General features: G+C 42.7%; 5 protein-coding genes across 9 annotated transcripts in view; 3 read left to right on the top strand and 2 right to left on the bottom strand.

Moving 5' to 3' along the window:
* The window catches only part of vps4b (vacuolar protein sorting 4 homolog B), an 8,269-nt gene extending 2,590 nt beyond the window's left edge, over positions 1 to 5,679 (top strand). Inside the window, exons 1-11 of one of the 2 annotated variants that reach the window (XM_086203714.1) lie at positions 1 to 40; positions 821 to 932; positions 1,113 to 1,263; positions 1,386 to 1,444; positions 1,576 to 1,695; positions 1,825 to 1,981; positions 2,087 to 2,235; positions 3,469 to 3,550; positions 3,633 to 3,852; positions 3,951 to 4,091; positions 4,181 to 5,679. The exon at positions 1 to 40 is cut by the window's left edge and continues 340 nt beyond it. In XM_086203714.1, coding sequence (XP_086059840.1) covers positions 17 to 40; positions 821 to 932; positions 1,113 to 1,263; positions 1,386 to 1,444; positions 1,576 to 1,695; positions 1,825 to 1,981; positions 2,087 to 2,235; positions 3,469 to 3,550; positions 3,633 to 3,852; positions 3,951 to 4,091; positions 4,181 to 4,282 — 1,317 coding nt within the window. In that variant the 5' untranslated portion in view covers positions 1 to 16 and the 3' untranslated portion in view covers positions 4,283 to 5,679. The remainder of the gene's footprint in view (positions 41 to 820; positions 933 to 1,112; positions 1,264 to 1,385; positions 1,445 to 1,575; positions 1,696 to 1,824; positions 1,982 to 2,086; positions 2,236 to 3,468; positions 3,551 to 3,632; positions 3,853 to 3,950; positions 4,092 to 4,180) is intronic. The other variant, XM_086203713.1, reaches the window with a different exon arrangement.
* A 279-nt stretch (positions 5,680 to 5,958) lies between these two features.
* Positions 5,959 to 10,165, top strand: kdsr (3-ketodihydrosphingosine reductase). The gene is made up of 10 exons (XM_086204982.1): positions 5,959 to 6,402; positions 7,178 to 7,267; positions 7,485 to 7,541; positions 7,642 to 7,707; positions 7,800 to 7,895; positions 8,071 to 8,262; positions 8,342 to 8,425; positions 8,504 to 8,587; positions 9,081 to 9,182; positions 9,288 to 10,165. Exons 1-10 carry the CDS (start codon positions 6,214 to 6,216, stop codon positions 9,405 to 9,407), a joined length of 1,080 nt encoding a protein of 359 aa, XP_086061108.1. The 5' UTR covers positions 5,959 to 6,213; the 3' UTR covers positions 9,408 to 10,165.
* A 2,577-nt stretch (positions 10,166 to 12,742) lies between these two features.
* On the top strand, positions 12,743 to 39,493 carry bcl2b (BCL2 apoptosis regulator b). The gene is made up of 3 exons (XM_086203712.1): positions 12,743 to 12,855; positions 13,081 to 13,805; positions 36,258 to 39,493. The coding sequence occupies exons 2-3, from the start codon at positions 13,263 to 13,265 to the stop codon at positions 36,393 to 36,395; spliced, it is 681 nt and encodes a 226-aa protein (XP_086059838.1). The 5' UTR covers positions 12,743 to 12,855; positions 13,081 to 13,262; the 3' UTR covers positions 36,396 to 39,493.
* Positions 39,494 to 40,893: 1,400 nt separating this feature from the next.
* On the bottom strand, positions 40,894 to 64,743 carry prkag2b (protein kinase, AMP-activated, gamma 2 non-catalytic subunit b). Of its 2 annotated transcripts, XM_086203710.1 has the most exons (17): positions 64,571 to 64,743; positions 64,376 to 64,468; positions 62,760 to 62,825; positions 60,605 to 60,866; positions 52,316 to 52,542; positions 49,535 to 49,586; positions 48,352 to 48,458; positions 47,458 to 47,539; positions 45,529 to 45,587; positions 45,396 to 45,441; positions 45,265 to 45,319; positions 45,050 to 45,176; positions 44,748 to 44,913; positions 44,624 to 44,661; positions 44,390 to 44,536; positions 44,215 to 44,308; positions 40,894 to 41,985 (listed from the first exon to the last, which is right to left on the bottom strand). In XM_086203710.1, the coding sequence occupies exons 2-17, from the start codon at positions 64,457 to 64,459 to the stop codon at positions 41,954 to 41,956; spliced, it is 1,644 nt and encodes a 547-aa protein (XP_086059836.1). In that variant the 5' UTR covers positions 64,460 to 64,468; positions 64,571 to 64,743; the 3' UTR covers positions 40,894 to 41,953. The 2 variants fall into 2 exon arrangements, with proteins under 2 accessions (XP_086059836.1, XP_086059837.1); XM_086203711.1 differs by lacking the exons at positions 60,605 to 60,866; positions 62,760 to 62,825; positions 64,376 to 64,468; positions 64,571 to 64,743 and adding an exon at positions 57,165 to 57,838.
* A 4,328-nt stretch (positions 64,744 to 69,071) lies between these two features.
* kmt2cb (lysine (K)-specific methyltransferase 2Cb) lies at positions 69,072 to 137,013 on the bottom strand. Of its 3 annotated transcripts, XM_086203707.1 has the most exons (62): positions 136,065 to 137,013; positions 128,837 to 129,025; positions 121,235 to 121,323; positions 119,128 to 119,275; positions 117,818 to 118,024; positions 115,752 to 115,861; positions 115,542 to 115,651; positions 114,805 to 114,967; positions 114,501 to 114,672; positions 113,721 to 113,835; positions 110,293 to 110,468; positions 109,787 to 110,139; positions 107,243 to 107,320; positions 105,595 to 106,313; positions 103,507 to 103,629; positions 102,145 to 102,261; positions 101,666 to 101,770; positions 100,746 to 100,850; positions 100,480 to 100,661; positions 99,942 to 100,106; positions 99,745 to 99,851; positions 99,236 to 99,307; positions 99,064 to 99,153; positions 98,212 to 98,424; positions 97,736 to 97,858; positions 97,357 to 97,482; positions 97,112 to 97,248; positions 95,694 to 95,883; positions 94,163 to 94,255; positions 93,880 to 93,927; positions 91,191 to 91,331; positions 91,057 to 91,089; positions 90,675 to 90,824; positions 90,440 to 90,581; positions 90,111 to 90,346; positions 89,849 to 89,922; positions 87,559 to 87,756; positions 85,355 to 87,337; positions 84,387 to 84,700; positions 82,372 to 83,966; positions 82,162 to 82,273; positions 81,894 to 81,960; positions 81,731 to 81,791; positions 81,368 to 81,600; positions 78,525 to 80,156; positions 78,082 to 78,273; positions 76,488 to 76,652; positions 76,251 to 76,380; positions 75,982 to 76,129; positions 75,716 to 75,900; positions 75,429 to 75,565; positions 74,637 to 74,916; positions 74,115 to 74,254; positions 73,111 to 73,215; positions 71,901 to 73,017; positions 71,667 to 71,803; positions 71,440 to 71,582; positions 71,175 to 71,349; positions 70,572 to 70,688; positions 70,413 to 70,486; positions 69,299 to 69,407; positions 69,072 to 69,201 (listed from the first exon to the last, which is right to left on the bottom strand). In XM_086203707.1, the coding sequence occupies exons 2-62, from the start codon at positions 129,022 to 129,024 to the stop codon at positions 69,109 to 69,111; spliced, it is 15,042 nt and encodes a 5,013-aa protein (XP_086059833.1). In that variant the 5' UTR covers position 129,025; positions 136,065 to 137,013; the 3' UTR covers positions 69,072 to 69,108. The 3 variants fall into 3 exon arrangements, with proteins under 3 accessions (XP_086059833.1, XP_086059834.1, XP_086059835.1); XM_086203708.1 differs by lacking the exon at positions 99,064 to 99,153; XM_086203709.1 differs by lacking the exons at positions 93,880 to 93,927; positions 99,064 to 99,153.
* Positions 137,014 to 144,179: the final 7,166 nt, after the last annotated feature.

Below are 144,179 nucleotides of genomic sequence, written 5' to 3'. Positions count from 1 at the left end.
AAAGTGATCGGCCCTTATGGCTACCAACAATAATTTACAGGTAAGTTGCCGACCGACCAAAGAGCTGGCTAAATGTGTGGCTTACATAAGATATAAGCGTTTTGGACGTGAAGTATTAAATAAAAGAAACATACAAGTTGTTGGTAACTAAACGTCCGGCTGTGTTTTTGGGGCGGCGGTTGTTAAAAATGCGCTAAAACGGAAAACAAAGCGCAATATTAGTTGCTAATTAGCCGATTTAGCTAAGTTAGCAATAGCTAACGTAGACATTATTTGGGCATGTAACAGCAACATAAAATTACCAGCCTAAGCTACAATTTTTGCCTGGGGGGTAAGTTTAACGTAAGAATTTCCGTCGTTATTGTAAATATTGACAGTTGTACATTTTGTTGTCCAAGAGCGTTTGTTGACAAGCATGCTAACAAGATTAACGATGCTTGAGTTTGTTGCATTGAGTCTTTACAAAGATATGCAACTGATATCGAAAGAAAATCTACATCTTTTAAATGGACTGTTTCTCAAGTAGAGCTTATGTCGAAGTTAAGCTTTGATAATTTTTAATATAAAGGAAGTGAAAAGCGGATTTAACGTCACTTCCAGGCACTCCTCCCTCAGATATACCATGTTTTATCACATCAAATAAAGGGTTTTACCAATTCATATCCTTAAATCTCATTTTTTATGTGCATGCTTTGCCTTAAAGTTTAAAAATTTAAACTCTGTCATTAACCCTCTTCCCCGTCAGTATTCTGTATTTCCACTAGTACCCATTCGCGTCAGTGTTAATACGTTGTACATTGTTCTTTGCCTGTTACTGTAGAAAGCTATCGATCTTGCTAGCAAGGCGGCTCAGGAGGATAAAGCCAAGAATTATGAGGAGGCTCTCCGTCTGTACCAGGCTGCAGTTCAGTACTTCCTTCATGTGGTGAAATGTAAGCAAAAATCCTGTATATGTGTTTTAAATGTACCTTTCCTACACTGTCACAGAGGAAAAATAGCTTTTAATTATTAAGCAGAGCAGTCATTTCACACGAAAATCTGTGTTCACTAAAACCTGAGGGTGATGTCACTGCCTAGCATCTTCTTTCATCACCCTTTGTTATTCCTTCCAGATGAAGCCCAGGGTGACAAAGCTAAACAGAGCATCCGTACCAAATGTACTGAGTATTTGGACCGAGCAGAGCAGTTGAAGGAGTATCTTAAGAAGAAAGAGAAGGCTTCTCCCGCCAAGCCCGTCAAAGAGTCACAGTCAGATGACAAAGGGTGCGTTTATGGGAGGAGTGGTAGGGTTTGTGGACTCGTGAATCCATTCAGATCCAATGAAAACCTCCTCACAAAAATTAATGCATAATTCATTTATTCTGATTGTATGTTGGTGTGTCCAGGAATGAAAGCGATGAAGGTGATGATCCAGAGAAAAAGAAGTTCCAAAATCAACTCTCTGGTTTGTAATTTACTTTTTTTTTTATGTACAAACTCAGAGTTTTAATAGTTGAATATAAGGTGACACGCTATTTGTTGCTTTCTGTCAAGAGTTGCAAGCTCTTACATTGTAGTTATGTTCTGTTTTTCCAGGTGCAGTTGTGATGGAGAGGCCTAACATTAAGTGGAATGATGTTGCTGGTTTAGAGGGAGCCAAGGAGGCACTGAAAGAAGCTGTTATTCTTCCAATCAAGTTCCCCCACCTTTTTACAGGTATGTCATCTCAAACACCTTAATGGGATGGTTGCTCTGAGGATTTGATTAAAAAATACAGACCTGACAGTCCATCACCGAGAGGTTAATAGTGTTTTGTTGACATAACCTCAATTACTGTCCTGAAAGGAAAGAGAACTCCATGGAGGGGAATCTTGCTCTTTGGACCTCCTGGTACGGGAAAGTCATATCTGGCCAAAGCTGTTGCCACAGAGGCAAACAACTCAACCTTCTTCTCCATCTCCTCATCTGATCTGGTCTCCAAATGGCTGGGAGAGAGTGAAAAGTGAGTCACATCATGCGTAATCCACAGAAGTATTGAGCTGAGCATTAGAATATGATGGAGTCGACAGTGTGCTGCAGTTTAGAAAGGCTGTCCTCGGTTTCCCAGGTTGGTGAAGAGTCTATTTACCCTCGCGAGAGAAAACAAGCCCTCCATCATCTTCATTGATGAGATCGACTCCCTGTGTGGCTCAAGAAGTGAAAATGAGAGTGAGGCTGCACGCCGTATTAAGACAGAGTTCCTGGTGCAGATGCAAGGTAGGTCTGATGAGATGAAATGATTGCTTTCAGAGAACACCTGGCCTCGATCTTGGCCTTCAAGTTTTATGGCCGCATCTTTCTTGGTTGTGGCCCCACTGGTGTATGAAGAAAACCCATCTATTCCAAGGTCATATAAACAGTTCCTGAAGCGCTCAGCTCCGCCTCAGTGGTAGCATGGAGTTTGAGTGTCATATATGTTGCTGGTTGGTTTTTAGTCCCTGTAAAGCTGTTCAATGGTTGGTAAAACATTCAGATTTTGGCTTCCATAGAGGATGCTAGCCCCTCTCCACTTCATCCGAGTACATATCACTAAGTGTTGCAATGTTAACTGAGAACCAGATCACGTTGGACAGAAACCTGCTCCAGCAGCACTTTAAATAGCATTTGCACTTACAGTCACACCCTCAACACAGATTTGAGCTGATATGCAGTTTTTTTTGTTGTTATTGGTATGGCGGATACACCTGGTGTGACATAACAGACGAAGGTGTGTCGGAAGTCTGTTTGTAGATGAAAACAAATGACTGCAACGTCTCGTGGCAAAGCAGAATAAACACACTTCTTTATTTAATAATTCAATAAACAAATGTAAAAACTACGCTCCTCTCTAACTGAGAGCTGTGTAGATTAGGGCACCATTTATTTGAGCTTAAGAAAGAAGTGTGTCAGAGCAGTAATGCAGCGAGTTATATGTTGGTGAAGGCTGCTGGAAACGACAATAATAACAATAACAATAATGTTTCATATTTGTCAACTTTCAAAGACGTAGGAGTTTGTATGAGCATGTTTTACGTGGAATGAAAGGGTTTTTTTTTTCCCCCCAGGAACCTGCCGAGTGTGGCTAGTTAGTCATCGAGACATATTTCGACTAGTGGAGATGACGAGCTCCTCAATAGCCACATTTGTGAATTTTAAGATCTACTGTATGCTGGGGTGAACAACACTCTTGACCAACAAACTGTTTACTCGTGTTTTGTTAAGGATGCACTACATATATGGGTCTGATGGTTGGTATCAATGGCCAAGGTTTCCCTTTTTTGTTTGGCAGCAATAATGAGGAAACAACAATAAATATAATTGATTTTTTTTTTCCCCAAATGTCTTGGTGCTGGACAAGAGTATTTGGTGTAGTTCCACACATTAAAGCTGTTGTACTTCAGTGTAGTGACCACAGACCTGGAGGAACCAGGATATCATTTGTTAAGATCTTCAGTTGGACTTGTTTTACAGGTGTGGGGACTGACAATGAAGGAGTGCTGGTACTGGGGGCAACCAACATCCCATGGACTCTAGACTCTGCCATCAGAAGAAGGTATTGGTTACTCACGCTCATTTGTGTTCACACGGCTTCCTCCTCCGCGTGTGCTCACCTTCTTTCAATAACACCACTTCAGGTTTGAGAAGAGGATCTACATCCCGCTGCCTGAAGAGCACGCCCGCTCCTTCATGTTCAAACTCCACCTGGGTTCCACCCCAAACGATCTCAAGGAGTCCGACTTTGTCACTCTGGGAAAGAAAACGAGTGGTTACTCTGGTGCTGACATCAGTATCATCGTCAGAGATGCTCTCATGCAGCCAGTTAGAAAGGTTCAGTCAGCGACCCACTTCAAAAAGGTACGCCTTTTTTGATCCGTCATTGCTGTAACCCGTAACTATAACTCATTGTCATGTTTGATGATCTCTTATGATTTTGATTAATCGTGAATCCTCAGGTACGTGGGCCTTCGAGATCTGACCCCAACAGTGTTGTAGACGACCTCTTGACTCCCTGCTCACCTGGAGATCCCAATGCTATTGAAATGACATGGATGGATGTCCCCGGAGAAAAGCTATTTGAACCTGGAGTTCACATGGTAATCATCTACAAGGGCTTTCATTTAGCTTTATTTTATGATACGAAAAGTTCACATGAAAGTTCTAATATCCATGTCTTTCTTTTCAGTCGGACATGCTGATGTCTCTGTCCAACACCAAGCCAACAGTAAATGAACAAGATCTGGACAAACTGAAAAAATTCACAGAAGACTTTGGACAGGAAGGCTAGGTGGGATGTGTTGAACCAATCCAAACCAAAGCAGTGGAATCATGATTGTCTCTCTCTCTTTTTTTTGTCCTTGTCCTTTTTTCCTCTCTCTGTCTCATCTTAAATATTCACTGAGTCTTGTGGTCTATCACACGTGGGCTAGATTACTGCTCTCTCCTGCCAATCTGATATCCACACAAAGGCTGGAAGTTTTCTTAGATTATGTCCAGAAAAGATAGGACCCTGTTCATGCAGCTGGCCTGATTAAAATAATCCAAACAACATAGACGGTTGTTTGACCAATGCACTAAAGATGTTGATTGGAAAAAAATACCCCTGCAACTTGGCTAAACAAACTTAGGACACACACAGCATATTTGCAAATTACACAGTTGAATAATTGTTTTCATCTTTTGACTAGTATTTTTCTAGTCACTTCAATGGACTAACACATGCCCCCCCCCCCCCCATATCTATTTTGTATTAAGCAAACAAATAAACAAGCATTTCATAATATATGCTGTATTTTTTTGGAATGTATGATTCATAGGCTTGGGAAGGGATTGATTAGTTTATTGGATTTGTTGTGGTAAAATGTGCGTTAGTTTTTAAGGTGGTGGACATTCTAGGGTTTTGAGACATTGAGATACTCAGGATGAACGCTACTTTAGACCTTCGGGGCAATTGTCTGTCCAGTTTCCTTACAAATAAATATGTGCTTTTTATTGTCATTGTTATTTGAATTTGACACACCTATTCGGAGGGATCACCAAATGTGCCAGACCAGCATTATTTTATTGTTCTCAAAGACTCTACAGCTTTGAATTGCTCTGTCACTCTGCTTCTGTTATTTGTTTTTTCCACTACATACTGTACATATGTCTCATTTTTATCCACAGAAATTGCTGATTGATACTAACTTGCAAAAAAAAAAAAGCCTTATATTAAGATGAAACTAGACTGAGGTGTTGAAGTTTGACCCTGGTGGCTCAGGTTAAGAGATCCTCTTGTACATTTAACATGGGAATGCAGCTTAAAGCATAAACTTTAACGTAGCCATAAGTGGCGATGTGCACCATGTGCCTTCTAAAAGCTGCAAGATTACTTTTATTGGTTAATTTCCGAAGTTGGTTGTGATGCTTAGGAATCAAGTGCGTTGTCCACAACTAATAAATGAATAATACTTGCACATTTCATGTGAGCTTTTAGGGATTGTATACAGGTTTTCTTTTGCTCATTAGGTGTGCAAACTATCTATTTTTGAGTTGTGATGGGGAACATCTTTTAGTTTATTGTACATTTCTATACAAATAGCCAACTTTTGAGTGATTTTATTTTGTCAGAAGGTAACCTGTGCATATTGTACTTCCTGTTTTTCGTTTCTATAATGTAAATAAAAGTATAGCTACGTTATAAAATGTTGTCCTTTTTGTTACAATTTCTTTTTTTTTTCATTTGCACTGGTTTACATATGAAATAAAGTTTTCGTATCGCAAAATAAAAAAAATTCTCATCATCAATTCACCCGGTGGCTAGTTGGGTGTGCTGTCGGTGCAGATAACCAGACTACGACGGAGAGTAAATGGGGCGTTGCGTTGTGGGAGGCGTAGTCCAAAGGCGCTCAAAAGGTTGCAAGATTTCATAGAGACACTGGTTTTGAGGACTACAAGTACCAGATGCATCGGTGACGTGTTGGTTTTCAGTCAACTGTTCGATTTGTTTTGGTTAATGCAGACTGCGCTTTGTCACGGGAAGCTAAAGTCCACCGCGGTACTTTAACGTGGTCGTTACACACCTTTGGTTCGCAGCCAGCCCCTAACTCAACCCCTCCTCCGAGGTCTGCGTTTCGCAATCTCTCTTTTCGGACCGCCGCCTGCCTCGTAGCTCCGTTAACACCACCAGAAGCTGGCCCGCTAGTTAGCAAACAAGCTAACGACTGCCAGATTTCACCCATGTCCTCTGAAGAAGGCTTGAGCTCAACGATTACCGATTGGCTTTTCATCAACTCCTGGTGGCTCCTCCTGCCGTTCATCATGCTTCTTGTAGTAGCTGCCTTCATCGTTGCTTTTGTTCTGCTGTTATACATGATATCGCCTCTTATTAGTCCCAAACCCCTGAAACTGAATGGGGCCCACGTCGTGGTAAGTGCAGCCCTGCGCTAACTTACTTTGCTCGTCATTTCACCAATCAGTAATCCTTGATGTCCAGATGTGTTAACCATATAGTTCTCTGAATAATTTGGGAACTGTCAAGTGTCATTATGAGTGACAGCTCACTGGGTTAATGTCAGAATTTCTCTGAGTTAGCTTGTTGGAGATTAGCCTCCCAATACAAAACCTAGAATCGAACCATTTGTTTTATTTAGGTTGCACATACCGACGCACGATATCGGACGCTTGACGATTTTCGATAAATAACAAATATGATTATTGGCTGTAGGACCAGTACTGACATATCTGACAAAACTAAGAATATCTGCTGATACATAGGCATGTTGATATTATGTGCATCCCGAATTACAAGATCCAGGTTTTATTTAAATTATATGATTGGAGTGAAAGTGTCATCGCCTGTTTGTTGTTGCATGAGAATCTGTTCTTGTTTGGTGTTGCTAGGAAGTCTACTTTTACTAAGCTTGCATTGTTTATTTATTTTGTTGTTTATTTAATTGAGACATTGCACAATTAAAAGTAATGACACCAGACTGAGGTACAAGTTGGTTCTCACCTGTGTCCCCTGGGCTGGTTGACAACATCAACATCCTCACTGCAATAAAAACGCTACATGAAACAAGATAATATGTTTAGTATTGCGATATTACAGATGTGACCTGACTTGTAATGTGACTTTGCTAAGTTGCATCATGGTTGTATCTGCACCAGTCTGACTTCTGATCAATGATCTCACTCTCTGCAGGTGACGGGGGGGTCGAGCGGCATTGGGAAATGCATTGCAGTTGAGTGCTACAGACAAGGAGCTTTCATCACTCTGGTGGCACGAGATGAGGTTAGCGTCCCTTTGTTTTATCTCTAACCTGTCGTTTCAGTTCACGCGGTCACGGCGAAACCAATTCCAAAGATGAAATTGCTACATTTCAGATGTAGGAGCTCACGTGTAATTACCACTGTGCTGTTAATAACATTGTAATGTAGGGTTGTTGGTTTTTTTTTGTTTTTTTTTGCGTGTTTGCATGACAGATTAAACGTCATCTTTATTCCCGCAGGCTAAATTGCTTCAAGCAAAGAAAGAGGTGGAGAAGTTTGCCATCAATGACAAGCAGGTAGAGAGATTCAGTATGATGTCGTTTTAACAATTCTGCTTGTACATCACAACTGTTGACATTTGCTCTGAGTTACACCACATACAATTTCCTTATTCAGGTGGTGCTGTGCATATCAGTGGACGTGGCCAGTGATTACAGTCAAGTGGAAAGCGTAATAAAGCAGGTGATATTACACGCTCGGTGATGGCAGGGCATCTGCGGTCCTACCGACGATTTTGTGCTGATGTATTGAAGCGGCCTCGTCGTGTCTTGCAGGCTCAGGAGAAGCTGGGGCCCGTCGACATGCTGGTGAATTGTGCTGGCATGTCTATTTCTGGAAAGTTTGAGGAAGTGGAGGTTGATCGTTTTAAAGTAGGTACCTCGCTCCGGAACAGGCCTCGGTCTCGTTCAGGCTCAGAAGTCAATAAGCTGCTGTGAATAGTTTTGATAGCTGATTAATTAATTAAGTAATCTATCTACAGTAATAATTTTATTGAGTGTAGTGTTTATACACTGTGGACAACCCTTGTTGCCCCTCTCCCAACAGAGGCTGATGGAAGTGAACTACCTGGGCAGCGTTTACCCGACACGCGCCGTTATCACCACAATGAAAGAGCGAAGAATGGGCCGCATCATGTTTGTGTCATCCCAGGCGGGTCAGATCGGTCTGTTCGGGTACACGGCCTACTCCCCATCCAAGTTTGCCCTCCGCGGCCTCGCTGAGTCGCTGCAGATGGAGGTGAGGGTCCATATCATGATATGATAATAATGAATGTAGGACCAACCAGGGAGGTTAACGGATGACTGTTGTTCTGCAGATAAAACCCTACAATATCTATGTGACTGTCGCTTACCCACCTGACACAGACACACCAGGGCTGGCTGAGGAGAACAAGACAAAGGTAATCACGAAAGCCTCCTCTCTGAGGGTACAACCACTCCCCCCCTTCACATCTGCCATATTTTCTCTTTCATTCCAGCCCCTTGAAACCAAATTAATCTCTGAAACTTCTGGAGTTTGTCAACCAGACCAAGTGGCCAGAATCGTCGTTCGGGATGCAGTGGTAAGAACCCAACCCACCACCCCTCCTCTACGGTCGGGTGGGCCCTGTCACACTCACCGCCTTTGATCGGGTTTCTGAATTTTCAGTTTGATTTGATACAGCATAGCAGGCACAAAATCTCCACGTCTGGAACAAAAGTTGGACCCAACAATCTGAGCGTGGGACTCAGTCAGTCCCTGGATTTTAATGTCAGACCGTCCACAAGGAGCAAAGCAGCCTCTGATCTGACTCAGAAAGAAGAGGCGAGGCCATGAGAATTAATTACATCGAATTAAAAAAAGCACGTAGAAAAGGGCCTCTAACGTTGAAGCTAATTAACGCTGTGGTCTTGAGTAATTCCCACAGCATCCTTTACTGACTCATTTAAAAAATTTTGCAGAATAATTCATGTTACATCAGGTCATGAAGTGAAGCAGCGATAGGTCAACGGCTGCATATATTAGTTATAGGGGTCTGAGTGTAATCCTCTTAATGTTTGTCCGTCCCCCTGCAGCAGGGGAACTTCAACAGCTCTGTGGGTCCGGATGGGTACATGCTGTCAGCCCTCACCTGCGGGATGTCCCCTGTCACCTCCATCACAGAGGGTCTCCAGCAGGTGCAGCCTCGCTCATCACCCTTGTTCAGCAGCATCTCTTTTACTGTCCTCGTCTGCAGTTTGTGTGTTCTCAATCCTAACTCTCAGTTTATCTTGTGTGTCAAGATCGTTACCATGGGATTATTCCGCACCATCGCCCTCTTCTACCTTGGCAGCTTTGACAGTATTGTGCGCCGCTGCATGATCCAGAGGGAGCAGTCGAAAGCAGCCGACAAGAGAGAGTGACCACGGCCTTACCTTCGTCACACCCCGACGCCCCCTGCCCCCCCTCGGCCTCATGAGCCCCCACCCCACACCCCACCCTCCCTCCAGCTGTGCACAACTGTAGGTGGGCGACAGGCCGAGTTTTGAGTGCATTTCCAGCATCAGCAGATGGGATGAAAAGAAAAGCGGTTTCCCTCTTCGCTTGTCCAGAACGTAGATTTCTCTGTCCTCTCGGTGCATTCCAGTGACATTTGATGTGTACATGCTTCTGTTTGTGGGAGCAGCCTTACTTTAAGGGGAACAATGACGGCGGTGGCGTTCTAACAGGCTTTTGTCAACAACCGATCCCAGACATAGCAGGTCTCTCTGCCTCCATTAGCACAGTGTCCGTTCCCTCATGGAGGAAAAGCAATAGCCTGTCTGACCGGTTTGTGCCAAATTTGGCTCCAAATTCCTTCCCACCAGGGGCTTGTAGTGAAAACCAGAACGGCAGCTTTTGTCACAACTGGTGCATGTATCACAACACAAGGCCCACTTTGTCACAAATTTACAATTTTCCTTGAATTTACTCCTCTAACATTTCAGAAGTCTTTGCAGGCAAAGCACAAACATTTTTTGACTAAATAAGTTGTTGGGACCTTCCGCATTTTGTTCATTCTGTGGGATGTTCAGTGTTTTGTGTGTGTGTGTGTTTGTGTGAGAGAGAGAGAGAGAGAGAGAAAGCTTACATGCTAAGAGTGAGCGTGACGCTACTGTTTAAAAAGATTTACTACTGCAAATACTTTCACCATATATTCAACACACATACATATTTGGGTGAGGAGTTGTGTGTGTGTGTGTGTCTGTGTGTTTGTTTGCGCGCGCATGCGCGCTGTGACTGAGCCCAACCTCTCCCCCAGAAAGAGAAAAGCCATTGGACTTTTACTGTCTCTGGAATAATTTTCCTCATCATCACAGTTAGAAGAAAGGAAAAGCAGGTTCTGTTGTTAAAAGCCATGATGATGTTGATAGGTGAAGGAAACAGCAGCTTAGGTGATTTCTCACCTGTGAATTCGACAAAGTAAAACACACTTTTTTCTTCTTTCTTTTTTGTCAATCAAAGGAAGCATATCATTTTATTTTGTGTGTCTGTGTGCGTGTGTGTTTATGTTTGTGTGTGTTTATCTGTGCACATAATCAGCCACGCCAGGTTGTGTCAGGGTGATGTAAATCAGGGCAGGGCAAGGGCTTGCTGGTTCGAGTCATGTCCCTGTAGGTCAAGTGGGGGCGCTAGAGTTTTGTTTTACATAAATGCAAAAACAGAAGAGGGTGAAAGAGTGTGGCTGTGTTTGTCTGACATGATCTGCTCCCTCCTAATTCCTGTCAGAGCTTTTGAGCATACGTAGCTACCACATGAGCTTCTTGGTTTTTATATATATATATATATATATAAAAAGAGAGAGGGAGGAAAAGTACAATGTCGACTCTTGTAAGTCTTCCTTTGGTCCATCACAAACTGGGGAGAATGTACTTTAACACAAAGCATACAAATCAGAACATAGGAATATTATTTTTTAAATATTTGAATGCCAAAATGTGTTGAGACAATTTCTGTACATGCAAATGGATTTATTTGAATTAATGTTGCTGCTCTGTCGACACTAGTTAGCTTGTTACAGCAGTGTGTGTGTGTGGGGGGGGGGACCCATTCGAAGCCTTAAGATGTGACTACTGAAGCTATAAGAATGGACCCGTCCACAAAACAAAGTGGCTTAACCCACATGTGGTTTACCAGTTCATCTACTAGGACTTCACAGCGTAAAATGCCAACTGTTTTTTGTTTTGTTTTGGGTTTTTGTGTGTGTGTTTGCGCGTGCCAGTCTTTGTACAACAAAAAGAAGCCTTAACTGACCTACGAGATATGACGGTGAGAATGGATGACTCATGTTTGATGATGTTCTCATTTGACGTTGGTTAAAGGCGCTGTCCTGCACTCAACAGCTTCTCATGCTTGTTCATCATTTGCTTTCTTTCGTCTCCAGGTAGCAACACTTAGCCACTAGAACCTGTAGCCCATGAATAAGAAATAAAAGAGCATTTGTTCTAACACCTTTAAGCTATGCAAAGGAAGCTTATACTTACAATACGTTTGAAGAGTTGTGTAACGGTCGAGATGCCCCCCAACCCCACCCTCCTGCCCCTGATTTAACTTCATCATCAGATACCTGAAAGGCATAAAACACTTCTTTTGTTTAATCTTTTCTTTTTTTGTGTGTGTGTGCCAAAAACACCCTCACCTTGTGTGCCATTGAAAGAAAATGTCAGAACATTTCTTTGTCTTATTTTCTTACATGATGAACTAAATAAATACCTGTGGGGATCAAAGATCTGCACCCTCATTCCTCAGTGTCTGCAGACTCAAGTGTGGATGTGTGCTTGGGACCTCGGTCCTGCTCCTGAAGCGCCACTCTGACAGTAGTGACAGGGGTGTGTGTGTGGGGGGGGGTAAATCGTCTACCTTGAGGGGGACTTCTGGGTTTTCAAGGCCTTTAACCCACCGCAGCAAATATGAAAACAAGAAGTAAAAGGAGCTTGAATGAATCAAAATCTGCTGAAATGGAATATAAAACTTGTTCCTGGAGGCCCACATCTCTGTCCATTAGGTATGTAAGTGTGTGTGTGTGTGTGGGGGGGGGGGGGGGGGGGCAGTATGAAAATATGCAAACAAAAAGAACTGGAAACTTGGGAGGGAAAAACCAGGTTAATCTGTCACAACCTCTCAGCTTGTGCTGTTTCCATCACATTCTTTCCATTTAGTAAAATTAAAACCTATTGGCGTGTGTCACCCCGGTTCAAAAGTGAATATTAATAAAATAAAAAAAACTATATAAAAATACTATAAAAAAGAGACGTTTAAAAATGGATGGACGCAAATACTTTATATAATAAATTATATTGATCATCAGATTCACTACATCTAATAGCTTACATCATCTAATGCATATTTCTCTTGCATAACATGGTGCCTTCTTATACCAGAGCTTCATTAAGTTGTATAAGTCCCGCTTGAAGGAAAAAGAATGTGGTCAAATGAGCGCAGGAGTGAGCGGCGCTCCTCTCCCCACCGTCGCGTTGAGGAGGAACATCTTAGTGAATCCATGCCGTTCAGCCGCCAACACGCAGCTGGGAAATGCTATGAATGATTCGTACCGCAGCTCCTCGTGTGCACTCGGGAGTCTCCGAGCTCAAGCAGAGGACTCGCTTTGCGTATATGACGTAGAGAATTGCTCAGTACATACACACACATACAGAGAGAGAGAGAGAGAGAGAGAGAGAGAGAGAGAGAGAGAGAGAGAGAGCAGCCCACTAGCGGTGGGCAGGGAGCTGTGGAGGATATGAGAAGCACACCGTGGAAGAGGACTCAGTCCGACCTTGTCTGGCTCACAGTCCCGCACCGGCTTGTGCGTTTACGCTGCTAAATCACTTAATGGTAAGAAACCGCTTCTTCAAGTTTGGACCAAATTCACGTTCGTATCCGCGTCTGGTGCACAGGAACAGATCTGCTCCAACCTCTTCCGCATATTGGATTTCTATGCAAAGAGAAGGTCGCCTGTGTCCCTCCAAGCTTTCGGGAAATGAAGACTGCTGCTCTCATGGACACACTGTTGTTTGACTTTTAAAAGCAATTTTCTTTCTTTTTTCCCTTTCCTTTTAGCGGTTTAATTCCGGGGATTTTCCTCAACTGGCGACCGTTTGATCCATGCGTGGGATTACGCGTTGAATATTTAAATGCAACCGACTTTAGGACGAGCCTGTGCAGAGCGGCGCACACATCCGAGCATGATGCGTTTGATTTAGGACACCATCTGTACGTTCAAAGTGCCAAATTAAACCGTGATGGAGTGTAATCGCAACATTGTAGAGAAGTATATCTGCCATAAACTCTCCAAACGGGGCTTCGTGTGGGGCTCTGATGCTGCTAGGGACGAAGATGCTGCTAATAATGGCTCCATAGTTGCCCCTTCTCCCACTTTGGTGCGCCGGTGCCGCGAAGCCAGCACCGGGCCCGACAACGACAGCATCCCGCATCTCTGCAAGCGACTCCCGCAGTCCGACCCGCACGCTGCCATCCACAGAGTCCTGCGGGAAGCTGGAGATGAACTTGAGAGGTTGTACCAACCGGACTTTACCGAAATGTCACGGCAGCTTTATCTCACCTCCACCACGGCGCAGAGGAGGTTCGCCGAGGTCATAGACGAACTGTTCCGGGACGGAGTGAACTGGGGCCGGATTATCGCCTTCTTCGAGTTCGGGGGGACGGTGTGCGTGGAGTGCGCGTCCAAGGAAGAGATGACATCGCAGGTGAACAACATCGCGGAGTGGATGACGGAGTATTTAAACGGACCTCTAAACAGCTGGATACAAGACAACGGGGGATGGGTAGGTCTCATTCCGTCTAGAGTAGTTTGCGGTCGTGTGCCACGGGGGCGCAAAAGTACTCCATTGCTGCTGCGGATGTTGCTATCAGTGAGACCAGCGGAGCTGCAAATGGCTGCTTCGCGTTAAAAGACGCATTCTGATAACGACTTCATGACAAAAACAATATATCCATCCACATTTGTAATTTAATAGAAATCTCTTGATGTGTCCATTACGCACGAAAGCGCGGCCTTCACTGGTGTGCTGCTCTGATTTGACGTTCCCGCTGGCTGTCAAACTGATCTGACCAATCAGAGAGTGAGCTCTGTCACACCTCCCTACGCTCTCACACAGACCCCGCCTTCTTCACATGAGAGGCAATGGTGTCACGCAGCTGTCATGGTGCACAGCAGAAGGGGGGGAAAACGCATAAACCAACTGTCGTGACTTAAAACCGGGAAGTGTTGAGGGGGAAGTTCACCGTTCACCTGCACCTGAAGCTCCGGTAACGCGAGGCGGTAGGTCACAGGTGTAGCGGCAGGGAGGAGGCCAGACACATGTCAGCGGAGAGGAAACTATTGAATTAATGTGTGCTGGAGGCCTCTGGGCATGACCGCTACGGCTCCGCACGTCTGAGTGACACTTCAGCTTCAGGTGGTAATGAGAAGCGGCCTGCTTTTACCTGCCTGCTCACAAGTTGCACTGCTCCGGTTTCCAGAAATGTATTTTCAGCTAACATAAGAAGAGTTTGATTGGGGGTGCGTGGGTGGGTCAATTTTAAAAAGATTTAAACTTGTTTCAGGTGATTTTAGTTGATTTTTTAAAATTAAAACAATGTGAATTTGCAACACGTGAGAGCCTCGCCTCCCCCAATAGCAATGAATCAGACCCAAACACATCCCAGGTGAGGCTCAACGGTCCCTATTTCCTACAAGTATCTTTAACCTTCATGAATGAAGTTTCTGCTGCTGGCATCTTCCTGAATATTCCAACACTTTCCTTCAGTCCTGTTGACATCAAGTGTCAGGGTAGAAAAGGTTGATGGAAGTCCAGCTGACATTAATTCCTCATGACTGCCCTCCAGAGACCTTTTTCTTCGACTGCGTTGCAGCCATGCCTAACGCTGTCAGAGCCGCCATCTTCTGGTGTAAATAAGCAATGCTTTGCCCAGTTTATTCGCGCTGCCTGATTACTATGTTTCCAATTTGCATTTCCTCTTTCCAGCATTTCCAGTTTTCACTTGAAATTTGCTTGACGATTTAATGGAAATCTTAGGTACTTCTGCAGTAAAGCGTTTTCTGCTCATCAGCCATTAAACTAATCTGCCTTGAATTAGCCTCTAATTAACTGAGGTGCCCTTAATGAGAGCATAACATTTGTGCTGCTTGCTTATCTTACCCTGAAGCTATCAGAATTTGGGGTCGGGGGCATCAATGATTCATATCGAACATTTCATCTCAAAGGGAAGGGCCGTTTAACATTCCCCTCGAGTCCTCCTCAGCCCCGGAGGTGGCAGGTTGTGCCACATTTCAAAGGCTGGCAACAGAGGGAGGGTCCTCCAGGAACACAGAGCACTAATCTGCAGACGCTGTGTTCGACACACGCCGTTTGTGCATCAAGGTTGGAACACTCCTGTCTGCAACGGAGACCTTGATGCCGGCGCAGGACGGGCTGCAACATAGACGTCTGTGCCCGCCGTACAATAATGTAGGTCATTGTGAAGTCGGTGCCAGCTCGACAGAGACGACTGTGTCTGTGCTGCTTCAGCGAGGGAGAGAGAGAGAGGGAGAGAGAGAGAGCAAGCATAGTCTTTTAATCCTCAGGATTAGTCTGGATTATTTGAAAGCGTATGTTTCCAGTTTGGGTCAATTTGGGAGCTCTATTTTGGTTCACATTGAATAAAACAGTGTGATATTTTCGCATGTTTCATTTTTGTCTTGTGTGCTTTTATCTTGATTTGCCTCAGAGACACACTGGAGTCTAACTGACATTGATTTATATTCATTTGAATGTCTGTCAGGTGGGGAATTCCCTGAAATGTGTGTTTCAGTTACTATTCCAGACATTCAGTAACCGAAACTGCAGACACAAAGCTTTGTTTGTGAAATCCAGTTTCACTTTTTTGGGGGGGGGGACTTTTAAAGTTACTGCATCAGTACGGTGGAAGCCAAATGTTTTGGCCTTCTGGTTTGTTCCTATAGCAGCATCTTTGGCATTGATGATAACCCGGTTGGTTCATTCCGCTCTGAGCACTTCCTGAAATGTTGAATTTGTGACCCGAAGTGTTGAAGATTTAGAATCAGACATTAACTCCTAATAAAATTTGCCACAAAATGAATCCCCAAACACTCGCCGCCATCATTAAGGTTTAATTGCAGTTTCAGATTCTTCCTTACACTCTGGGAAATCAAATTCTGGTTGAGAAATCTCTCCATTTTAATGCATCTGTTTATCTTATCGGCTTTAGAGAAGACAAACTTAAATTTGATTAGAAATCACTCAGAGATTGCAAGGAGCCCCCCTGGATATAAATATGAACATTGTGTCGTTAAACGCCTTCTCAGTCAGGATCCACACCATCCACAACAGCTTAGCAGTAAATTACAAGTCCCATCACAACAAACCATTAGAACAATTCTTTTATTCACCTGCTAAAAAATACGATTTCAATTCCATTTCATTCATTGACGTCAGACGATAAATGTCCATGCGTCAGATACTTTTCTGTAACGTCAACTTAATTATCAACTCACAAAAAGCAACTCATGCCTGAGCTCTTTAACACCTGGCGATGAAAGTGAGAATATAAAATGAAATAGAATAAAACCAATTTCCCTGTAGAGCAACAGAAACGTTAAAGCGGATGTGCCATTTCAAAATAAAAGTGCACCAAGAGGGTGGATTTGAACACATTTTGATAATATTGTATTGGCTTTAAATTGATATATTGATAAGAATCAATATTTATCACTCAAATCTATATTAGTGTTATATATTTTTGGCACATATATGGGTTTTTTTTTGGAGGGGGGGCGGCATGGTGGGTGCAGTGGTCAGCACTGTCGCCTCACAGCAAGAACGTTCTGGATTTGAGTCCTGGCTCAGGCACAGGGTCTTTCTGTGTGAGTCTGCATGTTCTCCCTGTTCCTGTGTGGGTTCTCTCTGGTACTCCAGCTTCCTCCCACAGTCCAAAGACATCAAGAGAGGACGAGGCTGATTGATACTCTAAATTGACCGTAGGTGTGACTGTGAGTGTGAATGGTTGTCTGTCTGTCCGTCCAGGGTGAACCCCGCCTCTCGCCTGAAGGCAGGTGGGATAGGCTCCAACCCCCCCCCCCCCCCCCCCCATGACCCTTAACAGGATAAGCGGAAGAAAATGGATGGATGTTATTTTTTCTGCCAAGTGTCTTGAACCTGAATCAAGATAAATCAAATTTAATGTTACTGCACCTCCACCTCTCTCTCTCTCTCTTTCTCTCTTTCTATCTCCGTCCAGACCTGAGAAGGCATTTTTTTCTCATACTGGTTTACACAGCTTTGGGTTCACAATGAAGACACAGTATAAACACTTTTGTATTTGCGTGTGTGTGTGGGGGGGGGGGGGACCATTGTGTTATTGTGTGTAGGAGGTGAACCTTCAAACAAAGGTGGAGGCTAATCAAGCTATTAGTGACATTTTGACACATGAGAGTGTGGAAACGGTTCTGGTGCCTCCTTCATTTTCCTGTTGTTTCAAAGACTAACCAGAGGACAGGAGTGCCCACTAATCGTGTGTTGAGTCTAAGCATCACCCCTGAGTCAAATATACCAGGAGTTAAACAAAACTGTTCACCCTGTGGACATAACAATGCAGTTGCTACATTTGCAAAACCCAGCTGAGGATGAAATAACTCCTGTCCTGGATTGTGGCTACTTCCCTTGAAAATAATTTTAAAAAGATTCATCCTTTCATTGTCCCCAACGCTCAGTTTTCTCCACCTGTATAAACCCATCCTTTCATCCAGAAATTGCACTCATCAGGGGACGATTGCATGTCGGCTGCAGCCTCACGTACACGTGGTGCACCTGTGTTTATTTACTCCCAGTGAATACCAAGTGATTGAACAAAGTGGCAGACGGCGTCCGACTTCTGAAATTACATGCTTGACCTCAGACATTTGACTGGCTGAGGGGGCGGCTCGGAGCCAGAATGCATTCAGGAGAAAAACAGTGGTTTCACAACTCGGCGAGGGTGACTAAGAACGGCTGCAGACGTGATACTGAGAGATGTGGCGTGTTTTTTCCTTTCTCTTATTTAGCTCAGTAAAGCACTTACAAGCCCTTTTTTTCAGGGTTAGGCGAGGAAAGCTCGGGCTTGTCTATGTGTCACAGGTGCGTGAGAGGACAGTGTGTTTTAGGGGGATTCCCAGGTGACACGTGAACAGGTGGGACCTCCGTGTCGCCTCAGCAGCACACCCCTTCTCCTCCTCTGGTGAATGTGAGTGGATCTGGGACTGCGAGGAAGTCATTAATCTCCATTAAGGTGACACGTCGGCGGGGTAGAGAAGGCAAGAAAACAAACAAACGGACTCACAAAGGAGGCAAGCACAGAGAAAAAATACGATGAGATCTCACTTATCTTCAATTTGTGTCTCCCTTAACACAATATAGCCTCGTTGAGTGTGTTCACAGATAAGCTTCCTGTGGCTTTGAACAAAAAGAACAGAGAGAGAGAAAGGAGTCACTGTGGGGGACACCTGCTTTTAATGAGCCAGAACTTCCATTCTGAGCCTAGAGTTCTCTCCTCTTTTTTCAGTCCTCTTCTTCTTTTATTTCTTCAACTCGTGCAGTTGCTGGTGTTTGAGGTGCAGGGTCATCAGTCGTGTCACATCACAAAACATCAAAGCCTGTAATGGGCTGCCTACTGGATACCCCGAGCCTTTATCCTCTTGCAGTAGCCATTGTTTGAAGGGCGGGGTCACGGGTCCCTGAAACCTCCCTGACCATCTCTAACTGATCTCAGTTCAGGGCAAGTTGAAGTTGTTGAGACTGTCGAGTTAAAGCAGTTACACACATCCAGAGATTTCTTGCATTTTGTTTTGTGTGTTTCAGCCCAGCCTAAAAAATGAGAGCGTTGGATTACATCTGCTCTTTCTTTTTTTTTGCCAGTAGTTACACAGAGGAATAATGATTTACTTAAAGAAGAATGTCGGGGTTTCCCTCCCTTCAACCCCAAACACACCCAAAAACAACGCAGAGGGCGAAATGACAGCACATCTTTACAGCTCAAGCATTTTTTTCTCTTTAAACTAAAAAAGTGTTTTGAAGGTTTTGACATCTTCTCAGCTCAGTACACCACAAAAGAGTTCAATGGGGCTTCATGCAACCAAGACTTTCCCCCCGTACTGTACCCCTTTAGCTGCGCAGGCCTCAGTCGCTCGCCATCTGCCACTGTGTTTACACCCTCTGTAATCTCAGAAACATTTCCTACAGTCGCAGGCAGCAGCAGCGCTGGGCCGGAGCTCAGAATCATGCCTGACATGAAAGCTTTCTTTCAGCAGAAGGTTTGGAGAAATCTCCAGTTACTTAAAGTTGAAAAAGGGAGATTTTTTCGAGGACCATGATGACATCATTTAACTTTTAATTAAATGTCACCACATTTGATGGAAGACAAGACAGCACATAACAGATCCGTGACAGTGTTTTTAACTTCAGGGCTTTTTAAAAGTTTGTCTTGCTTTAGGTGAACAATTTCCAAGTGCCCTTTAGTCACAATATGTTGCTGACACTGTTGATATTTGTTTTGGATAAATTTCACCTAAAACCTCGTTTATTTTCCTTATGGCAAGCTTGTCTGGCTTTGCCTCATCAGTCCACAGTCTTACCGCAAAGAATAACAAAGCGGGGTTGAGTCAAGGATAACTGGGCTCGCCTAAATCTTAGTCAACTATGACCTGGATCATCTACAACCTCTGACAGACATCAGGCTGGATCCTGGGCAGTAAATAACTCAGCCATACATATGTATTAAAGTGCAGCTCCCTTTTGGGGGGTTTTCCCACTGAGTCAACCAGCAGTCCTCAGAAGAAAGAGAAAAGGCTGCAATCTTGACCTCACTGACAGATTTTTATCATAATAATGATGTGAGAATGAGACGTTAGATAGTTTGTTCTTTTTTGGTTTGACTCACCCTCATCAAGCTGTTTTGTTTATGCTGACTGAACCATTCCGTACATGCCGAGCATTTCAAGACAGAAATGTGCACCTTTGTGTGTGTATATGTGTGTGTGTAGGTGTGTGTGTGTGTGTGTGTGTGTGTGTGTGTGTGTGTATCACTCTGACAGCATGATTGCAAACTCTGCTCTGGTGCAGTTTCAGGGACATCATTTTTGTAGTGTTTTGTACAAGCTGTGCCTGTTTCCACGACCTCGCCTGTCCCCGGAGACCCTCCACCCCGTCCTGTGTGCTTATTTCTGGGCCTCCTCGGGAAAGCCGGAGGAATGTCTGCTGGGGAAAAGCGACTGTAAATAAATAATGGAGACGAGCTGGGTGTTGCTTTCCTGAGTGGCCGATAAAGGGTGTGGGCGATTTGGTCTTTTGTTGGCCGATCTTGTCACAGTAGTTGAGGTGTGCGTATGTGCGCCTGTGTGTGGTTTAGCTTGTTTATTTTGTCTAAATCTCTATATGTAGAGCCACGTGCGACCGTGAATTCACCCATATGATTGCGTTTCCTTCTATTATGTCGTCAAGATCGGTCATCACTTGCATCTTACTCTTTTCCTGTTCCATGTGGGACACGTGCTTGGGCTGTTTAAAGGCACTAACATCCAAGGCGGAACACACACTGATGAATAATATATACGGAGGAGATAAACTCGGACACTAAATGGATGTACCTCATCCATTTCTGGGCTCTCATGTGGAACACTGTGCTCCACTAGATTACCTCTTCATCTTCCCTTCTCATTCCATATCTCTGTCAAAGCCCAAGGCTTATCCGTATACACACACGTGCCAAATCCATCCATGAACGCACACAAACAACACCCTAGTATCCTGAGACCTGGCTGCCAGTGTCAGGTAACATTGCAGATCCCTGAAAAATGCAGGGACATGTGAGAAGCCTCTAAATATAGCATCAAGGCTCCCATGAGGTCCTTTAATTGTCATGTTACGTGTAAATCCCTGCTCTGTTTGCTTCTGTGCAATCGCCATGTTCATATCAAAACCCCACAGCCTAACAAACCATTTGAGACGGTAGATAAAAGAGTTTTCCACCTTTCCTGTCATGGTGGAAGCTGGATAATGAGGAGCCTACTGAGACACTAGTTGACTTTGCCACCGGGCGCACCCTTGCAAGCTGTGCAGTATATCAATATAGAGCAAGGTTAAATGGTTCCTCCCATTGTCTAGCTCCACAAGTTATTTTTGGGACAAACCCCCATAGGGCTTATAAAAGAGATTTGATCGTCTCAATTAATTCTAAGCGTAACAATAGCAAAGTGCTGGCAGTGTTTCTTAAATTACCTCGTTTTTTTTTTTGTTCACAAGGCCACAGACTGTTGCATGTACAGTAAAAGCCACCCTCAGTTGTTTTTACAGGGTCAGTTCACCGAATACACAAAAATAAAGTCCAGGGTTTTAATTAGGTTCTGCAATACTGCCATAAATGACTGCAACACACAGAAAACAAACAAACAAACCCATTTTGTCCATTTTCATAGACGATGATGATGGCAGTGCTTCAGAATCGAAAGTGCTGTGTAAAAGTAGCAACGGACTGCAATGTTTTTGCACTTTCACAGCTTCAGAGGGGCGGAGCTGGAGTTCACACTGTTCTGCAGCGAGCACCACCCACAAAACATTGGCCTTGGTTAAAAAAAATATTACAGACCACAATTTTTTGTTTTTTTTGCATTAAGTTATGGTTTGTTATTTAATAAACATTATTTGACAACCCACCAGCCACTTTTATCTTTGTTTCTCTGCTGTTTAATGCAGGAAACAGTCACAAGCATTGTCAGGGTAGGTTAATTTTGTGTAGCTAGATTTAACCTTCCATATGTTACATTACTATCGTTGCCTGGCAGGCAGATGAGTCAGCCGACTTCAACAAAGACACTAAAAACTGGGAGGTAATGTTACCAAAGTTGGCCAACAAGAGACACCGATTATTAATGATAACTTTAACTGTAACATTATTGGTTTACTGTCATATTATCACATTGATAATGATAAAAGTGGAGTACTGGATAACTCAAGTGGATACTGTAACAGCTTCAAAAGCTGTTGTGGCCTCAAAATGATAAAGTGTCCTAGATTTGCCAGGACAGTTCCAGGATGTGTGTGTGAGGGTAAACACAACTTTCAGGGACACAAACCAGACCCAAGACCAGTCAGTTGAGGACAAAAGTCATCTCCCCAAATTTTATGATGCTGATTTATGGGTTAGCGGTGAAGGGTTGGTTTAGGCAAGTAGTGGTTAGGGTAAGAGTATGTAAATACCCCAAAAGTGACTAAAAGTAAACATGCTTTGGCTGGGATTGAGGGGTATTGATGAAAGTGCCAGCCAATCAGAATCACAGCTTCACCAGTACAAGTGACATTAGGGATTGTGACTTGATCCAGTGTTGATATGCAGATTTCTTCAGTTTTAAAACCGTAAAACTCTGCATGGCGGGAAACCAGTTGGGTAAGTGGGACAATATGTTTTTGTGATTTGGCAGCGCAGACCCTTTTGGGGGTTACAAGAGTTCATATATATACACACTCACAGGCAAACACAGAAGCGGATGTACTGGTGCAAATCAATTATTTGCTGTCCACAAAATGGCTGTGTACACACTCGCACACGCGTGCACACACACACACACACACACATACAGAAGCATTCACACAGATACTGTGGCACATCAGCATGTACACATAGAAGCGGATGTTGTGGTGTGAATCAATAATGCTGTGTTGTCACAGGGTGACATGTGAGCAGGGAGCAGATGGCGCTGGGGTGCCTAGCTTTCTGATAGCTGTGCCATTCAGCTTCTACACACACACACACACACACACACACACACACACACACACACACACACACACACACACACACACACACACTGCGGCCAGTACCACTGGGATTTCCCTGGTGCAACTATCCACAGTGCTGGCCATTAACAAACAGCACTCCATTGTTGGCTCCTCTCTTAAATGCTGAGTACAAAAAAATGTCAACTGCCAGATAAATAGATTTCTCTGCCTCATACTCCAATGTAGGGGACAACCCCCCCCCCCCCCACACACACACACACAAACCCTGATTCTCGGCAGCCCTCAGGAAATCTGATCTACAGTGGACGCTAAGTGAGGTCAGCCATCGCTCCGATATCACTTTGAATATGTTGTATTGATTGAGCCTCTCAGATGGCTGCTGTCCCTGTGTCAATGAATGATTTTATATGCAGATGACTTAGTGATATTCATGCAATGTTCTACAGCTGCTTTGCTTTCAGCACTGTGTGTGTGTGTGTGCACGCGCGCGCGTGTGTGTGCGTGCGCGTGTGTGCGCGTGCGCTCGCACGCCCCACCCTGTTGGCAGTAGTCACCTTTGATGGCGACTGATTACACGTTTGAAGTGTGGAGAAAGTGATACGCACCTGATGTTGGGAGGATAAAAGCTCTGCCAGGGGAACGTAGTGTGTCAGGGCAGCGATCAGCTAAACTCTGCATGCATGAAATTCCTCACAATCCTCAAGTCCTCATCTCCTACCGTAACTAAAACCATATTCATTCAATATGCTGCTGCGAACACGGTCACAGATAAATAACCCCTGCTGTTCTGAGACGACTACTACCTGGCATCACCTCGTGTTCTATTCCATCAATTTCTCTGGTTCTTCCCTGATGGTGCAGACTTTAATTAGTTGTTGGGCTGTCATTACAACTCCAAATAATGACAGATAACTTCAAAGAAAATGGGGGAGAATTGGAAATAAGAGAACTGACAGTGATTCCCTTTCTTCTGTTGTATTTTGTTTAGCCTTTTTATGGTGTTTCTCTTTGACAATACAGCGATGATTTAAGCTTGGAGAGATGCAGTGACTTCTGTCAGAGCAAATTCTTTATGATGCCTGGATCCAGTTATGCCAGGCGCCATTTTTGCTTTATAGAGTACATGTCGGCATGTCTAGACGCAGAGCATGTAGGCTAATCTAACCAATGAAGTTTAATCAAGTCTGCAAATTGACCTATAAAGTGCTTCATTTATCTTGTACATTTTATGGCATGTGGCGGTCGAAAAAAAAAAACACAGTAAAATTCTAATAAGAATCTGTTTTTTGTCTTCTTCATCGAGTGAATTCTGGTGTAGGAGTTTGAAAAGAGCTTGATCTGTCAGCGAAGGCACATTATCAGTTAGCTTTGCAAACTCATTTTCTGATACCAGCAAATCTACCAGGACAGACATGTGCTGCTTCTTGATTTAATGTGAGTCCACTTGTCCATTTGTGCTCTGCAGAGAGGACATGGGGTTAAAAACATATTCCCAGATGAAATGGATGGACTCTCCAAGGTGTCTTTGATCAGAAGGTGAAGCTAACCGGGTTGAGGAGGAGGAGAGGTGGAGGGGGCTGTGAGAGGTGGATGGATAATAAAGCTATAAACAGTTCTTGCGATGACTACACAGGCTGCAGCTAGGTCTGGATTTCTGGGGTAATTGGCTGAAAATATACGGCTGGATGTCAAAGTGTCATCAGGCTGACAGCAACATGGCCTTTTCTGCGCTTAGAACATTACATACACACACAGTACAGTACATGCATGAAAATGAGCTATATGACGCACGATATTTTAAGTGGTCTCTAAGTTTCTTGCACTTTGTTCCAACGTCTATTTCAAGACACGTAAATGACTTAAAAAAAACAGGAATAATCGGATTCCAGCCACTTACATGACACTTCATCACGAAATATATTAGAATCCCTCAAAAACTGAATTTTGCCTGTGTGTTAGTAATCGCACGACACCGAGTTTTAGTTGTAGACATAAATTTCTTCAGATTGAAATTCAGACTTGTTAAGTTGGTGCGACACATTTCTGTATTTGGTGACTTTGTGACAGTTCACTAGGGTTAATAATCCATAAGAATTACAATCATTTGAGTCCCATGAAGGCCAAAAGTTCATTCTTGCTCTTTATTCTGTGTTTTTTCTGCCACGGTGCTGCACACCTGAGAACCAGAGGCTTTGTTTGTCCGTCCGTATGCAAATTTCTTCGAATTTGTTACAAACCTCCACTCTGCCTCAAGACTGGAACTGCAAAGATTTTGCAGGTCAGAGGTCACTGTGCTCTAACGGCCGTCCTACCCTTGTGAATCTCGGGAATGTCTGGAGGAAGTTACGTGACATGTGGAGTGAACTCTCTATATGAGAGTTTTATTTTCATTTTATAGCTGGCGAGGATAGTTTTGTAAAATAAAACATTTGGAGACACCTGGCTTCAAAAAAGTCACCTGCTGAAACGACGAATTCATAGACTAACGCGTGAAACAATCATCCAGTTATTGCTTACTTAAGTAAAATGTAAACACCTTCTTGTGCGTTTTAATCAGAACTATTCAAATGTAATCACAGTGAGGCTCAGAGTGCAGAGGCCTACCACTGCCGTGCAGTATTTTTATACTTGGGTTTGAGAATCTTCTATTTGGAAACTATTTAAATAACAAATCTTGCGGTTTGAGATGGACCATCGATGAAGTGGAATTTTAAGAAGTTGCAACATGCAAATGACACTGACATGCCGGCAGCTAGAGCTGTTCATTCCATAGAAATTTATACAGCAAACTTGGAATCACTTGCCTGTTAAAGTCATCTGACTCAACAATCATCTGATTCTCAGCTGATACGTCTGCTGACTGAAGGTGGAGGAATACACTTGCGCAAACCTCATCATGCATTACATAGCAGAACAGTCAAGCATGAAATGACCTTTTTTTTTGTTTTGTTTTTTTGAAAATACGGACTGCGTGCACATATTTTCTGCTATAATCTAAAGTTTTAGGCGGAGTGTCCTAACCTTCACCACCAGCATCCAAGCTGCTGCACTCTCAACAGGCACTAATGACATTTTCCATGGATTATTCCAGAGAGAATACCAAAACAAAGCTCTCCCCTATTATTAAACTGACGTCTGCCTTATTAGTTTTCCACACATTTTCTTGCCAGACCTTCAACGTCACAATAGGCAACTTATTATCATTCATCAGGTGAGCTGAGCTTGTTTCCTTTTGGTCTCGGCACACAGACGGGGAAGGTCACACAGCTTGTGAGCCAAACCTGCTCCAGATAGTTCAAACAATCGGTCTTTGAAAAGACGAGCATCTCAACGTAGCTCCTTCCAAGGACACTGGGTGGAGAAAAAATGTCACAAAGGCAGCAGATATTAAACCACCCCTCTCTTAAATAGATTAATTATATTCATCCCTCACTAAACGGTACTGAGTTATTTGACTGTGTTATGCAAGCGTTTGGTGAAGCTGCAGCAGACTTCTCAAGGTTCATTCCCTCTCATATCAGGCCTCTCGAGCACACACTGCTGTTGTTTGTTTCCACACATCAATGCATTCCAGTCATTCCTCTCCCCCAGCCTGGATGAAAATCAGCTGGTTGCCTGAGAGAGGTCGCTGAACTTTTCCACAGTATTACCAGCCTGAAAGGAAGAAATGTAGAGGAGGAAAAGAGGGAGAGAGGGGAGGAGAAGGGAGGGGGCTTCTTCTATTCGGAATGTTTTTTTTTTTTTTCAACAGAGCTGACATTCATACACGGGAGGATATAATCTTACATTGAAGTTAGAAGTTGAGCTGTGTAACACTTCAAAATGACCTCATGCTTCAGGAGAACTTTAGTCACGTATTTCACAATCTCAGCCTGTGGGAATGTTGCCTTTTGTCCTCCGAAATGACGTCCTCGCTCTTTAAAGTGATACTTCACCAAAAAAAAGTCCATTTCACTTTCAGCTACTCACACTTAGGTGCTTTGAGCTCATAAAGATGTTTTTCCCTCCTGCTACATTTCTTCTTTCTAACTCCAGAGTTCAGACAGAGCATATTTAGTTGAAGCTAATGGAGACTGACGGCTAACAACAGCAAAAACTGCCCAAAAATATCAGGTTAAAAACTCTGAAGGACATTGTCAGGGATAATCCACATCTTCTTAATCCAGCTTCGTGTTAAATAATCCACTAACACCTTGATTCATAAGCTTTTGGTTTAGCGCTACTGTGAACGAGCACGAGCGAGTTGGTTAAAATGAATGTACTCGCTGGTCATGCTTGTTCCCGCTCATTCCCGCTAGCATCGAAACAAAGTGTTAGAGTTTGTTTCGAGCTCAAATATAGTTGTTCTTGGATTACTGAACAAACAGCTGGATTGAGAAGATGTGGATTACACCAGACGATGCGCTTGAGAGTTTTTGGGAAGCTTTGCTTTTATTAACCACCATTAGCTTCAAGCTTGATATGCATATACTAACATACTATTTCTACGTGCTGTGGTTACACAGAAGTGATGTGGGAGGTGTTTTGGGGGCTAAGACACCTATTTGAGAGTATTTTAAAGGCAGTGGCGTACTTGGTGATACATTGCTTTAATTCCCAGATGTAAATATGACAAGAACTGTGACTTTGTAGAACATTTTCAGAGGCTCCTCTCTTCCTGCCACTTCAAAGGTGTTCCCGTGGGAGCTGCTGCACCTTGTTTTCTCTGACATTATCGGACATCTGAGATCCTGGATGCTAGGCTGCGTCCTCAGCACCGCGGCCTCATTTACATTTGCACCAGCGTTAAAAACTGAGCTCCACTCTCATACACCGGGGCTGATATCTTGTTGCCGAAACTGACAAGCTTTCTCCCGAATGAAAGAAGACACTGTGTGGGGCGCCGAGCATCTAGCTTTAATGCTTTAATACTTTCTCCTCCGCTGACATGTTTAACTCGATGTTATTACCCTCGCCTTGTGTGGCAGTGCCTCCTAAATTACAGGGGAAAGTTGGGGCTCCATCAAAGCAAAAATCACATCATTGCCGCCTTTTGTGAGGGATGAACTTGCCCTTTAGTTACGGTTTCTTTGACTCGGGGAGAGATTTAGGAGTCGGTTAGTGGTTCAAAACAAATACAAAATCTCTTAGTTACAGTGTCTAACCAACTGTAGCTCTCCCCTGCTGCTCCCCCTTGCTTTCTCCATGGTATTAGCATGACTACATGTTTGGCTCTCCTGGAGTCTTTCCCTGGTTACAGACTCTGTGATTTAACCATACTTGGCTCTACCACAGAGAAGCCATAGTCTCAAACCAGACAGTGATGTCATCCCTGCAGCGTCTGGCACAGGAAGTGACTTAACACTAGCTGAACTGTTGAGGACTCAAACAAAAGAGTTACTCCCTGAAAAGACTGTGGTTTGTTTTTTTTACTTGAAGGTTGTGCAATTCTGTTACATCAGAGTTTGAAAGTGCTAAAAAAAAACACAACAATGGAACGTATGAATGCATCATTTAAGAAAAAAAATATCCACATGACCTCATCAGCTGTTGCACCAATACCAAGCCCTGCTGGTGGTTGTGTTCCCACACATCCAACTCGCCGCACCTTATACAGTAGTTCGGGCTCAGATTGGTTCGTCTATTTTCAGCTCCAAGGGGGTGAGATGGTGGTTGTGTGGTCTCAAGGTCTTCAGGGGTCAGTGGATATGACTTTTAAGGCTCAAGGCGGCGTGCTGCCCCTGTCACAGGAAATGAGCCTCTCCCATGAGCTGTATTTGTCACAGGAGAGGCCACCGGGGAATCAGCTAGTTCCCACGCTCTCCATCAGAGCTTTCCTATCTGAACCAATCAGGCTGAACTGCTTGGGTACTCTCACGCTGCCTTGGTTCTCTCTCTCTCTCTCCCTCTGGTTCTTGATTTCAAGCTGATAAAACGATGCTGTCTAAACATTAACTGCAGGCTGAAGCAAATCGTGTGTATTTTTCATTCACTATTGTACTGCAGAGTAGTAATCGGACGTAGCGTCCCAGGAATCCGAGCGTCATGGTTTCTCAGCAGCATCACATCGCTTACAGGGAAATTATGAAGCCACAAACACGTCAGCGGAGCAGCTGATGTTCTCCGCGAGGCTTCCTCACAGAGACACCGAAGTGGCAGAGATCCGCTCTTTACTGGAAAGCCTGGTTAATACGCTCCAAACACACATCAGCAATGAGTCACCGCTCCCCCCTTTTTTTTCATCTTCGGCGACCTTTTAAAACGAGCTGAGATGAGAGAGGTTTTATGAGTAGATCTGTCCGTCCTGAACTGAACGAGAAGCCCTCTGCGTTTACCGGGAGCCGCTCCGCCACTCCACTTCGCTCCACTTTTCTTTTAGATGCATTGTATCTGTTTGAGGGAGCCATTGTGAAGGATTTTGGATTAATTGCTATAAGGCTGCAGTTTCAAGGTCAACATCAGAAGAAGGGCTCGTTTAAAAGAATGAAAGCTGTATCGACTGATTTGTTGGGAGAGAAAAAAAAGAAGAAGAAAGAACCGTCTTTGACTTTGCTTTGATGTCGACTTACTCTGCATGCACAAGCGACTCACCGATACATTCGGAGCTTCGCTGGGGCTCGCAGAGGTCCAGATAAAGTCGGGGGGGGGGGGGGGTGGTGACAGGAGAGCAAACACTGCCTCATCCATCCACTCACCATCACCTCTCTGGGCCTGCAAGGTCACCTGGTCCTTCATTTCATGTTGGATCAAAGCAGTTCAATAAAAGATGGAGAAGAATAAAGACACTCTTCAGAGTTAGTCACTTCACCTCCAACCACATTTACTGTGTTGTTGTTTAATCTCCTAGGAACCAGGGTCTCTTGTGAAAACTCCCCATTTATCTGTCAGTTTAAACAATAGATAATGGAGACAATAAAAAGAACCTGCGAGTGTCATGAGGAGTGTGTGGGTGATGTACGGCGATCATGTTTCACTCCTGCAGGGGTGAGTGGGGGGGGGGGGGCTGTTTTGTAAACACATAAATGCCGCTGATGTACTTTTGAATATTTATGAGCCTGTAGGGTTGCGTGCAGGGTGGATGTTGTTCCTTCCTTTACAGCAGAGCGCGATGTCAGGACCGTCGAGTGCATACGCCGGCAATCGTGAAGCGGGAGAAAAGAGAATCTGTTTAGGAACATAGTCACAAGCGGTTTGAAGGGACGTGGAAGGTCAGAGATGTGTTCCAAAGCTACTTGTGGAAGCCAGATGACATTTTGGCTTGTTGCTCCATCAGAATTTGATCCTGTTGAAGCTGGGTTGTTGATTAGGTGAATCTCCTCCGGGTGCACGGCTGTTTCCAGGCGTCTCATTCAACTGTGTAGTTAAATCATGAAATTAATTATGTTGGTTTGCGGCTGTGTTTATGTTTTTTTTTAATTAAATTTGTTTGGCTCATAGAAGTGTGGAGGAAAAATGAAACTGATTAGATGTTTCAGGGGACGCCATATCACCTTGACAGAGTTATGCACCTCTAGTGTGGGGATTTTTTTTTTTTTAAACCTTTGAACCTTTAACCTTTTAATAGGTCAACTTCAGTGTTGATAATGAGGGCGGGGTCAGTAGTGCTGCCCAACCTACCTGTCCTGGGGATTGAACCGGCAACCCTCCAGTCTGAAACTCGCATCTTCTAACTTCAAGTATTTCATGTGACAGTACAGGAATCTGTTACACCTTCATGTTCTTGCACTTCTTTTGAACCTCTTTTCCCTTTCCTGAATGTTTGCAGGATGATTTCATGATTCACTAAACTTGGTGGAGGAGTGTGAAATGAGCCCAGGACCAAGACTTTTTTCTTTTTTTTTTTTAGGGCAGATAAGTTTCGCATTGCAGCGTTGCACACTCTACTAGTGAGCTTTAGTGAGCTCTGGTGAGCTCTAGCGACTCTACGCCAGCGATAGCCGCGGTCCCTTGGTCCAGGTCTTATGTCCCACGTGGTTTTGGTGGTCAAAGGTCACTCATCGAGAAGGCATGCAACCTTGACGCCATCATTTAGGTTTCTTGGGAGCTTCGTGTGTTTCCAGCGCTCAAGTTGACATACTCATAAGACTTGTTTTGACTGACCTTTAAAATTTTCCATTTGCACACAGCAAATCCTCACATGTTAAATGCTGGAACAACAGCTTGTTTGACAGTTTCACTTGCAGGAATAGATCAACACTTCTAAAAACAAACCAAAAAACAAAATAAAACTCAAACAAAAACGTATTTCTTTATTAGACTACACCCAGTTAAATTAGACTGGAAATAGAAAGTGTACTTGCATTTATGGATCTATGTGAATGTGAAATCAGACGTGTTTTTCCATCTTGCTGTTCACCTCTAAAACCTCCTGGACTGAGTGAGCATATTGCGTTCCATCATTTGGCTGCGAGCTTGTTGTTCCCACAGTGTTGTTGTATTGTCGTAGCACCGTGAAGGGCTCAGTGTTCTCTGCTCCGAGCTGTTTGGCGGCTGTTTGGCTGCTGACACAGGGGGATTCACCGGGTAATGAGAACAGCAGCAAACACCTCTGTCATCGCCTTTTTTTTTTTCGCCAGACAGGTCGATGGATGCCTCGCTAGAGATTCGATCAGACTTGACCTTGCAACCATATGTAAGGTTACTGTCCTGTTGTCTGGAGGGCGTTGTGCGTTATAGTGTAATACGCCTGAAATAGAGACATTAGTGTATGTTTTGATCACAACTGATCAATTAAAGAGGACATTAATGCCTCCCTTGCATCTTTTTTTTCTCTCTCATTACTCCCACTTGGCTCTCGAAATGGGGGGTTTGTTTGACTTTAATTAGCTCAAGAGAAGTCTGCAAGAACCTCATTAGGAAATCAAAGCGTGCCGGCAGCAGCAGCAGCGGCGGCGGCAATATTCTAAGTATGCTTGGAAAATAAACAGAGCGCAGGGAGACACGGAGATCATAGGTGAAGAGAGCAGCTGAGCCACAACAGGTACTTTAATTACAAGTTGAACTTTAACCCACATCCCGTTTCCCTCTCGCTCTCGCTCCCTCTCTCTCTCTCAACTTGCAATTACCCACAGAAATGTCCCGAAACAGAGATAACCACAGAATCATTTTTTTCTGTTTTGGCAAAGCGCTGCTTAGGGTTTAACAGAGCAAGCCAAGTGCTCAAGATGACTCATTATCTTCCACACAAGGAGGAACCCCAAAGGACCTGGCAAATGTTTGGTATTTCCTGCTGCATTAAAGATAGCAAAAAGGTCCGTCTGAGGAAGACAACAGCGTCAAATCTCTATGAGAAAGAACAAAAACCCAGAGGTCTAAATCATGTGAAAAACAAATCTGAGGTGAAGGCTGCTGGTGGGAAAAGCAAATCATGTGTCAAGCTTCCAGCTTGGGTAACCATGACGCTCAGGTTTGCCACCCCGCATCTGAGCACTGGGACCCTCTGAAGTCCTCGTTGTTCCGTCCAAATCCTTCACTCTCTCCGAGGGTTTTATTGTGTGGAATTCTTTTTGAAAAAGAAAGGGGGAGTTCTTTTCCCATTGGCTTCCGTATGACTGCTGTGACCTTTTAAAGGCATTGATCCAAAAAATGAACCGCAAGCCGGACTTGGTTCCCCAGGTGCACACCTGCTGTCGACCGCAGATGGTTTGCTGCGGGGCAGACGGGTTTCTGAGGATCATAGACTCTTTTGTTGAGGTGATACATGCAGATGTTCTGTCCTCTCCTGTCCCGCTCACTTTGTTTGCCACTTATTTTTCCATCATATTCCGACCAGATATTAGATTGGGAATGTTGCTGAATGATAGTGCCGATCCACCAACTGATCCAGATTCAGTTCCATAGTTTGGGCTGAACCTGAACCTGTGAGACACATCATTGATCCGTGAGCACAATTTAAAGAAATTGTTCTTTAGCGTAAATGTAACGCATTTGTGTGTAAAAAATTTTTGGGTTCCTACGGCCTCGTGATGTCACCTTAAACACAATACCAACCAAAACAATAAGAGAGAAAGGGTTTCTGGTATCGGAGTGAATATCTTTAGCAACAGACGCTTATCAGAATCAGACTGGGAAGTACAAAACAGTGTCATTGCATCTCTAGTTGCAAAGTAGCAAGAGGAAGAGAGGAAGGAAAAATAGTTCCATGGTTTGTTTTTCACACTCCTCACATGGTTGCTTGCTAACGTGTGGGTGCAAAAGTTCCAGGAGCTGAAGTGGAGCATGCCTCAGTCTCATGATATCCACCTGACAACCCCCCATACACACACACACACACACACACACACACACACACACACACACAGACACACACACACACACACCCTCTCACCCCCCCCCCCCCCCCATTTCCCAGCTCTCCCCTGAGTCAGTCTGCAGTTATTACCGTCCATGCCCTTGTGGGATTCCTTTAACATCTATCACCGAATCTCTTACCGTAATTGGGCCTCTTTTGTTTCAGATTTAAACAGATGATAATCTATGCTGCCCGTCTGGGGGCATATCGAGGGCATGCATCATGAGTTCCAGCCTCGCTAGCGGTCAGTCACATGTTCATGCCCCGGCCTCGGTGGATGGCTGCCACATCATACTGTTATTTTCCTGGACTGGGTGAAAGAAAAAAAAGACAGAATCAGTGTTTTGCCAACCGGCACATTCCCCTCAGCTGGAGGTCTGACTGAAGCAGCTTGTTCTCTAATTAATACCTGAATCCTGGTGAGGGCGGAGGAGGAGGAGGCGGAAGGGGGGGGGGCAGTATCACCACTGAAAGACGACTTCTCCAAAATAAAGCTCTCAGGTTTGCAGCATTTAAAAAAGGCCCCACAGCAACAAAGGATGTGGTTGAAGATGTTGTGATTTAAGAGCACGGTGCCACCAGAGGTTCTAAAGTGGTGAAGAAACTGCTGATCCCTCCTCTTGAGCGCCATAGCGCGACCAGCCCCCAGCCTCAGGAGCGCCACAGGACAGGAAGGGAAGAGAAGGAAATAGGAAATGCTTTTGTCTCCCTGCAGTGCTTCAGAATAGATACATGGAAGCGTTGAATGACCCAGTTTTGCTTCTACTAGATCAAGGTCAAATAAAACCTGTATGTGCTGCAGTTGGAGCGACACAAAACATAATTACTGAAGGTAAATGGAGTTAAATCAAGACAAATGAAGCCAGAATTATAGCTGATTCCCACCGGAGCCGACACAGTAACAGTGAATTAAACTTCTAAAACAAAATTAAAGCAGCAAAGGGCAGCTACAGTTAGCACCGCGGCTAGCTGGACAACAAAGGAGCTGCACACGACCTTAAACTGCTCCAGAACGCACTGCATTCTGCTTCAGCGCATGTGTGTATGTGTGTTTAGGGGAGTTTAGCACCATGACTTCCTGTCCAGCTGTTCCTGCTGTCACTGCTTGTGAGCAGATGTCTGAATTTCCTCATCTCAGGCTCAGCCGTGCTATTTTCTCTACAGACAAATGCAGTCACATCCGCAATTTCCACCAGACGTCTTTTTTAAAAGTCCCCTAAGTAGCAGGAAGTAGAACACCCTCCCAGCCTCCATGTAACATATTAATGCACCAGGATGTGTGTGACCAAACCATTTTGGTGATTCCAGCATTTGTTTGCTGTGTGTGTGTGTGTGTGTGTGTGTGTGTGTGTGTGTGTGTGTGTGTGTGTGTGTGTGTGTGTGTTTTTAAGGGAGGGGGGTGTTGAGGTTGTGTGTGAGAGATGATGCATTGGTGTAATAACACTCTATTTCCGCCCACGTTTTGGTGGCAGCTTGAGGGATTTAAATTTTAAAGGGTCAATTCACCCAAATTATAAACCCGTACTTCAACACTCGTCTCCAGCGGTTTCCAGTCAAGCTGATAATTGTGGTTTATTCTGCTTCGTTTGCCTCTGAGACTTCTGTCTGCACACCAGCACAGACGAGGTCAATGGAATATTTTTAAGTGTGTGTTACTCACAAAATGTTAAAACAACAACAACAACAATTCATTTCCCACAGTGTCTCAGTCTCTGGGAAATATGGTTGCAACTGAACGCTGTAGTCACTTGACTGCGGGGATGGAAGCGTCAACAACCAGGCTTTTGTTTGGATCACACACACAATTCATGTAACCACACAGGATGAATTGGAAAAAAAAAATATACACAATTATTCCAGTTCATTTATCCTGTCCATCACTTTTATGTGTGACAAATCCTATAAACCGGCTCAGTTTAAGTGCCTCTAAAGTAAATCTGCACCTCTATCAAGTAGTTTCAATTCAAATTACAACCTCAGAGTCCTCGCAAGGGAGGATTTACTGCATCATACTGCAAGTATCAAGTTTTATCCGTTGTACATGGTACAATGACAAGTGAGTCATCGCGCTATAAATTCAAGGATGCTTCCATTTTGTTTTATGCTCAGATCACTTATAAATGTCGCTGTCATCAACCTCAGCTGACACACCGATCATAGATGGTAAACAGTTAAAATGCCATATGTGTTACATGAGCATGCTTACTTTTTTGTCTGTTGTTGCATTTAAAAAAATATATTTTTCACATGTTGGCAACAAAGAATCATTTGATCTCATCAGCACATTAACATTGGTACTGTATAGAAGCTGAGAAAAGGCCATACTTGCAATTCATGTTTCTGTGCAGTTATTGCATGATAATGAGACGTTAGTCATAACTGTCTAATTACTGTGAGCACACCTGTATACAAGCCACTGAGCCAGAAGCTACTAAAGTAAAGGTGTTGCTAACATAGACGGTGTTAAAGATGTGGACAAACTCTCCAGGCTGGATAAGTAAAGCCAGCGCTGGGGTGCCTTAAACCTGCACTCTTTCTTGTGGCCAGCAGGGGGCGACTCAATCGTTTGCGTAAAGAAACGCATTACCCCGAGGTAATTCAAGTAGAAATAGAAAGGAGTGGAAAGCATAGATATTTGTGTTAATACGTTGAGAGTAAAAGTAAAAAGTTGGCAGAAAAATACAGCACAGATACCCGTTAAAACTGTGTCAAGTACAGTAAGAAAGTATTTGTACTTCCCATCTTTGGTATTACCTCAATTGATATGCATTAATCACTTGTTTTATTTCTTCTTCAGCAAAGCATGATGTTTATTTTGTGTACACCGATTGTTTTAGGAAGTCAGTGAACGTCTCAAGGAGATTCATAGAACCCAAATGACAAGAATGGATGTTTTCTCTGTGGTCACGACGTCTTATTTCTGTTTCTAATCCTGTGAGGAAAACTGGGGCCAGTTTCAATGTTTCTTCCTCTGTCCCATACATGGATGAGTCACATTGTTCCTCCTTTATTGTCGTCAACTCCTCCTACAGTTTCCTTAAAAAAATCAATTGCACAACAACCCAAAAATGTTTCCCTGTTACTTTTGGAAAATTATTGAGCTTTTACGAATGTAAAATGTGTGGTTTTAAATTCATAAACACACTGTTTAACTGTTTCCTGTCTGGTCTCTCTTGCAGGAGGCCTTTGTGGAGCTGTATGACCGTCAGCGGGACTCAGTCTTCAGCTGCTCCTGGCCTTCCATCAAGACAGTCTTCGGTCTGGCCGCCCTGGGAGCTGCGAGCCTCACCATCGGAGCGTACCTTACACAGAAGTAGCCCCCTTTTCCCTTAATTTCATTTTTTTCACCCTTCTTTTTTCCTATTTAAAAAACCCTGCCCCCCCCCCGAGACAACCTTCAGATTCTTCTCAATCTCTTCAAAGCCGTCTCCCTCTTCCTCGCCCCTTCGTGTCAAAACAGACACAAATCAAAACAACTGAAGGAACCAGATGTACGGCCCGAGCAGAGTAAAAAAGGAAGTCTTGGAAAGGAGGCTGCGCCGAGCCGAGCCGGGTGCAGCAGAGGAGGGAAGAAGAGGAGGAGGAGGAGGAGGAGGAGGTTCTACGCTTTTGTTCTGCCTGCTTCTCTTCTAGTTATAGCATGAGTGTTTGTTATTGCATGTGTCAGTGTGGCGGAGGACGAAGCTGCAGGGACGATGATGATGATGATGATGATGATGATGATTATGATGATGATGACAAGGAAGTGGGTGCAGCTTCGCCCCTGCTTGTTAGGGTGAAGAACCCCGTTTGAACTGTGGACTCCAGTTACCCCCTGCAGCCGTCCTTCAAAGGACTTCCTCCAAAGAACAGCTGCTCCGAATGTATAATGGAAACAGCTAGAACCAGGACGGCGTTCCCCTCGACTCCAGCCAGCATGTTCATCCCTCCACCCCACCCATAAGAGGAAAGACGAAGCTTTCTTTCTTTCTTTCTCTCTGATTTTAAACTTTTGCCGCACACCGAACCCTGAGACACGGTAGTTTTTCACCGGACACAAAGAGGGGAACGGTTGGAAAAGTTGCAAAAACATGTTCTGGAGAAAAAGACCACAGCACAAAAGAGTGAGGTGAAGTAGCAGGGGGCCCTGCAACATGAATAGAAAATAATGAGTAGCACCCATCACCTTTGTTGCAACAGAGCAGCAGCAACAGCAGCAGGGTTCCTCTCCAGAACTAAAGCCAGTGTTTCCTGTGTGCTGCAACCTGAGACATCCTCTCTCTCTCTCTCTCTCTCTCTCTCTCTCTCTCTCTCTCTCTCTCTCTCTCTCTCTCTCTCTCTCTCTCTCCCTCCCTGCCTCCCCCGGCTGCACCACGACATCGATTAATCCCCCTCCACCCCGTTCTATCGATGTCTGTCTTGTGTTACAGTCGGACAAAAGAAAAAAAAAGAAAAATCTGGTTCCAAGAATATTTTGTTTTATTTTTGTAGAACTTTGTAGAGTTTTTTTTTCTCCCCTCTCTTTTCTCTTTGCATGGATGAAAAACACAATGATTATTCAGTATGTGTAACAATATTTATATCAGAATAGCGAAGATAACAACAAAGCGGAGTTGCATTATCTTATTTATTAAAAGGTACCAGATTACAGATTTTTTTTTTGTATTCAAATGACTAAAGAAAATCTGTTTTTCACCCTTTTTTTTCTATTCTATGGAATCACACTGTAACTACATTGTTTTCTGGCTGCTATAATAACAATGACGACATCGACAACAACAACAACCGCAAAAAAGTTTAAAAGTGAATCTGTGTTGTATTAATATTGGCTTGAGGCTGCTACACTGCCGATTTCTCTCACAGCTTAATACTGCCACAACTTTACAGTATAGATCTAGAGAGCTGGAAACCAAAGTTATTAATCTTTAATTTAACGCAAGGAAAAGTAGCTTCACTCGTCTGTTTTTACTGTAAGATATCAGCTTATGCTTCGTCCACTTTGTGCTCCCATCTGTAAAAAAAAAAAAAAAATTAAAAAAATTAAATAAATAAAAAAATTAAAAATTAACCTCACTAGACGCCACCGTGTTGTAACAGCTCCTGATGTTCCCACACTAGTGAGCAGGAATGGGAACAGTTTAACAGCAATATATTGTATTTTTTTATATTCTTTGTGCATATATGAATGTAGGCACTATGGTTGCTGTACTGTTTTACGTCTATAATCGCAAAACCTGTAGCACTTACAAAAGAAAAAAAAAAGTGAAACGTGTTGTTTACTGCTATATCCACGATAAGCTAGTGGGATCATATTGTTCCTAATAAATCAGATTTCTCAAGTAGCTGCCGTGCAAGTTGCTTTTTTCCCCCCATCCCTTCTTTTCATTGATTTATATCTGTCAGCGAGGCAGAAAAAGAGAATAAGAGATGTTTAGGTGGAGTGTATCAACAGCGCTCGCTTTGATTATCTGTTATCCATCCGTGTCTGTAGAAGCCTGCTTGTGTCAGTGTGACAGTCTCCTGGTGGAGGACCGTGCAGCAGGAGCAGCAGCAGCAGCAGCCGCACCCCATCTCACATCAAAGCTGTCCCCAAACGCTGCACTTGTCAGCCCCCTCCTCTCCTCCATACACTGCTAAACACAAGTGTAAAAAAAAAAAAAAAAAAGCCCTGCGGCCAGGTTTTTACACCCCCTGCCTCTGTTCTGATCACACTTGTCTTCAAAGGCTACGGCGCTCTGGCTGCTCAGTAGAATCTGTGAAAAGCATGATGCAGTAAAACTAATGTTGAAAGAGTTGAGTGGGTGCAGGAGAAAATGAGAGGATAAAGAAAGTAGTGTGTGTGTGTGTGTGTGTGTGTGTGTGTGTGTGTGTGTGTGTGTGTGTGTGTGTGTGTAGATGTATCCCTGAGGAGACTAAACAGCACAGGGGAAGTTCATTTGGGCAGGAGCCCCACGCAATCCCTCCTCTCTCTCTCTCTCTCTCTCTCTCTCTCTCTTTCGCTCTCCCTCTCTCTTCCACTCGCCATGCATATAAAATGCATGACACGCTCTGAAGAGGAATTTTAAATCAGCCTTTTTCAAAAGAGAGTCCAGTCCGAGTGTGAGAAGAGAGAGAGGGAGAGAGAGAGAGAGAGAGAAGGATATAGATAGAGGGAGAGGAAGATGGGCAGTGAGTGGAGGAGGGTGCAGCCCTCCTGCCTCTTCTGCTTTAGGGCTACAAGGTGTTAGAGGAGGCTTCCCCGGCGCCGGGGATCACAGGGGAGATCGGGAGATCAAAGCAGATAGTCTGGAATAAGTCTGGTCCGGTTTTACCCTCATTTGGAAGTCCATCAGATCCACTAGCAGTGTCTTTGCCTCATTTGGAGCAACCTTAACCGAGTTAAAAACTTCCTGCTGAAATCTGTCAATTTCCTTCAGAGCGACACCCCCCCCCCCCCCCCCCAAAAATGCACAGAAGTCTTATTGAGATGTAAATAATCAATGAGTCCTCACAGTTTGACCCACAGGAAGTCTTCCTCCTCCTCTTGATGAACTACAGCGTCACCTTGTGGTCATTACCCACAATCCTCCAGCAGCACATTCCCACCTCAGCCACAGGAAACAGCTGATGTCACTGATTATGGGAGGATGAATCATCAGCTGCTGTCATGTTCAGCTGAAATTAAAAACCAGTCTTTTCCCAGCACTCTCTGGCACACGGCCTCACAATCGCTGCTCTAAAATGTCCTCAGGGCTCCACTCCAGGAAGAGTGCAGGCTGGAGGCTGCACAGCTTTCTGGTCTGAGCCATCTGGTTGAGGGGGGGGTGGCTCTGTTTCAAATCTAGGAGAAAAGCAGCTAAATGTGGTGTAGTAGATAGACACGGATGATGCTCTCCTGCAGGTGTGTTACACTGAACAACTAAACAACAGCAACATAAACACTTACATTTAGTTTGCAAAGTCTCCCTGAAGCTTCGAACACTCTTTTAATGTCATTTTTGAAATGCAGATCTACTTTGTTAATGTTTTTGGCTTCAAGTGTTCAATAAACTGAATAAATTCCAAAACCATTTCAATATGTCTGACAGCTTTTGTCAACTGTGTCACTCTAAGCTAAAAATAAAGTTGTAATTAGCACTGATCTTAATTTCCCATGTAATAAGGACTAGAGTTTCTGGATACAAATGGTTACCAGGCAACAGACTGGGCAGTAGTACCACTAATATGACAAAAATTAAAATGCATATCCACCTAGGGAGCACACTAAACAAGATTATATCATAATATAAAGAGATTACATGTTAGAACAAGGCTAATAGGCCTTTTTTTTCCCACGGCAGCCATGTTGACAGGCGCTGCAGAGTAAACACAGGTGCGATTAATATCACTAATTAAGGTCCTGTTCCATTTAGCTGGGCCAGGGTTTTGCTAGTAGTCATGCTAGCTCTCTGGAGGGGCTGCCCACCACACAGAACTGGACCCTAATTACTGTTATCAAGTCCACCCGCTGATGTCAACATGGCTGCAGTGAAAATAGACCTGACGATCCTGCTAGGAAACTTCCAGAACCATGTAACCAGTCAACAATGAGTTTTTGTTGACATTTGGATTCAGTAATATTTGAGCCCTTTATTTATCATATATATAGCTTCTTTTTTTTTTACATACTCTAAATTGTATATATTCCTGTTAATTCTATAAATTGTTAAATTTGCACAGTTCAATGACATACGTCTTACATATGTCTTCAATAATGCAATCATTAACTTGTATGTCGTAAGACAGCTGTGTGCCTGTTAGTTAATAATAGTAACAGCAATATGAGTCGACACAGTAATAACAGTACAAGTGTGGCTTTAAAGTACATTCAGTGTCTTGTTTATTTTTCTGTAGGCAGAAAAATAGAAAAAAAGGAAAGCAAAGAACATTCATACTGCTGAAGTGTAGTTTCTCATGCTTGCACATTTACAGTACATGTCGATCCGATACAAATTCTCTCTCTGAACTGGACATATTGCCACAATATATTTACAAAAAAGTTACAATAAAACTGCAGTCTCTTTAAACATGTTGACACATTCATAAAAATAAAGCTTTCTGCGACACGTTTCCCAAAAAAACGATCCTATTTACAGTCCGAGGTGGAGATGAGTCCCGTTGAGTTGTTCGGCATGTTTGTGAGCGTCAAATGTCGTACACAGAGAGTGAATGTAAGTTGTTTTTGATTTTTGTAAAATGAGACATAAAAACTCTTAGCTCTGAACATTGATTTGCTGTCGGCATGTTCCTTTGACATGTCTGATGTGAAGTTTTAAACTCTTAGTCACAGAAAATGCAACCAAAATAAACAAATCTGTTTTGAATTGGACATAATATCTTTTTAAAAACTCCAACTACTTGCACTCATTCGATGGGCAATTAAAGTCAAACGGCACTAATCCTGACTGTGTGTGGGCGGGCCAGCTGTCTACCCTGATCCACAGTTACTTAACAACAGTATGTGAAGAGAAGATGATGGTCCATCAGTGATTGTCACCTTCCTGCAGCTAAACTGAATGACAGCAGGATGAAACACTAAAGTTTAACTGATCAGAACCCGTCTCAACTGTCCCTGCCTCTCCCCCGGCAGGTGACCGTAACACATCTGCGTCTATGAGTCTGTGTTTATGTACAGTTTTCTGGATGTGGATTCAACCGATCAGTGTTCAAACAAAGACAAAAATCAATTCAGGGAGCCGATCCTCAGTAGAGGAACTCCACGTCACTCAGCTGTCTAGCTCTTTGGTTTGCGAGTCTCTAGTGCATCCGTTACAGGCGTCTCTGAACAGTCAGACGGGCTGAGCTCAGCCCCGCACACTTCTCCTCCTCCTCAACCTTTTCCGTTGATTTACTCCCAACAAGACTCCACTTGAGGTTCTCACTCCAGCAGGTTTTCCTCCTTAGAGGCATCTGAAGAGAAGAAAACGGACAAGTTAGGCTATAACTGGGAAAAGATGGGTGCACTGGACAGGGGGCTGTCCCAGAGAACAGCAACCTTTGGGGAAATACACTTATTGTCCATCCTCTCCAGAACCAGACAAGACAGATACTCGTCTCTCCTGCGTGTGAACATCAGGGAGCAGAGACCAGTTGACTGCTGGTTAGTTTAGCACAATGAATGATAGTAGATGGGAAGTGTTAGCACACTTCTGGGAAAACTCATCAAAAATGCTTTTCTCCAAAATTATCTTTGCCAGCAAAAACAATTAAAAATAAAAATTTAAAATGACAACAGGCTATGATTTTAGAATCAGAAACATAACCGGAACTACTTTCATGACTTGGCGCAGTGATTTGATGCAGCACCTCCGACAAAATAAAACATTGGTTGACAATTACAAGTGTCATCGCTGTCTATGTAAGAAAGGATGATTAGATCCTGAACCTTGATGAATTTTAACAAAGGTATACTAACACTTCCCATTCATTGCGCTGAGCTAACTAGCAGTCAGCTGGTCTCTCCGCGTCAGCATGGAGGAGGACAAGGTGTCCATCCTGTTGTCTGGCTCTGAGGAGGATGGACAATAAGCAGAAAGAAATGGTTCCTTTAAAGGACAAGTGGAGATCATTGACATGCTGCTCATCATGTATGACGGTGTGCAACAAAACCTCATCCGTGCTTGAGCAAACACCACAGCAGGTTCTCTCCATCAATCACTACATAGGTCATTAAACATCTCGTGAATCATGCTACCATGTGCTATGAAACGGCTGAAACCAGTGTTACTAGCAAGGTTTCAGAACTTTATTTTGCACAACTTCCTGAGTGATTGCTCCATTGGACTGAGTTAAACAGAGAGAAGCTGCAGCAGTTCCGTTCACCCTGGTTGGGTTTATGTGCAAGTAGAAGTAACGATATAAACAAAGCAGTGTCTGACTCACTCAAATTATGAGAGAATCTGTTATATTTGCCTTGGACTAAACCCATCACAGTAGATCCTGCTGACAGCATGAGAAGCTGCATCCATGTCAGCAGGATCTGACATGACTGGAACTTCAGATTCAAACCAGACAACTGGAGCTCTGTCGATGGGAACATGTCAGAAAACACTTCACTACACTATCACGGTATAAATGAAAGGCCTCCTGTGCGCAGAGGGACTGACCCATGACAGCAGCTAGTAAAGACTGCACCTGTACTTCACCATGCAAGTTTCATCATGATGAAACAATATCACTAACACTACCATATTTGCTGATACCACTACGTCTGCAACAGTAGTAAAATGGGATTCATATGTGATGATATTCACATTTACAATTTATTCACGAGCTCTTGAAAACATGGCACTAACAGTCAGGAGGAAAAACAGATGTGCCATGGGAATTTCAAAGTAAAGGTGCACATTAGAGGTAGATATTGATAGGAGTCGATATACAGATGTTGCATCACTTACACTGTAATGTTGGTGACTGAATCAGTACAGATTAATGTAGTGTTGGATGAACCGGCGCTGGTCCAGGCTCATCAATAGAGGCTGAACAGTGTTTTCTTCAGTAAAGACGGTTTTGATGATTCAGGGACTGATAATGATCCAATCAGGAAGCAAATGTGGGTGTCATCCATTCTGCACATCCAGGCTTCAACACAATCCCAGTTTTTAAACAAAAAATGTACCAGCAGTGTTTCCAAAAATGCTGGACTAGTGTGGATATTTACACAGCAAAAGTTATGTTTGAAACAAAAACCTAAAACAGTCGACATCCGTAAAACTTGCTAAGCCAGCTCTTTCTCATTCCAAGCATTTCCTCTCCTTTTGAGGTCAGCAATTTAGCAAAACCACACAACTGAGAATGCAAGTTACTAAGTCTCCCACCTACTTTCTCCTAACATGCTCAGAACAAACTTGGGAGGGAATTTTTGACATTGTCCATCAGTCCACAGGGAGGAATTTACTCAAACGATGCAACAGCTTCATAGCCACAATGCACTAATGAGAGGTCACACTCCACAGCACACTGGCACTCAAACAGGCTGTCTGGCGCCACCGTGCCTCCGTACAGCCGACTACAGGCAGCAGCCAGCTGGGAGCACAGCATGTGTGCTTCCTACCTGGGACAGGGTTAGAGGGTGGGGTGGGGAGAGCTCAGGGTCCAGGACAGAGAGGATGTGGGGTTAGCAATGCTGAGCATCTATACCTGCTGGGCTGAGCACCAGAGCCTGGAGAATGTCCGACAGGGAGACGATGCCCTCGATGCTGGAGCACTCGTCCACCACCACCAACCGATGCACCTAATTTATACACAGGTGGGAGTCAGGACACTTTGAAGAGATGTGGACATTTTACATGGATACATGAGGCAAAAATCTCACTTCAGCTTTGACTATTCGTTCCACAATAGTCTCCATCGTTTCTACTTTATGGCACTTCATGACCCCCTCGAAGTACTGAGAGCGATGCTTCAGAGCCTGAGTGACTGTGATGTCCAGGTTGTTGTAGGTTTTCTCAGCAGCTAAGTTCTAAAAACAAACACACACACACACACTTGGTCAAACGATCAACCCCACCGCACTTCAATCTACAGAAACAGAAGATATTCAACTCACAATCACGTCAAACTTGGAGTAAATGTCTACAACTTTGCCTGTAAGAGAACACAAAGAGCTCCTGAGAGTAAAGTCATCCACATTCAAACAGATTTAGCTTTAATACAGAAGTGTGTAATGGTACCCGACTCATCCACCACAGGCAGAGCAGACACTCTTCTCTCCACAAAGATGTTGAGCGCTTTGATGATGGGCGTGTCCGGGCGGATGAAAGCTATGTCATGGTACGTGCCGATACCCAACTCCCCGAGAGTCTGCTTCATGAACGCTGGCTTTGGCATTTCACACATCTGTAGGAGAGCAAATGAGACGTCACCATCGACACAATCCCTTAACCACCACCAGGGGGCAGCAAAGGAGAGTGGGACACTTCAGAAGATCTCTAATCTCTTAAATTCCACTAATACATGAACAGTGTTGACTCACAAACAGCTGGAGGAACTTGAGGATCCTCTTGTGTGTGAGAATATAAAGTGCATTCCCCGTGACGGGGTCGATGACAGGCAGGCGGTGAATTTTGTTTTTGATGAGGGTGTACACTGCATCGAACAGGCTGCAACACACACACAGACACACACCACGACCAGTGATGATGAGCGGCGCAAGTATTGTAATAACAAAAACATTTTGAGTCACTTTACCTTGCATCAGGTGATATGCTGACAAGAGGTTTGAATGTTGCTTGAAGATAAACCTCTATCAAGCAAAGAGGATGTTTTAGTGTCTGAGTCACAAGTAATTCATGCGACAACTGTAAAAAGATGATGCTAACCTCTCCACGTCTCAAGCTTATGTTCCTCTAGTTCATATATTTGCACCTGAAATGCAGCAAGAAAAGGAGTTTGGTCTGAAAAAACAAAAACAACCTTCAACGGGGCAAATCTAAACATTTCCAGTGGACCAACCAGTGGTGACTTGTAGTATCTGTGTAGTATGATGATGAAATCTGTGATTGTCAGCATCCCTGCAATAAAAACAGCCATTAAAACATTCAGTCTATATAGAAAACAGAGCTGTGGCTGCAGGCATTGTGCAACTGGTTAGAGGAGACAGAGCTAGCAAGGGCGTGGCTCCAACTACGCATCACTCACTTCCCCTCTGCTTTATCCCTACACTGACTTCACATCCATTATTTATCAGGCGGACTTGGAATAAACTCGATATGAGAGGAAAACAAAAAAAGACACAATAAAGGCAGTTCGGTTGTTTCTGACCCAGTCGGACTACAGATGTCTGCAGTCAGACGGTCGATGGCGAGGAGCTGTTGCTGTGTTTAATGGTTTATGACACTTCTAAAGACTTCTGCTCAATAGAACGTCATGCTCCACCAGACAGAACCAAGCTGCAGTAATTCTTCTGTATTCATTTGACAGTGGCACACCAGCACATCCTCCCTCTCCATTAGCAGCGATTATGAAACAAATAATCACTCTGACTAACTGTGAAGCAGAGATGTGTCGACCACATGAGAAGATGTTCAACGCTTACGGACGTGAAGGAGACAAATGAAGACATGCATCATTATAAACGCTTTCCTCTAGAGACGATCTGGGCTGGTTGCAACAGTCCAAACCTAAATCGAACAGCTGCTAATAAAATAAAATGTAATGAAGATTTCAGCCACGGATGTAAGTTAACAGCAATAAATCCACCTTTGATGTTACTGTAAAGAACATTTCCGGTGGTGGGCTCGAGGTCTGCAGCTGCACTCACTGTGTTTTTGTTTATTTCTGTCTTGTCTCGGTGTTAATGTGACGCGTCGTTATGTCGCACCCCGTCTACACGTACCATACAGACCCATAACGCTGCTATTTCTGTTTATTTGCAGAGACACATTGTCGCTCTCTATTTTGTGTGCAATATCATTGTGATCATAAAAGCGGTAACAAGAAGGCTGAATCCTCTGCAGTTGATATTCTTACATGTTTGATCTAGGGCTGGACTGTCTCTCGTCTGTCGAGTTCCACTGTTGTCAAAGTCAATAAGACAGTATTTACATTAATATGTGTTTCTTAAATAATATTCCATCCCTATTCTTGTTTCCAAGCTTCGGATGCACAGGCACTGGCAACTGGTTGGTAAATTTGGAGCGTTTTCTTGAGTTTGTAACAATCGTTGGAACTTGCGTCATAAAGCAGTTTGACTGTCGTACGTGTTGAAGAAATTGCTGCTAAAATTCTGGTAGGTTTTCATAATGGGATCCAAGTGTAAACAGGTCTACAGCTCACCGTAACAGTGTGACGAGGATCTGAACATCCATGTGCTTTATTTTCATTATTTGTAACTCCAACTACGACTTTATTCAGGTCAAGATTGTAAGAAAACGCCATTCACATGTCAGCGTCTTATTCAGGGATTTGAACACTGCCACCTGCCTGCAATCAATCAATCAATCCTCCCTTCCATACTTCACATACTTTATACAGACATGCATTTTTCTAACAACAACAATAAACAAATTACACTAGAATAACTCAGACAAGTACTTCAGTGCTGTGATGCGCTGCTCTACTCGTACCAAACATTACTATTTGCTTCAGGTCATGGATTTTCTCGTGCCTGTCATCATACGTGAGAACTTAACTCCATCAGAGATATTCAATTTAATAAAACTGAGGAAATACCATCACGCATCAGTGTTTCTGCTTTTCAGGTGAAGATCCGGTTCAGTACAGTGCATGATGGTATATGGTGTTTAGTTAGGGACCATCAGTACATTCATTTTCCTGATGCACTGCAGGATATTTTCAAACATGTAGTGGACAATTATTGTCGGCATAAATTCAGGCAGTGAACTCACCACATGGAGGACTAGATAGGGAGTAGCTCCTTACCAACAAAGCTCTGCTTCTCTGTGTCCCACAGCGGAGCTGCTCGCACACCATTGGCTACCAAGGCAAAGAAGGCTTTCTTAACCTGGCAGACAGCAGTTGGGGATAAAAGTGAAGGATTTTGTTAGATTAGAGAATTCCTAATCTGAATATTATATCAGCGCTTATTTTTCTGAAAAAGACATTATTATTACCCATGAAATTCACCCTTTAACATTTTTTTAAAATTCCGGCATTCCCAAAAGCAGGGAACCCCTCTGTCAGGTTTGATGAAGTTCAACTGGTCTGCTTTTAGCGTTTCCCTTCTTGTAGATAAGATTTCTGGGGTTTTAGTGGTTGAAGATCTACACATCAAAGACCTCCAGAGATTACTGTTTAACAGCTTTATGATACTTTCATCTCGTTTTCAACAACCATCCCACAAAAACTCCTCCGAGGCAAAAATAGTTCTACTTCCTCTGTTGAACATTAACTTGTACTTAGAGTGGTCTCTCAGAGCAAGCGCCCTTCATACAATGCTAATGAAAGACCATGACTTTGTCACATTATCTGCAACTGCACTGCTTATCCTTGACCATTAGAGAGAGAGAGACAGAGAGAGAGAGAGACAGACAGACAGACAGACAGACACAGAGAGACACAGAGAGAGACAGACAGAGAGACACAGACACAGAGAGACACAGAGAGACACAGACACAGAGAGACAGACACAGAGAGAGAGACAGACAGACAGAGAGAGAGACAGACAGACAGACAGAGAGAGAGAAAGAGAGAGAGACAGACAGACAGAGAGAGAGAAAGAGAGAGAGAGAGAGAGAGAAAGAGAGAGAGAGAGAGAGAAAGAGAGAGAGAGAGAGAGAGAGAGAAAGAGAGAGGAGGACAATGATGACTACTCACCTGGAGTGCTGTGTCGAACACAACCAGCTTGGAACTTGTAGGGACGATGTCATAGCACTTATGGGATTTCATAAAGCGCATGTAAATATCACTCTCAGGTTCAGCAGCTGTAAAGGTAACAGCAGGAAAACACTTGGGGAGGAAGTGGCAGGGATTTCACCGGGAATAGTAATGAAAGCTTGGAAACAACACACACTCGAATCCTAAACAGCCATTACAGGTCTGGACCACTTACTTCCACTTTACTGCTCCATCTTATTGATAATGAGCCTCTAAAAACTATGGAGGGGAAAAAAGGCTGCAAGGTACTTAAAAGATCCCCTACAGCGGCAAGATTCTTTCCACATGTGTGGAAACATTGATTGAATCTTGAATCATTTATCTGGAAGTAGGATAAAGCATTTGCATTGTTTCAAGTCCTGAAATGTAAAGTTGATAGAAATCACTGTAAAAATTTTAAAAAATTAAAAAAAAAACAGTCTCAAATGATCGAAATCAGTATGGATGCAGATTGAAGACTCTTTTAATACCGAAAAAAATCAATATTCATTAATCAACTCAAACATTTGCTGAAAGTTTACTGTAAAACTATCAATTGTTTGTCTAAATCAATATAAGTGCAGTTTGAATTTTTCAGAAATGATTTCCATGTATTAAAACTATGAGCGGTTTAACTGATTACTTGACTGACAAAAGTACGTTTTTTTTTTATTTGGGAAAAAAATACTTCTTCCAGTGAAGAAATAAATATTAAAATAATAAAAAGTGCTGACAATCTGGCCGTTGAAATTTCTTTCAATAACTTTTGTTCACACAATGAGTCCATTTTACAGTCTATGAGGGTTTCTCTTCAAAGAAAAATGCACAAAAGGTTTCGTTTATCGTCATTAAAAAGCAAGATGGCAGGCAATCTAAATCTAAATGCTCCATCCATCAGATTATTATTAAAACAATCACTGGACTGATGTCACAAACTGGTCTCCAGCCTGTGGAGGGAAACCATTCGGCTCAACCGGGAACGCTGGATCCGGACACCCTGAACAGGTGGCGGTATGCGGCGCGCCGCGAGTATAACGCACATAACTGTGCTATTTGTCGTCTGGTTTAAATGTCCTCTTACACTGGCGACGGATTACCAAGTCAACTTTCCATCACAGCACGCCTGGATTACACGGACACTTACCATCATCATCTAGTTCAAGTTTCTCCAGCATGCCTTCGAATAAACCGCAGACCTGGAAGAGAGAAAGGGGCAGAAGTTGCGGTGAGGAGCGCAGCAGACCTCCACAACAACACACGGCAGCGCCCGAGTAAACTTTGCTGTAAATTGTGAGAGAGCAGCAGGACGACGCGACGTTTACCCAGCGTCCCCGGCGGCCTGCCACCAGTGCGTAAAAACGCACCACAACAAGCAACGTCATGCACACACAGCTCCTCCCTGTCGGCTAACACACAACGCTGAAATCCTTGAGCTGTGAAGCTGCAACTTTAGAGGCTCATTACTAACGACCACACGCACCCCTTCCAGCCCAGAGTGGAACAGTCCTGATCTATTTGCTGCATTGGGGGGCAAGGACCAACGTCAGCACGCTGCTCCGGCAGCGACTCAACGGGCGTGAGAGGATTACTCCTTTTGCAATAAATCAGCTTGATTCATGGTAATTATGCCACAGTGAGCGCAGCAAACACGCAGAGTGTGGAGGAGAGGCAGGAAGAAGCGCCCCTGCTGCTCTGGACACGCCCCTTCATGCAGAGCAACCTGTGGACTTCACCATATTAGGAAATCCCTCGCGTTGCTTAGCAGCAAGAAGCTGGGGATGCCTTGCATATCAGAAGTAATTTACTGGCCGAACTGGGCTCGTCCCTAAAACAACTGCGTAGGTCATGGTGATATGCAAATGGTGAAGGATCTCATAAGGTGGGCCAGTTCCCAGCAGGAAATATGCTGCGTCATGCTGAGAGATTTGTGCACTCAGGGTTTTTTTTTCCTTTCTTGATAATTTGCAGGTTTATTCACAACAAGCCTCTGCAGCAGTGTGAGGTGGTGTGAACACCTGCTCTGGGATGCTCTACAGTCCCCAGTGTCATCCTGCAATGGTGACACAGCGCTTCTCTGGCCAAGAACCACTCTAGCACCTTCATAAATCTCTCCCTGCAGCACACCAGGCCCAAAGCCTGCTTCGCTTTTACAGCTAAGAGAAGCAGCAGATATATGATCCACTACATTTATTGCTTTTAAAATTGGATTGGCTAAAAGTAAACATCAACATCAGAGGATTCTTCTGTGTGATGGAGGGAGAGGGCAGACCAGACCAAGTGACTCACTGCTCCTCCATCACAATCACCAGTCCTTGGGTGATAATATCTACAAGGTTGGGGATGAAATATTGATCTTCACGCTCTGGCTCCGATTCAACATCATTTATAGCAGACGGGTCAAGGCTGACCCTCAGATAATTATTCATTAAATTGAGACGGAGTGTTGTAAAGTAATTCCTCACTAGCTGTTGGATATCCCAACTGAGACTGGCAGCGAGATGCGGAGAATCTTTAATAAGTCAAAAGCCTCGGGACAAAACACTCAACTAGTTCTCAGCTGGTTTTGCTGTGCCGGACGACTGTGAAGCCGCTCGGTGCTTAGTTAATGCTCTTTGAGATACAGCTTCAATACTGAAACAATATTTACACCTTCTACTCCGGGCAAATAGAGCAAACACAATCTTGTGGATGTTTGTTCAACACACACACACACACACACACACACACACACACACACACACACACACACACACACACACACATCATGCTCAAGTATCAGTACTTGAATTCAATAGATTTCACTGAGTACACACTTGGGAAAATTAGTTTTGTGGATGTGATGCAGTTGCAAAAGTAAGCAGCATAAATCATATTACCAGTGTATTAACTGATTCTTATTAATGGGTGTGAAAAGTATTTTAGATGCATTTCTGAGAAAAGATGGTTTGATGAGGATGTCAATTAGGCTGCAGGGACCCACCAGAAAATCAGCAGCAGCGCAGGTTCCCTCCATCAAAAGCCAGTGGGATTTTTACAATAAATTTCAGATCATCTATTTATTATTGAGCTCTGTGGAGCTGTTAAAAGCAACCGTTACAGGTACATGACAAACGTTACGCTACGAACTACTGAGAAAAGTTCTGCGATTTAACAACTGAGCTGCTACACTACAGCGATAAACTTTAACTGCTGATGGTGAACTTGGCTTAAATGTCATGTGGCCCAGTGCTGTTATCTGTGGTCAAAACAATCCCAGTAAACATAACTTTGAGTGTGTTTAATGTTCTTGTAGCAACTGGGGGGGGGGGGGGGGGCGGGATCATTGTTGACAGGTGAACACATGAAATAAACACACCTTTAAGAAAATGACTGATTTTTGAACATGTTGGGATAACGCAAGTCTCAAGTGAGAAATATAAGCAGGGCTCCTTCTTACACCTTCTAGTGTAGAAACATTCAAACTACAACTTTAAATGTTTCGCAGTCTTATTTAGCTGTGAATAAAAGCATCTTCATGCTCATGTTTAGTCATATTCTTAAATCAATATTCTGCCAGCAGTGGAATTACTTAGCCTTCACTCATGTATGTGATTCATGAGCTCCAGTCGATACTCGTGAAGCCTCTCCTCCAGCTAAAAACCTGAGCGATGACCTTTGAACTACTTTTCACTAGTTTTATAACTGGGATGTGAAATCTCTCCTCTTCAGGAGGCTACAAATGGTGCACTGTCACTGCAGAGCCTCGAGATGCTAATTTTCACACCAAATTTATGCCAGGAACTGCAAAACAAAGCTCAAGTGTGACTTTTGGTCCCATTAACTTAGAGCTGAGAGATCACAAGTGAAGTGATTTTTAGCAGCGATAAAGTCCCCCACCCCCTCCACCCTTTCATAGGGTCGGTGAGATTCTTGCTGAGTAACTCACTTGTTGCGAGGTAGACTGTGGTGCCACGGGGCACGAGGAAGAGATTGGGGGCTTAGAGGAGTGAAGGCTGAAGAGCTGTCCTGTGTCCGGAGGTGAGGACACGGAGCGGGAGCGGGAGCGCCACTCCAGGCGTTCGGGGCTGGGGCCGCTCTGCTGGGCCTCCTGGGTGAACACAGGCTGGCTGGATGCCTGTGTCGGAGTCGTAGGTGGGGTGGAGAGTCCAGAGGCTACAGGGAGAGAAAAGGTCCAGAATAGATTCAGCAATTTAACTTGTGATTCCCTCAGAGTGGATGGATATCACTGACAGGCTTTAGCTGGGAAGACTAAGGTACTACTATCGTGAGGGCTGCAGATACCATCAATGCTGTCACATGCTATAACAGAGAAGGAATGCACATCCGAGATAAAGCCTAAGCTCAGCTGCTGACAGACGAGGATGAAGTGGGTAAACCGCCATTACAGACGCAGCTACACAACTCAACATACAATTAGCAGCATGTCAACTTTGGACTTTAATTTTCTTTGATTTTATGTCTTTAACAGAGAGGACCGTGGAGATGAGGTGTTGTAATTCATGGTCAGAGCATTAACCTGTTACTTCAGGGTGTGCTGGTTTCGTCTGACAACCACCATTTTACATCTTCCAAACACCAAAAACCCAAAATACAACTTAAAAGATTTAAACAGCTCAACTTCTTACTGCCTAAAGCCAAGTTGAATAATGGTTAGTACTACAGCTGGCACTGTTAAAAATGGTAATAAATAAAAATTGAATTACAAGTCGCGGGTGTTCGTGTTCTCCTCCTTGAGATTTTCACACCCAATAACAGTTTCATAGCACGAAAACACAAAACAATTTACCAAAACCCGCCATAACTTTCTCCGTTTTCAGTCTTTAGCTTCAGCGTGTTGGCATTTTTCTGTTTGATGCAGTTTTAAAACATTAAAGATAAACCGCAACATACAGAATTATTTCTCAGCGATTGAATAACAAATGGTCTTTCAATACCGAAGCAGTTCACTATTTAACTGATATTGCTTAGTAAAGATCTGAGATTAACAGTGACACTTTTTATCAAATTATCTGCTGAGGCAGTTAAAAAAATCTCCAGCAAACACAACACGGTTATATTTTTTCTAAGTGTATGAAATCAAATGTTTTCCTCTGTGTTTGCTAGCTTGTGCTCTTCTCTGCCTTTGTTGGTGCATTGCTGCATTTCTTTGCATATTAAATGTACAACAGATAGAAGAGTTGTGTAATCATTGAAAAAAAACAGGCTGGGGCCCTTCAAGTTTTTAGGTTCTCCTTAATATTTTCCATTGGTCTTGAATATAAACTGTGGACAACTATGAAACTGTAAATTATGTGATGGAATATGATGATAATATTGCCATTATGATGATGATGGCAAATAGGCTTTTACAGTTTGATGAAAAACAGACAAATATTGGCACAGAAGAAAAATGGTTATCAATAATGGGGTGATTCTGGGGTTTAATTATTCTGATTTAGACCTCAATAATACTCCTGTGCTAAGTGTATTTCTGAAAAATTCCTAAAAATACAAAATGATTTCACCAGGAAAAAGAGGCCCTGTGAATCACCTGCCATCTCTCCTCAATCACAACACCATGAGCAACACTGCACCTTTAGCAGTCAGCTGTCTGTGACACAGCTCGTCCTCCAGCGGTGTCAGGTTGAAGGTGTCGGTCACATGACAGCCCTCACATACTCTTTTGCGGTAGGCGTCACAACCTTACGCAGGGACATGTGACACTAACGCCGTGATCCATCCCGCCAACATATTTCTGAGACCAGCTGTGACATGAATGATGTCCTCAGAATGGTTCACATTACCCGGCCTCCACCGTGACACTTCCAGTTGATTTTTATCATGTCAACATATCAAAGCATGGCGACTGGCAAAGTGTTCCTGCATGAAGTAAAGCCAAGAGTAAATGTCAGATGAGGACTCGACCGCCGGCATTAAAACACCAGGCTCAGTTTCAGTGAATGATTCAACTTGACTCGTGGTTTGGAACGAGTAAAGATTTTAAGCATCTAAATGTGAACAAATGGGTGTAAAAAGATGCTTTTAAGTTAAACATCAATTCCAGACTACGGTCAGTTACTGCCTTCATTATCATCAGGGCTTCTGTACCACATTAACGATTTTCAAGAATAAAATACAGTCAGATTGAATAACATTCTTCATAACTCGGTCCTGTGTGCTAGGTGAACATTTTGTTGGTCCACACTATCTCTTGACATTTAGTTGGCATGCACCAGCCCTCTTTGGAGCGCTCTGCTTCCGCCATGTAGCCTTCTTAATTTAGCCATGCTGTTGTGGCACATTCCACAGCAGGAGATAACAGTGGGGCTCGGAACCCGCTCCTCAGCTAGGCACCACCCAGGAAACAGGAAATGGAGAACTTGCTGTAAGAAGTTTAGCTTAACAAACTTCACACACTTAAACGTGCCACTGGTTCAGCTGAACAGCACAGAATCAAGCAACCTGAGGCCAGACTGCATGGGAAAGAAACTTTATCTGCACCTATGCTGAAAATTGATATATTTTCAAGAAAATATGCCAAATATTTTCATGTCAGCTTCTCAACGGGGTGGATTACATGCCTCTCTCTGCTCAGTTAGTGCTGTTTGGACAAAACTAGCACCAGGGCATTGGGTTTGGATTTGTATTTCTACATTCTGGCACTGTTTAGAGTTTACGATCATGTAAATTATTTATTAGATAGATTACATCACGTTACTCGACTGTTATTTGTGCACTTTTTTGTCTAAATTGCTGAAAAAAAATTGAGATGCGGGCAGGGGACGAGAACCAGGCAGCGGCGGCAGTGGCGGTGGCACAAGCCTTGCTGAGTGAGTCAGAACAAAGGAGGAGCCACTACAGGCTAAACAAGTATATTCTTGCCACAATTTTAACTTTTTATTAAATATATGGGGAGTTGCAATGGCTTGTTTTGGTTATTAGGGGGAAATCAACTCACCCCCATGATTTATGACTACGCATTAGAAGAAATCTTTACTGTCACAGATGTCAGAAATGGCCCTGGGCTTTTCTCCCATCCTCTAACGGAGCAGTGAGCATACAGAGACGAACTCCAGATCTTTCTGCCCCAGGAGGACACCCTTGCAGCCATGGGGAGAACTCTCCAAGGACAGCCAGGACAAACCCAAAACCTTCTGTCTGTAAGGCAGCACTGCTAACTAAGCGAGCCACCGCAGTGCCAAGAGTAGAGTGCAACAGTACGATCATTGGAAGGCAGCAATGCTCAGAGGGACAGAGCCAGGGGATCTGAGCTCAGATAACACAGTTGTAGAAAGCCAGGCAGCCTATGTAGGAAGTTGTTCGCAGGCTGTCAAGTTAAACCTCAAATTCTGATTTTACATTATATTAAAGCTCAGGTGTTGCACAGTTACTGTTTTCCTCCATGGTACAACATGTATTTGTGTGATGTAAATACTTGTAAATCCAGGCTTACAGGTTATTATTTTTTATTATGTAAATTTTGACAGCATGAATATAAATAAACTCAAGATGTTGTACCTGTGCTGCCTTTGCAGAGTATAAATATGTAAAGCAGTGACCTACAATTTAATCAATATTTATTACAGCAGGTAATTTACTGTGTCCCCGCCAGGAAATGCTCATGAGGAAAGCCTATGCCCCCCCAAGATGTAATGAGATCTTCATCCTCGCTCTTACCAAGAAATATGATGAATACTACCTGTGAATGTTTGTAAAGGTGTACTGGTTTGAACTGGTTTGAACTGGTGTGGAGGGTGTGGTGCAATAGGTGATATGGCAGTCAGTCAGTGACCCCAGTTGGCAACAGGGCACCAGTTTTTTTAAGCGAAATACAAGAGCAGTTGATATCTTTAGTGTTTCTGATGTGACGTCTAACTGTCCACTACTGCAATCATGTAGGTGTCAAGGGTGCATAGAGAGAGAAATATTATTAATATCATTCGTAACTTCCATAGTGTGTGTGGAGTCTTTGGACCACATGAGAGGTTTGAGCTGAGGTGTCAACACATTGTTACACAAGGACCATGAACTCAGCCGCATATACAGATTTACGTCGTCAAGACGACCCCCGGCCTGCTCCTCCCGTCTACTCACAAGGAGGTCAGGCTGACTCTAAATCATTAGTCTGTGTTAAACTGCTTGACTTATCCCAAACAGTAGCTGCCTCGAGCCAGCAAGCTCACCTTGTTTAATATGGACCTTCTCCATCACTCCACAGTGGAGATGAGATGATGTGATTCGTGCCTGCAAAAATGCAACCAAACATGTCCCGACTGCACCGAGTTGAAAATACTTCGTCAACTTTGATAAGATTTTCTAAAATGGCGCAGCTATTCTGAGGAGGTGACTGAATGTGGGACACTATATCAGGTAATGTGGCTATAAGATTACTATGCTTACTAGAGCTTGCTGTTGGTGGTGTGATTAACACATCCACGAATTGGAATACGGAAAAATGATGGCGAAACTCTTGCCCTACATTAACCCCTCATAAAGTTATACCACTCTGGAGTTTTTTTCTGTCACCTTCTATGTGTTTGTGCAACCAGACACGGACCCCCTACTTATGCAGTGAACAGGCTTACATCAAAAATAAACCTATTCATGATAATAATTGTTGAGTATAATGTTAAGAATACTTGTGCAGCATCCTGACGTGCAGTGTGAATGATACAGCATAAAATATATAGATGCAAACGTTATAATGCAAGATTTATGGATTACTGGAGGAAGTCAGTCTGTCAGTTTTATGATAAGGAAGCCTAACAGAGGAGGCAAAGAGCTAAGCACATTACCGCACAGACATGCCGCCTCAGACCGATGGCTCCCTCCTAGCCCATCTTGCTGCTTGCGTTTCTTGCTCCTCCTAAGGCTTCCAAACCTCTTCATGGAGTGCAGCGGGTTGCTGGTTCAAAACTAAATTTGACCATGACCATCCGCATTACGCCAGGGGAATAAAAACCTACTCAAGAAGTGTCCTCAGTGAGAGTCACTGTTGGCTTCTGGGATGAGTGAAGCTGCAGAGACAGTAATTTGAAAAGTAGATCCAACTTTAAAGCTGGTCTGGGTATTGATAATTTCTTTTTTTGGCTTGAAGGAGAAAAATGGTCACCTTCAATAAACAGAGGAAAAAATATATGTGCTGGTCTTTTAACTGCCTGTGAACTCTGCAGGACAGAGGGAAACTGTGGTATTCTGCAAAGGCGAACGTTCCTCTTCTTCTTTCTTGTTATAAGCTATTAACAGAAAACAATGGCTGCAAGTCAGCGGTCACAGGGTAGGTCTGCATATCCAGGAATGAAAGGAATCCTCCAGGGACACAGAGTCAGCAGCCCTATGTGTTACCTGATGTACTTGAAACAATAAAATCCACAAAGCTTGAGGTTCCTCTCGCAAGCGATGCATGTAACAACTGGGACAGGAGAGCTGTTTTCCCTTTTCAGCAGCAGTGGCAGAGCTGTAAATTGTCAGGTGCAGCTGTGGGTGGTGTCTCTTTAATATAGCACGCGTGTCGACAGCCTGTAAAAGGAGGCCAGTCGATGTAGGAAACGTTGACGATTGGCTCAGGCTGCATATCTCCCCGCCCCCCCCCCCCCCCTTCCAGGCCCTCCTTTTTCCAGAGTAAATTCAGCACAGCCACATCTCTTCCTCAGTATTCACAGGATGCAAAAAATACATTCAGGATCACGCGGTTTCAGCCTCTTCTGAGACAAAAACTCCTCCTGAATTTGCAGCCAATAAAAGAGACTGCAAACATGACGGCTTTCAGCTGGGCCTCCTGCAGCTCATTTGTACAGTCAGCTGTCAATAACTTTTGGGCGTCTGACATTTAAGACCACTGAGCCCCACCCCCCACCCCCCAAATCAGATGACAGCAGCATGGGACATCCCATGTTCTGTCAGCTGATCAGCAGAAGCTTCCATTCAATACTGCTCACCACCCCGATCCCCTAACAGATGGCCCACTCAGGACTTTGTGTTCACACTAGTTACAACCTGACCAGCACAGATCTCAATTAACATGTTATGCAACTGTTCTGTTCCCCCAGCTCACTGACCGATATGATTTTTTGGGGGGGATCAGTGACGAGATCAGTCACCTGAAACATCCTGTCATAGTCTTCATGACCCAGCTAAATTTAATTTACAGTGATTTGTACTGAATGTTGAAGAGGGGATTTAGACCGATGTTATTAATTTGCTTGCATATGTCTGTAATTTAATTTCACCCTCCCAGCTGAGCCCCCCATTCTCCAAAAACCATCCCCCTGCCCTTGAAAGGACTGCAATTTGCGTTTTTGGAGAGTCAAAAATGCCAAGATCTTTTTTATTTACTGACAACATACAGGACGCTGTAGCAACAGAGCAAGGGGGGGGGGGGGGGGTCAGCATGGTTGTGTGAGGAACCTCGGAGTCTAGTCACTTCCAGATAAGGCTATGAAAGCATTCAAGTTGCCTTCAGCAGCGGGAGACTGACACTGTCCAGGCAATGGGAAAAAACATATTTTGAAAGATGTAAATGAGAAGAACTCTGGTATTATTTTTAGAAGGTTTGCGTATAAATGTGTCTGGAAAAAAACCAATCCATGTCTGACGTTCATTTGTTATAAAAACAAAATCAGATCCTCAGAATTACAGAATAAAAATACCTCCAAGAGCTAAAAGGGTGAAAATAATAATGTAGAGGTTATACAACAATGTCAGCTTTATAAACACGAGTGTGAATCTTGAATCAAGATGCTGTCAGCACACCCTGGTGGTCAATATTGGGCATCTACAAAAACACACAGCACGATGTCCCAGCATACGTTGACCTATAAAAACAGCTAAGATGTGTATGACAAAATAAGAATAAAAATAGGAACTGTTACTGTATGGTATTCGATGGAAAACTCCTGTTGCTGCTTCTATCAGCGAACCAACACAGAGGATGTTTTGACTAAAGCCACAGCAGACATTAGTAATCGTGAGCAGCTGGCACCAGAAGGCCGTAGTATGTTTTAGTTTGGTTAACATCAATAACAACCTCCAGAAGAAAGTGGGCATGCCGACTCTTGAGGTCTGGCCCTGACAGAGCCATTCCACAAGTCACTGCCAAACTGACCCTCTGCTAGGGAAACAGAGAATAATGGGCAGACGCACAAGTGAAAAACACATGACTCATCTTTGTGCTGTGTGATCCAGCAGGACTGTTTCTGTGCAAAACAGGCTGCTTTTGGTTTTGTTCCCATCAACCAATTGCAAAGGAGAGACGGGACTAGAAGATGTTCTTCTAAGGCGTGTTCTCCATAAAACACACCCTGATTCAGACTGGTGCAGATCATTTCACTTCATCTGGTAATCCAGGACTACAGTTATTCAATAATAACTTCTGATAGTGATATGGACAATGTGCTTTGGTGGCGCTCCCTCCAGTGGAATGCCAAACCTGTAACGCAAACTAACATGTCAGCATTGCAGCGCACAGCTCCATGCATGAAAAAACAAAAAAACAATTCTGTTGATTCTGGTAGTAAACAAAGCAGACCATCTCCTTTTCATGGAGCAAGTTGATGAAATTAATAAAGAGGATAATGAAGGAACATCTGTCTCCACTCAAGTGATCATCTGTTCGACCAGGGAATCACAAAATCAAGCTGTGGATTTTCCACCATCAGGAAACAGCTTTTATTTTCCCTGTTTACATGAAAATATAATGCCAAAAAAAAAAAAAAAAAGCAGCAAGTCATGTTTTATCCATTAGCTACCGAAAACTCACAAAGCCAGTAAGGTAGATCGTACACGGAGTAGAAAACCCCCAAAACATTTGTGATGTTACAACCTCATCCTTCACGAGTGTCCTCCTCTTGTATGAAACACGATTAGCAATCAACTGTGTTATGAGATTTAACTCTTTTGCCCTGCAGTTCGATCACATTAGACAGTCAGTTCCTCACTGCAGCTAGAGGTATCTGCCAAATGTAGCACGCTCATCCCAAAACTATTCCTCAACCACACCTCTCCGCTCGCCAGTGATATTGGATTTGTTTATTCAGGATTTGATTCTTCAGTTAAATGGCGAGCAGCGACAGTCGTTACAGGAGCAAAAACATAAACAAATACAGCTGTAGTAACCAGACGGAATGTATACTTCTTCCGATTTCTCTCAACAACAAGCTGGGTGTACATATTAAGACAGAAATGCAACATTCAGTCATTTGACTCAAAAGTGGTTGGTATAATAGCTTTGGCTTACCTCTGCGGGTTCTGGAGAAGAGTTTAATGCTTGTAGGGTTGGAGTTGGATGAGGAGCGGAAGATGCCACTGAAGCTGAGGCGGCGAGGGGACTTTGGTGGGGAGTTTTGATGAGGGGGATAGGGGAAGATAGATTTGGGTGAACTAGAGCTGGACCTTGCCTGAACCGGGGCCGACCGGGGGCACGGGAGAAGGGGGGCGCTGCCTGGGCTCTTCACTGATCCTCCTTTGGTGGGGCTGGCTGAACGGATGCGACGTTCTCCCTGACAAACAATTAAGATGAAGTTTTATTTTGCAGCAGTTGTGTATAAACACTGAAAGAGATTGAAGAGGTTTACATTGGTGGGAAAATCTTTGATCACATTAAAATCAGGAGCACCTTAATTTGCCACAGTAAACAGCAGAAGCAGAAAGTAAACCAAATTATAAGGTAAAATATTTGATTTCCCTTTTTTAAAGCAAAATTGAACAGCATTTTTATCTCAAATTAGGGGTTCCTGCATCCTTTGATGTCACACTGACATTATTAAACAGGGAGGTGCCTCTTCCATTCCTCCCCTTAACATCCTCCACCCCTATATAATTTCAACAGGGCACAAAATTCCTGCCAGCTTGTGGTGCTGCTTTCAGGTGCTAGACGCTAGCACAGAATTGTGGAGGAAGGCAAGAGGAGAAATGGAGAAAAATGAAACCCTTACCTACTGGTACTCACTCAGTCAGTGGGGTGTTAGCTGTTAGCTACTGTGTTTTAGCAAGTATACAAACTGCAGGGCAAGAATGACCCCAGGAAAATTGTTAGCATTGTTGAAAGTCCTGGTCTGTGGTTTACATGTGCTTGAAACATTTTAACATTTCTTTCCTATAGTATAAAATACACGTGGACATTAAACATCATCGCATAGAACACAGAAGTGCAAAGCTAGTCGTGCTGATGCTGAAGTAAATCATGTAGGCAGCTCTATATTTTATATTTCTATATTTTAGTGTGAGGACGTCACCAGACAATCAGCTCCAGTACTAGTAAAACAGTCCTGACAGTATCTTTCGTTATGTCTCTCTGTGTTTAAGCATCTGTCTCTGCAAAGTCAATAAACACATGGACAAATGCTTCCTCCGTTGGCTGTACCGATATCAAAACAAGGCGAGAGAGAGAGAGAGAGAGAGAGAGAGAGAGAGAGAGAGAGAGAGAGAGAGAGAGAGAGAGAGAGAGAGAGAGAGAGAGAGAGAGAGAGAGAGAGAGAGAGAGAGAGAGAGAGAGAGAGAGAGAGAGAGAGAGCCTCCTCCCATCTCTGACTGCTGCCTGCTCTGGATGTGCCAACAACAAACCTTTAACCATTTGTGGGCTCCTGGTACGGCAAAGCCTTATGAAATACCAGGATCTGAAGGTCGAGGCTTGTGTTTATAGAAAACCATAGAATGCAACATTAGTATTTTGGTAACAGTCTTGGTGATATCTATAACAACAAGTTTAACCACCAAAGTTGGGCTGTGGCATGATAAATGTACAGAGAATATCACTGCTGCTCCACAAGAAATAATCAAAATGATAGCAGTATAAACGCAGACACAAACACTGGATTAGAAGTAGGATTGTTTTTGTCTAGTCTCCTTAACAAGGTTCCAGGACAGTATTTGCTTAAGTCTGGCCCTCCTACATGAACACATTTCTGTTTAAACCAATCCTGTGACCAATCTGAGGCAGCCAGAGGACACACCCATGCCCTGTGTTTGCCAACAACTCTCGCTCTGGCATTGTGCAAGAGTTGTTAAGGCAAGTGAACCAGCCATAAGGGGTTTGTCTGGATATAAAACATCTCTTTCAAAAAACAAGACAATAGCAGCTTTTACTAGATCCGCACAACTAGAACATGTAGTCCGGCCAATATGAGGTCGAAAAAAGATCATTTCAATTCAAATCAATTAGAGCAGACAGAAGGAAGAGGCTGCTTTCTTTCAGAAAATCAATTTCCTGTATGTGATCCTGCTGTGCCTGAACACGTGGGCACTCTGTTACTGTGTGTTTGTGAGGAGAATAGGAGAGAATAGCCTTGTGAACGCCAAACAAACAAGACAACACGCAGACATGAAATATGCTCCGACAAGCAAGGATAAGATAAGATATCAGGACAGAAATCATTTAATAAATAACATTTTACCAGCTGAGCGCCACTTTTTATTGAGCCGCTCGTCTCCACCTGTGGAGAAGTAAATGCACCAAAGTCCTGGAAAAGAAGAGAAAAACAAAGTGTAATGGTTAACTCCGCCTTCCAGGAAAAAAAATACACATTTGTCATTTCACAACAGGTAGCATGCCTTCTTAGCGACTGCATGCTAAATGGTTAAGCAAGAACTCTGAAAGAAAAAAGGTCAAATTAAAAGCGCCACCTGTTTTTAGCATGCTGCACAAAAACAAGGTGTTTTACCACTAGAGGTGTGCAAAACCCCCCAAACCAATAGCATCTCAATTCTGTCCCTTAAGATACAAAACTGATAGATGTTTTTCAGTCTTGTGCATTCGCTTCACTCGTGCCAAACAACATGACTGTGACTGTTTAGCACCAGTTTAGAGCGCTAATCCTACAGCTGGCGCCGTGTCTCCTCAACCTTCAACTGTTTTGTTTACATTTGACTGTCAGGCAAATTTTTCTTCCAAAACAAGGATTCTATCACCACTTTTAAACATTTACTCGTACCCCACCTCAAGTGTGTTTTTTCCTCTCCAAATTTCATCATTTCCATCAGCCTTTCCTCATGCAATACTTTAACATTTGCATCATAACATTGTTCATGGAAATGAAACTTGTGTGATTCTTTATCTATGAGACAAGATTAAATATGCTTTAAATACACTTAACGCTTCAACTAAATCTAACTTAAAGTTCCAGTAACGCACATACCGCATAAACACGTGGTATTAAAAAGTAAAATGACAAAGCTGCTCTTTTGAGGAGTGATTCCACATAAAATTCTCTAAATAATAGACTATAGGTGAAGTGGGTTTTGTGTGTGTGGGGGGTGTCTGTATCCATGTCCAATTAAGCAGGAAAAGGGACGGTGTAGCTTGATGTGATGGATGCCATCCATGAAATCCATGCCTTTCAGCTACAGTATCATGGCTGCTACCCACATTACAAAATTAGACAAATTACTTGCCACCAAAATATGTTCATAGTGTTCAGGAGTTGTTCTGACCTTTAAAAACAAACAAACAAAAAAAGAAAACAGGGTTGTACAGTAATATAATTTAGTTGAAATGTCTTCACAGGTCTGAGAAGTCAAGAAAAACACAAGCCCAGACACAAATTGCCAGAATGATGAATGGAGGCAATTGAGAAAAAGGAAAGGCTACTGAAATGAAGTTAAATAAACAACAGGCGCTCTGTATAGACACCATAATGAATCCTGACTCATTGCTTTGGCGTAGCTTGGCTCCTCTGACATCTTTCCTTTACACGCTTCTGTGTTATGAACGCAGGAGAGAGAAGGAAATCACTGTTAGGTAGAAAATCTGTTCATTAAATGTCAAATTGTGCAAATTAGAGCCATTCAACAAGGTCCAACAAACATAATGACACATTTTTGGGGCAGCTACCAACGTGAGGACCTGAGGACAGACAGCTGTCAATCATAAGCAAACGTCGCGTGCGAGCTCCTACGTCGATACAAACAAAATGGCTCATAACTTCCACTTCAGACTGAATTAACGAGACTAGCCTCTTTTTTCTAACAGTCGCAGTAAGAAGCCAAATTAGTCGATACTTCACCAACTCACTGGCATGTTAATCCGCAGACTTCTCCTCTTCTTGGGTATTTTCTTTGCACCGTCCTTCCGGGATTCCATCACCGTGCTTCCCATTTTTTTTTTCTTCAAAGGAAGAAGCAGAAAAGTGTGTTAACTACAGACTGGAATAGCGGGTACAAACCATCCACAGCCGCCTTCCCGTCGGCAGCCCCCTCGTCTACTCACTACGACAACAACAGTGAGGCGAGGCGCTGTCCTCCTACCCTCCAGGAAGTAGGCTCGGCCCCGCGCGGAGGCAGGGCACGCACGGACAAATGACTTCAAACCATCGGTGTTGATAGGTGTTACAGCGCAGTCTGCTCCCCCGGGGAAATGTGCCCAGCCCCGTACGCCTCCGAGGGAAGAAGGCTTCAACCCCCGAAGAACGTTTATTTATTTATTTCTCTCTCTCGCTCTCTCTCTCTCTCTCTCTCTCTCTCTCTCTCTCTCTCAAACACACACACACACACACACACACACACACACACACACACACACACACACACACACATCCCCTAAACTTTAATTACATGCCACAATATGATAAATAAATAAAGGTAACTTGTTCCATCCATTTAGTTATTTTTAAGCTGCAAGACAAAGCCTTCTCTAAATATTTTAAGGCCACAAGATATAACTCGATTCCTCAATTTAGTTAGTTTATATTTTTGAATGAATTAATTCATTTGAAAGAAGAAGCTGTATCTCGTGGCTTTCAATATTTTTTTTTTCCCACTATAACCACAAAAAAATGTCCTATCTCCATCCAGAGTTGAGACATTTGAGGAAGTGGGCTGTGATTTTGTTTTTCTAAAGAACTTTTCACTTCCTCCCCAAAAAGTATTTCCTTGTATGCTGACAAAATCTAAAAAGGTACATAAATGGAGGGCAAGAAAAACAAACCACATATCGGGAAGCTAGTTTGGACGCACGCTGATGTCGCTGCCCATCAGAGATGATGTTTGATGTACGAGCAAGAATGAATGCAATGTGGTTTTACCTTTTCATTTAATAAATCTATTTAATGTGGGCCACGTAATGATTGTGCTCAGAATCTCAAGGACAGCATAGTGGCATGACAGATGGCGGTAATTATATTATACATGATGGTTGTACATCTTCGGTTATGTAGCATTTCTCTTATTGACCTTGATGAGATTTGCAGAAGTTGAACTTGTGTGCAGGGGAACATCTGTAGTTGTGGGTTGTTCCGCTTTGTCTTTTTGTTTCATGGTGGTGGGTGTGAATACCATCCGAGTTAAGAGATTTGAAAGATCCATTCATTGTCTTCTGCTTATTCCTATTAAGGGTCGCGGAGGGGCTGGAGCCTAGACAGGCCGCTAGTCCATCGCAGGGCAAACACAGAGACAGACAACCATTCACACTCACATTCACAACTACAGTCAATTTAGAGTATCAATCAGCCTCGTCCCCTCTTGATGTCTTTGGACTGTGGGAGGAAGCTGGAGTACCAGAGAGAACCCACACAGGAACAGGGAGAACATGCAGACTCACACAGAAAGATCCTGTGATGGAACCGGGGCTCAAACCTGGAACCTTCTTGCTGAGAGGCGACAGTGCTGACCACTGCACCACCGTGCAGTCTGATTTGAAAGATATCTTAACTAATTAGAAAAAAACCCGTATTGTGAATCTGAGGAGAAATAAACATGTATGGTGAGACAAGAGCTCAGTGAAGACATTTTCTTTACAAATATTAGCAAAATATGTTCAAACCAACTCTAACAGTCAGTTAGGGATGCTTATCCTGTTAAGGGTCATGGGGGGGTGGAGCCTATCCCAGCTGCCTTCAGGTGAGAGGCAGGGTTCACCCTGGACGGGTCACCAGTCCATCGCAGGACCAACACATAGAGACAAACAACCATTCACACTCACAGTCACACCTACGGTCAATTTAGAGTATCAATCAGCCTCGTCCCCTCTTGATGTCTTTGGACTGTGGAGGAAGCTGGAGTACCAGAGAGAACCCACACAGGAACAGGGAGAACATGGAGACTCCACACAGAAAGACCCTGTGCTGGAGCCGGGGCTCAAACCTGGAACCTTCTTGCTGTGAGGGGACAGTGCTGACCACTGCACCACCGTGCTGCCAAGAATAACTTTGTGCAATCTGAAAATGACGTAAAAAAACAACAACAATAAATACTACTTTGAATAGTTCTCACTTGGTAAAAGAAGATAAGATGGGTGACAAATTAAAGGACAAACATGTCTAGAGAAAGAGGATGAGAACGTTTCTTCTCTTCAGCGGGCAGGAGGATTGAACTGATGATTGGATGAAAATGATGTTAATGAAAGGCTTCCCCGTCAACGCGTCTCTCCCCTAATGAGCGTCTATGGGATAGTTTTCCAATTGTTGCTTCATTTTGTTGACACAAACTCAAATCAACGCAGATAAAACTGGTCACTAACATGAAACAAATGATTTTCACAATGTTTTTTTTTTGGGGGGGGGGGATTAAACTTATATTAAATGTGCTGTGGACTCTCCCAGTTGGACGAGAGAGCGAGGGAGAGAGAGCTACAGAATGTGGTTTTCTATAGCATAATCATTTACTTAATTAAATCGGTATTAACAAAATTTCTCATTTGATCTTAACAGAACCACATTCTAATTTTCAGGTCTTGGTGAAGCAAATTTCTACAGCTTTTCTAAAATTTTCGGGGCTTTAACTTTTGTCAAGAGCCATTCTCACCCTGGGACGAAGAAAAATGTCTGTTTTCAGATTTTTCATGAACGTATGAATCCTGCTGTTGCCATGGTTATGAATCTATGACCATGAACACTCAGGAGGAAAAAGATGTCATTACACACTGAATAGACACAAAACCCTGCTAACATGTAAAATAGTTTATTTTTGTAAATGTTTCTAAATTCAATTCCACAAATTCCAAACCTCCATAACTCTGTACACTTCAAAAGGCATTAAAAAAAGGAAAAAAAAAAAAAAAAGAAAAAAGAGAAAAAAATTCTGACTACTTTACACGACCAAGAAAATGTAGCACAAAACACACTGGCAGGATGATGTAATATCATACAAGAGAAGAAAAATATCCAAGAAACAATTTTGTTACAACCATTCATTGAGAAAATATATACAATTGAGTCTTCGGAAAGTTAAAAAAATACATGCCATATACATTACAAGTTCTAAGACTGTCTCCAAAATTTTACAGTCGACTTGAAATTGTGCACGCAAAAACTCTTCCGTTTCTAAGCATGTGACCTGTGAAGTGTCAGTATAAGAAATATTTCTGATTAAGGAGAATGCCATTTCTATCCAAAAAGAAAAAAAAACACAAAACGGTAGAACCCCGTGGTTTCGTCATACGATTCTTCCTGTCACACACACTGAAGTCGTCTAACTCACATCATCATTAGACGTTTGCACCTTATTTTAAAAGCAACGTAAAAACAAAGACAGGTAAATATATGTCGGTGTTCCTATCTGTGTTAAAAAGTTAAAAAGTTGTTTTTGGGTTTCAAAACCTAATTCACAGTTCTTTAAAATCAAACCTGATTAAACAGCAAACAGATCAGAACGATCTCTTACTATCTGAAGAGTTTGTCTTTTGATTCTGTAACTGATAACTTGTTACGTTAGTCAACAAAAATATCTTTTTTTTGTTTTCTTCGAGTGGTCAAAGTATGTGTAAGTCACAAAAACACTACGCTACAATACCTTACTTTTACAACAAAAATACTTTGTGAATTATTGTGGTTATATTACAAATTCTGTACAGAATAATCATAATATATACTCTCAAACTGAAATAACGTCCATCTTAAATAAATTTCAATGACAAACAGAACAGAAACAATTTAAAAACACCCAACATCAAGAAGGTTAAGGTAGTATTTGGTCGGTTATTCCTATAGTTTTCTTTATGTACATTTATACAAAAGTAACAGCATGTCTTCTTCAATCTTCAAAAACATTAGCAATCTAGCCTTCTTCAACTCAATCTCATCATTTTGAGAATAAAATTCATTCACTCAGTAATAAATACAAAACCTCTCGAATTCCACACAAATCACATGACAGAGACCTATGATAAAACTGACTCATGGAATCAAGTATTTTAAAAGTTTTTCGCGCGTGTGTGTGTGTGTGGATTTATTTTTTTTTGTAAAGTTTTTCTTTTTTTTTTTAGTGCAAGTTAATATTCCCTTCGCGGTAATCATTGCTGTACATTCCTCATTCAGTGATGTCTACATTTAGTCATACCGTATACATCAACAGTATGACACAAAAGGGCCTGCCCTTAGTAAGCAATAAGGCCGCACCCTGCACAGTGCTTTCTCATTCGCTGGTGGATTCTGCACCCCATTTACACCAAACACACACACACACACACATACATACACACGCACGCACGCACACACACAGATACATACAAACAGAGGCATCGCGTACAACAGAGCCTCACATATGGCACAAGTCACATCCTGCTACTGTGTTACATTACCCTTCCTCCACCCATCCCCTCCCCTTCCCCCTCCCTCCCTGCACCATCATCTCCATCGGTTCATACAGCTCTCCAAGGGTTCAGGCCTTCTGCTCATTCATAAAATGACTTTAGTGTGAAGCCGTTACTCCATGTGCAGAGATCACAACATCCACTAACTGGAAAGCAAGGAATGCATTTTAGGTTTGTCGTCGTCTTTTAAAAAAAAAAAAAAAAACTTTTTTTTTTTTTGCTCAGTTGATCCACTTCCTGCACTCAGGAGCTCCACAGTGGCAGGCGATCTTCTGCCGACCTTCCACAGTGTCAAACTGGTGGTCGAAGCACAGCTGCAAAACAAGGAGGGAGATGGCTGAGCATCTCGTTTTTCTCTAATATGTGTGAATAAAAACAAAAACACCACCACCAACAACAACCACCACCTACCTCCTCTCCTTTTTCGACTCGGCGAATGCAGCTGATGATGATTTTGTAACCTCTTTCAAATGTGACCACCTCAGCGACACAGTTTGGGGCACAAGAGTGGTTGATATACCTGGAAAAAAAACAAAAACAAAAAAAACAAACCCAAAAGATTATTATTAAACAAAAAAAAGGTCATTATTACACTGCAAAATAGCAACACGTGCACTCATAATACTTAAACATGTATATCAATTATCATTATCACTGTAGTTCAAAATTATGGTTCAAGACATTTTTTAAATGACTTGTAAAGTGTTATTTGTGGCCAGCGAGGCAACACATGGGCAGCTTTCATGAGGGGAACATAGAATCAGCTGTTTTAATACAGAACGTTCTGTGCCACAGTCCTGAGCTGAGATGCAGGTCATATGATGCCACAGAATCTATACAGAGCTTCTACTGAACGCAACCCATGAAATCTGAACCATTGCATCACACAGCAAATCTACACAAATCATGTTATTGCTTTCTTATTATGCGTGAGCCCGCTTCCACTATTATTAATGTATAAAACTCCACATTCTGACTCTAAACCTAAATGAACATGTGAAGAGGATGTCAAGCATCACAAACACTGTCAGTAGTTTCTTTGAAATGTTTCGCATACTAGGACTGTTACGTATGTTTGAGTCGGTAATAACCAAGCTGAGTATGTACAAGCTAAACCATCATATTTTTCTTCACGATAGTACATTATTGATTGACCAAACTTAGTTGTCCCACTCCCTCTATGTCTCTAGGGAGCCCCATGGACCACCACACGCTCCCCTCCATCACCCGAAGAGTCGTCGGCCGCATCCTCTACCTGATGATTGGGAGTTTCATCAAGTGGACGTGATGTGTGGGCGCATCGCACCGTTACCCCCGGTTCCCATCCCCTGACCCACCTGAGCAGGCGCTACTACAGCAAGGAAGACACTTACCCTCCTTCAGCAACAAGGGGAGCTGAAACCACGTCCCCCCGTGCTGGTAGGCAACACGCAGCTTCACTAACCTGGCGCCTTATTTTAACAGGTTTATGATGAAGAAGAAATATAAAGCTTTATTTTACGCTGTCAGTAGAATCTGACTTTACCTTGCAAGCCCTCCAGTTCTGGTCGCATCGACAACATGTTCACTGTCAATGCGGAACATGAACACTGCTCGGTTCTGCAAGGGAGGTAGAATCTAATTAGTTTTAGCTAAAGTTTGTACAGACAAAGGTCATTTTCATCCGGAATGCATCAAGACATACCTGGGATCGATAGACCTTCTCCTTCATGATGGCAACCTCATTGCGGAGGATGGTTCCGTTGTACTCAATCACCATAGTTTGTTTTTCAATGTCCCGAGCAGCAAACAGCCCCAGACCCTGTGAAATGATTACAACATTACATTAATTCTGCCCATAGGAAACACACTCCAGGAAGACTGACATGACACCAGAACTAGGAATGTAAGATTTAGAGATTACACTTAAACATGCTTCACAAAGGGTTACAAATTAAAACCAGTTCCAGTATAAGGACCAGAACTCAGTGGCGTGAATAGATCCACCAAGACCAGAAGCCAGATCTTAAAATGCTTTCAGACAAAAGAAATCACTGTAAATATGCATTAATCTTATGAAATCCATTGATACGTGAAAAAATGAAGAAATATTTAAATGTTAAAGAAACTGAGAACTAATTTGAAGGCCTGTCCTTTGATCCAGATCCGATCCTTATGACACAATGCATCTTTTACAAAATTCCATTCAAAACTGCTGGAGTAATAATTATGTGATTCTGCTGAGACAGACAAACCAGAAGATCCAACAGAAGTGATTACATGAGCACATATAAGGTTTAGAACTCACTTGGATGCGGGAGCGGGCCAGATAGACGTTGGCTCTCCACTCACTCTTCATCCAGCGATACTGAGAAGACCTGGGGTGCACTACTGGAGGCTTGCTATGGGGGGCACCACCTTCTCCCTGGGCCACATTCTGGTTAGACCTGGCACTGCTGCTGGACACAGCTTGAGGCTGTGGCCTTTGTGGTGAAAGACATCAGTCAGTTGAATAACAATCAAAACAAACACTAAAATAATTATTCACCAGGGTTTGTTTCAGAAATTGTTACCTTATCACCAGTGAAGAGTGGGAAGAGCCGATTCTTGGCTGGGCCCGGGCACTACCAGCTGGATTGAACACCAGAGGCAACTCCACAAGAGGGTTGCGTCCATAACGGAAGGAGTACCGGTCACAAGCCTCCACCCCAGGGAGCTGAAATGAAAGAGTGAAAACAGGCTAATAAGCTGAACTCTCTACACATGCGGATGACAAAACTCATGAAAAGCAGCTACAAACCGATTCAGTTATCTTGGCAACTGCAGGGACTGTCAGCCCAAACAGGTCCTCCCCTTTCAGATAAACAGGGAAGAGCTTCAGAGTACCCGATTCAGTTCTTTTCTCAGCAACAGGACCAAGAACCTTGTCCCACACTCCTGATCACAGTGAGACCAGAACAAGAAAAAGTTAAAACGGAACTTTGTCAGGACTGTATTACACAAGAATATCTGTAATGACTCTGTAGTGGCAAACCTTTGGCAGAGGTGTCAGTCAGGACCAGATCTTGGTAGCCCTGTTCTATGACTCTGATGGTAAAATCTGGCTTTCCTTCTCTGTCCTCAACAGAACAGACGTAGCGGCAACGGCGGTTGCCGTGGCGCATGCTCCAGTAAATACGGCAAGCCTCATAGCCCACAGGGAAGATGGCTGTTGGTGAATGGAAGGCTGCCATTTGCTGGGGGGTTAGTTGGCCCATTGCATGTAACACCAGGCTGCCCACTCTAAAGGTATAGCCCAACTCAGGCTGCTGGACAGCTGTGGCAATCTGGCGCACTTCATCCCTTTGGACATAGACACGTCGGAAGACTGCAAAGCAGCGCAGCTCGTGCTCCAATGCTTGTCCAGCTGTGCCTCTGGGCCTGTGGGCATGACATAGCATGGTCTTGTCTTTGAAGAAGGTGCACTGAGCTTGCAGGGCACAGGTGAAATGATATACATTGGTGCAGCGTATGCGGTGGCAGCCGCTGGTTGCTCCAGTCTGCTGGCAGTAGACGCAACGTACTGTTTGGCCACGACGTAGAGCAAGCTCTACGTTGATTAGAGCGCCGGCCTGTGTCTCATATACCTCAGTCGACCATAGGGCACAGTTAAGGTGTACCCATACATCCAGGTCTAGATTAAGCAGCCTAGCGGGACCATCAGTGATTCCATCTCCAAACTGGTGGCAGAAACAGCAACGTCTATGGTCGCGTAGAGACACAGGTGGCCTTAAAGAGGCCCCAAGTTTTTTCAGAAGGTCATCAATCTTATCCTCATCTGGGAGTTGCGAGTTCCCTCTTGGCACCACCACCTGGACAGTCCACTTTCTCCAGCGGAGACCCTTCTGTCTCTTTACCTGGTGCCAGCCATCATGGGACCTTGGCCGGGCTTTCAGCTTCACGGTCACTTTGATTGCATCAGACTTTATCTCCATTTTTGGCGTCTCGCCCGCCATGGGGAAGGGGATCGGAGGGGTCGAGGGGGGAGACTGCTTGGGCTGAAGCTGGGCCAAGCAATGAACATCCATTGAGGACATGTTGTTACTGTACTGGTGCTGGGCTTTAGAAAAGCTCTCCGTTTGATCCGATGCTGGGAGCAAGGTCAATGATTCCTGAAAAGACGAGGCAAGTAGAAAGTCGTCATTAACTGCACTGCATGTACCCTTACTGCAGTGTTTCTGCATGTGTTCTGAGTTCGTACAAACCTTAGTCTCTGTGGCTGATTTGGACTGCAAAGGTGATGAACAGTAGAGAAGGAAGCAGCTCTGACTGCAGAAGACCAGTTCTTCTTTAAAATGGCACTCAGATTGCTAATAAGAGAAATCAGTCCAAGTGCTTAAAGTGAATAAGGAATAAAATGTTCCATCAAAGCTTCAGCTCAAAAGACATTAAAGGAAGCTATGACATAAAGATCCAAAGCATACAATATTTAAATGATCCAAATATTCATATGACTGCAAGAATAGTATATGCTGTTAGACCTATTAATTGTTCCAAAATGATATGTATAAAACTACTCTTTGGGCTGAAATATGTCTGAAATACATGAATGAGAGAATATGCCCTCTTCCAGTCTTAAAATACCACTGGAGCCTGTTTCTTACTAGAGAAATGATGTCCTGGCTCTGCAGTGACCTCAACATTCGACAAACCCCTCAATAGCAGTTATAGAAGGCCGCTATGCTCATGACAAAACAGCAGGAATAAAGAACTGAAGCTTCAGCAGTGAAAATAAAAGCAGCTGCACAGCACCGCATTCTCATTTGCTTTTTTGTGTATTCCAGTTTTTGAAGATGCCATCTTCTTCTACTTCCCCGATTCGGAGAAAAAAAAAGTCCATACAACAGCATGTATTTTTTTTATCCTGTTGTAAAACTATTTTTTTTGTTGTTTAACCGGCATGAAAATGAGGCGGTGGCATAGCCTGCAGCCAGAAGTGTTCTGCGGACAGTGAGCAGCAGAGGAAGACTATGCCATAACGTCTAGTGCAGCGAAGGACAGCACAATCTATTTTCAATCTGATCTCCATGTGGTCACTGGAGATGGTGTAAATGTATATGGAGTACAATCTGATGGCATTAGAATTCATTTTTGGTGATTGGATTGCAAAGTGTAGAGGCTCCAAGTCTGATCAGCATGTAAAAATGTGGGATGCAGGATGACTCCATGATATACCACCCTAAAGCTGTGCGCAGTATTGATGTGCTACCTTCATGTGTGCTGGTAGATCTTTGCTGGATTTCTGAACTCCATTTCCCAGAACCACCACCTTACAATGGCAGCACCACTGAGGTTTACATCCAGGGCTACCGGGAGTTCTCTGGTCATGTCCTCGAGCTACAGCAGAGCCTGCAGCAACACAAGTAATAATGATTATTCTATAATCCATGCAAACAAATAAATATTAGCTCATAAATTAAACATCCAGTAACAGAGGTAATAGGTCTTATGCCAACATGATTCAAAGCACTGGAACGTACAGTGGTTTGTATACCATAGCGTACCATAGTGCCAAAGTGGTCTTTCGTAAGTATTGTTAGGAGAGGTAATTACTGATAGGATATTTAGGGAAAAACAATTACATATTGAAATTGCCTTGCTGCAGCTTTCTATTTCACAGCCAATTACAATGTTTTGCTTAAGTCAGAAATAACAGTTTAATTAAAAGCTGTATTACAGATCTTGGGTGAATCTGAAATGTCCTTCATAATTTTGTTTTTTTATCCCTCACCCGCGCTGTTGGGATGGAAGCGGAAATGATGTGCCTGCGGTTGCATCATCCCTGGTGCTCCACCAGACCTAATCATCTGTCCCGGTCGCCCATGAAAGCCTCCATTGTCTCCCTGTCCATGGAAAAGCATGGGAGGGCGAGGATCCATGGGATGGGGGCCCACCCGTGGACCACCAAGCATAGACAGGGGCCCCCTGTCTGGGGTGCTGCTGACCTCGTAGCTGCTGGGGATCTTCACACAAAGCAGATCTGAAATTGCTGCCACTACACCAGTGATGTTCTGGGAGGAAAACACACATGGATACAACAGCTGATTAGGTCAGAGCCTCAAAATAACCCTCAACAACCTTGATTTGGTCAAACTGTTGGCTTCCAGTGGATGTAATGGAAAGAAAGCCCCCAAAACAAACTCAGCCTCTGGCTGAACTCTAACTGTTAACACTGTCATTTTAAATGCCTGTATAAGTGTTCTGACATTTACACTGTGGTTTAGTGATGGTTTTCCATGACATGAAAAATAAAGTGAATGAATTAGCTAGATAAGAAAAGCCTATGTACCTCTGACCACTTGCATGCAAGAATGTAAATTAAACAAATGGCAGATATAATTACAATTAACATAATACAATTTACATTGGAGCAAATAATAATAATAATAAAACAGACATGATATAATGCATTTTGAGAGAGCAGTCTTTATCTTACCCATCGCTGACTGGCTAGAGATTGCCAGAATAGATCAATTGTGGTTGTACAGAATATGAAAATATAATTATCCATAAGCATTCTCACCTCTGCTGCAGCTGGCCTCAACGTTATAGCGACAGAAACCAGGCCCTGTTTCGAATCATTTGATGTGGGGCAAAAGGGGGATCCAAAGAACATTGCTGAGGGCTCCGTCTTGATATCTTGTAATTTGACTTCTGATGCTAGAGAGTAAAATAAAATGGACTTCCTTGAAATATTGCCTCACTCTTTAGTTACTGGATGCTTTTTTGTGTATTAAAAAACAACACAATATTCATTCTGATTAGAACCATGGGAGTAAGTTTTTTTATAAAGCGGTATTGTTTGTGTACCTTTCCCATCCGGCGCAGGAAGCATAGGGAGGACAGGAGACAGGCAGGGGGATGCTGGCTCTTCCTTCACCAGTGCCAGGTCTGGGTAGCGACTGATTTCCATGCCAGCCACACTCTCAGGGGATGAAGATGGAACAAAACTGTCAGGTGTGTCCCTTTCCTTGCAAAGCTCCTGTCCTCTGTTACTGTGAGGATATTGCAGTCCAAATTAGTGTATAATAAAAAAACAGCAGCAACATAGATGAATGTATTAATTGATCTGTTACCTCAGCTCCTCCTGGTTGTTGTGGGGAGGTGTGGGAAGGGAGGCTGGAACATCCACAGTTTTTGGTCCCTGAGCAATGGCCCGGGCGAGGAGATCCTCCTCAGTGCGAAATGGGACATGGAGTGGCTTTGGAACGAGGCCCTTGGACACTGTATTCGATAAGAACACATTTTCACAATATGTTGCCTCTAAAATCTAACTGCACAACCTATCTGGAGAAAGTGCATGTTCTGTAATATGATAACAAGTTACATCCTTGTGCATACTCACCCATGGCAGCAGCTTTGCTGGCCAACTCTTCTGTCGTGGCAAACCCATTGATCATTTTCTGTCGGTTCACAGGTGGTGGCGTGGGGGGAAGAGATGCCGGAGGTGTTGGTGGATTGCTCAGGTTACTCTGCTTTAGGAATCAGAGCCAATTCATTGTCAGTGCATTCATGTCGCAGGAAACCTTAACACACATCACTCTTTACCTTGTTTCTCTTGATTTAACTAAGCGGAACTCACCTTGTAGGCCAGTTGGGAGTAATAGTCAGAGACCCCATCAAGCGAGGCGCTGCCAAAAGTGCCGGACAGGAGGTTCTCTCCATTTAGCTGACCACTGCCGTAGGGAGCAAAATGGGCAAAGTTGACTCCAATCAGTGGCTCCATGAGGGGCAACAGGGAGAGTTGCTGTGAGAGACAGAACCAGGGTTTGGGTTAGGAATGAATGAATTCTCAGAATGAATACTTATTGAAAGACGAAGTTTTGATTTCCATAAACAACATGTAATAACCATAAAACAGAGAGTACAACAAATATGAAACTGATCAAGCAAGCGTCCCCAGCACTGTTAATCTGAGAATTATATATTCTTACATAATCTATGTGTGATGTCCGACGGTACTCATCCACTTGTTCATGGTTATTTAAAAGATGAAGAGGAAAAATAAGAAAAATCTAAAATGGGTCAGGGAAAAACATTTACTGTATGGAGGGATCCCCTAACAATTCAGATTTATTGTTGATTTCTCTCATGATAATAATATCACACTGAACATCAATGAAAGATTTCATCAAATAGACTTTCACCATTTGATAAAAGCCAATCTGCAGTTTTTTTTGTTTTTTTTTTAAGAGCATTAATTATGTATTTGATTTATAAGCTTACATCATTGTTACATTGCTCTGTATCTCCTGCCCTGAAAAAGTATCTTCTTTTAAAGGCAAAACAGGCCTGAAGTCTGCAAAATCAAATCTCTGGCCTAATCATGCCTGTACGCCTCTCACTGCAGAATAAAAACTGTGAGCAACATCAGTTAATCGGCCAAAACGTCAGTTTTTCTCACCCAAAGTTACACGTTTGATTGTAATTCTGCCTTTTAGTTTAATTTTTGTAGGAAGCCCTCCCACATTGTACTTACAGATTTGGCCAAGATGTATTAAATGTCATGATGAAGTTATTTCCCTACATGTCCAGTGATTGGTTTGGCTTAATGCAGTGGTTCTCAAACTTTTTCTGTCATTCGCCCCTTTGGAGGAAGAAAAATTTTCATTCCCCCCCACGCCAATTTTTTTTGACAAAATAGGCCATTGTTTCATCCCTGTCCAAAATCTCTCCATTTTAAAAACAGACCTGACAACAGTTGCTATGAAAGAGGTTTAAAGCGCACTTTGGTTCCGCCTCGAAAAAAATTCCGACGTCCAAACATTAGTTCCCCCCCTCACCGGGGGGAAAAGGGGGGGGACTAATCTTTGGACTTTGGAATTTTTTTCGCGGCGGAACCATAAACAAAGCGAAAGGTGAGGGGGGAAAATAATGTTTGGACGTCGGGTGACTTGCGCCCCGCCACACACTTTGAGAAACGCTGGCTTAATGAACGATAAATCTTAATCAATCATGAATCAACATAACCATTCCTATGATAACACTTACTAATACCCGTGTGCGCACATGCAGATTAACCAGTAAGTAATTAAAGTAATATGCTCATGGTACTCAAAATGTCTGTGCATTCATCTAGTGCAGACTATTTTCTACTCTGGTAGTAATTAATACTGTAAAATTCTGAATATAGATTTTGTGCGGGCCAGGTGGTAACATGGTGAACTCCATCTAACCTGTTTGATTTGGGTCATAACGGTGTCGGGGCCAGAGTGCATCAGCTGCCTCTCATCTCCATCCTTCTTCCTTTTCTTGTAGCGAGAAGGAGGTTTCTCTCCTCCTTTCGGGGTCCTTTTGTTCCTTCCTTTCTTCTTCTCCTGTTCAGCGAGTAGAGGTCCAGGAAAGTCAGGGGTGCTGTCTGAGTATGCCTGAAGAGTAAGAAAAACAAAAATATTTTTTTTTTAGCATATTTACATATAAATATACTTGAAATTATTTGAGTACAATAATGATTTCAAGTTAACAGGTTTTCACAAAGAATGACTCATTCAAAAACTGAAAGTCATGACTCATAGCGGTTTAACTGGCTGCCCATCTGAATCACTTAGTTCATCTATGAGTCACTATGCTGACCACCCCCTCAGTGCTCCATAACTGGGTGAATAACACAAAGACTAACCCCATTGCTGTCCATGGAGCTTTGCCTGAGCAGAGCCTTGCAGTCCGCAGACTCCTCCTCCTCTGAGCGCAGACTCTCCTCTGACCGCTGTTGGGAAAATCCCGGTGGAGTAGAACTCTTGTTCTTCAAAAGGTGTTTCAGAAGTTCATTGCCAGCTTCACCCTTGTTTGGACTTCCTGCAGGGAAGGGAGACGTCCCCCCCTTATTACCCTCCTCCTTTACAGAGCTCATTTCGGAACCGATGGGAGCTTCTCTTGGCCCGTGACACTCACTAGCATCAGTCTGCTCGAGCTTGATGTTGTCCAGGATCCGGTCGTGCTCCTGGGCCTGGGCCCTCGCTGTGTCTGATGGGAGACCAGGTTGTCCAGACTGACCCCCAGAAAGTTGTCTCTCTAGCTCTGAGTGACTTGGAGTGGAACATCCTAGTAAAGGTGACCTTGATAAGTCTTGCTCTCCAAAAAGATGCGTGTTTCTGGTTGGAGTTGAAGAAGTGTCAGAAACGCATGGAGTGAGAGGGGCTGTAAGGTCTGAATGTGGAGTTGATGGTGTCTTGACAGAATCTGCATCATCATCTTTCTTCTTTTTGCGGTTCCTCTTCTTTTTACCTTTCTCATCTGGGATGATATTGGAATAGAGTTGGATTAAAGACTGACCTGAGCCAGGAAAATTGGATGGTAGTGGTGTAGCCGAGTCACCCCCAAATGGGGGACATTCGCCTGGCATCTGAAGCATCATTCCTGGCCCACTGAACTGACGAGGTCTGGGCTGACCCTGGGGAAAGTTAGGTGCTTGTAGGCCAAGATTATCAGGTCCCAAACCAGGCCCCATATCTGGAGGTATCATCCCATTGCCCATCATGGCCCTCCTTTCACCTTGCATGAATGCTCCAGTTGATGAGCCCATGCCTTGCTGCTGGGGGAACATTGGTCCGATTGGTTGCTGCTGTGGTAAAGGGGGCCTCTGGGGCTGCATAAACTCATGGGGCAGGTCAGAGTTAAAAAATGGCATCTGAGCCAGTGGTGGCATGTTCCCATCTGGCCCCATCATACCTTGCTGCTCCATTTCCATACGGTGTTTCAGGGCTCTCTGTCGTTCAACTTCCTGCATGAGCTGCACCCGCTGTCTCTCCTGCTGCTCCCTGAGCCGCTCCCTCCTCTCCCGCTCCTGAAAGCCCTCACTGAATGGATTGTTGTCATCAAACTTCACACCGCCTGCCTGCATGGGTTTTACACCACCTGGTGGAACCGGTGGTGCTTGGGGTTCCACAGGCATTTGCGAGTGCTGAGGAATGTTAGCCATTGGCATCTGATGAGGCTGGCCTGGATTTCCCACAGGGACCTGGGGTGGCATTATAGGTGGCATTCCTGGACCGCCCATTGGTAAGGGAGCACCAGGGTGCCAGCCAGGGGGTGGATTGGGCATACGTGGAGGTACATTTGGCTGACCAGAATGAAGTGGCATCTGCATCATGGGATTCATTGGAGGTTGGACCATTGGTGGTCCACTGGGAACCATACCAGTGGGACCTGGCATTGGGTGCATTCCAGGCATTATGGGAGTCATATTGTTTTGCTGGTGTTTCACTCTGTACTCTTCTATAAGTTCAGCATGTTCCTTCTGCTGCTTCCGGATCTGAAACAATATGAGATATGATGTTAAAAATTTGACAGCAGTCAAGTCTCAGCAGACCAGTCAGGTATCAGTTACCATGTTGAACAGACTCCTATAATTAATTTGTCAGTATAGACTTTTATGGTGTTTCAAAATTAAAAAAAAAAAAAAAAAGTTTTTTTGGCATAACTCCTCAAGGTGCTGCTGAGATGACACTGAACATGGGCATGGGCAGTGCTTCTTTAGAATACTATGATGTCACACTGAAGTTAACCTTTGACCTTTTGGATACAAAATGCCTAATCAATTGTTTTATGTGATTAGATATCCATGGGCAATGTAGTCATAATTAGCATGTGATTTCTCTAATGGCCATAAATATGTTTTGTGTGGTCCAAAATGATTTCCTCAACCTTTGAAGCCCAAAATCTAATCAGCTCATTCTTCAGTCAGAGTGAACATTTGCAACAACATTTAAACAAAACACTAAGATATTGTGTTCACGAGACAGATACTCATACGTGCAGACCAGCAGACAAACTGAAAATATCATACTTGCTGTCATGGCTGTGAACAGCATGAAGGAATAGAACTGAGAAGTATTAGCATACAGGTTTATCCAAGTGAGAAAAAAAGTTTTTTTCCTCCCTCAAACAGTGAATGTGAAATTCTAACGTACACCCAGTGTATGTGGTGTTCTTGATTCCATTTTCAAGACTGCTCCAACATGAAATAGCTTCCTATGCATCCACCACGCTTTTAGACCTACACCACCTGGCATACACCTACATTGGATTTGATCTATGGGACAATAATTAATAAATTTTCATAATTAAGTATGCTTTAATCCTACTATCCTTTTATTTCTTTTCCTCATCTTAACCTTCTGTCACTGCCTGTGTCTTACAGTTGAAAATAATAACCATGTCTCTGATGACATGATATATTTTGTCTTTTGCTAAAATAACATTAAATAAAGCAATGCTTAAATGAAACACTTATATCGTGCAGCCAAGAAGGTTCATAAGTGCTACACTATGTCTATTACAGCAAAGCACAGCCTGATGTTCGCTCGCTCATGTGTGAAAACAAGTCCAGTGCACCAGATTTAGTCCACATGTTATTTGTCAATAGTTAAAGTTAACTATGCTCATTAGGCTTCAGGCACCCATTTTGTTGGAGGAGAGGTGAGACAGAATTCTGTGGAGGAGCTTGACAGGACGAACATTTACCTGCTCCAGTTGTTTCTGCACTACACCCTGCTGCTCTGTGACATGTTTGAGCTGCTCAGCATCCTCCTCAGGGAACTCTCTCCCAGCTTTCTTAGCTGTTCTCTGCTTGGCAGACAGAGCTTTCTTTGACTTCCTGTGAGCTCCGATCTTCTCTTCCAGAAACTTCTGCTGCATTTGAAGTAGTTGCTGAGTCTCCTGAAGCCACTCCTCATACTGAGCCCTCTGAGCATTGTCTGAAAGAAGAAAAGGCTCACTTGTTATCAATCTTGACAGCATAAAAAAAGCAAACATCTTCATGTTTCCAAGTTTGACAGACCTTCAAACAAAATGTTGACGATGCATATACTTTCTTAAAGAACTTACTGACAAATCCAGGTCCAAAGTTAGGAGGATTTGGTCTTGTGACTTGTGTCAATTTGCCATCCTGTTTTCAAGACAGTCAAGTGTATTATTAGATATTTATAGCTTCTATATTGCAGTTTACATATTTTTAAACGTCAACTAAGATGATTAATGGTTCTATTACCTGTTCAACACCTTGAACAGGAAGTGGCGTGCTTTCAGGACAAGGTGCTACAGGAACAGAAGGAAATCTGAAAGAGAAAATTTTCTGTTATTTTCTGTTATAGAGGAACAAGATTGGGGTGTTCATTTAGACTGACAACAATGCATAAGTACCATTCAATCAAACATTTATAGGAAAAAAAAGAGGTCATTATCTACTATTCTAATCGTCAGAGAGAACAAAATCAACTGTACATTAGTCATGTATTAAACAAAAAACAATGTTTTACCTGGTCATAACCATGGGGGTCATTCCCATGTTGTTCTGAACCATGACTTTATTGATCCCTTTCAGAGCAACCATCTTGGCTTTCATGATAGGGTCAGTGATGGCATCGAAATCTGAGAGCGGCAAACATGTTAAAGTCAGAAATAGCAAAATATCTATCCGAAACACGAGCTAACGCTTACACAAAGGACTTGAGGGCTAGTAAGTTTACCAATGTTAGGGAAGAAGGAGTCACTGGAGCGCTGTCGTATCATGGCTTGCATCTGTCTCTGCTGCTGCTGCTCCTGCCTCTCCTGGTCAAGGAGGTCCTGCAATAGGAGCGGCTGTTCTTCGAGCAGAAGAGGACGCTGTTGCTGGCCTTGCTGACCCAATGCCTGGTTCAACACCGTCTGCTGAGCCTGGCTCAAACCGCTCTGGTCCATTCCAGCAGCCAGCCCCACCTGGTGGTCTGCTCCAAAGTCAGGCATAGAAGCCTCTGCAGCAGTAGCGGTGTCTGGTATTGTTTGACTCATTGTAAGTCCAGAGGTATGCTGAGTGTCAGTGACTTGGTTCTGCTGGGGCAGGAGGTTACCGCCTTGACTGACAGATTCAACCATTGGAGTTAATGACTGCTCTTCAGGCTGCTGCTTAATGAGTAAACTAGACAGAACAGGGGTGGAGTCAGGGAGTGCTCCCTGCTGGTTTGAGGTTAAGGTGTTTCCAGCAGCTTGCTGATCTGCAACCTCAGAGGGTTTCTGACAGTCTTTGACCTCTAATTTAATTTCCTGCCCAGGTGCCAAAGAGGTAGAGTCCTGGCTCCCAGGAGGTTCCAGTTTGACTTCAGTTGAAGATTGGCTTCCTGAAGCATCTGCCTTTGCCAGTATAGATGCTGAACTGGATGAGGCCTCTGTTCCACTAGTGCTCAGGTTTTTGTTCATCTCTGCAGTGTCAGCATTGTCATCCATAGGATCACTGAGATCCAGCTCCTCATTGAACATATCTTTTTTGATGTCATCTAAGTCAGGGTCTGTATAAGCAATTATGTCAAATTTCCCAGATGTGAGGAAGTCATCTAGGTGTAGGTCATTTGTCTCCAAGTCAAGATCTTTTCCATCTTCAGGATCCAAATTAAGATTTTCCAAGTCAGCATCCACCAAGTCTTTCACCTCTACATCTTCGAGATCTTTTACAGCTGATTCCTCTGCATCTAGTTTCTCTTCTGTAGCTTCACTAGTGGCCACTGAGACAGTCTCAGTCTGCCCAGCAGGGGGGGCAGTCAGGATCATGGATGCTGCCATGTTCTGGGTCTCATTTGAAGCAGGCTGGCTCATGGATCTCATTAAAGGAGATTGTTTGAGTGTGTTGTTTCCTGACAATTGGGATTGCTGATGAAGATTGTCCATGCTGGCAGAAAGCTGTGCATTGCCAGTCTGGCTGGCAATGGGGTCCATCATTCTAGGCCCCTGATTTAATGTGAACCTGGCCTCAGGTGCCCCTGGAAAGCCTGGTAGCCTTTGAGCTTGCAAGTTAGGATCTATGTTGCATCCTTGCAGAGCACCAGGGGGAAATGTCATACGTGGCCTGTTTTCAGCTGCTCTGTGTCGCAGCTCAATGAAAGGCTGGCCCATTATGTTGTGCTGCTGCACTGGCATGCCACGTGGTGGAAAGTGCTGGGGCAGCCCCATAGGGTTACCACTCATTGACTTTGGCATTTCGGCAGACATTGAGCGTCTCATTTGAGGGGGGACATCCTGCATTGGGTGTTGTCCTCTGGGAAATAGCTCTTGGGCTGAGTGAGGTCCTAGAACGCCAGGTGGAAATGAAAACCTAAAATAAGACAAAACATATGTAAATTTAGATCAAGTCTAGGCAATTGTTCAGTTTTATACTTTTAGTTGCAATTTTGGATTCTTTCAGTGATTATGAAACAATATAATTGAGATAAAACGAGTAGTGTCTAGCATTCTTCTTTATAATTACGCTCTTGTTTTATGACAGACTGGCAAAGAGAGGCTTTAGTCAGCAACCAATACAATTATAAGCAGTTTGATTTCAAGATCAATGAAGAACAACCAAAAGCAAAGTTCTAAAATCCATGCTCAATTATGTCAAATAACTCTGATTCCAATATTGATCAAAATAATCATCATGAATTAGCTGAAATCAAGCAGCCCTAATTGAAAAGACGGGCTTTCTTAGTTGTCAAAAGCTAAATGTGTAATGTATGTATGATTTGACGATGCAAACCTTGGTCCCTGATGTCTCAAATTAGGATCTCCAGGATGTGGGCCTCGAGGTATTTGTCCTTCATTAGGAAAAGGGACACGCTGATCCCCTGGAAAAGGTCCAGGAAATCGCATTGGCCCTCTTATGGGTCCTTGTCCAGGATAAGGTGGAGGAGGCCGGTTGAAAACTTCTCCCTGTTGTCCAGAGTCCTCTTGCGGCCAGGGTCGTGGTGTTCCTGGAGTCATGTTGCCTGTAGGCTCCTGGGGGCACCTCTCCTGTCGAATGGCACTTCTCTGTTGCTGCTGCTTCAGGATTAGTTCTCGAATACGTTGTCGCTACAAAGCACAAAAACACGAGTTTTTAATGTATTTTTAATACATGGTGAACGGGCAACCCATAAATTACAATAATTTTGGAGTGATGCAGTTCATTTTGACCTCCTTTCTTCACATTTAATGTGTCGCATTGCAAATCTTTCATTGCGATGCACACTTTCCGCTTTGCAGCGGAACATCGTGGAGAAGGTAACAGAACATCACATTTAAAAGATGGCCAACTATATCACTTTTCATATCAGGTGTATAACTAACTGAACTTCTGTCCACAAGTATCTAGACTATTTTATGTAAAATTAAATGAGGGCAAATTATTACCTAATCAGTCTTTTGTATGTGTGCAAGGTTTAACTTTCAATTGCTCTGTTCAGTTATTCCAATTGATTGCCGAGCATGGTTTGACTTAAATGACTGTTTAATGCAATGTTTTTAACCACTGTAGGGCTTTTTACCAACATGTATGAAGACACCATTTACTGGCTTGATGAACACTTGAGAGCAACACTGGCAGAAACTACAAACTAGGTTGATCAGAATAAAAAAAAAGTAAAAAAAAAAAAAAACTTAATGAACATAAACAAAGCAAATAAAATACACAAAGTATGATGGGAATTATTAGATTAGAATTAAATACAAGCAACAGTGCTCATGTACCTGTCTGAGTCTTTCATCATTTTCAGCAACACCAACACCCTGAACCTCAGAGGATACACCAGACATTGATGGGTTGTGAGAAAGTTGGCTTGGATCTTGAGGTGTAATTTCATTATTACCCACACTTGACTGATCTTTAATCTCCATTTTCTCTGGCTGTGGACGAGGGGTCATTGGGGCTTGTTCAAATGGGTCATGGCTGGGGGTCTGACTGGGTCTTCTGGAAGGTGATCTTGTAAATCCGTCTTCTGGCACACTTGGGTGTTTTGGCGTTTGCGAGCCTGGATGAGGAAAGGGCTCGTTAAGTCTGCCTTGGGGTGAAGTGAAGGGGTCCTGGCTTCCCATTGGTCCTGGCCTTAGGCCCTGTCTACTGAGCCCATCAGGACCAGGACGTGGGGTCCCTGGAGGCTGGCTGTAAAGATCATTCATCATTGTTCTAGGGACCCCAGGCTGGGAAAACATGTCATTACTTCCGGGCCTAGATGACCCAGGTGTACTAGTAAAAGGCTCAACTGGGCCCCTCTGGCTACCTGGTGACTTTGAAAACCTCTCTGGGGGTCGTGGAGTACCTGGGGGCTGGGAATAAGGGTCCACAGAGTGGGAGGGTGACATCCTCTGGCCAGGGTGTGACTGATGAGAGAATTGGTTCATACCGCCAGGGTGAGGAGTAGCAGGGGCCTGTGAGTAAGGATCGGAGGATGGGCTTGGGGTGTTTGATGGTTGACTATAGTTGTCATGTGGACGTGGGGTGCCAGGAGGTCGGGCATAGGGCTCAAAAAATGGGCGAGCCTGAGGACCAGGTTCACTGATGGATCGAGGATTTACTGGTGACTGGGAGAATGGGTCAGTTGCTGGCTTGTTGGGACCAGAAGGCTGAGCAAAGGGGTCATAAGTGAAGTGGTCAGGCCTTGGAGTGGAGGGAGCATGAGCATAAGGATTTCTAGACTGAGTCATTGGTCCTGGCTGAGCAAATGAGTGTACCTGAGGGTGATGCTGGCCCATTCTGGGAGGACTGGTGAAGTTGTCATTCCCGGATGGTCTGGGAGTATGCGGGGGCTGCGCATAGGGGTCAGTCTGCTGATTCTGAGAGAACCTGTCTGAAGGATGTTGGCCTGGTCGGTTGAAAGGATCCTGAGCCTGAGGAGGGGGCATGGGTGTTTTGAACAGAGGGACTGAGCCAGACTCATTACTTCCAGGGATTGGTGTAAGCAAAGGCCTTGAGTAAGGGTCAGACAAGATCATCCTGTTCTGAGCCATACGCTGATAAGCCTCATTTCTAATCATGGGCCTGGAGTATGGATCTCTGCCTGGAGAACCCATTGGGGGTCTTCCCTGAGCAGCCTGACTTGCCCTTGGTGGACCCATGGGCTTCAGGAAAGGGTCTGTTTCCCCAGATGGCCTTGGGGTGTCAGGAGGCTTGGCATAAGGATCGTTGCTCATGGATGTTGGGGAGCCAAAGGTTTCATGAGCGGGAGAGGGTCTCCCTCTGTCTTGCTGTTCCATCAAGGAGGTGGGAGATTTCCCAGATTCCACAGACATTCTGCGACATGCATTTGGCCCAAGGGTTGGTGGTCTTGGTGTGCCAACCATCTTGGCATATGGGTCCCATGGAGAAGAAGGTCTGGAACCTGAGGAGCCTGGTGAGAACACCTGTGGGGACTGAGGCTGCGAGGATGGCCCAGATGGAGGAGGCGGAGGGGGTCGTAAGAACACATCCTCGGAAGAACCTGACGTGGGTGTCCCTGGTAAGTGCGGCCTGGCAAAGCTTTCTTTAGAATTTAGTTGCTGCATCGGGGATGTACTGCCATTGCTAGGCTGGGAGGCGGGGCTCTGGTTCCCACTGTTGTTGCCATCTCCCTCGGCCTGGCTGTTGGTCTGTTGCTGCTGCTGCTGCTGTTGTTGCTGGAGCTGCTCATTCTTAACTTGTTCCAATTTCTGAGTGGCTTCAATTTTGGCTTGCTGTTTGCTTTTCTGCCTCATTTGCTGTTGGAAGGACACAGTAAAAAGTTGAATTAGACATCAAAAGGGATGAAATATCAATCTCATGCCAAAAATAAACTGGATCTACTAACCACCAATGTCATCGGGTTAATGTGGAGGATAGTGCAGTTGTTTAGGGAGCTTTTACTAAACCACCTCTTAGCTGTCTTAATATAAAGTAGACCTGCCGCTGCATTCGCTGACTTCATTGCATACACTCTTACCTGTCTAAACTTCCACTCTTGTTCATGCTCTGACTCTTTTGGTTTCAAAGGGTCTTTAAACAGCAGTTCTGTGTCTAGTGGTATGTTGGGATCAAACACCTCAGGGGGCTGTTGCTGTGGATGGTGCCTCTTCACAGTCTCATTCGACATCTGGACTTTGTTGATGCGCAGGGCTGCTCGGTTATCTCTTGCCTTTTGCTGAAGAGCAAATCAATAAGGATTTTAAGACAAAACTGATCAGATACATTCACACTTAATATAGACAACATTACACATAAAACTGGGATACTTGATTCTCTGTTAGAATTACTATTCCAAAAATGATATGTACCATTGAATTCTCTTTCATAGCATTTATTTTTGTATCCCATTATGAACAGTTTTTAATACTGCCAGGCAAGTTGGTTTCCATCCGTCTTTACATGTCCAGCCCACTAACAGCAAGGTAAACGACCGAAACTACATGTTTAATAAGAATTATGAGACATTGGAATTTCAGTACTGATATACCAAATAGACAACACAACACAGCAGTAAAAGCTGGCCAATAGAGGGCTCTCGGGCACTGACCTCTCTGTATAAATCATATCTATATAACATAAATCATGATGTTTGGGGTGAAATAAGCTTCCTGTTCCTCTTGGCAGAAACCTCGCCCAGGGCAGCAGCACAAGAATTACAGACTATATCTTACACGAGGTAATCACATGACAACATACATTTAGCCAATCACCATCCACAAATCTGTTGCCTTAAGAGCACTGCATGAATCACCCCAAGCAGAGAATCGAGTTGTGGAGCCACCACACCTGATGTCTGGTGTCATGATGAAGGTTTCCCACACAAATCACAGGCTGTCAGTTACACCCAAATTTAGTAAGATTTGACCACCAAAACCAATTTGAGAAAAGAAATTTAATAGAGAAACTAGGTGCAACTGGATCATTTTGTTTAAGATTAAATACTGATCACAGCTAAAAATACAGACCACATCTCTCTACGACTTATCCTTGCATACACCCCCCTCTGGTGCAAAGCAATGGGCCCTGATGGCGTCTCTGGACAGATGTTGAAAGACTGCGCAGACCAACTTGCAGGGATTTTCACCAAAATCTTCAACCTGTCCCTGACTCAGTCTTAAGTCCCATCCTGCCTGAAGACCTACACTGTAGTCCCCCTACCCAAGAAACCCCCCCCACAACCAGCCTAAATGACAAGTGGCCTGTTGCACTCACACCAGCGGTGATGAAGTGCTTCGAAAAACTGGTCAGGAGTCACATCACAACCTTTATAACCCCCAGCTCGGACCCATACCAATTTGCCTACAAGGCAAACAGGTCGACAGAGTATGCCGTGAACGCAGCACTTCACACAGCGCTGACTCACCTGGAGAAACCGGGAAACTATGCCCGCCTTCTCTTTGTGAACTGCAGTTCATCTTTCAACACCATCCTTCCCCACATTCTCATGAGGAAACTGCTGAACCCCGGGCTTCCTCACTTCCCATGTCGCTGGATCAAGGACTTCCTATCAGACTGCGCACAGAAGGACAGGACTGGCCCCTACACCTCCACAGCTCTCACACTCAGCACTGGCTCCCCTCAAGGCTGCGTCCTGAGCCCCCTGCTCTTCACCCTCTACACATCAAGACTGTACACCCATCCATGCCAGCAGCAACTTCAAGTCCACGGCCGACGGCTCTTACTGCCTCAGGAGAGCCAACACCATTCTGAAGGACTCTTTCCATCCAGACATTCACTGTTTGAGCCACTGCCGTCAGGCGGTACAGACGGTACAGGGCCATTAAAACTAGGACAAACAGACTGAGAAACAGTTCCTTCCCAACTGCTGTCAGAGCAATGTTAATTACTGGGATGTTTTGGTGAAGTCCATGCTATGAAAGAGAACTACATGTTTGTAGGGTATCACTGCTTCATGTAACCAATGGCAAAGAAGCCTAAATAGTCCCTAATTCTGGACACCCTTTCAAATCAAGACTACTTATTTGAACCTGGCTCTGTCTGATAAAATTACTTCCAGTGAACTTAATTACTGAAACCATAGTGAGTTCTAACACTGAGCAGGGCTCCCAGTGATAATTAGTTCATCTGTGAATGGCCAGATTTCAAATTGCATTGGCAAGAGGCAGGAGGCCAGATGTGATATAGGAGTGTGCCTTTTGCATACTAATATGTCAGTATGACAGTTCGACATTTGGCATTGTGCAAAGAGTTGGGATTTTTGAGATATTTAAAGAAATGGACAAATTCAACAGCATAGGGGATCTTACCACATATGGGGCCCTGTCTTGTGAACTAGCTTTCCTCCAAAGTTTTGCAATTTGCTTTACTCTGGTAGACCAATCTGTCGAGTAAATGAAAGGAGTTATACAAACAGTCTTAAAAAAACATATCAAGCATTGTTTGTGTGACTTGGACAGTGTCGTTGGTGCAATTTAATAGGATACACAAAATTAACAGCAATAAAGAATCATGGACAATAAATAGGTTGTCAAAAGGAAATAATGTTTTAAGACGAAAGCATATGCTAACCTGGGTATTCTTCTTTGAGGTTAGGGAAATTGACGTTAGTATATAGGACGGGCGCTACAGTGGCTAACTCTCCAAGAGTTTCCTCCTTCTCCCACTTGAGTGTACTCCTTTGGGCATTTGACATGGCTTCAGTTTCCCCCTCTGGCAGAGATCCAGGGGGTGTCGGGCCAGGGCCATGGGCAGGAGGGGGCCATGGACCCACCGCCTCTCTAGGCATCTGATTAAAATTCCTATCCCTGTAATGACAAATGCAAAAAAGCTTATGATATGTTCTTTACAACCCTGTACTGGACTATAGAATACACAATGAGAAGGCAGCAGTATATTACCTTGGATTGTCAGTGAAAGGCATACGGTTAAGGGGAGAAAAATTTTCTGGGATGCAGGACGCTGTTCCTGGATTTGAAGGGAAGCGGTGGTTTGGTCCCATCATTCCATTGATCATTGGCATCCTTGGGAACATGGGATTCCCTGCACAAAGTTAAAATAAAGTATGAGATGCATGGATGTTTCCCAAAGTCTGAATCAAATACTAACAGCAGCCTTGAAAAGAGGAAGATGTACCTGCATTGGGATGAGGAACACTAGTGCCAGGAGTGGCAGGGAGGGGCCCTGGCCCCTGGGGGTGAGGCACCTGTGGTGGTGGAGGTGGTTGGCTTGTGCTGGGGCTCAGAACTGCAGTGAAGAGATCCTCTACATCCTTGCCCTCAAGCTCTATAACACAGTGTAACAGCATGATATTAAGGGCGCATGTATACTGAAGAGTTACACGAATGAACTTCAATTTCAGATGACATTTGCCAATTGTCCATATGTCATAAATAAAAGTTTGTGAAATGTTTTTTTTTTAAAATAACACTTTAGGTATGAGGTTATTGGTTAAATGTACACAAAAAACGACCATTTCAAAATGGGAACATCTTTAAAACAGTATAAAATTGCAAACCTGGAATTTTGTAAAGTTTGCTGAGAATTGATTCTGAAACAAGGAAAGAACAAGATAAAGATTAATTTTGTTCTATGAACAGCTTAGTGAAGAATCCTTAGGATAATGCAGGATGTTGAGTCCCCCACACTGACCATCAGTGACCATCTTGTCCAGCTCTGGGCTGAGGATACCATCCAGGGGTTCTTCTGGGAGGGTTCGAGATACCCTCCGGCCAGCCTGAGACTGGGGCACCACTGTGGAACTGTCTGCCAGGGGTCCAATGTCCAGACCAGCTGGGTAAACACACATGGATAAACAAAACTTAAAAACAAACAAAGTACCCAACAAAATACTTTACCAAGAAAGCGATCATATATGTAGACTTGAAGCAAGAGCATGTATATTGACTTAAGAGCCTGTGGAATGCAATCAAAACTCAACAGTATATGTTAGTAGTGTCTTAGGTTTTTGGGAAGTGTGACAAAGAAAGGTCATGCCATTTCTCAGAAAAGAAGCACGAATACCTGAAGGTTTGTGCAATAAAATACTGCTCTGGCTTGTCAATCATTTAGTTCTCCCCTACTAAATCTGTATCAAATCTAGTTAAAACATGCAACCCAGTCCCCAAGAAATCTTTGGAGTTACTTGATTAGTTCTGGTTCTCTGAGTAGTAGAACCAGAGTAGGTCAAATGTGTCAAGATGGGATAGGCCCAAATAATTGGAATTAGAGCATTTCTAAAAGATGAAACACACACTGTGTCTGGAATTTCTCAAATTTGCTACAATTAAAAACATGAATGTAACTGTAAACATCTGCTGGTATTCTAGTATGATGTTTCCATTTCTCCATCATTTATTTGACACAAACACATAATAAACCATGTGTCCAGTCATGAAATGCAGCTGGGAGTGGGTGTAGACAAGGGCAAGCTGGTACAGGAAAAAAGTTTGTTGGTTGTATGGGCACACTTTGGCTTGAGCAACCAAGAATACCAAGAGAGAATACAGCAGGCAAATAGCAGACCAGCACAACTTCAGTGCTGCATGTTATAAGGACAGTGTGCTGCAGAGATGCTGGGGGGCCAGATGAGCCGATCTAGGTTAGTTAGTCAGTGTTTTTTAAAACAATGTCACTGTACTCCAAGGGCCTACTTACAATATGCAATCTGTAACATGCCCAAGCAAGTCTGTTTTCTTTGTCAAGTGTGAGCGCTACGTACTACGCGCAGGCACAGTATGCTCTGATGGCCCTAGCATGACTGGTAGAGGCTGGCTTCAACATGATACACTTGCATGAGCATGGTAAGCAGCCGCACATACAGTGAGGCAGCACCTACCGCACATTGAGAAAAAAAAAAGAATCCAGATATACAACAAGCAATGTTGAGTGTGACGAGACCATGAGATTATATATGCTGTTTATTATGCCTGCCGCTTGCTCGCTGTATGTTATGTCACATCCCAAAGCTACTACAAGAGAGGTGCAAACTTGTGACTTCTCTTGTTACAGTGTATGTTACAATGTGTAGCATTCAGAGCCTGACATGGGAGTAGATTGTCATGTCCCATTTCTATGAAATGAAATATAACATCAGATCCACAGGATTTCTGACCAAATATCAGGCTCATATGGCTCAGTGATGTCACTAGCGTGCTCAGGGTCAAAGCAATGTGAGTTCAGGCCAGCAAGGTAGTGGAGAGGGGGGACAATTCTGCTTCAGCACAATACGGGCAACGATCAATGGTGAGTGCGCTCTGAAAGATCAGGCTGGTGGAATTAAAGAACAGATGATGTTCACATCTGTGATTTATGAGCCTTTTAAGAATCATCTTAAATTTGGTCAGAAATGCCTTATGAACTTGTTGATAGGTTACTCTGAATTTTTGCTGAGCGATATTACCATGGCAACATGACCAATAGGGATATACTGACATAGAACAGGACTCCAATTGTTAGAGCTTTCCCAAATTTACATGTTTAATGAGAATCCTAAAGATAGCTATAAGCTGTATTTAAGCCACAGACATAGCACCACCTAGTGGTCACAGGAAGTAAGCCTGCTGTAAAAAACAAACAAAAAAACTCTGATGTGCATCAAAATGACACTGTTTTCTTCATCTGATGTACAACATAATGTATAGAAAGCTCTCAAGCACCACCTAGTTAATGCAGGAAACTGATACTTGCATCACAGTGCTGCATTAGCCATGCACTCACGTGAGCAGGGGTGGGAGGGTGCGCATCTTTAATTACAAAACACGGAAGTGTCAGGGGCCAAAGCTTTGCCTCGGTTGGGTATGCTAAATAATAAGAGAGCCGGGGGAATCTTGTGTATTCAGAAATATTGTTTGTAACATTTATTTAAATTATAATTAATAAAGTAAGATACTGACTTCATGTAATTTCAGTCAGTCTTACATGCAGCCACAGGATTGAGAAAAGAAGACCTTCGCTGCCTTCAGGTTCTGAAAGGACGTTTGCCAAGGCTACTTCAACAGAACATTTTAGGTTCTGAAGTGCTAACACATGCTGAATGCCAGGATGGCCTCGTTGATTTGCTTCAAGGTTATCTCCAACTGTCAACTTATTTCTTTAAAACACATCACCAGAGTAAAAAGGTTTAGTTGACTCACAAACAAAGATTGACACACCATACACATTTGAGAGACAAATGAGTTTGGTTAAGCGCTGGGAAATTTATGAGTGTTAGAACAATCTAAAATGGTTGAGAAAAGCTAAGTATGAAGCAGCTTCTATTCATGCACACTCAATAAACACACACTGCAAGAAAGGAAGAATGCATTAAAGCGAGGGGTTTAGTAGGCCATAGCACCCTTACCAAAAGGAGGAGGTGAGTTGTCAACCTGGAAGGGGCAAAAATCAAGACCTACAAGAACCCAAAACCAGATAAAATGAGTGAAAAAATAGTGAAGACAGAACAAACAATACATTCAGGACAATGCAAACAAACAAAAGATAAAATCAAAGAATATGGCAATTAAGTGGTGAAAATAAAAGAAAAATCATTTTCTATCTGAGAAGGTTTCTGAACTGGGGAGAAATAATCTAAGTGACTGTTAGAAATTCTTGCGCTTTGACTGCCTGTGTAATAAAAGACGCACCAGAGTCACCGCTTGGCTTTCCGAGCATTCCCAAGATGTCTGCATCAGTGTTCAGAACATCAGATAGATCAACTAATGGTTCCTCACACGTCTCTGTAAATGGGAAAAAAGAAAGAAAAGGAAAAAAAAAGGAAAAGAAAACCAAAGAGTCACAAATCATAATTGAAGGTGACGTTGAATGGAAACGACAGTGGGAGCTGGAACTGGGAGTAGGTGAAATAAACGCTACAGACAGCTCACCTCTATGGTTTCTGTCTCCACCAGGCTGACCAGTAACTAAACCAATGAGAGGCAGCAATGCATTTAACTGCTGTAACCAACTAATCCAAAAACAATATTCATATATCATCAAAATCAAAATTAGTATTGCCTCATATCAAAAAAATCTGTTAAAACAAATCTCCACTGAGGTGGAGTATGGAGACAATTCGCTGGATGTGAATACCAGAACTTTGGAACGGAGCTTGATTATTGCCAACATGTGTTTAAAGCTGCATTATCAACAACAGAATATGGTGGCATAGCTGCTGCTGTAAACAACTTGTGACGTTCATTACTGCTTTGGCCCTGTGTGAATTGTTAGCAAGAGGCTGTTTAAATGTCAAAAGGAGCTGGGGCACTCCACTGTTCGTTCATTGTTCCAGTGATGTTCACCACATAACCAATGTCATAATCAATCACAATTGAACAATGCCAGCATGTAGCTTTTTGTCCAATCCGCCTGTCTTTATGCATCGTTATTGAAGTTAACAAAGATAATGTTCCAAGACAGCATCTGGTTCATCTCCTGTTGTAGATGTTTAGTGGAGGGGCTGAGGAAATATCATCCAGCCTTCTGCGGAAGTTTCTTAGGGGAAAATTGGAATTTTGAATGAACTCCTGCACATACAAATGTTCCATATGTGCAGCGACTAGAACAACGGCCCGCTTATTCAGTAAAGAAGTTCATGTGTGTGCTGAACCAACAGACCAAACAAACTATTTCTGGTACCAGTACACGTAACTGTTATAGTCTTAGTCTATATGATCACCATTCTGTTATTTGTTTTCTGGTTGAATAAGTGTCATATTTTTTTGTTAAAAAAAGTAAAATATTCAGACAGAAAGAGAAACTGAGTGCATGAGCAGACAAGGCAGAGCTTGCAGAAAGGATGGAAAACTTTTGTTCATTCACAACTTTGAATACTCTGGTTTAGCAGTCATGTCGATGGACCTGGAGTCTCAGAATTAAGTGTGAATTTTGATGCCCGGAGATTAACGACTGATGTGTTCAGTGGACCTCCAGTGAAATTAATTAATGCTCTCAAGTCAGTGAAGACACTAGCAGAGGCAGAGACATGCACTGAGCAATGAGCCACAGCCACCAAAGTGAAAATGAAACCAAGATAGTTCAGTATGAGGCTTTTGCGGCAATTCCCTGATGTCGTTGGCTTCTCTTAGGATTTTCACATGAATTGGGTTAGATCTAAGATTTTGTCAGTGACATCATTACTTCACTTGTTTCGGACCACTTATGTTGTAGTATACATACGTGCTGCTACTGGTCTAGTAGGGTGGGAGATTGAAGAACTGAGCAGAGGGTCTGATGACGGGTCCAGGAAGCTGGAGGTGGGGTGCTTCCTCTCAAGTTGGCTTTGCCCTTCTTCCAGTAAGCCTGACTCCACTCCCTGCTGCCTGCTTTGCTTGCTCTTGTCCAGTAGGTCCTTACCGAAGAAGGCCTCCTGAACATGGTGATACAAAGCACATGTCACTTCTCATGCTGAAGTTTCTCTTCAATAACAGCTTATCTTTCATGACATCCTTCGTGGGAAATACACCTTTCAAGTAGAAATTATTTAGACGAGTGTTCGGGGCTCATGAGAACTGATTGAAATGAAACAGGAGCTCTGAAACCAAAGGTCATCTCATCACTGACTGTCAGCACCTACTCGCCACAAACCACTTATACTCACAATGTCATCTACCATCCTAAAAGACAGACAACTGCAGCTCTGTGCAGCACACAAACATTAAAAGCCCAACGTGTTGCTGGTTCAATAATTAATGAAATGTGCTTCTGTGTTGGACCTTTAGATTAGACTGAACAACCCCCCCACTTCCCCCAGCCCCAACACTACTGTCGAGGGATAGAGAGCTGCACTGACAGCTGCCTGTGGCTTAATGCACATCCCAGATCTATGTTTTAGCCAACACAAGGTGACACTGAGATGCTGGTATGAGACCAAGAGCCTCCAAGTCATCTCCATTTAAGCTTTTGTACATCAATTCACAACCCAGACAGGGGCCATTTAAAGAGTATGATCCGACTTCCTTTAGGCTCTTCGCCCTTTCCAAAAAGCTTGCAGAACGGGCACAATGCACCAAGGTTCTGTAAGTGGTTCCAAGGCAAATGTACTGGGTATTACCAAGCCTCCCATTGGAGAGATAAGATAAAATTCATTTTGTGAAGATATGGCACAACACCATCGGAAAATTTGTGAATGCGAATGTGAAGCTGCATACAACTTTTTGAAAAGTGAATATGGCAATTAGGGGATGATAATTTCAAGTAAAATACCACAGCAGCCAGCCTTGGTAAAACAAAAAAACCCCCCACTGCATTAAAACCACTGTGTGTTTGTGTGTGTGTGTAGATATGTGTGGGTGGGAAGGGCGGGTTTCAATATTTGAGGTGTTTCGCGTCTCATTTTTATTGTTGTATGTTTTTAATTTGAGAAGCATTTTGTGTTGCATTTCTATAGATAAGCGCTAAACAAATAAAAGTTAGATTTGATTTGAAATAGAATAAATTAACGTTTAAATTGTGGCATCAATGTCGGCAAAATTAATACTGATGTGGGAAAAAAATTGATGGAGCAAACATATACAGACTAACAAACATAAATGGGACTCTCATTAAATCCTTTTTTAATGCACGCACTGGGATGTAATTTTTCGAAGGTAACAGACCTGCAGGTAGGTGGGAAAGGCCTCCTCTAGTTTGGTTTTCTTCTTTCGGTAGCGTTTCTTGATTTTTTCTGGAACCTCTGGTCCCGGAGGGGTCTCATCCACAGGTGTGTCAGGCAGGGCCTCCGTCCACCCTGCACCTAAAATAACATATTATGTCATGAAGTATTCTTATCAAAATTGTTACTATAAAGTAAAAAGAACAGCATCGACTATAACATAGATGAGTCTTTATCTTTGAGGTGCACCTTCTTCTTTTCCGATGTGATTCTCTGACACAGAGCCAGAGGAATCCTTTCTGCACAGGGAGCGTTTGGCCTTGCCCGGACCCTGGCCTGGACGGCTTCTCTGGCGCACCATGAACCCACCGATGCCTTGAAAGCAGAGGTCATTAATTTAATTTCAACAAATCAAGACATGTACATAAAGAGAATTCTGTATGCTTAGTTTTGAGTGTTCCATCAGTTGCACACTGCATTTCAGATGAAGGCTCAGAAACACTAGACGGGACCTCTGTACATCAGAGGCCTTGAGATGGCAGTACTAGACGCTACAGCTACAAAGTCAGCCATGTACTGCACCATTTTACGCCTCAGAGGAGCTGTCTCCTTCAATCAGGTGCCCTACCCGGCCGGTACGGTTTCCTCTTCCTCTTCTTGCCGCCATCGGCCCCCTTGGAGTCATCTTCTGCTGGCTCTCGCTCCAGGCTCGAGTCAGACTTCCCCTCACAATCTAGGAGCTCTGTCTCTGCTAGAGAGAGAGAGCATTGATGATGAGTGACAGCCCTGCGGCAGAGAACACCCCAGCCAGGCCCTCCTCCTTTAACACAGCGCCAGGGTCAATTCTATCTGAACCCCACTCAGTGGAAGGACATTAGCCTGATTGAAATCAAGTTCCATTTCATTCAGCCATTATTTCCAGTGTGACTCCCCCCCCCCCCCTTCATCTCTCATGTGAAGAAAGTAGATTTGTACTTTATATGATTACGCTGCGACAGTTTCAAGTAAGTGTTAAGTGAGGCTATGTAATGTTGCAAAAAAATAAGTGAAGGTCTTTATAACAAGTCTTGGATAAAAAGGAATGTTGTGTGAGCAAACAAGTACCTCTGTTGTCCTCAATGTCCTCATCCCTGGAGTGTTCTGAGAGGGGGTCTACAGGGGCTTGAAGTACTGCCACGCTGTTCTGGTTGATGATCTTCAGCTTCAGCTTAGGTTTGGGTTTCCTGCGCCGTGACGCTGTAGCAGACAGGCTCTGGAGCTGGCAAAGCCCCGACTCCGTCAAACACACACCATCCTGGGTGTAGGTCCTCGACAGATCTAGAAAGACCAAAAGAAATATCATAATTATATAACTGTAACTATATAACTGTATTTCATAGAGAGGAGAATGAAAGATAAAGTCTGTGGTCTGTGGACAGGTTCAGAGAGAACACTCTCATGGGAATAGTTTGAAAGGAAAAATAGAGGTGGAGGGAATTATCCATGCAGATGCAGGTTAAAAAAATGAGTAGAGGTTCCTTATCACAGGAAAAGGGAAAGTGAAAATACGTTTTTAAACACCATCCTAAACCGTACATTCACATTAATTTAAAAATGAATATTTATAGGAACCTGTAAAATTCTAGAACTAAACACAAATTGCGGCTGAGGCTGATGAGAATGTAAAATAATTTTGCAGGTTTTTACACTTCAACTTAAGTCGTGGAGAAAAACAAGTTTGGCTTGACGGAGGCTGATGTTGGGAGATCAACGCTCATACATAATGAATGTGTATCCACTGTCCAATAGCTTTTAACATGGTTCAATAATACACAAAGACATGGGTGGCAGAAGAGGAAAGGTCACAGAGTCACCAGAGTTATTAGAAACCATAATTTGGAAACATAGTTGAAAATTTAGTGCCAAGCCATCGAGTAGATGTTGAGATAGTTCATTAAATATTTGAAAGAGATTGACCTGGTGGTGGTGCTAGAGGAAAGGTCTGAGCCTCATCGAAGTCCATAGGATTCATCCTCGGGGGTCCATGAATTTCTGTACTTGCCATCTCTAGAGTCACACCACTGCCATGACTAAAAATACTCTATATATTGTTATTTATGGTACATCAATGTGGAAACTGTGAACTCACCCATTTCTCTAGCTTTTGTGACAATCTGCGTCATGACTACAGGCTCAATGGCGTCTCTGGTTTTGGTCACAACTGCAGTGCAGGACACACAAAATAGAGTAAAACTAAATAGGAGAAACAAGCTGCTCAGATGTCACAGGTAAGCGACAATCACCACACACACACACACACACACACACACACACACACACACACACACACACACACACACACACACACAGAAAATGGGAGATAGCGTCAGCATCATCGGTCATGATTGGACTCTGACTGATCCGTCTCTGTGTCCTTGCTGATCTAATTTACCAGCACAAACAACACAATGGTTCACATGAACAAAGTTGGCGTGGAGGGACGAAAACACATGTATGTCGAATAGCAAATTTGGAAGTCCAAAATCAGCCCTGGAGGACAATGGAAAGGAATGCATCGCACTTAATTAGCCACAGCGGAAAGAAAGAAAGAAAATCTGAATCAGGCGAAGACACATCTAGATTAAACTGTCCTCACACCTTTAGTGGTCTTGAAAGTTCGACACATTGTGCAATCAAAGCAGTTGTCTGTAGCTTTCTCCACTTCCTCCTCAGAATGCAGACCCTGACAAGACGCATGAAACCATCTGGGGAGAGAAAAAGAGCCAAAGTTGCTTATGTTAAAATTAGTAGAGGTCAGTTTTCTGGCCCTGACAGTTTATAGAAACACTACACACCTGTCACATTGGCGGCACTGCACAATGACGGTGCCTTCATTATAGTCGACCAGGCAGATGGGGCATGTTGCGAGGCTGGCACAGGGGGCACACTGGGTGTAATTATTCTGCCAGTCACACCTTAGACCTGGAGTAGTGGCGCCACACTGGGTACAGGACACACACCTGCAGGAGGCGGGGAGGACAGAGGTCATTCTACCCAAGTTACTTCACAGAGGCTAACAACGATTAACTGTGAAGCAAAAATCAAGCCAGGTCACTACATCTCCAACACACCAGAAATAGAACATGGTTTCCTGGTTTTAGAGACGTCATGAGTTCATGTTATCGGTTAACCATGATAACATTTTAAACATCCAAATATCATTATTGAAATGATTATTTCATTGAGATGCCAAGATTTTTTTTAAAGTAATATACTTGATTTAAGATGAAATGTGATGAACTGGCCTGGAATGCTTATATGATAAACTGAGTTTATATGTTAAGAACCTCTAGATGCTAGGTGAAAAATGAACAAATGCTTGAACATACTCACCATTTGCACTTCCAGCTGTCCTTGGGGACATTCTGTAGAGGAGGGTCCAGGCAGTAGGTGTGATAGCTGATGTCACAATCGTCACATAGCAGCAAGCGGCCAGGATCAGTGGCCTGACCGCAGGCCTCGCACACCGTACACTCAAGACAACGCCAGCCTTTACTGAGCACCACCTTGGTGATCTGGAGACAGTAACCAAAGATGATCGATATGATGGGATGGTATATTGTTATGCACCTGTATACTTCTTTGTATAGCAAACATACCTTGATGCCAACACAAAATGGATGGTAGCACTGGCCACACTGAGCACAAGCCAGAAGACGGCCCTCTGCTCCAAGGCCAAAACTCCCACACACCACACACATGTCCTGAAGGAAGGAAAGACATCATGAGATGCTCATCACACTGAGCCATTTCACTGCGGACATGTAAAAAAAGAAAAAGCCATACAGAGTCCCCTTTTGGTGTTCCTATCTCCTCACTTAACAAAATTTAATTTTCCATCTGTGACACAAAGACACTAGTCAACTGGTGATATCGGTGCAGATAAAATATATGACCACTGCTGAACTATTGGCACAGTTTGCCTGACCACATTTTATATATCAATTTGTATTGATTCAATTCTGCTGGCACTGTAAGTAAGAGTCATTAGATATGTTACTCGCTGCTGTCCTGAATGTAGTTCTCCTCCATCCTCACATATAGAAGTGCATAAGTAATAGGAATACGGGACTCTACGGGAAACACTGGCCTTTTAGGACCTTTTTTTAAAGCCGGATGATTGAGTGAGGCCTTTCAGGCCCTACTTCACAGTCACAGCATCGAGCAGCCATTGGAGCCCCTCGATGTGAGCCATTCAGGGGACGGCAGTCCTGATAAGCAGCCCCTCCGCTATATTGTTTTATTGCAGTACAGCTATTCTAGAAGAATGCAGAATTCAACCCCTGAATTAGTGTTACCTTGAAGTTAAACATTAAGACACACAAAAGCTTCAATATTATCCACTAAAAATATAATGGGCTGAATTTCCTGCAGGCCGCTGCCAGAATCTCCACAGAAATACTAATCCCCAAAGGGAGAAGTCTTTAAACACAGATTTAATTTCAGGCCATCCACGTAGGGGATGATGATTTTAAGTGAAATACCGCTGCAGCTTTCCTAAGTATAACAAAGCAAACACCTGCTTTAGCGTGAAACTGTCATTGCTGGAGAATATGACGACTGTGTTATGCATGGCGTTCTCCTCCTCTTCCTTGACAGGGTGCGGGGTTTCTATTGTGGTAACCTGCATATCAGGAAAAATACAACAAGACAGACAACATTATGTCATGACGTGTGTGCAAGAATCTTCTTTAACTGTAAAGATCCACCTTCTGCTTTTTGGAACCGAGCAGGAGACACATGCTATGATGAATTACACTAGTTATAACCAGTTATTAGGGTCTAAGTCATGACTACTAAGTCATTATTTGGAAGAAATGAGAAGTAACGGTGAGGAAATTCGCAGCCTTTACAATGAAATGACACAAAAAACTATGTCATTAACATGGCTATGGCTTATAACACACAGTCAATGTCATCAGCTGGAGAGAAAACAAACACTGCTTTGCATAAAGTGCAATATTTGCCAAAGCTGCCAAGATGTCATCCGGCACATACCCCTGGGTTGATGATGGGACCTGCTCCATTCTTGCCCCTGGCCCTGCCACGTCCTGCTCTACCTGACAGACCAGCCCCTCTGGGCCGCCTCCTCCCAGGGAAGCCCGAGCCACGACCCTGTGGAAATAAAGCCATAATTAAATTGTTTGCAACTGTACGTGAGAGCTGGACACAGACGCGGTGTGGGGGAACAATGTTGATGACAACTTCCCATGATACAACCTGAAAGGGACAGACATGAGCTTATATTTTCCCGTCTCTCACTCATGTAGCTGTATCAGCAGATAAAGCAAAACTCACCACTCCTGTTAAGCAGTTAGATCTGTACACATTGCATATTCTAGACAGTACAGACTGCTTGGCAAAGGTTGTGTTCATTCATTTCCAGGGACAAAATGTCATTTAATGGAGTTGTTTATATAGACCCCCGCTGCAACTAACATTGTAGCCTGCCTGGTGAGAGATTTCCTTCTAAAATTTAAGCTTTTGGCTTTGAAATACATTTTGAAGTGGGATACATTTGAGAAAACTTTAATATCTGAACAGCCCAACATCATCCTCACCAAGAAGAGAAACAATTCCATCAAACTTATGATAAATATTTTCATAGTTCATGGAAATCACGTGTATGTTTGAGATGCACACTACAATAGCATTGAACAGGTGAGAGGGTTATTAGACCTCTGAACTACTGTTGAAGCAATGCTAGTGTCACCATGCAGCTTCTGTATGTTTCTGACAAGCGACCAAGACAGACGTGTGAAACTCTCCAGCGCCTGCCTCAAAATCACCAGTGTACCCTTGAACCGAGGCTCGTCCCTTCCACTGTGCCTCCTCACAGAAACACTGTATGATTGTGTTCAACCTGGGTTGGATTCATGCCACAAAGCACAAATTAACCCTTACACACTTTTGGTTAGAATGAGGACCATCACCATGGCAACCGAATTCCAAAGGACATTTCAGTAAGTCAAAGAAGAAAATAATACAAATAAACAAATGAACAGGGTTCGACTACGACAGAAGAGAAGGGAGCACATTGGTGCTTGGCTGAGAGGGGGGAAACATTTAGGAGTAAATATTATGACCCGAAATATTTTTGAAAGCCATGATGACACCATACCCCCAGTCTCTTCATTCAACTGCAAACCCAGCAAAACTCACTGTCAATAGCTTTCACCTCCAGTTTGCTTGGTCATTATTCATCCATTGGCCTCGGAGTCTATGTTTTTAGCAAAGTGGTATTAATTAGTCTAGGCAATCATAGTGTAGTGACAGTCAGGAACACTCGGGGAGTGTGTGTGTCACTGGGGCCAAGAGAGGGCAGACAGAAGGCCATCTCTAGTAAGCCATGGTATTTACCACTCTGATGCTCCAGCCGGGGCTGCCAGAGGACTGCCTGGTCTTTAGGATGTCCCACCCCTCTGGCTGGTCTGGAGACCAGGACAAGGGGGAGCTCACACTGCTATGGGGGCTCCATGCACCCTAAGGTAAGGGAGGGCAGGTGAGAGAGTGAGAGAGAGGGAGGGAGGGAGGAGGGCGACAAAATGCAGCAACTTAAAAACAAAGCCAGTGAAGAAACAAAATGTACAAACAAAGATGTTAGAGAAAGATGTAGTGAGCGTCAAATGTAGCCATTTGGGAAATAGTCACTACACACCTGTCTACGCAAAGCTTTCAAAGAGCAAACAGTTGATGTGCCAAAACATGAACATGATAGGTTAAGTTACGTTAAAGCCGATCTTTTGGTTTACCATGCATATCAATTGAAGAGGCGTGTTTCATAAGATTAAAAACTGCAGAGCGAAATTGTGTTAATTGTAGTTCATGCAGCAGAATTTGCCAGGGCCAGCAGGAAGAAGGCCCTTTGACCTCTTGCCACGACAACAATGCACATTTGGCATTTTGTAAAACTCAGGGAATTACATCAGCACAGCAGCGCATGAGCTCATCAGACAAAAAAAACAAACAAGGAAAAAAAAAACATGCTAGACTAAAAAGGGAGCCGCATTCCAATAGAGAAAATTTCCTCAAGCTTTATGCAATAAATTAGTTTGAGCTGTATAATGTTTATCTAAGGGATGGGATGTGTCTACGGGAGGGGGAAGTTGCAAACTAAATTTATCTATCCTCACCAACATCATTTATAATACATTATAGCCATGGGTGTGATTTCATTTCCATTATTATTTATCGACGAAAGTCTACATTCAGTGCCTGTGATAGCCTCTATTGCAGTTCTTTGTTTTAATGACATTACCTTTTTTTTTCCCCCCACAGTCACAAGTGAGCCACTACAGCTGATGATGTAATATGGAGATAACTGGTGCACGATCATAGAAATGGAGACAGTTATTTGTGACTTGACAAACGCTCAACCGATATTATGCAACATTGACTGTGTTTACATGCACATCATGTTCCCATATGAAAACACCTGCCGTAACCAGATTAGCCTCATATTCTGGTTCCTAAAATTCTAAATAAGACACTTGGCACACACCTGTATTAATCAGAATACATAATACATGTTAACACTTTCAAACCTTTGGTGGAGAGGGGAATTGTGTGTGTGTGTGTGTGTGTGTGTGTGTGTGTGTGTGTGTGTGCGTGCTGCTAAACACAGTACTTTTACATGTTGCTACGATGATCCAGAGGTTGAGGTGCAGAATAATAATCGTAATAATAATGATTCTAACACTCATACGCTGAAGTATTGAGACAGTTTTTTGGCTCTCTTAACCGTGATACCTTATTATTCTTATTTATGAAAGAGTTTTATACAAATTACTTGAACCAAAGGTTTAGTGAGGTTGCCTAGTGACACACGCCGAGAATAGTTTATTTGGAAAATGCCAAATAACATGTAAATGGGAACATTCCTACAGCTTGAACACCTTATATGGACTATTCCCATAACCCGAATATGGAACTTAACAGGAATATGTGTGCATGTAAACACAGTAAATGAGGTGCAAAGATAAAATGTAATGTGGGGTGAGATGAACAGACTGACTGAGACAGAATATGGTGAAGAGTCATATAAAAGCACAAATCCTTGACATACTTCATACATCAACTGAACTAGGCATAAACTAAGTGGCCATTTCTTGCACCAACATGAGAACACACAGAGGAGGAGGGGGTGCATCCTTCTCCACGCTGTCCTCCTGCTATTCTCGCAAAGTGTACTCGGGGCTACAACTTGACTGAAAACACATTTTTAACTAAACACAAAAAATAAACAACATAACCTTTTCCTGAACAGGCAGATTCAACCAAACCAGAGACATCAGACAGCCTTATCCACATTCACAGCGCAGAATCCAGAAGACACTGACACACACTCCATATAAGAGAACACAAGGTGGGATAGGCAAGAGGCAGAACCAGAGACAGTGACATGAAACGAATCACTGGTCATCTGTGACTTGATGTCCAGACTCCTACCTGTTTCACTCTCGGCCTCCCAGGAGAAAACTTCCTCTTGGTGATGGCTGGCTTTCCCATTCCGATCTTAGGGGTGAGTGGTATAAGGGTAGTGGTGGGTATTACAATGCTGTGGTCGCTCAGTGTCTGAGTCTGGGGTGCTTCTCTAGGAGATGTCCCTCGCACCACAGGTGAGGGAAGGACAGGAGATGCGACCATCTCTGCCAACCGTTCCACAGTTGTCTTGACTGATTTCTCATCTAAAGACATGCTGGGTAATGACAGATTAGGCTTGCTCTCTGGTGTAGTGTAAATCTCCTCTGATGTACCGGAGGCTGTGGGCTGAGCAGTCTCTGTCAGGTTCCTCTGAAAATGGCCCTCCTTCCTCTCCTTGTTAAGGACTTTAGGAGTAGTTTCCAGGAAAGAAGCCCTGACTACATCCATACTCGAAGGCTGGGATAGTGAGACTTCCATTGGTTGGTCCGTGAAAGGTACTGATGCAGTACTTGGTTCTTTGGTGATTGAGATGATGGCCTTAAAATCCTTTGTGCTGTGGTTGACCATGCCCTGTTCCGGACAGGCCTCGGTATTTGCTGGCTTGATTTGTAATGTGTTTTCCTGTGTCTGTAGTGGCTCCATAGAGAGCTGGGCTGGCAAAGACTCCGACTCCTGGCTGGGAGTCACTGAAGACACAGGACTCTCTGTAGATATGACCTGGGTTCTTGCTGCTGGTTTTGTTTCTGTGGAAGGAATCATAGAATGGTTACAATTTATGTGGGGATCAATTCATCGAGTACATCGATACACTGCTCTCAAAACACATATCTGTATTGTGCCACAGAACATTCCTGCACACACTACCTTCGATATCAACAATGTCATGCTGACTAGTTTAGAGTCCACAGTCTTCAAGTGACATTACTTATATGGGTTATTGCAGTGTGAATGGACATTATACTGAATGCATTATAAGTCTCGATATGAGGAAAACAGGAAACAAAGGCCCGTCTCAAGGTCTGTTTCTCTTCAGTGAGGCAAACTGAAGCTCGAGATACTATTTCATATTTTCAAAAATGAATACTTGTGTGCCACTTTCTGTATCAATTACGAAATTACACTGATTGAGTGAAGAGGCCCTCTGTCAGTCACCTTGTCTACCATTATCTGGAAATAATTTTTATTTAGCATTTCACCGTGTGAATGAATAGAATATCTGTAAACAGTCTGCCCTTTCTCCACTGCACATACCCACACACATGCATGTCTTTTCTAACCCGAGTAAATGTTCTAAAATCGCTGACTGACCTCTTTTTCCCAAGTGCAAGTAGACGACTCACCTTCATGTTTTTTTTTCTCAGGTCTCAAGTTAAACAAGGTAAACAAACATCATGATGGAAAGAAGCATGGAGTGCAATCACAGTGTTTCGGAGGTCACAATTTTATGTGTTTGAATTTTTCTTTTTTAAATTCACAACTGAGCGATGATAGAGCCCTGCTTGAGCGGCGCACAAGACTGGATGGCGATTAAACCCTTTCCCATTACAAAAAAAAAGCCAGATGTTAGCGTTTTGTTCGGCCAAAGGAAAATTGGGCTTCATTTTAATAGAAATCATTATGTGGTTCCACAACAACATCAACAACAACAGAAAAAAAACAACAACACACAAACCTGGTTTGAATTCTGTTAGGATTTTGTTGACAGACGGTCCAGCAACCAGTATCTCAACATCTGCTCCCACTGGAACTTCTTAAAGAGAGAAAATGCATTTAATTAAATAGATGTTTACACAAAATTGATACTAATACATGTGGTTAGAGAAAAAAAATTATGGCCTCTGCAATGGGTTCACATTGCCCATTTGGTTTGTAGTACCTCCTATCGGCTCTCTCTATTAGGTTTTGTATCAAAGACATCAACACTAGTCGGCATGAATAGAACTAGTCATTCCTGGCTATCGGGCCTCCAGACAGCCCCTGACAGTACAGATAGTCCAGTCTTAACGAGGCACCCACCATTTCAATTCACGAGTTCCCATGTCACACTCATTCTGACACACACATGCACCTGCTAAGCATCTCTGCCAGGGAAGGGAGTAACCATGACAACCAACATCCCAGGGTCTGTGTGCTCTAGGCTCATGACTGTGCAGCTTGCAGGTGCTCATCCGGTGCTCATGCCAGAAAGTCATTTAGGAGATGGGCCTCCAACCATCTTCAGTGTTTAACCATTGGCCAGGCTGAACACACACTCTCATTCATATTAATACCCTTTTCCTTCCTATATCTCCTACAGTGAATGAGGTAATGCTTAACATAAATACACTGCTTTGATTAATAGTGCAAAGGCTTAAAGTCCGGCCTGACTTAAGCTCCCTGACTGGATATACATAGGTTGAGTCACAGTGAGCTTGGTGTTATAAACCCTGCGCAGTGAAGAATCCTGGCAGGTGATAAACAGCTCCGGTTAATGGCTTTAATTATATCACACAACATGCAGGAATTAAGCAGCAGTATGATGACATATAATAAAACCTCAAAAAATACACACACGTGTGTGTGTTTGTATCTAATTTCTGTACATTAAGTATCCATTTTCCATATTCCAAAAGTCTCATTTATGGACCGAAAAACAAGAAAGGTGTAAGATGCTGTAAATCAATACAGTTGATATATACACAACATGTCTGTGTTGAGGATGCCATCACCTAACCAGCAAATGGGGCATTTCATGACCATAGCAATAACCTAATAAAATGGTTGCACGTGTGTATAGTGAGCAGAGAATGGAAGCTGTGTGAGCAGTCATGAATGAGCCAGCGTAGCTCCAAGGCAGGTTAGCAGACAGATATCACAGCCATCATGCTACTCTGCTACAATTCATTCTCTCCTCTCCACTGGAGTCTGCTGTCTAGACAGAGTGGGCAGCATCGCTACATCTAGCATCCCCGGCTCACCATTCATTTTCCTGATAACTGCACTCCTTTGCCAGCAGACCTCACATAGGCCAAGGTGGAAATGCAGCCCTGCGCTTCTGACCCTCTATTCATTTAATTCACAATGAAACTAAGGAGTGATGTGATAAACAGAAACAAGAGACATGAGCTTGAGGATGGGGTTTTACTAGGCGGTTAATTGGTTGTGCTAATAAATGCTAATGTCCCAAAAAGTAAAAGTCCAGGTGAAGTCTAAAGTCTTCATAATGGTTGTGACTTGAAAACAGTATGGTAATTTCAACATCATTTCTTGAGGTGGCCTACAGAGGATCCAAATTTACTACGAACAATGCACTTATTCTGTTAAAGTTCTTTTAAATCTGTATTAATTCCAATAACTTTAGTCTGAATTCCACTGGAGCTCCTGCACAACAAACAAAACTTTCCGATTTTCCATCACAGACATGTTGCTGGTAGCCAAACACACAGCCGAGGATTGTAAATTGTTGACAAAACAAAGTCATTATACATCTAACATATAAAATTTGGCTCTGAAAAGTTTCCATTCTCCATTACACTGGTCAACATATAGGTCAAAAAGATTATCAGCAAAAGGCCAAAATTGTCCAATAAAACTGGTTGACCAATGGCTAAATCTAGCTCTAAAAATAAGAGCCTGAACAGATTCATTACACATTCAAATCGACAGGCAGCACACTCGTCCCCTGGAGACAGCGGGGATACAAAGTAGCAATTTTCAAAACAAGTTATTACAAAGACAAGGGAGTTGCTTTAGTCTGCTGCTAGTAGGACACCATCTGGTTATTAGGGTGTCTAGAGAAAATTCTGAGAATAAAAGAGTTAGTGCTTCTCTGTTCTTAGTCCAAACAACTCTCTCCCAAACCCTTTCATCCACCACATCGGCAACTTTCAAAACTTCCTCAGAGCTGATGCTGTGGCCCAAGAGCATGTTTAATGGTCAAAACTTTACCGTTTCTGCACGGCTAGAGATGAGGAGGGTGAGTCCTCAACTACAAACTACTCTTTCATTTTCGGCATTACAACAAGGTGTATATGACTTCTATTTGATTTTGTACAATCAAACTAGTTTTATTCATTTGATTGTCCTTGCAAGAATAGGATATGATTGATATACTGAAAACATTTGTTTCTCTTGAAAAACACTTGGGCATAAAAGAAAACAAAAAGACTGAGATGAAGGAAGACGAGCGAGAGGGATGAGAGAAGGGATCTTTTCATATATAATAACAAGGACCCACCAGGCTCTTGGTCAGTCGTAGCCAGCTTCTCCTCCTGGACGGTATTTTCAACAGGCTCTGGATCTGAGTGCAATGGAACAGCAAGTAATTCCGGCTTGGGATCATTGTGCATTTCAGGAGGCAGCTGAGTGCCAGCTTCTAGGTCCATGTGCTTTTGAGCCAGCTGTGGGCCAGTCTCAGAGTCTGTGTGCATCGAGGCTGGCTGAGGGCTGAGCTCTGGGCCAGTGTCCATATCCTCTGCCTGGAGCACCTGCTCTGCAGCAGGAGACCTGCAGTTGGAACAAACAAAGTCCTCTCTGGGGAGGATTTCTGCTTGGCCTGAGCTCTGACGCTCGCACTCTAGGTGTATCCATCTGAAAGCAGACCAAAGGAATTTGAGGGATGGTTCAACAGGCCAATCCACACTTGACAAATTTAATGGTGGTTTTCCTATGTCTTCCATAGTGTCAAGAGAAAAATCTATCCTACACATGTAGACAGGGGTGTTATCTTAAAAAAAAAAGTACCTTTTACAAGTGTGGCAGAGAAGAAGGTCTTTGTGATGCTCAGGGTCCAGGATGCAGGCACACATAGGACAGCACAGAGCAGGGTCCTGGTTTTGGACACAGTTCTCACACAGTAGGCTGGTGTGGTGCCACTGCCCACTGGTTCGTGTTCCACACTGGATGCACACTCTACAGTTCTGAGGAGCAAAGCAGGATTTCTATGAAGCCACTGAGACTCACTAACGTACTGAGGCCTAAACAATTATTAGGCTTTGATGAAACTGCTTTTTTTTTTTTGGAACATTTATTAGAACAGGTTCCTTGACAGAGTCACACACATCATTCCAAAACCTTATGACAAGGTACTCAATACACAATATTCTTTGCAGGTCTAATTATGTCCACAATAGTAAGAGGGAGAAAAATAAAATAAAATAACATAAAATAAAACAAGGAATAAAAATACCATCCAGCCCAGTTAAATAGAGACAATATTCTCATCTCTCCAAATACATTATAACGGGTGCCCATTTTTCAAGATATAAGTCAGTCTGAAGTCGTAGGGTTGCTGTTATGCGTTCCATGCAGTTTACATCCTTAAGCCTTTGGTACCACTGGTCCAGGGTGGGTGGGTGGGGTTTGAGCCAATTTACTGTGATCATTTTATGTGCAATTAACAGAAGAACCCTTAGCAAAAACACCTGGTTTTTCCCTAAATCAATTATTGATGCTGTACCCAAAGTCAGTTGCTGTGGTTCAATTGGTCTATTTGTTTTTAAAATCTCACTTATTTGTCGTTTCACCTCTTCCCAGAATTTTACCAATTTAGGACAGTCCCAGAAGATGTGGGAAAAGTCCCCTGTTATGCCACAACCTCTCCAGCACAGGGGGGAACAGTTGCTGTCGTAACTAGCTATTATCAAAGGAGTTTTAAAATATCTTACTCTTAACTTCCAGCTGAATTCCCTCCAGGCTGGGCTGCTTAAACATTTCTGCCAGGGCACCCAAGAACTCTCCCATTCTCATGAAACTGCTTTTAATTGAATCTTTTATTTCAACTAACTGAGGCCAAGTAATGATCAGGACCTGAATCTATAAGGTCCAGGTTCAAATTTTCTCATAACCAGGAAATCAATAACATTGAAGCTTGTCAAACTACTATCGAGACATACGGGTCTTATACTGCAGCAACACCCAAGCAGAGATGTTGGGAAACAACGAAGAAATGAGTGAGAAGACCAGCTTAATGTTAAGGTGCGTTTCCACTGGCTCACTTGGGCTCAGGTCGGGGCGGCTTGGTACAGCTCAGTACTAGTGTGTTTCCACGAGCACTGGATACCACGTCAGTGGAGGTGGAGTCACCGGCCAAGAGTTCCCCGGTGTCATTTGTGTTCAACACAACAACTGATGACACGGTGGCAGCGTTATGCCTGTTGCTCTGTCTGCGGTTTTTGCTTAAACTAAAAGTAAGGCATGACAGACAGGCAAGGCAAAACAGAACACCCAAGAAAAGTATAAAGGACTTTACCAAGCAATCGACCAGTATTCCGCCAAGGCTAAGATGATACAAAGTAGACGGCATAAGCAGGTAAGTTACCCAATCAGCGCCTTGCTATGTGTTTATGTCACATTTTAGTCCCCGCTTGGCTCGCTTGGAACCCCAGCGGAGCAGGGACCAAAACGGTAACGGTTAGTACCGTGTCGGGGCCAGTGGAAATGGGTCCAAACCGACCCAACCCAAGCCAAAGTGAACCAGTGGAAATGGGCCCTTAGTAAAAAATGGATTGCTGTTAACTCATCACTCTGTCAAGAGAGCAACAGAATCGCTTGACCTCAGTTCCCCACACTGGAAGTGAGACATGCTAATATTCTCAAATGAGTTCCAAGATGTGTGTGGGTTGTGTTCCTTTTGGGTTGACTCAGACAGAGAAGCCAAGTGGAAAGACCTTTGAACACCTGCTGCCTCTGTTGCTGTAGCCCCCTTGGACCAATGCAGTAAAATGGGTGTTGTATTAAACAACTGCCTGAATGACAAGCACCTCTTTTACATATCTAGAGAATAAAGAACAGGCCCGCATTGAGGGTGTGTGTATGATGTATGTTATACATGATCACTCATACAAACACACATGGACATACTAATAAGTAGGTTCAGCTATTTCTCATTTCTGTCTTTCCCCCCATGGCCCTAGTTTTGTGAACCAATGCGGGTTGAACATGAGTCGATGCCTCAGTTTTGTGAGCCAGTGGGGTTTGAGTTGAAAGAAATAAAACGTTCACTTATCATGTTCACTCATCTTGAATTTAACCTAATTTTAAAAATTGGTACCAATTAGCAAGGTTCATATTACCATGCAAAATATCCAACATTAATAACAGAAAGTAAAAGCGGTAATCTGAAATCGTACTTTTATCTACCTTATCAGGTGTGGTCCTGCGTCAGTTACAAAATGACCTCCAGTGCAGTGGTCTTGCCACTATTATTATTTTCACAGAGCTGCTTTGAGAGCCTTACACTGAAACATTCTGACAGAAAGTCAAGAGATTCTCTTGCTGATGTGTTGTTAGTAGTCAAGCTAACGCAACTTGCTGGTTTGTGCTCTATGCTGTATATGTACACCTCTTGCTTGTCCTTCTCCCATCTAACATGCTGTACAATGCTGGAAAGCAAAAATCTGTTGTTCACATCCCTTTTATCTGCTGAAGGTAGCATGCTCATCCTCACACCATGAACTGACCATCCCCTCATGCTAGCCAGTGAAACAGTAAAATGTTATAGCACATTGAGTCATGCATCATGTCGGAGACGTGTATGCCACAGAATAGCAGAATTTTAGATCATACATTTTCATTAATAAAGCACTCCATGTTGTTAGACTAACTACAATGTGAAGCACAAAGACAAAAATGTCCTGTAGGACTTGGTGCAATGGTTCTTGAGTAATGCTGCTGCAGCAGCAGAAGAAGAATCAGGAAAATCAGAGTACTACAAGCTAGGGGTTACTAACCTGATAGTAACCTCAATGGAAATTATAGTTGTAAACTAATAGTGTAAAAGTGTTCTTGCCCTTGCTCCAGTCAATGTTGAAACAAACTTAAATGATGCTGTGTGGGCATAATATGATTGAAATCTCGGCCACTGGGATACTTTATGTTCACCTAAAATTCGCTGAGAAACAGGTTTTGCTGGACTGCTGGGGTGCAATCATTTACTCAAAGCCTGAGAGAGAAGTGAGCAGCTACATTTGGATCCTCTAGAAATCCTCATCTGTACAGGTGTAAAGATTAACACTATCTTTTCTTGCAAAATTATACCTCCAGGAAACATGAGTATCATGCATCATTATCTGTACTTTAGCTATGTATCAAATTCTTTCATACAACTCAGAATAACCTTTATTTTATGTTATATACAGTAAAGTCTTTGGAAAATTTAATATTTTTCCTACTTGACATCTCCATCCGTTGGTAGGAAGAGCATCAATGGCAGGTTGCAGACAGAAGGTATGATAGCCTTTGTCACACATGTCACACACCAGCATTTTTGTGTCCTCTCCTGGGTTCCTAGGGAAGGAGAGAAGTTCTATGAGGTGAAGCAGTACAGGATTTTTTTTTTTTTTTTTTTTTAAATTTCACACTGCGTAGAGCCCTCACTCATTATCACGGCTGACTTCTCAGACTTTGCGAGGTGTATGCACATCATTTCTACGTACAAGGTGGAAACATTCATCATACTACGAAAATAGGTCCCAAAGCTTGTGACTGTAGGTGAGTGTTGGGTGATCAACTGATTAACTGAGTTTCAGCCTTGCAAAGACACTTCACCTTTCTTTGTTTCTTCCAAAAGGAGTGGACGCACGCTTTATGCCAATATGCTGCCGCCTACTAGTTTCACTTGAATATACTACACAACTACCACAAAGACATGACAGCTACCAGTGTTGAGTGGGAAGTAGTTAGTGAGCATTTTCAAAGAAAGCTACAAGAAGGCATGTCTCAATCCAAGCAACTAACTTTTTCCAAACAAGCATGTTTTTAAACAGGAACGGCACAAGTATAGATGACACTCCTAAATAAGTCCTTCAGGTAGTTTTGGCATAGATCCTGCTGACGGCTGACAGACGAACCACATGGGAATAAAAAAAAAAAAATCGTAATAAAGGAAGTAATTAGAAGAAAACCTTTCACTATGAGGTACTATAATCCGGTTTAGTCGGAAGGTGACTCACTTGCATGTCTGGCAGACTTTGCACTCCGGGCACTGCCAACCTGCCCTCCTTAGAGGGGTCACAGCCATATCCAGACATATCCCATGGTAATGCTGACCACAACTGGTGCAAAAGAGCTGGTCCAGTAGATCCCCCGGGCTATCGCATAGCGCACAACTTACATCATCTACAACTATAGAGAGGAAAATTAAAAAGGTAAATAAGACAGTAAAGGTCATATAATGTTAGCAAGTTGAATCTCTAGTTTTCACTTTATTTTTACAACAGCTGTTTCTTTAAATCCCAACAATTCAATCAAGCTTACATTTGTGAATGGCCAAATCAATATGTTCTGGGCAGAGGAGTGAGAGACTCCTGGTATCCTGAAAGGTCCCAGCTGCCCCTGCACAGGGGTAATGGTAGAGTTGGGCACATCCTTCAGCACAGCACTTAATGGATGCTCCAAGGCGCTTACAGTATGCACAGTGCTGCAGAAGAAAGACAGAATTTTAAAAAATATATATATATGGAAATTGTTAGCAACTACAATGAGTACATTCATTGAACAGTCAAGGAAAGAACCCACTAACATGTTCACAGCTTATGTAAAATTCATTATTCTGAAATACCCCTTCAGGGAATAAACTGTCACATTTCTCAACTCAATATCTGGACCCTTGTTTTAGCCTCCTGATAATCACCCTCCAAGCAGAACCTCATGCAGTCCCTACTTCTCTCAGTTCTGAAAGTACGCTCAAATAGCCACTCTGGAGATCAAGTGGAAGATTTGCTGACCGACAACACACCCAATGAGCTGCAAACACAATCAGAGAACTGTGCCACTGCTAACGCTAGGAGCAAAGCTACTATTAGAACTCAGCCCTGTTGAGTGGCGTGACCTTTTCCATTTCACAGCTGACAGATCCACAGTGCCGGGCCGACCTTTACCAGCCAGTCTGATCCATCAGCTTTACTGTGCCTCAGTGAAGCAGGCAGTCCCACCCCAACACATTAAGTTTGTGTTAAAACCTATTAGTCCGGGGATGCTCTTCAGTGACTCACCTTTGTGCTCCCTGAGTCAATGGCTCTGTCCACATTAAGCAGAGATTGTCCCTCGCCCTCACAAACACCTTCGGACCATGAGGCACAACTCTGATGTGCCCAGCATTGCCCTGTAATTTTGAGTCACAAATTGTGCAATTACAATAAGCTTGACTCAAAAAGATGCTAGCAAAGCTTGAAAAACAGGAGATTTTTGTCGATTGATCTTACCTGACTCAAAGAGAGACTGGACGTTAAGATCTTGTGGAAGGCCGACATGAGAAAGCTCATCCCAAAATCGACTGGCTGGGTCTGGTTCTCCCTCGCAGCTTTCAGACGCACTGGAACAAAGGAGGAGGTTTACAGAGAAAGCAGGTCAGCACAGGTTTTTTTTTGGGGGGGGGGGCAGCAACAAGATGTGCTACGCAAGATGACAGTCTGAATCAACTCAGAATGAATGAAAAGCTGACATAACGACAGAGGACGATGTGCAGTTTTTTTAAAAGCAGAGATATGAAGACGGAGAGAGTGAGCCGGGGGAAAATGTTAGAGAGCAAATAGAAAGCTGTGGGAGAGGAGGGGGAGGGGAGGAGGAGGAAGAGGGCCATCTTGTTTGGCATGTGCACAAGAGGCTGGCTGTTCGGTCTCATGAAATCTGTTGAAAAGGATGTGTTTCTCAGAGTCCCTGGCTTGAACTAGTGAATTGTATAGCATGCAACAAATGTGGAGAGGGAGCATTAGCATCTAAAAGGGCCCAAGTTTCAGTAAACAAACCAAGGGCCAAAATGAAGCCACCAGTTTCTGGGGAGCATGATGGCACACTTGCGATAAACAGTTCTGACAGCTTATTGTCTAGAGCCGAGGTTTTGACACCAATTATCAGGCGGTCTTTTCCCACATCGTCACGTTTTCTCTGTCTCTGCTTCTATGACAGAGCAATATACAATTTTTCCTCCTGCCTTGTGCTCCCTCATCCGTCTGTGTGTGACAGAACTGAGGGCCGGCCCTCATGTCCAATCACACAGCTACACCACCCAATCAACACAACAGCTACTGGTTGGCTTGGCACTATGCCAGAACCATATTGCTCCCACTACCATGACATCACTGGGAACCAAGAGAGACGCCCAATCGGTTCCAGAGGACCAAAACAACCAAGGCAGCTGTGAAAAAGTGTCAGATACAGTCCTTTGCTGATATGGTGTGTGATAATGTGTGTTCTTGAATTCATTAACACACACACACACACACACACAAAAGGTACATATGTAACTTTTACCTGATGTGGCATGCCTGGCCCCTGAGGCCATCACAGATATTATGCCTGCTAAGGCAAGGTGATAATTTTGCTTTTAAATGAACAAAGACAACAAAACCTGCAAACAGGAAGCTCTTTCAGCCATAAGGCCTTGGTGTGTGTTTATGCCCATTCATGTTCATGTGTTGGTTGACAGTAGAAGTGTTAAAATGTGGACAAATATTCCTTGAACTTGTATTTGGCCAAACATCAAATCACTTTCAGGTGCAAAAAGATTTTTAGAATGGTTAAAAATATTTTTATGACAATATTCAACACAATATTTGCTGTTGGGGCTCAAGTTGGCAGTATCCAGCTTCTGAAACTGTTAGACTTTCTCCAAATGTATCTGCATACAGAATCAGACTGATGACAAATCCCGCTGTAGGGCGATGAGGGCGCTTCAATTACTTAGTAGCGCACGAGTATAATTTGTCTTTCCATAGAGTCATGATGACTTGAAAATGTTTATACGTTCTCATAATACTATAAGATCTATGTTGTATTTTTGTATTAATAAAGCAGCCAATAAAGTCTCAGTGTGCGTGCCAGCGCAGATCTCAGTGTGTGTGTGAGGGCGTGTGTGGACCATCGTGGAGCTGAGAGTTGCTTTGCTGAAGCAGCAGCAGTAGTAAACTCAATGTTACACCTCTTTTAAGTAAAAATATTTTAGATTAATTGTGAAACTCCTGATACCCATTTGGCAACCCAGTTAAGCACTTAATTTTCTTATTTTATACATGAAAGTGAATGTCGCCATCTGCGCTGGATTAATTAGTACACATATTGTGCAACAGAATTAGTTTATGATGCAATGAAATTGGGCATATTGCCATTTTTATATACCCGGATAGTAACTGCCCAACTCTGGACTCAAGAATAAAAAGGATCATTAATGTCGTCAATCTCATCTCCCACAGGGACTCATCACAAGCAACTCTCCGGACTAATGCTGTGAGCCCAAACATTAGTGACACCAGCGTCAGCCAGGCCTACTTACTTTGTCAGTTCCCTCTGTCCTGAGGTGGTCTCTCCAGCCAAGTTTGGCTGCGTGGGTTCATCGCCATCGCTGCCATTGCTCGTCGAATCTCCTCCACTGTTGTGGCTGAAGGGAGCTTCAAGCTGAGGTGTGGTGCTGAATACTAGCAGATCCCCCTGACCCAACAAGCTATGGCCACCGCAGTAACAGAAGGCACAAAGATGCTCACTGAAACAAAGATAATGGGGAGTAGGGGGTCTTTAATTATATATACACACACCTACAGTGACTTAATACAGTGTCACACATGTCAGGATGAATTAAGGCCTCCTGACCAAGCAACAGTCTGCACATACATAATAACACACAAGAGCGCAGGCAAACACACAATTTCAGGCACACATACATAATTCACATAATGTCTTTTTTTTTTTTATTGCAGTGTTCATTTTATGTCAAGTCTACATGGCATTGGTTATTGTTAACTAGTAGATGTATCTGAATTCATCATTTAAATAAAATCAGGTTATAAGTCTTCATGGTGCTCATGTATTTTGGCTTTCTGATCATCACTCTGTGCTGCAAGCAGAGTGGGAGGACACTGCAGCTCCAACATGTAATAGATCATCAACTTTTAATTAAAAAATGTTACTATATTTGGGCTTCCTGGTAGCCCAGTGCTTAACAAGTATACAATATAATTAAAAGAGATTCTTGCTGTTCAGAGACCGCTGTTGCATGCATGAGTCCTCGCTCTCTTCTACCTTGTCCATCTATCTCTATTCCACAACATATTTTGACTTTTCATAGGGATTGTCAAACCCATAAAAAGACAAATTTCCAGAAACATTCCAACAAAGCTACACTGGAAATTCGGACAGGTAATAAGACTGCTGGATAATGATTTTAAATGAGTAAATTAAGAGGAATTTCTTGAAATGTTAAATCACATGAAATTAAGTAATATTAATTTCAATCTTATTCAGCCCCGTCAAATAAGTTATTAACAGTGCACCAATCGTGAGACAAAGGTCGTGCCAAGAACAGAAAAAATTAAGAGCTAAAAAGGAGGGGAATATTTATCCCATTTCGAAGGTCTTGTTAATAAGATCCCAGGAGATGCTGCTGGTCCTCCCTCCACCGCTACCATCGATTATACAGACAAGCCAGAAGACTGATTGCATCCTCAAATCCAGTGACACCTGAATGGGACTCCTGCCTCTGCTTTCTGAAGACTTAGTTACAATCCACCCGTGAATATGCATACGACAAAGCACATATTTCAAGCTGGCAAAGGATTATTGTTCCAAGTCAAGTTTGAGGTTTCTCACCTGCATTTGACTCCTCGGCTCGTTGGGACAGACGGTCCTGCTAAATTCTCAGTTGGAGGATTCTGGGCCAGAGGAGAGGAGGGCTTGTCCTCCTCTGGCTCATCAGTGGTTACCAATTCCACAGTCCCCACTGGCTGGATTTGTGTTTCTAATTGTAATGAAAAAATTATGCAAAAATCTGTCAGTCAATAAGAAACAACTAAGAACTATCAGCCAATTGTGTTTGTGAGCATTGAAGTGCATTCAACAATGACATCCATTTATTTGGTTGGATGCTCTTGATTTTATTTCCAAACATGACAGTGAAATCAGCATGTAGCTTCTGACAAATACAACTGTCACAGGACAGACTCACTGCAATTAACTTACTTTCCTCCAGGTGGACATTACAGCCTTTATTAGTGAGACGGATAGTAAAGTATGGGGACCATATGCTCAAGCACTGATTACAGTAACCCACTGGGAACACTGTACAGAACAAGGAAAAACAAAGAATGGCTGCCAAATTAGAAGAAAAAGGGAGTTTCGTGTTTATTTGTGAAATTTTGCACATCTGAATTAACTTTTGTTACTATCATGAGTGCATTTAGTCCGAATTATACAAGAAGCTCAATCACTGTGCTACTTATACAAAATGATCCCCAATGATAGTATCTCTCGCTGTGACTTTAGGCCATGTTACACTTCATTAAGATGTTATATGAGTTACATTCAGCATTCACCAAAATTCTGGTGTTTTTTTTCTCTTTTTTTTGTAGAGACAGTTGAGTTTTTTAGTCTGCATGCTGTAAGATCTCTGGATAAGTCAAATGTTCATTGTCATTTCAAATTATAGCTTCCAGCGACTATACGTTACCAACATTATCATGACATTCAGATTTCCCATGATGCCCCTTTGGGTTGGTGAAAGAAATCTGGCATACTCAGTTTCTTCACAGGGAAACGCTTTTGCCCTATAGCCAGTGCAAATGACATTCAGGAACGAGGAATCAAGAGTGTGGGAAAATCTCTGTTCCCTGTTTACATGTACCACATGTACCATTAAACAGATTTCATTGGATCCTAGAATGTGTGAACTGCAGCCCTGTTCAAACCTGGTGTAAATGTGTCCCAAATTAATCCAAGCCATATGTTCTTGGTGTTACTGTGGACATAGGCCAAAAGATCCAGGTCAGCTTTGCTACAGTGACAGGTAGATGTTATGTCGCTTTCAATTTCCCAGTGATGTTTCATGAGCTGTCCTGCAGTCAGGGATCAGAGCTAGCTTATCTGCCCAGGCCATCTCGAAATTTGAATTCATCCCCTTTCTTCTCCTAGAGATCTCCAATATGTTAAGTCACAGTCGCTGTATACAGTTCTTAATGCGGTACAGCAAAGTGCTCGTAGTACTACTGAACTGAGTAGCATCACAGTTTAAATGGACCTTTTAGCTTTTCTGGCAAAAACGTTTTTTTTGTTTTTTTTACCTCAGGCTACTAGCTAACAAACTTGTTAGCCAACAGCACCTATAGATTGGCCCAAGGACCAACTTATGTAAGTGGTGTGACTGTTGACATCACTGGCTAAAACCTTTCATAAGTTGTAAATGAAGCTATTATTCGTCTAAGGTTCACTATAACTAATTAAAGAAAAGCAAGCCACTAAAAGAATCCTTTATCTAGCATAGCAACAGAGCAGCACTGAGACGTATGAGAATGGAAGGCATGGTCATGTGATGTGATGTACACACATAAAAAAGCACATAAATGGGTCTGGAGAGACTGATGGGATTTTAAAAAGCTTTTAGAGGGCATTAGCCCTGGGCTCTTTCCCACTGCACCTCAATGCCAATCTCAGAGCAGAAGGAGCGATGGAACCAGCAAGGGGAGGAAAAAAAACACACCCACTGCAGCTTCATAGCTCAAGCTAAACCCTTTCAATTATAACCCTCAAGTAGAAGCATGGGGTGCCAAGAAAAATCTCTCATCCATCCTTCTTCAGCAGAGGGAGTCTTCTCTACCTGAAATATCCTCTGAAGTACTCGCTGCATGAGGCCACAATGCCAAACTATAAGTCTATTTTTCCAAAATGTACATAATACATTAAAAAGAAGGGAATGCAGTCTCACCTGTGTCCTGAGGGCCAATGGACTCCGTTATCTCAGTCCCATCCATGCTGTCCTCCTCATCCACAATAACCCTCCCCCGGGTGCGACCCCTAGGGCAAGGAAGACACACAAACAAATAAATTGAGGCAATGAAAAAGAATCCGACAAGTAAAGTGCCTTGGTTTTCCTTGAGGGACTGATAAATTAGTTAAGGGTAGTCACAGCTGTCACTGATTTTTTAGCGAGTCACAGGGGGTACAGGGCAAGGCGAGGAGGTGGCGGAAAACAGTGTTCTGGTAGTATGTATGACATTCTTACTACCATGAGGAGTAGTTTTTACGTTAAAAGGTTGAGCCATGAAACTGAGGGGAAATAAATCAGTGTTGACGTGATAAACCATCACAAATATATTAATATATGGGACACATACATAGAATGACACTTGCCGAAAAAGGGAATAGATATTACAAAGTCCTGTGAGGTTATTTTGTGATGAAATAAACTGAAAGTGACAGGGACGTGACAATTTGTCGACTAAATGGCCAACTTTCAACACGCCATCATCTCGACAGTTGAAGTAGTAAATTGAAAATCGTTGCTTTTTTTTTTGTGCTGCCTCGTCAGCCATGACACTTCCAGTGCAGTAATCTTGCCTTAGCTTGTTTGTAGCTATGCTAACACTGCGCCATCTTTAATTTGTGTCCTGGGCTGTTAAATCACAACCCTCTTCCTTTTTTTCCCCCTCCATCACTCTTGCATCATCTTTGTTTACTTTGTGGAATACAGTAAAATTAATAGCGTTTTTTTTTTTTAGGTAATATATAACAAGCCTAAATATGTTAAGTGTACCGACACATTGATAAATGCCTCTGACAAAGCAAAGATCTGCGCCGTTAACGTCCCTGACAAACGCACAAAGGAATAAATCCTACAAATCTGTCCATTAAATTATAATTGCTGATCTGAGAGGAGAAAAATAATCTTGACAAACAATCATCCCATTTTGTATCAAATTATTTTTAAATGGATTTCATCATACTATAAACAAAACAAATTACAAAAGGTGACAAGAAAAGGAGGTCTCTCCTGCCACCTAAAAACAGATAGGAAAAGCATTGATTTTGTAAAAAAAAAAAAAAAAAAAAACACAAACAAAAAAAGCTGGCAAATCTGCTACTAATGAATCCATCCCATAATAATGTAGGCCAAAAGATCCCCATTAGATGCCAAGTAAATGTAGTCTTCAGTAGCAGTCAAACATAAGAACATTTAACTAAGACTAAGATTTCTATAAGGATCTCACACCAAGATAAACAACATGGATGTATATTGAACTGTATTATCACCTTGAATTAATTCAAATAACTCATCTCAGGAATTCTCCTGCAGTTGAAACAGAAACGGATCATACACTTGAGATGATAAACTTTCGCTAACATTAGCTCCTGACACCTCTGCTCTCCTTTCCTCCTCTGTTCTTCACTCCTTTCTTCTAAACTCATCTCTCACTTTATCTTCATCTGCTTTCTCAACAAGTTTTCACATCTCATTTCCCATCCTCTTTCATTTTCCTCTTAACTTTGCCATCTTTCATCACATCTTCTCCCCTATCTGCCTCTTAACTTCAGCTTTCAGCTACTTTCTCACTCTTCTTATCTCTGTTCCTCTGATCCTGCTTCCTCTCTTGCTCCACAGGTTTGCTCCTGTCCTTCTGAGTGCTTGAGAACACTCGTTGGCTCACTCTGCTTTGCTTACTTCACAGGCCCGCACAAGTTCATTCAATGTGATTTGGGTTGTGCTCGTCACTTTTCTGAGTCGTCGCAGTGCACAGCGGTTCAAGTGTGTGCAGGCTTTGACTTGGAGTCAATAGTGACTGACAGGAAACGACACTGTTTTTTCAAAATTATTTTCCTTCCTACTCCAAATTTTGGAAGATTCTAGGAATCGTTCAAGTCTCGAGTATCAAAAATCACAATGTGGTCAAATGTGTCACAACATTTCAAATGAAGTATCGTAGAGCTACAGAGATTCCCAACCTCAAAAATTATAGCCTTCCTTTGATGCTGAAAAAAAAATCATGAATGTGGAAATCCCCACGACAAGAGTCCAATCAAAATGAAAAATATCTGCCAAAATAATGTTAATATGACCTTGAAGTTGCTGGTGTTAAGAAAAACCACATTCAAACATCAGTCTTTACCAAGAGGCTGCACCTGAACTAAATGTCCTGCCCGTGCAGAAACAGACTGCCATTTTAACAAAAGATCTCTAAGATTCTGTAGAACATTTGACCAGAACTGTGCATTTATAAAAGTCAGCAGAACCTTACTTCATGTGCCAATTCAGCAATTCAGGCATCTACAACCTTATGACTGTGTGTGCCACCTCATAAAGATGTGCACACGCAGCACATGCCGCTTCTTTTACATTAAGTATGGAGAGATCTGTCAGTGTCAGCATCCTCCAATGGGAGCTCAGTTAACCTAATTTGGAAGCTCCCATGTGGAAGGGATAATTGTCATGGCTACAAATTAAATAGCAACGTCAACTATTAGCATGCTAAACAGAGAGAGCAAACACAGACCAAGAGCAGCGTGTATAGGGGGTACTCGGGATGATGGGGTGGGGGGGTGATGGTGGTGGAGGAAAATGAGCTAAGAGATGTATGGGTGTGGGGTGGGGTCATTTTTGGTGCAAATGGAGAGAGAAATCACGACTGGCATGAGGCCAAATCAACCCCTCCCTCAAAACAACTTCCATGTCAAGATAAGGAAATGCCCTAAAACACAAGTAGAGAAGAGAGCTCTCACAAACCTCGATTCTAAATTACCAGGACGCATGAGCGGAGACTAATGAAAGGGATGCGCGTGGACACAGTGATTATTCAGCCAAAGAGGGGACTTTATGTATCATTTTGAAACTCACCAACACAGGCTATGATGGAGTGTTAGGTTCCATACCTTTCACAGAAGAAAATGGTAAATTTTGCTCAAACATCTTCCAGTTGAATGTGATAGGGATGCACAATATGGACTTTTGAGCCGATACTGATAATTAACTGCTGTTCAAAGCCTAGATATGTTGACCAATAACTTAATTCACACTTTTGTTCTGTACACCACCCTCACCAGCCTACTAAGTCTCTTTCTTTAGAGTGCTAAACCTGGTTGCTGGTGTTTCCAATTGCCTAATGTACATCTTTACTGCGATGACGACCTTCTAGGTGACATTTGTTGTGCTAGAACAATGATCCTCAATAGGCGGCCCACAGACTGGGGGCCCCAGAACTGTTATTCCTTCACTGTGTGTTTCGGTAAGGTCAGCAAGTCAAGGCAGGGTGGCCATCGGGAGGTTCGGGAGGTTTCCCGAATGACCGGTCCGGCCAGAGTGGTTTTTTTCTTTTTTTTTTTTTTTTTAAATAACCCCAAATGCCTCATTTAATATTCCACCCCGCACAGCACATACATACATACATACATACAGGTACATCGATAAACCACAAGTGACCGCACTTGCACTTTGCTCGCACCCCCACCCCCAGGATGTGATATACTGGACTTATCTCCATGTTAACGATACACAGACACCCTGTTACTGGGTCACTCAGAATTCACTGTTGTTAGCGCAGTTTTTTTTTTTATAACTTTCACTTTCATTTTTGGAGCGTTTTTTTTATTTTATTTTATTTTTTTATCAGTTTGTTAAACTGAAATGGACATTTGGTTGATTCATGACATGGGTCATGTTTTGTTTTTTTATATAACTTTTTTTTTTTTTTAATTTATGTTGAAATGGAAATGACTTTTTATTTTAGTTTGTATTTTTGTTGTTGTTTTGATTGAAAAGGGCCTTTTGTTTTGAATAGTATAGTATTATCACATGTGGCCCAACCGACCTCAATAAATGGACCTTCGACTCATTTGAAAAAATTCTTTATGGCCCTTTATGATTTGTATTTGAGTACCCTTGTGCTATAAGTTTAGCTTTTTCCCTCTTTGTGGAACCCTTTTTGTACATGTACTCCAAATAGTAATTGTTTTGATTTCCTAATATATAATTAAAAAAAAATACAAACTCAAAACACACCAGGGACATAAGCAATTTACAATCAATGGAAAAACTCTCCTTTTTCAATTTTAAGGTGGGTTCCAACTGGCTTTAAGGTGCATTACTGCCAAACATCAGCTTTACATTTCTTATAACAAGACATTACCATTTAAAAACTCCCACGATTTGTCGGAACAAACATGCACAGTGCATCTCTTGATGTAAAAGGGAAAATCAACAGCAAAACCTTTTTTTTTTTTTAGTCAATTTGTAGTTATTCTCTTTACATAAAGATTTAAAGGTCTATTTTAGAAGTTTGTAGAAACTGCAGTAAAATATACCAAGAAAATACTATTTATGCTTATTTGTTTAGGCCCATTGATATACTGATATTGCATTTAATTTCTAATGAAAAAAATTGAACAAATAGTGCAATTATTTTTGGTGGGTTAATACAAACAAACAAAAAAAAACCCCCAAAACAAACCCTCTTCCTCACAACTAGAGAGTAACATTTGCCGGTCCAGTATATCTCTGGTGACACAATAGAACACTGCAACCCTTTTACTTTAATCACACCAGCAGGAGTATAGAGATTTCGATCATATTTCAATTAATTGTTTTACCATTGTTATTTTTTTTTAAGGAATATGTCACTAATTATCACAACAAAGGCCAAATATCAGACATGTCTAACAACAGACTGATAAATATGGCCATGAGAGTATGAGAGTCTTCAAACAATTTAACTGCCAATATGTTATGTTCTTATTGAATTTACATGGTTCCTGGAGACAGAAACACATTTTCATCTCTGGCCACAGTTGCATGTGTGTACACAGAGTCGGTGGTGATGACGTCTTCCTGTAGATGACTACATAACATGGATTATTGTGTGTATGCTGTATAGAAGGTCTCCTACAAGCGCCACTTTTCAGAAATGTCATCATTGAGACGGGCAGTAATTTCACCAACAAATGCTCAAGACTTATTCAAGCCAATACACCCCCCCCCCCCCCCACCACAGGGAGGGGGGGGGGGGGGGGAGTGAAAATAATGCTGTGGTAAGTAGTCCCAGCTAGGAGAGAGTTGCCTGGAAAACCCGGCAAGACTCTCACAGTTCTGGAACGGACAAGTTAGCAGACGGAGCGTGGGCAAATCTAGTAAATTCCAGGTTTACAGGAGCAATTTATGACACATCCGTCTTTGTCTTGGGCAAATTATTTTAAACACTTGACATGGCTTACTTTAATATTTATAAACACTACAAATGGCCATTAGAAGAGCAGGCCAGTAGTCAGACCACAAGTTTGCTGATATATCACATCATTCACCCTCAGTCAACAAGGGAAAAACTCTACGGCAGCCTATCAATTGACTTAAGGCTTCAGGAAGGCCAGTAAACATTCTGTGAAATCTGAGATGTGATAAATAACTGATATGAAAATTGAGCACAATAACTGATTATGGTCTTAGCCGACTAATTACAATCACCATTGTGACCATGACAACATAAAGCACAGAACACATTTCAGTTGATTGTTTGTTCTTGAACGTTTTATCAACAAGAGGAAATTCCAGTCTGTCCCAGATCATCCGTCTACCGTGGCATTAACGCATCGTCTGGATGTTTGCAGATTAAACGATCCATTGGGAGCAGGGTATTAAGATTGATCGAGAGGACAGACTAAGGAGAGAGTTAAGAACCTGGCTGCCATTGTATTACAGAGCAGCACTTTACTGTACGTTGCTGTGGAAGTGACTAAGAAGCCAAGCACCTTGCACGATGCCTGAATTTGGATATCTGCTGATTGCTGAATGAAAGGTTACATGAAGCTGTAGTGAACCATGCTGTATTTACTAAAAGGGCAAAAAACAAGCATTATCATCATAACTGTTAGGTGGTGGGAATAGTGGAGGAGGGAAATGGCTTTGGTGGAGTCCTTCATAATTCAACCTCTGTAGTAAAATGCACGTGCTGGTAGAGACTTGGTAGCAGAGACCTGAGATTTCCCAGGTTGACGTGCCTTGCAGCAGTGAACAATACATTGTGATGGGCTGCCTGTTGCTCACTGATGGCACTGTAAGGTTCAAGCATGGCCACTATTACACTAGCGCTTGGGGGTACATAAACCGCAGCAATCACAGCTACTCTTAAGTCCCTGCAGCGGATAAAAAGGTAAAAATTTTGTGATCATGAAACTCACAAGAAGTGAACGGTGTTAGGAAAACTGCCTCAGTATCACAGTACTAGGATTTGTTGATACAAACAGCTAGGTTTATCCTGTCTTGCTTGCCACTAGCAATGCTACTCTGTCCGCTCTGGGGAGCGTTACCCCAGCCAGCTGGATCGCGGCATTCTGATGTTTTCATTTAGCCACGTTTCAGAGGCACAGCAGTCTCTCACACTGCACTGAGAAGCCCTTAGAGACTGATGTCATCCATTTTGCTGACCAGCGAATAGACATTAGCCAACATAACTGATGGAATTGCCAGTTTGTTAGGGGTAGCGGTTAGCCTGGCTTGCACACCTCTGAGTTAGCACAACGTCATGTCAAAACACTTCACGTTTACAAATCTAACAGAAATTATGCCTGGTATTAAATGTACAAACCATGTAGCTTCAGAGGGTACAGCGTAAAAAAGATCTTCGGAGTTGTGTGCAGGGTTCTGTTGCGATCATTATGAAATTACGATCAGTTTGTGGATCAATTACTTCCGTCCAATATGCAATACTCAGTATCTATATTTTGGTTCCCAAAACAGCTCTTCTGCATTAATTTTCCCTGATTACAACAGACACATGGTTTGAAGGAGTTGCTTCACAACTTGATAAGTAAATAACTCTTTACCAAGTACACCATATCATACTGTTTTACTATTACATAAAGGTAAAAGAGATATTGCAAGTATAAATTCAGATATTTTTAGATTCTTGAATGATAAGGTTATTTGTTTTTTAGAAATACAATACATTTTTTTATTCGGATTAGACACAAGTTTCACTGAAAGGACATGGAGTTTCCATGACTCAATGGGTGAATGTATCATTGCCAGTCGTCAGCTGCACTAGTTATTTCTACACTCCATATCCCAGTCAGAGTGACATGTTGATATGGGTTCAAGCAGGATCCGAGGTCCGTTTGACAGACGCCACCTCCCAACTCTCAGACCAAGGTTGGGCATAGGTCAGATGCTGATAAAACAATAGTGAACAAGCACTACTATCAAAAAAGGAAATAAATTCCATTACAGAAATGTTTCAATGTAATTTAATCAACTTGTTAGATAAAGAAATACAGAAAAAAAGGAAAACGGCGGGAGTGAGAGAAATAGAACGTGCACATAGGCATGGCTGCTGTCTGAAAGGGTTGTAAAAGTAGGGCAAATGTTTAATGGAGTGGACACCTGGCCACAAGACCATAACTAATATAAAAGAGGCTTAAGCTTGAATTAACACTTCTATAAGAGCAGTGCTACCACAATGCATCCAATTAGAGAGAGTCGCGATTGTAAACATAGGTACATTTTTCTTAAACCTACAGTAATTTCTTTACATGGGATATTAAAACATACTTCTTTCTGTTCTTGGATAAAGCTGAGGGTGGTGCCTGGGGTGGGGTGGCTGCAGCATCCTTGCGTGGCCTGCCACGGGGCCGCTTGTCAGCGTGGGCAGGACTCCCTGTGGACGAGGCCCCTGCACTGCTGGAGGACGGTGAGGGTCCCTGGTCAGAGGGTTCCACAGTCTTATCCTCTGATGACATTCTGAAATGAACAGAAACAATGACACTTTGTTGGTAGGTGTTACATATCAAGTAACCTGTGCATAGAAAACTCTCTTGACAAATGGAGGAAAAAAAAAATCATCTGTGATTTTTGATTACTAAGAGACTTTTAAAGTGGGGGACAGGAAGGAGATGACATATCATGTTCAAGCACTTAGTGCTGAAGAACAAGGCACTCAGATATCTGATGAAGCTGTCCATTACTCCAATACTTAAGATGGACCCTTCCTCGGACTTCTGCATTGCTCAAAATTTAAGCAAAGGGCAATAAATACAAGGTTAATGTAATGACGCAAATTCATGCCAGGCATCATTACTCCGACAAGGTGAACATTTTTCAAAAGGGGTGAGAATTGTGCTGTTATATCAAAGGATGAATTTAAAATTCAGTGGTCCAGCATCAAATTTTTGGCTTGTGATCTTACCAATGGCTCTAATATACAAATCACCATCATGATTTTGCAGTTTCAGGACTAATTTGATCCCTTTATGCAATAAAACAGAAACATCTGAAGATATTCACCTTTAGCAATTTGACAAAAATTAGCTCCATAACTGAAAGTTCAATAGATACTTTCCCTGAAAAATGTTTACCCATCTAAAACCAATTATAGATAAATATCAACCCCAAATGTCTTAATAACATCTGCCTGCCTGAATTTGGCAAGAGTGGTGAGGATGCTGGAAGCTCTGCTGCTACTGACAGGGAAGCTAAACCTGGCCAAAACTCTAGCAGCTCTACAACTGATCATGTGACAGCTGGAGGATAGAGCCTTCGTCATCACAGCACCCTCTCTGGGCTCATCCCAGGTGAATTAATCAAGATTTGAGAATGAAACAGTAACCTCCTGCCCTACAAAAAAGGCCATCCATATTGACACAATTGCCTGTGTCTATGGGTAGGAACTGGGGGGCACTTCATACTCTGGTGAAGCGCCCCACTATCAGGTAAAAATAATGCTGTCACTGATTCCATATGTGACCGAGGAGGCATTCAGTAGTCTACGTTGCTGCCCAGAACTGCACTGGGCATGGAACATCAACCAAGACAACTTTAAAATAAGGTGAACCTGATGATGTACAATTAATGGACAAAAAAAAAATATCTAGAGGAAAAAGAGATCGTAACCACCCCCCCCCCCCCCCCCCCATTGAAGGGAAAATTTCATCTGGGCCTAGATGCTACTGTGTTATTGAAAGGCGCCAAACTGAGGATATAAAACCAAAACCCATGACCCTAAAATCGTGATACGATCTGGTTTTGGGAACGGTTCCCCCCATACCAAACTTGTGTAAACTGTTCCAATATTAAGCAGGAACCTCATTACTGGCAACAGCAAAATGGCTACAGTGTAGTAATGCCAACAATGGCCGATACTTACCGAGTCAAAGCCAAAATTCTGAAAACGTGACGGTGCTTGATTTTCTATGGTATCGATACCATAGATGCCTGAGATTCTGGCCATTAGCGATACAGCACGACAGCGCTCGGTGCAGCAACAGGTCTCACTGTGGATTTGTGAAGATAAAAACACTCACTGAGATTGTGGATACGTCGGGTTTTCATGGGTGCACTGCCGCAGTGTTAGCGAGTGTGGTGAGGAGAGAAGGTGCAAATTGGAGACTGAACCTTTTTGTAGCTTAAGCACAGGGAGGCTTTCTGTTTCAGTATGAAATAAAACTACGGTGGATCACAAATGACAGCCCCACCCTTCATAAACCTGTAACGTGTACAGTTAAGGTGTACTGTTGGTGAATGCTAAAACGACTGAAGACCCAGATAAGTTCCAGGGTTTTGCTTGTCAACTGCTTAATATCTAGTGGTTAGCCTTGAAGCTAATAGTGCGTGTAGCTGCAGTGAGCTGTAGCATCACTCTCGCTCAATCTCTGCATATGATGCACATCTAAAGCACTAAGCTATTCTTAAAAGGAGCTACATTGCTCTTACAACACTGGTGATAAGGACCTTTACAGATAAAGACTGGCCAAGCACTGAGCATCCCTTTAGGGTCAAGCCACCTGTGTACGACAAACATATTCATAAATTCACCAAAGCAAAAAAGATACATACATCCAACAATGTCAATAATCATGATAATGTTGAAGAAAAAAAGTTCTGGTATCGTAATTCAGCAGATGCATATCTACATTGGATTGGAACTGAAAAAAATGCATGCAAATTGAATCAGAACTGAATAATGGGGATTGTTGTATCTATACCCTCAGATTGTTATTGTAACATCATTGCGTGGCTTGATTGATTGCCTTTTTCTTTAAGTTTCGTTTTCCATGCTGGTGTTGCTGGGGATGGGGTGTGAACCTATCAGAGTAGAGCCTTCAAGGAACTGCTACTTAGTATTTCAAGGATTTTTTTTTTTAATTGCCTACTTAGTATTTACAGTATGTCCAAAGTCATGGAGGAATGTAATTGATTTCTATGTGGATGACGAACACCTGTGTTACATAACAGAATAGCTCCTGGTATTACACACACACACACACACACACACACACACACACACACACACACACACACACACACACACAACCTCATATAGTGCCATCTACACATCCACATTCTGTTTATGTTCAATGCAAAGCACATCATGAATGTTGGAATGAGCCTCCCAATGGTTCTTTAAATTGTAATTTTTGTGAGGATCTTCATCAAACAAAGATGTTTACTTAAGTCAGATGGCGGGATATCTCTGCACCAACACAATATTTAATTTAATATGTTTTTGAAAACAGCTAGCATTTAACAAATATTGCGCTTCATGTTCAAACTGCAGTAGGCCATACTGCAATTTCAATTCAAATTAAATTAATTGTGCAATCAGACTGACTGCCAAAACACCTTGTTAAAAACGTAAAGCTGTCCCAGAGCCTTACCGCAAGTGAAGCTGTGATTTACTACACTTTAGAATAATAAGCTCACTATTAATTCTATTTGACTGAAATCAATTTCAATATACATCCAAAATGTCCTTCAGTTTTTGCCAATTCAATTCAATTCCATCATATCAGGCTAATCAACACTCCCAAACTTGACACATCATCATATTAGTCCATCAAGGTAAGATTCGAAGTAGCTACCATTTTAATCCTTGTTAACCTGTCATCTAGTCATATGCCTGCACTGTAATTCACTGAAAATGACCTAATTTAATATTTGATTCAATTTGACTTAAATGTGACAAGTGTGAGAAAAGAGATATTTTGGAAATGATGAAAAGTAACACAGAGCATTTGTCCCATTCACAATATTGACTGATCATTTCTTCTCTACAATTCAGATCTGCCCATTGTTTGGTTTCTTTCTTTCTTTTTAAATAATCCCACTAACATGCAAAGAGACAGATGGACAGACAGACAGACATGGGTAAAACATAACCTCCCTGATAGTGGTTCTAAACCAGTTTTGGGTTTATTATCACTATCAAATATTGATGAGTTAAACTGTGGTAGGCCACCATAGCCAATTTGTCCCACTATATTTTCATAATGACAAGAAAATAATTATGTATTCTCATAGTAAATTAAAAATCTCTAATATTGTGCTTGGCCATCAGTGATGAGCCAGGGAGGATTTAGTGTGTATGTGTTTGCCAATTCGGCAGGGGTTGGATTTTCTCAGGAGTGAGAGATGTTCTACTGGAGTGATGGTGCCAGACACAATGTGAAGAGATCTATTATGTAAAAATATAGCAGTTCATTTGGAAATTGAAGCTGCCTACGTATATATGGGGACCAACTTCAGCATGTCGAAAAAAAATCTGTCCGAGATAATGGCACCATCAGTGAGCAATTAAATATCTCAACTTGCTCACCATTTTCACTGTCTGCTAATGAAACTGAAGTAGAAAAACAAGACAATTCTGCAGAGAAATGCAGAAATATGTTCCCTCAAAAGAAACAGTGGATATATTACAAACATGAACACATCGTATTGATTTGCTCACGAGTTGTTAGCATTTCACCAGTAACCTGCTCAGTTAAGCTTAATTTAGCCCAAATTAGAAATTTAGCCCCTCAGTGTAAAAATATAAATATGTACAAAAGATATCTCCTTATATTCTTGATTCTCTATTTTTTTCCATATTATATATTGTTTTTTACTGTGAAATGGAGCACTGCAATCCAACAATTCCCGCAAGGGATTAAAAAAGGATTCTGATTCTGATTCTGAAATCAGCTGCAGAGGTGAAAACACAGGTTTTCCCAGTCATTTAAATGAAATGGGCATGTGCATCTTAGCTGCGGTCGGTTGGAGCTGCAGTGGCACCGCAGCCCAGGTAACTTGAACCAGAGTCAACTTTCGACAAAATCTGGCACCACGCTGGAGCAGCCGATGACGTAAACTGGAGATCAGACTGGAAGACACATTGTGCCGTTTCCCAAGAAACAGACAGAGATGATCATCATTGTTTGGCTTGCAGTGGATGTTGTAAAACAGCAGTAGATATCGGCTTATGAACACAATCAGAACTGGATTCTAACTGCTCTTCTGAACCTTAACAGTAAAGTCATGTAGCGTCATTAATGCTGCAGACGTGTCATACCTCCAAGGCTATTAAACCACACCAAGCAAGCACCGCTAATGTAAATAGCCAGTCCTCATGAACGGCAGCTTTTTCAAAAGGTGTAAAATACAAACACAGCAGCACAAGATGGGTCAAGTGTCACAATGGCTGTTGCAAGATATTTGCCAAAGGAGTCTGTTCTATTTTACATAGAGAGAATAAGCAACACCTGCTAAAATCCCACATTCCTAACAAATGGTAATAGGCAAATAAATCATCTTTGCAACAAAATTGTGATTGTCCATTCAATTTGTGATTAACAATCTGATTGCCAATTGGAACAAGCAGTGCCCAATATATGCTCTGCTAGATTTAACTTGAAACTGACATTACACCTAAGTTGATTGTGTTCCAGTAGAAGTGGGGAAAAGTTACCACACAATGTTTACATCCCAGCCATTAATAACACCAGTTGATGACACTGTATTCTGCATTTCCCCCCTTCAGATGTCATAGCAGCATGTCTACAGATACAATATAAACAGTATTGTTTGCACAGCTGATTTATTGTGACACAAGGCATGAGTGTACTAAAAATTGCATATTTTCAAAAAGTTCACAGTATTAATACATGAAGCAGCCATTTTGAATTGTGATGAAAGGGTTGGTCAGATATCTGCAAGTTTCTGGGTATGAAGTCTCACCTCTAGGAACTGAGACATTCCAACTTCAGTTTAAGTGGACCACAGCATTATTTTTGAAACCAGCCTAAACATAAGACATGATGAGGGAACATATCATTCCTACATACAACTGAATTTGGCATTTACCTCTAATGCATTGCATTGACACTATCAAACAGTTTCCCTCTTTCTATTGATGAGGTGTCTACACTGGTAAATTGCTTGTGGTTTATTGCCTAGGCCTGGTTCCCGGTACTTGATAAGTATCAATTGCACAGTCTTGCATGTCCTTCTCTAGACAAAAACACTTACAATTAAAACACAAAAAGAACAAATAATGTCATCATTTCAGTTTCATTTTTTTTCTGCACAACATAAGAAGCAAACCAAGATCTTGTTTTTTTCTTTCTGTATGATGAGACATTAAAATGAGCCCAGGGAAAGTCAACTTAGCTAGTTTGTCATCATACTTGACAACATGCAAGCTAATGCTGTGTTTCTGCAAAACTATACATTACTTCCGTTAAAGAAATATGTTTACACCAATTACTTGGTCAGTGCACACTGTGAAAGTACAGACACAGAAAGGCAGACACCATCTTTTACTGCATATTCCCCTCTTCTCTTGTGTCAACACTGGCCTACACCTGCCTCTAGGCTCTTTGGACAGATGGTGATCCAATAACACCAGAAATTGTAGTCGTGTGAAGAGTAAGCTGTAAGTAACACAGTCATCTGTAATTATGATTTTTATCTGAAACCCTTAAATAACAAATGGGGGCTCGTTCGGTTTCCTGAAACTATGTCAGTGGTGGTACAACAAAAATTGGTTGGCTAAGGACCATTTTGTAGCCATATTTACAATCAGGTACGCTTCAGCTGATCGCGATGACAATAACGTTGATTGTAAGAGCATGTGAGCGTGGGATTCGGTGACCACTAGGCAGTCACGACCACCACCACCAAGTGGACACATGCTAACGTTAGCTTTTGTTAACTCCAGCTTGGGCACAAAGCAGTTGCACACAGCTAACGATAGCTGCTAGCCTGTTGTGTTGAACTCTGTCGCCTTTCCTCGGCGACCACAGACACCGAGATCGCCTGAATCACAGAGAACTACAGGGAGAAACGACCCCATCTTTCACAGTTGACTTATTATCAAAAGATCGTCTTTACGAGATCAGTAAGAGAAGTTTGAAAGCGCTTCGCACAGCAAACAGGTTAACACATCTGTGGTGGCTATTAGTTGGCAAACTCGCACTGGTTCATAACTAACGCCTACGCCAAAAAACACCAAACATTGATACCTCAGCCTTTTGTTCCCCGCAGCTTCATATTTGATGTCAGAGGATGGTGACAAACTTAACGGTTAACCTTAAACACAGCCAACTTCAAACAGGGTACAAGGCAGCGATGAGCAGCGGTGCCAAACACACAAAGGCTTGGTCTATTGAATGGAGCACAACTGTGTTGGGGAACTACAATGCCACACAAAAGTGAAAATGATAGGTTATACAATGACGTAGCATTAAGCTCGAATTTGTTCTTCAATCTAATGCTATTTCAGTGTCAATGTTGATCAAAAATCATGTGCTTAAACGTGAACATACTCCAATCGTACAGGACATAAGACCCATTCTGTTAAATGTTCGGTTCCGTTGAATAGCCTGAGTCATGAAGGCGGCGACAAACCCCCAACATCAGACTAGAGATAGATAGCGTTAATGTTGGCTCTGCTTCACTTTAAAAAAGGGTACGCCAAAACAAATCAAGCTTGTGTAGTAAACAGTTCAACTTTTAATTTTCGTCTTACCTTCCAGCCCTATGGATGGCGAATTATCCTCTTCATGTCCAAAATACTGGGTGATGAAACGTCGCACTTTAATCAACCAGCTAGCTAGCAAGCTAATTGAGCTAGCTAGCCTCTCTCCAATGAAGCAACACTGCAGTTCTCAAAAATGCATCATGGTATTCCAACGCTTTAAGGTTATTCCCAAGTTTGCCCATTTGATGGAAAGACGGCTGGTGTAAATCCAACAGAAAACCGCTTCACTGGCTCACGCATTTAGGGGGGGGATCACTTTCCTTTCTCCAATGACAGCTGTCGTCGCACGAGTTCGGGTTATATAGCTAGTTGGTGTTAGCCACCCAAGTCTACGGCCAACAATTTTAGCATTAACGTTTAAAAAAAAGTCCAAATCCACAGCGGTGGTAACAGTCAACACTCCGTAACGGAGACTCTTCGTCCGAATCCACAGCAAATGTACAGCGACGCGCAAAGCAAATGTTGGGTACCGACCGCTTGGTTGGCAACTGGTTCTATTTTCTTCAGCTGCGACAAGCTGCGGGACCCAGCGGCCAGTTAGGAGACTCTCGCAGCCACCCTGCCACGCAGTAACAGTCGCCTCCCAACACATGTAAAAACAAACATTAGCATTCTAAGAGTAACACTCCACCTGCTAGAAAATCCAAACTGCGAAATTAAATAGAAATATCACAAATTAAGTTGAAGATTACGCTTCGGTGTACTCCATAACGGTGGCCATATCTAATGATAAGTGGCACCGAAGCACAGCCCCTCAAGGCTCCTCAAAAACTAGACCTACCTCCCTCTACCACAACTACGATACACAAATGTCCGTCGAATCGATGTGACACGTCGAGAAATGGATGTGTCGTGACTGGAGCAAATGCTTTATAATATCGCAAAGAATAAAAAAACACAACGCAACGAAAACCTTTTGACAATTTCTTCAAAATACTCTCTGACCCTGCGGAGGGATATAGGCATTTAGTAAATAAAATAATGGCTCGGGAGAGTTGAAAACATGGAGCCTGGACGGTTGCCGGGTTGGAAGGGAGCCTCAGAAGCTTCATGCAAATCTTCGCCAGCAGCTCGACTGTGTCCTACAGTCATCACCAGCCTTCTCCGGTGGAAGGAAAACAGCAAGATGGATTAACTTCAATCGGCGACGTGGAGGTTGAGGGCTCGTTCTCTCGGTAAACCACAGCCAAATTAGACATCACATCTCGCTCGTGACAGCATCGCCTCTTGTTCTTCCTACCTCTCATTCGGTCAAACTATCATACATTCTCCGGTTAAGCCGTTACATTTGCTGTCAGCAGAGGAAGCCTGCAAACTAGCAGACACTGTACGTGCAGGGGTTACATTTCGGAAAAGACCCCCGGGGGTTGGCTTCCAGCGGCTCTACATGAACCAGTGGGTGTTATAAATTCATGTACATTCTGATTTTGAGATGATTTGATACATTGCCAATCTGAGCTGTTGTGTTTTTTTCGAGTTTAGCATCACACGTATATGATACTGAGAATAAACATCCCGATTCCTTTAAATGTTAAACCTTGGCGTCAGTTCCACAGACTATGAGCTCCACCTGCTGGACACTAGGACGCAAGACACACTTTATCTATCTATCTATCTATCTATCCTGATATTTTGAAGACTGCCTTAAAATTACACACATATTTAACAGTAAGTTTCTTTATGAACAATTTTTTTAAAAAGGCATTAACTGTACACTTTGAACATAATGTCATCATCCATCCATCATCATCTGCTTATTCCTTTCTATTAAGGGTCGTGGGGGGGCTGGAGCCTATCCCAGCATCTACGGGCGAGATGCAGGGTTCACCCTGGACAGGTTGCCAGTCCATCGCAGGGCCAACATACAGAGACAAACAACCATTCACACTCACAGTCACACCTACAGTCCATTTAGAGTATCAATCAGCCTCGTCCCCAAACTGCATGTCTTTGGATGGTGGGAGGAAGCCGGAGTACCAGAGAGAACCCCCGCAGGCACGGGGAGAACATGGAGACTCCACACAGAAAGATCCCACGCCCGAGCCGGGACTCGAACCTTGAACCTTCTTGCTGTGAGGCCACAGTGCTAACCACTGCACCACCGTGCAGCCTGAACATAATGTAATATAAATAATTAACATAATGTTAATAAAATAATTCTTAAAGAATACAATTTCTGGTGACCATTAAGTGCATCAAGTCCCTAACAGACGTTCGCTTAAATGAATGCAAAATAAAATTGCTCAATCTCATTTTGCAGGCTTTATTAAGAACAGCGTTTTTGTGTTGTTTTTGTTTCCTTTTGCTTCTCGCACAATATTGAGTTGTTTTTTTTTTTAAACAAAACTGCTGGCTAATAGTTATAAAATCCATTACTGATAACATGAAAAATGATTTGCTAAGTTTATAGTTGGTCAACCTGATAATCAGTCGATCTCCGTCAGTAAGAATAACTTTTGTACAGTTTAAAAAAAAATCGGAATTGCGATACAGAAGGATGAGACCACAATTCAAGCAGTGAAGCTGAAGGCAGATACCTCCACAAAGGTCACAGGGGTCACGAGATAGTTTGATTGGATTGGGAACTGTTGTTACCTCCCTCTTGACCTCGCATTGATTAATGAATATTGTTTTGCGTCCTGACTCAGTTTCCCAGTTCTGTGAGTCAGAGAGCCAATCCAAGCGCAGTGAAGCTGTTTTTTGCACTTTGCGATGTGGTGGCCTTCTCTTGTAGACATGTTAACAGAAATAAGAAGACAGATTAATCAGGTCGATTAATGCTTAAGGCTGATGACAGAAAAAATGTCTGTGTTTTTTACTCACATTTTTTTGAAATTCTCTTTTTATGCGAGTTTGCAAAATGTTGTTCTTTCCTAGAAACATTAGAATTTTGTTGATTTATTTATTTTTTTTACAAAGTTATTGTTTGATTACTTGTGGACATTTATTGAATTGATAATACATTTTTAAAACTAAAATAAGTGCAGTGTTTGTAGACACAGTCTAAGGAAGCTCTGCCTGTACAACAATAGGATCAGTATTAGACAAAGATCAGTAATGCAGCAGTGCTGAAATTATTACTTTCATATTGCTGTATTTTATTAGATTCATAAAAACAACAACGACTTGATATCAGAATTGTATATTAGCCATTGCCCATCCTGTTCGGTTGATTAGCGCCCCGCAGCCGACAGTAACAGGCTGGTGATATAATCTGTCTGTGGATGTCTTCTGTCCAACCGGGGCAGGCACCCATCTGGCTACCAACATCAGTCATGTGACACTGATATGCAGTCAATAGAGATTTTGATGTCACGTTACAGGACAGGATGTCTACTGCCAATGTCAGTTTTGACTCAGAATACTGACTAAATTGATATTTGTGCTGTTAACTAACCTAAATCCAACGTCTTTCTGACGTCAAAATGTTATTATCCACATTATTGGAAGTTTCAATGTCTTTTATACTGACTTTTTTTTAAATGATCAGTCTAACGCTGGTGAATGACATCAGATCAGTGTTGGATTTGCACGTCATCTGGATTTTCCAATTTTGATGATAATAAAACAAGCACGGAAGATTATGGACAGGTGGAGAGAAGTGAACCTCACCGATTTAAAGAAAACTTGGAGGAAACTCTGCAGAAAGTGTACGTCTGCCAAGGTCAGTATAGTTAATGGGTTCCTCCTTGCCCCATGCCATTCCCTCCACCAGTTTAAGGAAGATCATCCCGAGAGTTTCTGCATAATCCGGCTGAAAACATAACTCCTTGGTGGTGGAAATGAAGGGTAAGGGATGAAAGGGATTTACTATCAGTCTATAATACTAAGTAATACAGGCCTTTCTGAGAACATAATCATTGGCTCAACTCAAGTATTATATATATTCCAAGCATAGATCAAATGTCATTCCAAGTACTTCAACTGGAGCAGCAATGGGAGAGTACAGACCCCCTCCGAGGCCAATAGCCGACAGTTAAGTCAACTTTATTTAGATCCACATGTAATCCTGCACATTTATGGATATTATCACTGTTATTATGCCTGACTTTTTACATAATGGTATTGGTCTCTGTTCCCAGGTACATTAATAAGTAAATTAGTATACCCACTAAGTAGTCCAATATGGTATTACCCACTTGTCCAAAATTGCACAAAAAAAAAAAAAAAATTGGCCCATGCTCCTCCCTTCTACCAAGCTTCATGAAAATCAGCCTGATAGCTTCAGTGTAATTCTGCTTACAAGCAAACTAACAAACAAATGACAGTGAAAACTTTACCCCTTTAGCAGAATGGATTCTGACAATATGATTGCACAGACTCAAAATAAAAGTGAGAAGAAGTATGTTCGTGTCTCATTTTAGGCTTTGCTGAATGGAAACGCAGGGGTGGACACTTAAAGAAACCACAATTAGTGCTTATTTGGGCTGGAATAGGTTATTTTACTCCGATAATAAGACAATTGTGTCCCAAATTATGTTTATTGGAGTTTGGTTTGATTTATGCTGGACACCAGACCAACCCTGCAAGCTAAACTTTTGCTCTCACGGACTGCAAATATGTATTGATCAGGTGATGTCTGTTTATTGTACGGCCCAATTTTTTGAGCTTAATACCAATACCGATTTTAGAGCAGAAAAAAAAAAATCTCTGGTTACTGATGTGTGCCACTTATAAAGAGAATTTTTGTGCTGGACTGAAAATAAACTCTTTCTATGTTCATTGTGCACCAATTTTTAACCAATATGACTATGTAAAGTCAAAAGGTTAATTTCTTGAACAAATGACATACTTCATTGACAATATTTAACATTGTCATACGTGACCATGTAAATAAAGACCAAAATAAAATAGAATCCACAAAGTGGAGGCGCCAGGACACTGTCTCCTGGACATGATACGTGATGCCATTTTATTAAAAATCAGCATTTCTTTCTGTATTTTATGTTCTGTTAAAAAAGTATTTAATTTATATCGGCCGACTGCTTTATTGGTCGGGCCCTAGTTTGTTACTGTTGCACAATAAAACTGAATACTTCACTAATCTGAATGTGTGAATGCCTGCACTCACTGTTAAACCTACATAGATGTAGGTGCATAATGTACATAATGTATGACTTATCCAGGTCACTGTAGTTTGTCATCCAGTCAGATAGTGTAGTATCTTCATAGCGCTAAAGCAAAGTATAGTATAGTTTCCACTGTGGCATCAAGCAATCAAGTTTGGTCTCCAGGTTGTGGCCTGACAACAGTGTGTGTGTGCGTGTGTGTGTGCGTGTGTGTGTGTGTGTGTGTGTGTGTGTGTGTGTGTGTGTGTGTGTGTGTGTGTGTGTGTGTGTGTGTGTGAAACACTACAAGTGTCACTTTCTAAATGATGACCTTTGAGCTCGTGTATGTTTACTCCGCTGACCGCCATTGACCTAATTACCTTGAAACCCACATGGCTGCTGCTCCTGTATCTATGTTCCTTTTGTTGACCCTAATTCCTGTATGCGCAAAGGTAATAAGAGTCACACTTCCAAACGATTTTATACTTTGTTCCGCTGCATGTAATATGTTGATAAATAATAATACCACATATGTGAATTTTGAAGCTTTTGATATTTAAACTCCCAACAAGTGGCTAAACAAGATGTTATTGAGGGCACGACGGTGATGAAGTGAGAAGAAATACAAAGGTGGTTGAGGCGACACTGAAGTCATGCATCCATGGTATAATTCCTTCCATATCATACTGCATATTGCGTTTATGGGGAACTCGGATTTACAACACACCGAATGTGCAAAGCTGATGATAGAAACTATATATAGATTTTTTACTTTGTTCTAAATGTCACATCCATCTATCCAACCATTTTCTGTGCCACTTATAGAAGCTTATCCCAGTTGACATTGGACGGGTCGCCAGTCCGTCGCAGGGCCATCAGGAGCAATTAGGGGCTCAGTATCTTTAAATTTCACACATGAAAGCTTTAATTTAGACCACTTTATACAGATTCATTTTGAGTTATTATTCTCACTGTCAGTTGTCCAAATATTGGATTATAATGTCAGAAAATGTATCTTGTCATCGTTGGAATTGCACAAATCTTACAAGTTAGTAAACTTTGGCTCCGGTCCCTTCAAGTAAACCATGATGGTGATAAATCAGCATGTACAATAGCAGGTCTGTTGATCTGAAACAATTAAATGGAATTTAGATGTCATCAATTTTGCCGTTTTTGCAGTTTCCACACTGCGACATGTCCAAATGTATCACACAAAAACCCCATTAATAACCACCCACACCTGTATGTTAACAATCGAAACTTGAAAAGCTACAAAAACATGTTTGTTATTCACAAGGCGTTCATAGGCAAAAGTTCCTTTTTTGTATTGTCTGGTAGCTGCAGCCCTAGAAAGCAACAGAAGAAAAATAATAGGGTCCCTATTACCGAAGAAAGACAAGACATCAGCTGATTTAATTCACAAAACCTGGAACCTAAAACTAATTTGGAAGCTTGTTTTGTGAAATTGTGAGAAATATTAAATTATATGCACAAAAGAGGATCCATTTTGGTATATAACAGGCAGAGGGCAGCATGGTTCTATTTGACATAACCCTTGGAATAGTAATAAGAACAAATCTTCTATTTCAATACACCATGAAAAATGCAGTCGATTTTTGCTCTCACTGTCCAGCATAACCTTTTCTCTGCGTTTGACCATGTACATCAAGTTCTTCTAGTGACGAAATATACCTGCTGAATAGTACTAGTGCAGTACTCCAATGTGCAATTAGCAGTATTTTATCACTATAGCCCTTGCATTTTAATTCTAGCCGTACCATGTTGTTGAATATCTGCATGTTTCTTCCTTGTGTGTTCCTATTTTATCATATGCAGTAATTTGATGTTCCGTGTAATATGAAGCAAGCCTGCACTGAGTCCGAGCCATATTTCCCCTTGGGAACAATGACATTTTACCTGACCCAACCTATCTTGTCAATGAGCAAAACATTGTCTGTTATGAGAGAGATAAGCACTCCTTCTGGGAGGACAAACAGGTTTATCCAAACAATGAACCCATGGAAAGACTAACATTTCAAATTGTATTAATGTGTCCTTACTGTGATGACACAATGTTCCGTCACTCAAACAAACAAACAAACAAACAAACAAAACAATCACCCAAAGTTTAGCATCTGTTTGGTGGATGTTCATGTACATGGATGGGAAAATCATCCTCGTTGTGTGAGATTCACTCTTCTTTCCATGCTTATTAAAATATTTAGGTTTGAATTTGATAATGGAGGTTTGTATAATTCTTAGCAGACTACTGTTTCTAAATACAATAAGTCAGTTCAGCAAAAATAAAACATAATTACATGCTGGGTGGATAAATGCTCAAGGAGCTCTTTTCTTAATGTTGAGCTTAATTGATGCCCTTGGGCTATCAGCTCTAACTAAATTTCAAGAGAATACAAAGGCAGTCAGTGTAACTTAAGGATGGAATAAGTGATTTTAAAGCTAATGACCTACACATTGCTGGCGTTGCAGGCTATCATGTGGGTGCTGGTGAAGCCTTTGAATGCACTGCATCTGCCATGCTATTCTTATAAAATAATTTCAGATTCTTTTAGTGGTTATTATGATTTTAATTTGAACTTGCTTGTACAGTGGCCTGATCTCTGAAGTTCTTCCTTTAATCTCTTGCTTTGATCTATGACTTATGGTATGTTCTATTGCATTTTGGAAGTTGATGGTTCAGACTTGGAATTTCTGACCTTCAGCCAAAATACTCCAGCGCATCTGCTCGGGAAAACTACAAAATGCCCTTATCAACCTGATGTTGTTTATGACTGATCGTTCTGCCTGCTCTCTCTTTCAGAAGAGTGCTTGAATTCTGTTTGTTTTCCTGTAATCTTTTAATGCTGACTGCTCCATCGCTACATACATACAGACACATAGTCACAGACAGAACGACAGACAGCATCAAAGCTATTCCCAATCTTGTCTGCCCTCTCAGTTCGTCATATTAAACTTTGTTATCTCCCTGGTTAACCTCTCAGAAACCCCAGACCCAGTTAGACCCAAGACCTCAAACTCAACACCACACCTCCTT

Source organism: Aulostomus chinensis, chromosome 5, assembly GCF_037954235.1.
Source record: "Aulostomus chinensis isolate RoL2024-O1b breed Wild chromosome 5, RoL_Achi_v1.0, whole genome shotgun sequence".
NCBI lineage: Eukaryota > Metazoa > Chordata > Actinopteri > Syngnathiformes > Aulostomidae > Aulostomus > Aulostomus chinensis.
The sequence above is the reverse complement of the archived record's forward strand: the minus strand, read 5'-3'. Positions and strand labels throughout refer to the sequence as shown.

Coding starts and splice junctions, on each gene's coding strand:
- kdsr (XM_086204982.1), top strand. CDS start 6,214: ATGTCCTCTGAAGAAGGCTTGAGCTCAACGATTACCGATTGGCTTTTC. Junction 7,268..7,484: donor CTCTGGTGGCACGAGATGAG/GTTAGCGTCCCT, acceptor TTATTCCCGCAG/GCTAAATTGCTTCAAGCAAA. Junction 7,896..8,070: donor TGGAGGTTGATCGTTTTAAA/GTAGGTACCTCG, acceptor CTCTCCCAACAG/AGGCTGATGGAAGTGAACTA.
- bcl2b (XM_086203712.1), top strand. CDS start 13,263: ATGGAGTGTAATCGCAACATTGTAGAGAAGTATATCTGCCATAAACTC. Junction 13,806..36,257: donor TACAAGACAACGGGGGATGG/GTAGGTCTCATT, acceptor TCTCTCTTGCAG/GAGGCCTTTGTGGAGCTGTA.
- prkag2b (XM_086203710.1), bottom strand. CDS start 64,459: ATGGGAAGCACGGTGATGGAATCCCGGAAGGACGGTGCAAAGAAAATA. Junction 48,459..49,534: donor ACTTGAACTAGATGATGATG/GTAAGTGTCCGT, acceptor TTACCTTTACAG/CTGCTGAACCTGAGAGTGAT. Junction 45,320..45,395: donor TAAGCTTGAGACGTGGAGAG/GTTAGCATCATC, acceptor TTTGCTTGATAG/AGGTTTATCTTCAAGCAACA.
- kmt2cb (XM_086203707.1), bottom strand. CDS start 129,024: ATGTCATCAGAGGATAAGACTGTGGAACCCTCTGACCAGGGACCCTCA. Junction 83,967..84,386: donor TTGAGACATCAGGGACCAAG/GTTTGCATCGTC, acceptor GTCTTATTTTAG/GTTTTCATTTCCACCTGGCG. Junction 74,917..75,428: donor TGAGGCCAGCTGCAGCAGAG/GTGAGAATGCTT, acceptor TTTTCCTCCCAG/AACATCACTGGTGTAGTGGC.